The sequence below is a fragment of the Pinus tabuliformis genome, chromosome 1_2, assembly GCF_031772625.1.
Source record: "Pinus tabuliformis cultivar Carrire ecotype Pingquan chromosome 1_2, CPIR1, whole genome shotgun sequence".
NCBI lineage: Eukaryota > Viridiplantae > Streptophyta > Pinopsida > Pinales > Pinaceae > Pinus > Pinus tabuliformis.
In genome coordinates, this window is record NC_142298.1 from 729475236 (window position 1) to 729619414 (window position 144179).

At 39.7% G+C, this 144179-nt stretch overlaps 2 protein-coding genes across 2 annotated transcripts; one reads left to right on the forward strand and one right to left on the reverse strand.

The window, feature by feature from the left end:
- The first annotated feature begins 2086 nt into the window (after nucleotides 1-2086).
- Nucleotides 2087-121002, forward strand: LOC149207832 (uncharacterized). Its single transcript, XM_089395860.1, has 2 exons — nucleotides 2087-2472; nucleotides 120259-121002. The coding sequence occupies exons 1-2, from the start codon at nucleotides 2344-2346 to the stop codon at nucleotides 120637-120639; spliced, it is 510 nt and encodes a 169-aa protein (XP_089251986.1). The 5' UTR covers nucleotides 2087-2343; the 3' UTR covers nucleotides 120640-121002.
- LOC149207833 (uncharacterized) lies at nucleotides 13564-116666 on the reverse strand. Its single transcript, XM_089396572.1, has 3 exons — nucleotides 116018-116666; nucleotides 115769-115910; nucleotides 13564-13753 (listed from the first exon to the last, which is right to left on the reverse strand). The coding sequence occupies exons 1-3, from the start codon at nucleotides 116664-116666 to the stop codon at nucleotides 13564-13566; spliced, it is 981 nt and encodes a 326-aa protein (XP_089252698.1).
- Nucleotides 121003-144179: the final 23177 nt, after the last annotated feature.

Here is a 144179-nt window from a genome sequence, read left to right on the forward strand (position 1 = left end):
TGTCTAAATAATTCAGAAGATCAACTGGTTTGGAGTTGGGATCTATCTGTGGGGAAGATTAAAGCAAATTTGGCTTATAAAGCTATTGCAAATTCAGATATGAAGAAGGATATCAGGTGGCGTTCCATCAACATCTCGAAGTGGCACATTCCAAACAAACTTAAGTGCTTTGCTTGGCTTGTTCTGCATAATAAAATCCTGACCTGGCAGAACCTACAAAAAAGAAGATTTGCAAGCCCCAATTATTGCTACCTTTACAGAGAGCATGATGAATCGGTGGACCACATCTTTATTGGATGCCAATATGCTAAGTCTATATTGCAACTAGTTTTGAAAAACATAGACATAAGGGAGTTTCCCAAACAGACCTCCTTTGAGGATTTTCTTCAGTATTGGATGAGAAAATTTAAGCAACATCCTTCTCTTCCCATGTTTGTGGCATGGAACATATGGCTTCAAAGAAATAAGATAATCTTCAAGAATGCAAGGTTGAATATCCCTTATCTCTCTTCTAGGATTGTAGCTTTTTACAGGGAGTACTACCAGCTTCCTCACCAGACAAAACCGAGAAGAATTAAATTTCCTTGTCTGTCCTAGAAGCATCCGATTGGATTTTTCGATGGTGCATCCCAAGATTCTTTTTGTCGAGGGGGAGGCGATCAAAATGACATAAAGAAAATAATTACTATTCAGAGTTGGACTTGGGGCTGACACAAACATAAAGGCAAAAATAATTGTTGCCTAGGTTCTTCTGGACCTGCCTTATGCAAAGAACATAAAAAATATACAAATCTTGGGAGATTCCAAGTGTGTGATTGATTGGTTGGCGGGGAAAGCTAATTTAGAAGTTCTCAATCTTGCAGGATGGAAGAAGAAAATATAAGAGAAGAAGAAGGACTTCCAGGAGATAAATTTCTAGCACATCTACAAAGAGTTCAATACAACTACTAACAGTTTGTCAATTAGCTCTCAAAATGGATCCATACATTATTTACTATGAAGAACTCACCGAAAATATTGTTCAATCAGCTCATACAATTCTTCTAGACTGAATTCATTCAATGAACAAGCAAACTCTTTCCTCTTCTCTCCATGTACAAAACATTTAAAGGAGAACGAATCTTATTTGATGGGTTTCTCCTCATTATTTCTACTCATGTATATTTAGCCATGTAAACATATGGAGAAGGGTGTCTCATATTATAGTTATTAACAATTACCTTTCACATATCAACTAATATAGATACATAGATTCAGATACATAGCAGTTGATATTGATATACTTTTAGATGCATAGCTGAAACTTGCCTCTACAAGGTAGTCAAAAAACTAGTTTTTTCTAGCTGTTTAAGCTTACCGTTTTGTAAGAATGTCTGTACTTTTTTATTATTATGCTTGAATAACAAAAAAGTAACATTTGCACTTGAAAAAAAAAGAGAATATGTTCACTGCCATAAACTTTAACAATAATAAAAAATCTACAAATAATTTTTTTATGGTTATATGCTTGAACACATGTCCCATAAACAATAAAGAGATAAAAACTTTTGTTATGGATAAGTTCCACAAGCATACTTGGGATAAGGAGCTTGGGAGAAAGAAAAAGTACTATATCAAAGTGTTTAATCCCAGTCAGAGTCATCAACAAAAGGCGTACATAGAGGCCATAATTTCTTAGAGAGCCAAAATTCTTATTGCTCAGTTAAAGACTAATTCTCATCGACGCTGTTGTGTATCACGGTGTTGGAAAAGGCTAAAAGAAGTGTGGAAAAAAGCATTTCATTTTAGAATGTGAGACTTTCAAAGACAACAGAGAAAGTTATGCAAATATTCTGGCAGCTAGCTCATAGGATAATCTATTTAGCGAGAGGTTTGTCAAAAAGCCAAGGCTTCATTAAAAAAGAGCCAAATACATTAACCAAAATAATTTTCATTATTTCTTATAACTTAAATCAAAACCCTCTTATCATCCTATGCCCAAATTAAAAAATCAAAAACTCGATCCGGGTTGGGGAGGAAATCACGATTCGAGAGATATAGCGGTTGGGTTGATTCTGTATTAAAATATTATTTCGTTGCTTTTCTTTGCCCAGTTACGTCAGCGACAGCAATGAAATATAATTCATACGCAGTAATAAAGCAAACCAATTCGAGGAATTTCGAAACCGAAGCATTATCAAGTTTCTTGGTGTAATTTTCGTTTTTATACAATTTATATAGGAATAGTAATGAAGATGCTAGAATCTGTGCTGCTTGAATGTGCTAGATACATCGAGAAAGAGTACCACCATTGCAATATGAGGAGATGAATTGTTATCGCGTCTTTACCTGTTGGAGAAGTGGATGGCAAACATGGATTTGGAAGGAGTAAACACAGAAAACAGCCAAATGATGACAAACTCTATTCCTTCTCTGCTTGCTTTGGCTCGCCAGTACATCAATCAAGGGAATCCATCTCTCGCTCTAGAAGCGGTAAGTCTCATTCTCCAGAATTTGGTCTCTTAGTCATATGGTTTTGCTTGTTGATTTGTCTATGCAGCTTTTGGGTGTCCATGGAACTTAAAAATTAGCTATAGTATGGTAGGGAATTTTGTGTCTGTTTCGCATTCAGGGTCTCTGTTCCCTTAAATGGGGTTATCTGAACATGGTTTTGCTCCCACAAAGATTGAATTATTCGTCTATATGAGCTGGAGTCATTTAGTCCTCCTTTACTTCAAATAGAATCACAATGATTTCAAATACATTGGGCAACCGAGGATTTGTTTTTACCATAGTTATGCAGTGTGTGAAACGAGCACAGACCCATCTAAACTGGGGTCTGATATCCATTTCGAGGTTTTGATAAACTTGACTTATTCATCTGCGACCTTCTTAACTTGCGAAGAGGTACATATCATACCGGGGTTTAGATAAGACTAGTATCCAAATTCAACCCACCTAATACATTGCTTAGATTAATGCATTGTTACGTACACAACCACCGACACACAAAGAGTCGATAGATCCCCCTCTCCGCCCTGGCCGCAGAAGAGACTTCACTTCCCTGGGTGTAATTATCATCTCGGTCTGGTGTTTATATACTGCTATTATAATTGCAGCGAATTATAATGCTTTCTATAAAACCCTTGTAGTAGCAATTAGACCATGCTTACTGTTCCTCCCTAATAAGTAGTCCAAACTCCAAAGCCACTTTATTATTATAAAAATCTACACAAGAGGAAACAACATACTTTTCAATCCAAGATCGCTTATTCCGCCGAGTAAACATGACTTGTGGTAGCATACACGATTTATGTGACGCGATTTAATGCTGGAAAAAAACAGATTTATTCTGATGTGCTTCCAACAACTGCCAAATTTGAGGGCTTAATTAGTTTCTTCTTTGCAAGTCAAGGCCAGCTAAACTACGGCACGTTATGTGACGCAATTTAATGGTGGAAAAAACAGATTTATTCTGATGTGCTTCCATCAACTGCCAAATTTGAGGGCTTAATTAGTTTCTTCTTTGCAAGTCAAGGCCAGCTAAACTACGGCTCGTTAGAGAGATGGGATGAGACAGTTCTATTAATGTCTACCAATGACCAAAACAGTCGGCCAATGGGACTCAAAACGTACAACCCAGCAATAATGAGTTGTGAGAATGCTGAAACAACTCCTACTTGTGTACAAAATTGGCCGTTAGAGAGTGATGGATTAAATTTGTTATAACTTATGCCATATATTATGACCATGGATTACTGCTTTCAATCTTGAAACCATAACGCCAAAAATGTTCTACCTTCAATATGACTCTGGGGTGAGATTTCTGATCTCAAAAGGATGACTACAATTGTGTAGAAAAGGGACTGGTTGTGCAGTGACCCCTTTTCATAGCACTTCTGCTTCAAACGAAACCGCTCTATGTCTATTGTATAAGGACAAGCAGTCCCACACATGAAGTGGTGTTTGTTACAAAGAGAATTTGGCGGAAACAACCTAGTCCCTCAGTCGTAACCTATGTGACCAGGATAGGAATATGGATATGAAAACAGACACGAATACCACAATTTTTTTAGAACACTTTTCTTACAGCACAGATTCATAGATGTCCCAACGGACACACATTATTCAAAACAAATACTATGCAGCACAGAAATGCCATTCATGACTGAAAAATCATAGCTTATTATCTTGGTTGCCCATTAATATTAAGACATCATATGCAAACAATTCATACAAAATGAGTGTCCCATCACTGTGGCCAATATATGTTTTCTAGGAAAAATAACACTAGCAATCAAGAAAATGATGATGAATCTATTCAAAAACTTGAATTTTTCATATTGAAGAAAACGTACTGTGATGGTGATAATCTTCCTCCTCAGCTGTGGAAATTGTCCTCCAATCAAGAAAATGATGATGAATCTATTCAAAAACTTGAATTTGTCCAATTGAAGAAAACTTACTGTGATGGTGATGATCTTCCTCCTCAGTTGTGGAAATTGTACTCCAAGTGTCTGACAATCATCCTGCGGGACATTGAAAATGTTACTGCTGTGGGATTTGCTCATTAAGGCTGAACACATTCCTCTTACGAAAAAAATGAAATAGTGTTTTCCTGATCTTCTTTTTTCAAAGGTGCCAAAACCTATCATAACTCTGTTGTCAACGAGCAGTAAGAACAACTATTACTAGCTGCTATTTGTAAATGTGAGTTGACTCATCACCGTTAGTCAAGGAAAATCATGCCACTTAAAATAATCTGGTCACCAGTGGTGGTCTGTAAGTGTAGGAAATTTATGATTTGCACCTTTAATTCAATTTACAATTTTGCATGTGTTTGTTTAGGCCCAACTCACATGTTTTGTCATGTTGATATAAATTTCAGTATGCATTCATTGCAAACATTAAAGAGTACTATTATTTTTCACTTTCCTATCAGCTGAAAATTAACACATAATTTCGGCAAGCATTCACACATATGAGACACTTATTTTTGGTCAGGTTTACCCCAGAAAACCCCTACAGCCTCTTGGGGAAAACCAGTCTTCAAAGGAGGATTTTATTGCTTGAAAAATTTAGACTAATTACATAAAATAAACACAATACTTATCTCTCTTTTCAGCTGTAGCATTAAATGCAAATTTGTGGAAATTTGTGCCTACTGTAATTTTCAGATTTTCACAAAAATACATTCGCAGAATTTCTGCATTAAATTCTCTGCCTCGATAACTGTGTAATTGTTGCCTCGAATTTTGTGCTTAATAGTCACTGTTTTGCCTAGATTTTCGTGCCAAACAGTCACTGAATTCCTCCACAAAATTTGCGCTGATTGTCCTGAAATTTGTGCCCAATTCTCCTCGAAAATTGTGTTTCAAACCCTTGAAATTTGTGCAGTCCGCCTCCTCGATTTTCGTGCCTCTTCGCTTCAAAATCATGCTCTAGTTCAGCTCCCCTCTTGGAATTCGAACCCTCCTTTCTTAGCTGCAATTTCTCCTTGAAGTTTTCTCTCTTTTTTTCTCCTCATGCTCTCTCTCAAGTGTGAAGTGAAGAATGAGATCCCTTTTCCCTCTTTTGTCTCCTTGGAAAAGATTGAATCCTTAAATTTAGGATCCAATGGTTGAGATTAAATCTCCAAATCTCAAGATGTGTGGTTGAGATCAATTCTCCCAAATGACCCTCTTCACACATTGGCTCCATTACTTAAAAGTCTCCTAGTACTTTTTTCAAGTTGTGTCTTTTCTATTTTTCTCATAAAGTGATTTTTCAACTCACTTTAATATTAGAAAAGTGCACTATGTATCTTACACATAAAGTCACTTTATAAAGTACAAGTGATTTTAATATTACAAAAAATATATGGTACAACACTTCGAAGTACCTTTTCCACCCATGACATTAATATAACCCATAAATGCCACCAAGACAAAAGTAATTAATGTGTTCATTAGGCTAAAAGGGATAAATGCCTAGTAACACCTCCCTTTGGTACTATTTCCAACACCCGCTCTTATCGAGGAAGGTGTTGCTCACCACTCCCATCCTGTCTCTAAAGAAAACATGCTTGCTAAAAGGGATAAATGCCTAGTAACATCTCTCTTTAGTACTATTTCCAACACCCGCTCTTATCGAGGAAGGTGTTGCTCACCACTCCCATCCTGTCTCTGAAGAAAACATGCTTGCCTCTTTGCAAAGACTTGGTGAGAATGTATGCTACCTGTTCATCAGTGGATATATACCCAAGCTTCAATGTGTTGATTTCTAGTAGCATTGGATGTACTCTAAGTTTCAAAATTTGCAAGGAGGCTTGAACACATGTATTCCACAAAACCCAGAAATCATTTTGGGAAATTTCACCTGGAGATAGTTTTATTAAAATAATTAATTATTTTTAATGGGTGCCTAAGTCTAAACTTAGGAAATTAAAATAATTAAAGGGTATTAATCAAACTGGGAGTGAAGCCTCTAGAAGAAGACGAGGATCAAGCCAAAATGATCTGAGCCATTGATTAAAATCTAATTTGGGCCGTTGGTTCTCAACGAAAAGATTATAAGAGGAGGCTTGATGGGCATTTGGAAAACACGAGTGAGACATCAAGAGATAGAATTTCTCAGAGAGGGCAACATAGTAGTTGCTAGAGAATCGATTGAGGAGATTTTTGCAGTGAGGGGCAGGGATAGTTCTGGTTGGAGAATTTCCTGATCCTGGAATACATCGCAGAGGAGACAGAGAGAGATTTGAAAGAGGCAGAGCAGAGGCTACGTTGGCAGCGTAGGCTGACACAGAAGCAGTGCCGAGCCTAAGAGGAGATCTGTATCTTGCTGGAGAAGTTGAGTTCTGGAGCCAGAAGCCGTGGTGTGAGACTGGGAGGGCAAAAGTCGAAGTCTCAGATGCAAATTGATCTGTAGGAGTGACACAGTCCGCAAAAGTTGTGATGCAGGGCCTACGCAGTGACTGTGTAGAGGCAGCAAGGGACTAGCCTTTCTGTGGCTGGATCAGTCATGATCACCAGTGATAGTGTGAGGTATATCTCACTCATCTCTCTGTCAATCAGATTCTCTGTATTGGATAGCCAGCCAGGCATCCAAAGATTGTATTCAGAAAACTACTACTTAATAATACAAACTCTCCGCTGCTGCACCAGTTTTCCTGCATTGGGTTTTTCTGGGGACATTTGTCCAAAAATAATGGTGTAATGTGTTGTGTATTTCTTTTTTGCTCAGTTTCTTGTTTCCCAATTTAATTTAATTGGTGAAGGCTGCAGTGTATTAGTTTCAGTATTTGTTGTAGGAAGCAGTGAATAATTTGTTCAGTAATTAACAAATAGAAGGAACTTAATCAATTGATGTAGTAGAAATTTGAGCTTCCAAATTTTCACATGGTATTAGAGTTGTAAGTGAGGCAAGAGAGCAGAGCTAAAAGAGCCCAACGCTGAAGAGGAGGAGGGTCGAAGTGCTGCATAGGCAGCAAATCAAATCCCCAGACGGATTGCACAGTCTAGGCTAGGAGGGAACACTTTTGGAGGAAGGTCTCTTTTTGAGTGAGTCGACAGAGAGGTAAGACTTCCAGATCGAATTTTGCCAGTGTCAGAGGGAGTAGCGCAAAAGCTTCAGTGAAGAGGAGGTTTTTGGTGTGACGTAGTTTTTTGTAGCAGTTGCTGGGGTAGAAAAAACGTCAGAAGGAAGAAGAGAGACACTTTTGAGGGAATTCTTCCTTAGAGGACTTCCAGCCAAGGAGTTCGAATTCTCATTTGCTGAGCAACAGATCTACTAACTCCAGCAGGGAGTGCGTAGGCCATCCTAGTAGCAATGCAGAGGAGAGAGGAGGCAGTTCGACATTTTGTTGCCAGAGATGGCAGCACATGGGTTGCGAGAACAGGATCGGTTGGAGGGTGCAACTAACTACGTGATTTGGAAGGAAAGGATCTCATGCCTTCTAGATGAGCACGATCTCAAAACCTATGTCGATAGTGCGGTAGTTGTACATGCGGATCCAAATCCGCTCAAGAAGTATAAGGCTGAAATGGCGAAGGCCAAACGATTGATCCTCAACGGAGTGAGAGATCACGTAGTGTGTCACATTGTCAGCAAGGATACTGCCCAACAAATGTGGGAAGCATTGGCCACGCTATACAAAGGTTCTTCTGAGATCCACACAGATGCAGAAGGTAGAACGCATTGATTCGTTCCTAACGAAGCTTCAGGAAATCTGAGACTCGTTGGCAACTGTGGGGTCAACATCTCAGCCTAACAAGATGGTGAGGCTGGCCCTAAATTCAGCCTCAGAAGAGTGGCAAGTGTTTGTCCAGAGTATCCTGGGCAGAGAAAGATTGTTGGATTGGGAAGGAATGTGGGTTGCTCTTCATCAAGAAGAGATGAGGAGAGACTTAGTCAAGTGCAAACTTGATAGTAGCAGCAACAACAATGGGACGAAGCCAAAGGAGGAGGAAGAAAATGCAACCCTTGCATCTAAGGGACAACAGGAGCAGCGGAAGAAGAAGGATTTTCGAATATCAAGTGCTTTCGGTGTGGTGAACTTGGTCACAACGCTACATAGTGTCCTCTCAAGAAGAAAGACAAGGAAGAGAAGCATGATCCGAAAGCTGCATCCACAAAGATCGAGGAGGAGGAGTTTGCCATGGTTGCCCAAATATCTCTAAGAGAGAGGTGGGGAAAGAACTACAGATGGGCAAGATCCTTAGGGAGTCCACCTCTCCAGTCAAAACCTTGCTACGGGAGCCCAGATCAGAAGTAGTAGGATGGACCAGTGTTAGTTGGTGTAGAGGAGTGCCAGAATGACAGTTGTAGTGGCTAGGAGCGCCAGAGACTGAGTAGTGCAAAGCAGAGTTGGCAGTAGTGTAGTTGGCATAATGCAAAGTCAACAACATGCATAGGCTTCAGAGGGTTAGCACGGAGACTAGCAGCAGTTAGAACTCCAGCAATCCTGAACCCTTGTTTGATAATTTTGGATGCTTTTCTGTTGCTGATGTAGTAGCAACAGTAAATGGAGAAGGTTACAGTGTAGATGCAATATTGGTAGTGGCAGTGCCAGCAGTAGCACAAATGAATACTTTATGAGGGTTGCAATACAGATGCAGTGTTGGCAGTGGCAGGGTCAACAACAATACAAATGCAACATTTGCGTAGTAGTTAGTGGGCAGTGATGTCAGACATCAGCAGAGTAGAGGGAGATGTTACAGAGAAGGGTGATGCTTTAGCAGGTTGCATTACTAGAGCACATTCCTCGCTAAGAGGGAGTGTTGATTTTTGGTAGCATTGGATGTGCTCTAAGCCTCAAAATTTGCAGAGACGCTTGGACACATGTATTCCACAATACCCAACAATCCTTTTGGGAAATTCCACCCGGAGACAATTTTATTAAAATAATTAATTATTTTTAATGGGTGCCTAAGTCTAAACTTAGGAAATTAAAATAATTAAAGGGTATTAATCAAACTGGGGGTGAAACTTCTAGAAGAAGATGGGGATCAAGCTAAAATGATCTGAGCCATTGATTAGAATCTAATCTGGGCCACTGGTTCTCAATGAGAAGATTATAATAGGAGGCTTGATGGGCATTTGGAAAACAGAGTGAGAGATCAAGAGATCGAAGTTCTCAAAGAGGGTAGTGCAACAGTTGCTAGAGAATCGATTGAGGAGATTTCTTGCAATGAGGGGCAAGGATAGTTCCGGTTGGAGAATTTCTCGATCTGGGGATACATTGCAGAGGAGGTAGAGAGAGATCCGAAAGAGGTAGCATAGAGGCTACGCTGGGTAGCGTAGGATGATGCAGAAGCAGCGCAGAAACTGAGAGGAGATCCGTATCTTGCTGGAGAAGTCGAGTTCTGGAGCCAAAAGCCGAGGTGTGAGACCGGGAGGGCAAAAGTCGAAGTCTCAGAGGCAAATTGATCTGCAGAAGGAGTGACCTGTCCCCAGAAGTTGTGACGCAGGGCCTACGCAATGACTGTGTAGAGGCAGCAAGGGACTAGCCATCTTGTGGCTGGATTAGTCAGGATCACCAGTGATAGTGTGAGGTATATCTCACTCATCCCTTTGTCAGTCAGATTCTCTTTGTATTGGATAGCCAACAAGGCATCCAAAGATTGTATTCAGAAAACTACTTAATAATACAAACCCTTAGATGTTGCACCGGTTTTCCCACATTGGGTTTTTCCGGGGACATTTGTCCAAAAATAATGGTATAATGTGTTGTGTATTTCTTTCTTGCTCAGTTTCTTGTTTTCGCATTTAATTTAATTGGTGAAGGTTCTAGTGTATTAGTTTCAGTGTTTGCTGTAGGAAGCAATACATATTTTGTTCAGTAATTAATAAATAAAAGGAACTTAATCAGTTATTGCAGTGGAAATTTAGGCTTCCAAATTTTCACACATTGCTCCTCGTTGAACCCAGTGTCTGATGAGTGGTATTTGATCTCTATATGCTTTGACCGATTGTGAAATACTGGATTCTCAAAGAATTTAATACAACTCTGATTATCACAATAAATTGTAGTTGGTCTCAACATCTGAACAAAGAATCTAAAGCATCTTGCGAAGTCATAATGCCTCGTACCCTACCTGACTAGCTGCCATATACTCTACCTCTGCGTTGCTCAATGCCACTGACTTTTGTTTCCTGCTGAACCATGACACAACTGTCGAGCCCAATGAGAAACAACATTCGAAATTACTCTTCTAGTGATTGACACTGCCAACCCAATTTGAGTCTGTGCAACCAATCAATCTGACTCCATCACATCTGACATAGTCCAAACCATGATCCACTGTGCCCTATAAGTACCTCAACACATGTTTTACAGCCACCTAGTGTACTCTCCTGGGCTCCATCATAAATTGACTCAATGTGTTGACTACAAAACAAATATCCGGTCTAGTGTTGACCAGATACATCAATGAACCGATCAATTGACGATACAAAGTGGGATCCACCAACTTGGAATCAACATCATGCAACTTCTTCCAGTTTGTGATCATAGGAGTAGCCATAGGCTTGCAACCATCCATACAAATATCCTCAACATATCTCCTGCATACCTGCCCTGGCCCACGAAGATATGCCCATCCTCCTGCCAAACCTCCAACCCCAGAAAGTAATGCATCAACCCCATATTAGTCATATCAAACTTTGAAGCAAGATCTCTCTTGCAGTGTTGGATGAGTCTGTCCTCCCCTGTAATAAACAAGTCATCCACATACAGTACCAGAATGAGTGGATCGTCACCTACTAGGATAAAGTATAGGTTCGGATCTGCATCACTCTTTTGGAAACCCATCTGCTGCAAGTAGGCATCTATCCTCTTGTACCATGCCCTCGGTGCTTGCTTTAGTCCATACAAGGCTTTCTTCAGCCTACACACATGAGACTCCCTCCCATGCAACTCAAAGCCCTCAGGTTGCTCAATGTACACCTCCTCCTGTATAACACCATTGAGAAAGGCGGTCTTCACATCCATCTGGTGAATCCTCCATCCCATCTCAACTGTTATAGATATCACTGCTCTAATGGAAGTATAACGAGCAATCGGTGCAAAGGTCTCCTCATAGTCAACTCCCTCTACTTGTGAGAACCCCTGTGCCACAAACTGAGCTTTGAACTTCTCCACGCTGCCATCCGCAACATGTTTGATCTTGTAGAGCCACTTGGAAGTCACAATTGACTTCCCATTAAGACGTGGCACTACCTCCCAGACATCATTCTTCATGATAGAGGCATACTCCTCCACCATGGCATCCCTCCAGATCTGTTGTCTAGCGGCCTCCTCAAAACTAGTTGGCTTTGTCTCCACAACATCTGCCACAAAGCCACCCAACCTCTCTGGTGGTCTGCTCTCCCTCACTGACCACTTGGGTCTCCCCATTGCCTCCTGAGCCTCCTTCAGGGTCTCCGAAGCCATCTTGGCTTCCTCTTCCTTGCAGTAGTCTCCTGTGGTGGTATGGGAAAATCCTCAACTGGTGTCTCTCCTCTAGGTGAGATCGTGAACTTTGATATACTGTCCTTGATGAACCTGCACCAAGTGATCCTGTACTTTGTGAACTTGTCACCCCTGAAGAAGGTGAACCTCCTGATCCTGATGTACCACCTAATGCACCTGAAACCTGTAGTGTGGCCCCTGCTGAGGAGCCTGCTGCTCTACTTGATCAACCTCTCGAGACCTCCTCAAAGCCGTCTCCTCCTCAAATGTCATGCCCCTCCGCAAGACAATCTTCCTCTGCGCAGGAAGATATATACGGTAGGATCTGTTGGTCTCACTGTAACCTACTATGATACCCCTCTCTGTAGTGGGTTCCAACTTCGTCTTCTTCTCTTCAGGGACATGTGAATATGTAAGGCACCCAAATATCCTGATGTGTCCAACTTCTGGTTTCTTGTCGGTATACACCACCTCAGGAGTCTTGCTCCCCCAGACTCTGTGTGGGTTCCTGTTCTGTGAATAAACAACAGTTTTACACACCTCAGCCCACAAGAAGAAAGGTAAACTCTGATCATGCAACATTGCTCTAGTTGCACCCACAATGGTCTTGTTCTTCCTCTTTTCCACACCATTCTACTGAGGGTTGTAAGGCACAATGAGCTCCCTCTTGATGCCAACACTCCCAAAAAATCCCTCATCTTTGCAGAAGTGTACTCACCCCCATTGTCTGATCTCAACACCCTGATCTACCTCTTTCACTGGTTCTCCACAAGAGCCTTGAACTCTTGGAATCATTGGAAGACGTCATCCTTGGTCTTCAGGAAGTAAATCCAGGTCCTCCTAGAGTGGTCATCGATGAATGTCAGTCATACCCACTCAATGAAACATGGGACATAGGACCACATACGTTAGAATGCCTCAAGTCAAGGATACCTGCAACTCTATTGTCACTGCTTTGGAAAGGTGTCGTAGTGTACTTTCCCAAAGCACACCCCTTGCACACATCATGATGCTCTATGCTGAAGTTAGGCAACCCTGTAACCATCTCCCTCAACATCCTGAAAGCTCCATGGTGCAAGTGGGCCATCCTCCTATGCCACAACTCACACAACTCACTACTACTGGTCTATGCTACCATAGCTCGAAGAGGCTGAAATATGAGTTTGTATAGACTCCCAATGCGAGCTCCAATCACACCAACAAACTCGATACAGGATCCCCAGGGATATATCAACACTTGTCCCTTTTAGAACACTACCTCATACCCCCTGTCCTCCAAGCTAGAGATTGATATCAAACTCTTCTTCAACCCTAGAACATAAAGAACATTTGCCACCTTCAATATGTCGCCAAGAACAACCTCCAAGTCAATGTCATCCTCCAAAAGGCTCGTGAAGTGCTCTCTAACTCTGGTCATATGGTAGGATGCTCCATTGTTTACGAACCATGCACGAGAAGATGTGACATGAGTGGCTAAACTCACCACCAAAGCACACTCTGAATCAAACATAGCCGCAAAGTCATCCATACCTTGTTGAAACTGCAACTCCTTATTTCTTCTTACCCTTCTTGTTGGGACACTGAACAACATAGTGACCCATCTTCCCACAAACAAAGCATTTCACTTTGCTCATGTCCTTCTTCTTAGCCTTCTACTTCTCCTTCTCTTGCTTTGCTCCACTAGAAGAACCCTTGATCTTCTTGCCCTTATTGCCCTTTGCTCCAAGAGCAACATTCTCCTCTTCACCCCTCCCACCACTCTTGCTGCCACCTCTCACACTCCTCTTGATCTCCTCTAGGATGAAAACGTCCCACATCCTCCTCCAACCAGAAAAGTGCTCTCTGGCCACCAAGCCGTGTATAAAGCCATCTCACTTCTCGGTGAACCCATCTAAGGAAATCCTATTCAACTGCTCCTTTGGAACAACCTATCCAACGACAGCGAACTCATCCTTCACCTATGAGACTTTGATGAGGAAAGAAGTGACACTGTTGGTCTTGGTCGTCTTGGTGTTGCGCAGTTTTTGTCTCAACACCATCTTCCTGTTCTCATTAGAACTCTGGTGCAAAGAGACCAAGGACTCCCACATCTGATATGCATATCCCATCCCTAAAACATGAGGGAATAAATGGTCCTTGATGACATCTAGGAGCATCCTCTTTGCCTTCACATTTTTCTTGTTGAACTCTACCAACTGAGCTGGATCAGTGGGTGCTTGCACAACTGCTTGAACAACATCCCACACTTCCACCTCCTCCAGTAAAAGCATAATCCTCTCTTTCCATGGGCCAAAGTTTTCAGTCCCCATCAATGTATCCTCTACTCTCAACCCAGTAGCCATGACCCCACAACCAACAAAATGAATCAAATCTGGAAGCTAGAACCTTCTTCCCTTTGAACTGCAGAAGTCTTTGGGTTTCTCGCAAAGTTTAAAAGGTATTGGTTCATTGTTTGAAGACTTTAAATGCTTGCTGCCCTCTTTATCATCTGATTGAAATTTGAGATTTGAGCCTCAACTTAGCTCTGATACCATGTAGAAAATTTATGATCTGCACCCTTAACCCAATTTACAATTTTGCATATGTTTGTTTAAGCCCAACCCACATGTTTTGTCATGCTGATATAAATTTCAGTATGCATTCATTGCAAACATTAAAGAGTGCTTCTACTATTTTTCACTTTCTTATTAGCTGAAAATTAACACGTAATTTTGGGCCTTGGCAAGCATTCACAGATATGAGACACTTATTTTTGGTCAAGTTGACCTCGGAAAAACCCCACAGTTTCTTGGGGAAAACTAGTTTTTGAAGGAGGATTTTTTTGCTTGAGAAATTTAGACTAAGTACAAAAAATAAACACAATACTATCTCCCTCTTCAGCTGTAGCATTAAATGCAAATTTCTGGAAATTTGTGCCCACTGTAATTTTCGGATTTTCACAAAAATACATGCCCAGAATTTTTGCATTAAATTCTCTTGCCCAACTCCTCAAATTTCGTTCCCAAAATTCTGCCTTGAAAACTGTGCAACTACTGCCTCGATTTCTGCGCTTAAGGGTTACAGTTCTGCCTCGGTTTTCATGCCAGACAGTTGCTGAAATCCTCCTCGAAATTCATGTTGACTGTGGCTGACTGTCCCAAAATTCATGCCTTGAAAATTGGGCCTGAACTGAGCTTCTTCCTCGAAATTTGTGCCTAGTTCTCCTTGAAAATCGTGATGTAGACCCTCGAAATTCATGTGGTTGTCTTTCGAATTTCGTGCAACCTGTCTCCTCGATTTCTATGTCTCTTCCCTTGAAAATCATGCTCTAGTTCAACTACTCTCCTTAGAATTCGAGCCCTCCTTTCTCAGCTGCCATTTCTCCTTGAAGTTTTCTCTCCTCTCTTCTCCTCATGCTCTCTTTCAAGTGTGAAGTGAAGATTGAGATCCCTTTTCCCTCTTTTGCCTCCTTGGAAAATATTGAATCCTACACCTAGGATCCAATGGTTGAGATTTAATTTCCAAATCTCAAGATGTGTGGTTGAGATCAATTCTCCCAAATGACTCTCCTCACACATTGACCCCATTACTGAAAGATCTCCTAGTATTTTTTTCAAGTTGTGTACCTTTTTTATTTTTCTCATTAAGTGATTTTTCAACTCTCTTTAATATTAGAAAAGCACACTATGTACTTTACACATAAAGTCACTTTATAAAGTACAAGTGACGTTAATATTAGAAAAAATACATGGTACGACACTTTTAAGTACTTTTTCCACCCATGACATTAATATAACTCATAAATGCCACCAAGACAAAAGTAATTAATGTGTTCACTAGGCTAAAAGGGATAAATGCCTAGTAACACCTTTCCTTGGTACTATTTCCCATAGTAAGAGGGTAGAATTTCACTCCTTATAGATGCCTTTGGGTCTTGTGCTATTAATATGTTTCCTTATGTCCTAGGAAAACGATCTCCAAACCAATTAGAAATACCTTTAGGTCTCACTCCAGGACCAAAAGGTGGTTTCAGCCTATTATCCACAAGAAAGCGGTATCCCTTGTGGTCATTGTTGAGGTTGCCTATAGTGGGGTCATGTGCTTTCAAATTCGGTTTCAATCAAATTTCAATTTTTTTCTTTAAATCTTAATAATGTCTCTAGCATGGGTTGAGAAGGCTTATTATAAGCAAGATTGGCTCTATTAGGGTGTGATTTCCCTCATTGACTCATTCACCTGAGTTAACAAGGCTTATCTTTGATTGTGTTATCTTTAGCTCTTCTATCCATGTTGATGCCATTTGTACATCTCCAAGCCTATTCTATAAAGGCTATAGGGGTAGTGAGAACAAGAGGTCTTTTGTTTCTTGGAATTTGTTATCGCTTGAATCTTTTGTCTTCATATCCCACTTTTTAGTTTGAGTGTGAGAGAACACTATTCATTGAGTGTTAGAGGTTACTCCCATCTTGTTCACGTGATTCCGTCCTTGAACATTCATTGGTGAGAGAAAATGCTTTGGAAACGATTTGATGTCCCTTGGAGTGCCTTGTACATGAAGTCAATAGCTCCACACTTTGTAATACTTGTAGCATTGGAATAAAGATATCTTCTTATTTGGTAGGTAGATCTCATTTGTTGGATGTGTTTTCTTTCATTGAATTTTTTGAATCAATTAACATTGGGAAACAATCTCGTTTAATTGAATTTCTGACTCCAAAGTTCTATTTTATTTCCAAATTGCATAGGGATTCCCCTTGAGGCTAGTAAGCATTAGCATGAAGTGTAGATGGATTTTGTGAGGTGATAATGGCACCTTCCCTAGTTACCTTCTAACTCTTTGAGTTTCAAGCATGAACTCCTCTAGAGTATATATTTTGAACTAGAAAATTTCTAGTGTCAACAATCTCTCAAGGCTTAAACTTTTTATTTTTTGATAGCCCTATAGCCGCATTCTAGTTATATTTTCTTAGTGTCAGGTGCTTTCATGATCCACTTTTCTTCCATAAATTACATGTAGCCTTTTATAAATAAAGTTTTAAGGAAGTATTTTATCGAAAAAAAGCAAGGAGATACATAGTTGCATTCCATAGTGTTTGCTCATTTCCAAAACATGTTGGAATATGATTTCCTAGATAGTTGCCTTTGGTTGTCCATTCTTGTTTCCAATTGAGTGTGGATATCAATTCTTCTGTATGTATTCATTCAAAAGTTGAATCAAAGTTAACCAGTGTTGTAAGGGGATCACGAGAGTGGGGAGGCACATATGGGGGATGTGTGGGAGCACCCACAAATTTTAGAGAAATTTGGGGGGGCGTGGGGATGTTAGGGTCCCTAACAGAGGGGTCCCCATCTCGAAAATTAAAACAATAAAAATAATAATGATAAAATCCCAACAATAGCAATTCATCCAATGCAAATTTATCATTGTGTAATATAGTGGAAACAATATATTCTCGCCATTTCTAAAATCCTAAAAATTGTTAAGTCTACTGAATTTGAATGGGATATGGAATTCTATTTTCTCCATATGAAGACTGATGAGGTTGGAAGCACTCTTAAAAATCTTGAAATAATTAATGGTATTGCTAAACATTTAAGTAAAAGGATAGGGAATGTAAGATAAAGGAAAGGTTGGGAGCACTCTTAAACATTCTTTATCTTACCTTTTCTATCCTTTTACTTTAAGAATTTAAAATTACCATTAATTACTAAGGTTTGAAACTCTTGAAAGCTCTATCCCCTATCTTTGTTCTATCTTAAAGGGTTGTTGGACAAAAATCCAAAGGGTGCCTTTGGAGTGTGGGAAACGTAGGGCGTGCAACCCCACCCTGAGGAATGCGACTTCATGGAGCACTGGTTATAACTTTGTTTCTCTTGGTCATTTTGAATCACAAAAGTGTCTTCATCTATGTCTTCCTTGCTATTTCTCTTGCTTCCATGAATATCCTTTCTCCTAGTTTATTATTTCAAGTTGCCATCTACCTTCTCTTTTAGCTCCTTTACCTTCTCAACTTGCCCTTGCACGATCTTACCAAATTCTTCCAATTATTCCATTACTTTTGCAAGTTTGGATTTTCAACATATTTCCTTGGAACCTTGAACATTGGTCTATTTGGTGGAATCGTGTTGCAATCTAAAACGAAAGCTTTGTGAAAGACTTGTGGAGTTTGGTTGACCCATTGTATGGGCATTGCAAGGAGAAGTCTTAGATCACAATGATGTAAAATCCAAAATGGTTTGGTTAGTGGCATTTCAATTGTTGTTACTAGTGGACATGACAATCGGGTAATAGGAAGAAGTGGTCTCCTAATGGGACTAGATCGGGGAGGACCACATAGGATCTTTGACTTGTACTCTAAGACCTCCCTTATGAATAGAGTTTGGAACCTCTAGTGTGGTTAATGGAAGAAGGTTGAGAGATAGCCTCTTGACTCTTGGAAAAGGCGATGAAATTGCATTCTAATCTATAGCATATTGAACATTTGAAAATGAGGTGCTTCTTCGACTTGGTGCCTTGAAGGTGGTAGAGTTGGCAAGTCCTCTTGGGGTGGGAAGTGTCGTGATCTGTCTCAACTTAAAGTGGATGAGATCGCACTTTGAATTGGGCAAGGGGGATCCTAAGGGCATGCATCCAACGTTTGCATGTATACTTAATTTTGACAATATGATTGTCCCTCAATTGCATGAAATGCTAGATATAGAATGTGAAAATTCTATCACTGCAGCAACTGATTTACTTTTCCTACTTATTTCATCATAAGTTATTCATGAAATTATTTCAACAAACATTAAAATAAATACTGCTGTAGATAGCACATCGTAATACAGAAACAAACATATGCACACATTGACACAGTTATTTTGGACTAATGTCCCCGGAAAAACCCAATGTGGGAAAACCGGTGCAGCAAGGAAGAATTTTATTATCAACAATTTTCTTGTACCATAGGGTGCCAAACTGGCTTACCCACAGATAGACAAACTTTTAGCACTTTTCTAAACCCAGCGTAGGCCCTACTGACCTCTGCGTTAGCCTGAAACCCTCTGTGTCAACCCACTGAGGCTCTACGCAGCCTCTTTGGGCCTCTGCGTCACCCTTGCAGCCTCTGCGTGGATGACGCAGGCCCTTCTGGCTCTGCGTAGTCTCTGCTGCCTCTGCATGGCTTCCTCTGGCTCTGCGTCTACCTCTTCTGTGCTGATATCTCGTCTCTCTGTTCCGTACTTGTTGCCTCTTGACTGCTCTCCAGACCATTGGTTCAATTTCTCAGCAAACCCCACTCCAGAAATTGAACTGACTGGTCTCCCTCAGTGTGTTCTCCAAGTGCCCCTCAAGCCTCCTCTTATACTTTTTCTGTTGACATCTCAACGGCTGAGATTAAGTCCCTAATCAACGGCTAAGATTAGATCTGGCTTCATCCATGCCTTTTGGACCATTATAACACAGATTCATATTAATACACATTAATATTTTATTTTCCCTAAGTTTAGACTTAGGGACTCCATTAAAAATATTAATTATGTTAATATCTCTTGATCTGTTTAGAATTTGCCCAAACCCTTTATGGGTATTGGATATTTTATGTGCCCCAACCTCTCTGCCAAATTTTGTGGCTAGAGCACATCCGATGCTACCCCAAATCAACACTTCCTCTTAGCGAGGACTGTGCTCTAGCAATACTCCTCACTGAGTATTACTTTGGTCATCCGACATTGATACCTGTGTTGATGCTAGGCTTTCCTGCCCAACATCCCCTGCATTGCTGCCTCCTGTATTGCTGCCCATGACTCTGCTATTGCCACTGTTGCATCTGTACGATAGCTCCCTTTGCTTCCATGCTGCTGCTAGTCCTTTCTCCCAACACTGCGTCCGCATTGCAACTTCCTCGGCATCTGTGTTGTTGTTGGTCCTTTCTCCCAATACTGCATTTGCATTGCAACACCCTTTGCCTGTGGTTGTTCAATGTATACTTCTTCTTCTATTACCCCGTTTAGAAATGTCTTCTTAACATCCATCTGATGGATCTCCCATCCCATTTGGGCTGCAAGAGATATCACAATCCTATAGATGTATACTTGGCTACCGGGGCAAAGGTTTCCTCATAGTCAATCCTTTCCTTTTGAGCATACCCCTTAGCCACCAACCTAGCCTTGTATTTTTCAATACTACCGTCCGCAGCATATTTGATCTTGTAGATCCATCTTGAACCTACCACAGGTCTGTCTTGAGGCCTTGACACCACCTCCCAGACATTGTTTACCATTATGGAGTTATACTCCTCCACCATCGCATCTAGCTAGACCTGATGTTGAGCTGCCTCATTGAAGTTGGCAGGCTCTCCATCTTGAGCTACTAACGCTTGATACATGTCTGGCTGTTTTCGTTCCCTTTTATTGTTCCTTGGCTCTTCGATGAAGTTCTTTGCATCACGCAAAATCTGACGAAGTTCCCTGCTGGTTCTTTCTCTGCCAACAGGTGCTTCTATTTGCTCCTCTTCCTCATCTTGAGAATCTTCCTGATCTGAGGAAGGATTTTATACTTTCGTTGGTTGAAGAGGCATGACCAATGGATCCTCTTTCGACTGCTCCTTGGAAGGCATTTCGCAACATCCTCTGAAAGCTCTATCTTCCATGAACTTTACATCTCAACATACTACTACCTTCTTGCGCCTTGGAAGATAGATCCTGTATGCCCTGGCGTTCTCGCTATATTCTGCCAGATACCCCTTTTCTGCAGTCTAATCCAGCTTCTTCCTCTTTTCTTCGAGTATGCGACAATATGCCAAACTCCCAAATATCCTGAATGACTGACTTCAGGTGTCTTCCCAGTGAAGACTTTCTTTGAAGTAATCTTGCCCAATGCCCGATGAGGAGTCCTGTTTTGAACATAGATAGCTATGTTGCATGCTTTTGCCCACAGGAATTTTGGCATATCTTGATCATACTACATGGCCCTAGTTGCTTCTACAATAGTCATGTTATCTCTTTCTGCCACCCCATTTTGCTATGGATTGTAGGGAGTTGTCCACTCTCTTTTGATGCCCTCCTTAGCACAATAATCAGTGAAGTCCTTATCAACATATTCTCCACCATTATCTGAGTGCAAGACTTTTATTTTCTTACCTGTCAGATTCTCCACTAGAGCCTTGAACTCCTTGAATCGACAGAAAACCTCATCCTTGGTTTTCAGAAAATAGATCCAAGTTTTCCTCGAGTGGTCATCAATGAAGGTAAGGAAATACTCAGCACCGTTGAGAGCTTTGACGAACACAGGTCCGCAGATATCTGAGTGTATCAATGCTAGTACACTCTTGGCCCTGTGGTTGCTCCTAGGAAACGTTGCCTTGGCATACTTTCCTAGAGCACATCCCTTGCATACATCATCTCATTCCGTATTCAGATCCGGAACTCCTGTTACAGTGCTCCTGAGAATTCTCAGAGCTCCATGGTGCAAGTGACCCATCCTCCTGTGCCATAGTTCATTCAAGTCTTTGTCCCCATGACTGCCTATTAGTGCCATTGGAGATTCTAGTTGTAATCTGTACAACCGATTACTTTTGATCCCGATTTGTACTTTCTTTTTCCAGCTCGGGTGTTTGACGTAGACCTTTTCCTTGATGAAGTAGACGTCATAGCCCTTGCCTTGTAGTTGTGACACAAAAAGTAAGTTCATCCCCAATCTTGGCATATGTAGCACATTCACGGAACCACTCTCCCGATTATGTCTGAAAAACTATGGTACCCTTTCCTGTTGGAGTACCCTTGTTCCCCATGGTGATATAAAAGCTCATCTTTTCTTCTCGATATTTTGAGAAACACTCCTTGATTCCCGTCATATGCCACGAGGCTCCACTGTCTATATACCATACTTCTGATGATGCAGCACTAGTCATGCACGCCACTTCTTCTTCCAACCTGGAAGCCAACATAGAGAAATCGAAATCTCTCTCTCTCTTGTGCAATCTTCTGAAAATTTGCGTGAGTCCCCTGAGGTGGATGCCTCTACATCGTGGTCTCAACCCATAACTGATTTTCCCTTTCTGTCTCTGATTATTTGCTCTGATACCATGTGAAAATTCTATCACTGCAACAACTGATTTACTCTTCCTACTTATTTCATCATAAGTTATTCATGAAACTATTTCAACAAACATTAAAATAAATACTGCTGCAGATATCACACCGGAATACAGAAACAAACATATGTACACATTGGCACAGTTATTTTGGACTAATGTCCCCGGAAAAACCCAACGTGGGAAAACTAGTGCAACAAGGGAGAATTTTATTATCAACAATTTTCTTGTACAACAGGATGCCAAACTGGCTTACCCATAGATAGACAAACTTCCAACACTTTTATAAACTCAGTGTAGGCCCTACTGACCTCTGCTATAGCTTGAAACCCTTTGCGTTAGCCTATTGAGGCTCTGTGCAGCCTCTCTGGGCCTCTGCGTCACTCTTGCAGCGTCTGCGTGGATGACGCAAGCCCTTCTGGCTCTGCGCAGTCTTTGCTGCCTCTTCATGGCTTCCTCTGGCTCTTCGTCTGCCTCTTCTGTGCTGATCTCTCGTCTCTCTGTTATGTACTTGCTGCCTCCTGACTGCTCTCCAGACCACTGGTTCAATTTCTCAGCAAACCTCGCTCCAGAAATTGAACTGACTGGTTTCTCTCAGTGTGTTCTCCAAGTGCCCCTCAAGCCTCCTCTTATACTTTTTCTGTTGACATCTCAATGGCCGAGATTAAGTCCCAAATCAACGACTAAGATTAGATCTGGCTTGATCCATGCCTTTTGGACCATTCTAACATAGATTCATATTAATACACATCAATATTTTATTTTCCTTAAGTTTAGACTTAGGGACTCCATTAAAAATATTAATAATTTTAATATCTCTTGATCTGTTTAGAATCTGCCCAAACCCTTTTTGGGTATTAGTGATCTTATGTGCCCCAACCTCTCCACCAAATTTCGTGGCTAGAGCACATTCGATGCTACCCTAAATCAACATAGAATGCCATCTTAGGGCTAGGGCCCTTTGAGGGGTAGTCTAAGTGTGTTGGATGTATTGGATGGAGATATCCTCCTTCTAATCACTTGGTTTAGATCTTGTTTAGAAGTTAGGAGGTGACATGGAGGTCTAAGGAATGTTGAAGAAGGGGAGTTGGTTGGGAAAAATGGCCATTAAGGAAATAGAGAAGCCTATAAAAGCCAATAGCTCCTTTAGGGGGTTTCATGAAGGCAGTATCATTCAACAAGCTTAGAGCTTAATAGGGATACTAATCTCTATTGGATGTTGAGGCACTCAAGGTCCGAAGTTTGTGAAGGAAGGAGATGAGTCTAAAGATGGCCTTAAGGTGCAAAGGGTGAGCTTCAAACTCTCCCTTGATGATGGATTGTGGAACCATCCATTTGAAATGGATGATGTATTGCAATAGAAGGGTTTGGTCTCCATCCATCTTGGTCAAGTTGGTTTGAATCAATCTAGCTCCCTAGACCTTGGAGCCATAGAGGATAGTGGATTTGATGATTGTGTCCAAAAGGCACACCTTGGACAAGATACCTTGGAAATGACACTGAAAGCATTATTTGTTGAGTCGACATGGCAATCATATGCCTTGTTAAGTTGGGGTTGGAAAGCATGTCTTGAAATAAAGTGAGACTCTTAAAATTTAACCACCAAATATGTGTAGGGTATATTATTCTCAATCTTTTCCCCTCAAAAGCAGAACTGGTCATTGGTGAGGGCTCAGTGAGAGTTTAAAGATCATAACTTTAGTTTTACTAAGGTTGAACATTAACTAATGGTCATAGAAGTTGGTTATGTCGTTGATTTATCTATACAACTCATCAAGTGAGAAGGCTAAGAGAATTACATCTTCAACAAATAAAAGCAAGGAGATTGAAACATGGTGTACATTGTAGAAGACAACCACTCCCTCCTATTTATGCTCTTTAAAAAGGACCCCAACCCATGAATTAGATCCCTATGAGAATTAGTGAGAGAGGGTCAATGTTGCTCTTAGTCGAGTCCATGAGGTCATGGGTGGAGCAAAGACGACAACTAATGTTCTCATATAGTTTCATAATGATGGTTGGATGTGTCTCTATCATGAAGCTTGTAAAGTAGGGTCTCTCTCAAGCAAGATTCAAACACCTTCCAAAAGTTAGAAAGCAACATAAGACTTTTGAAGAGCGATAATGAACCTCCTTAATAATGACTTGAAGAGTGAAGATGTGGTCAATGGTTTGCTACTCTTGATGAAAGCTTTCTTGTCCTTCGGCTTGAAGGTGTGTTCTCTATAGCTCATTTGATAATCACATATGAAGTACTTCATTATGAAGGTTGGCAAAAATGTGCTCGATCATATGGTTTTGTAATTGCCAACCATATGGTTCTGTAATTGTTGGGGTGACAGTAATCCTTGATTTTAAAATGGGGTGGATAATATGATGGGACCAAGATAGAGGGAACCTTGAATAAAACCTCATGACTAAACAAACCAATATTGTGAGACTCAAGAGAGTGATTATCATACTAGAGAACTCCTATTGAAGGGCTTCCTAGTTAGGGACCTTGATGGTGCTCATGAAATGAGGATTGTTTTGATGTCAACATGAGAGAACATATGGCAATAAGAGGGAGGATAAACATTGTGGACTATAGGTGGCTTATGGTTGTTATAAAAAAGAGGTGATATGTGAGTACAAAAACTATTGGTACAGGTCGAAAGGTAGGGTAGCATGGTTTGAAAAAATGACAAGAAGTTCATAGAATCTCATGGGTCTTCATGAGAAATAGGATGCCATGGACATATACACCTTGGAACGTGATTGGAGAAGGCAACATTGAGCCATTATAGTTCCAGTAAGCTATGGAGATGGAGAATGACCAAGCTCCACCTTGAGGAGGGTGCCATTTGGCTCAAAGTTGACTAGTTGTGAAAGTTCCAAATCACTACTTTGAAGTTGCAAACAATAACCCATTTGCTTTCTTTCCTAGTTGGTATTACTTTCTCCTTGGCCTACTTGAAGTTAACAACTTAGGGCCTTGTATCAACATCCAAAAGTACTTGTGTGAGAGAGAAGAGAGCCTTCCCTTAGCCTGAAGAGCTTGGGGTTGATCATTAGGAGAAATAAGCAAAGGATTAGCGTCAAGTTAGTGATGGTGCCTACCCACGCTCCTTCAAGTCAAGGTTATCTCAATGGAAAGAGAGACCATCTTGTAGAGGAGCTGAAGGGAGGCAGGAAGGGAGCCTCCCCGCCTGAGATTAAGCTCTTTGGATTGTCTTAAATGCTCCTCTTCATTGTTTGCATGCACCACCTCTTCAACCTCTACTATTGAAGGAGCCTTTTTCTTATCTTTAGCAAACTATGCCCACTAGTACGTTTCCTTCTTGATTAGTTCTTGTGGGGTTTTCATCTCCTCATGCCTACTTTTGAGAGCAACAATTTCGCATTGTAATGAGGTGGCATGCCAAGAGAGACTTAGTGGTGGAGGTTCACCTACTTTTTCATTTCAGTGACCATCTACTTCAATTGTGGTTATCAAATGCAATTACAGTGACTTTGCTTTTGGAGGTCAGTAACTTTAGATTGCAGCTTGATGTATTTATATTTAAACTGCTCAATCTCATCATAATTGATTTGACTTTTGTTGCTGAAATAGAAATATCTAATGATGGGTGACAATGATCTTAAAGATGGAAGCCACTGTGTTGTAAATCTTGTTCAACCCAATGATGTTATTAGGTGGATTTGTAGGTAAACTATTAACCATGCATGGCATTGATCCATGCAGGGGCAGGGAGGTCATGGTAATATTGAGGGAGGATGGAGTGGTCAAGACAAGATCAAGGAGGGGATGAGAAAGGGTCATGTCTAGGGCAATTAGGATGAGTTTAGGGGAGAGAGGGGGGATTGCGATAGAGCCAAGAGAGCGTGAGAGGGTTGAGATAGGACTAGGTAGAGTTAGAATCGAGTCTAGGGAGGGTGGGGAATGAGACAGGGTTTGGGGAGGGAGGGGAGATTTGAGAATAGATGAGGGAGATCACATCATGGGTGTGATCTTTTAAAGACTTTAACAATAGTTTGTGTTGTTCATTGATTCTTAAAAGCTTATGCAAGTTTATATTTGCTCTAATTTTCTTCATATCTTGGATGATGTTATACTCGCTTTTAGTTGTGGTAGAAGAGGTGAAAGGCTGTGTTTTTGTTGCCAATGGTTTGGGAGAAGTGTTGGGTGAACATTCAATTTCAAATTATGCTTGAAGTATAACATTTTCTTCCTTGCCTAGTTTATCTTTTCCACTTCATTACTTTTTTCTTCATTATCCTTTTTGAAAGCTTACATGCTAGGCAAGGTAGATTATTCCAGAAAACCGTAGTGGTTGTTGTAGGAGGATTTAAATCTTTTAAATCATTGTTATTGCTAGCTTTGGTTTCGCCAATGTGTTGGCTTGAAAGATCTAATGCATTTAGAAAATTTTTTGGTGTTCCTTTTAATTATGTCTTGGTGTAGCCTATTGCCAATATTCTATAGTGATTTTGTTCAAATTGACTTGGTTGTTAACGAGCATGGGTTCTACTCTAGTTTCAACATTGTTATTGCTGTTATTGTTTGCCCTTTTATAGTTATTTAAGTTTTGAAAATTGTGATTGTTCTATGTTCCTTCACCTACCCTTCTTTGTAGATTTATAAAGTTGTTTGACAATTTCTGCATCACTCACGGCATACCTTCCATTTATGCATTTATATTGTTATCTTTGGCATTGGTATTAGTGTTGGCAACAACTTTAGGTAACATAATGAGTACTCTTTTTGTCTTATTTTGGGGAATGAATTTTAAAGGTTTGACATGAGGGGAAGGGTAGTGTTACCAAAAAATCTTTGACCCAAAGATGAAAAGCCCCAACACATAGATGGAGATTTGTGGAACTGGGAGATTAGACACTGCTACCTCACCAAAACTACTTCGCATTTTAGACGAAGAGTGGACCTAAGTTGGGGGGCTTGCCTATGGTTTCTAGGCTCACTTCACGTAGTGTGAAATGTGAGTAAAGGGTGCCTAGCAACAAATACAACAAAAGGAAAGGCACAGAAATTTAAAAGTGTTCAGCTTGCAGGTGATGGATGAAAGGGAATCCAATGCCTTATTGCTTGGACTATGGAGTCATACATGCAACCTAAGAAGGTGTTTTAAAATGGATTAAGGGTTAACTAGTAATCAATTGATCTACATATACTATAACCCCTGACTTGGTAAACCACACATCACAAGGTGAGAAAGGAAGGAACTCATAATAGGTGCCCCATAGTTAGACTGAGCATAAGGGCAGTTAAACTTTACTCACAAAAGATGTTAAAGCTTTAAACCCCCTCCCTCTAAGGTAAGGCACAAGCTATTGCAGACAATGAATGCTTAACACTGTAACTCCTCTCCTCAGGACAAGGTTTCTTGTAGACTTGGTTTTGACATTCTCATCTTGCATATGAAATTTACAATTTTTGCACCTAGTACGTATCTATGACTCATAAAAGATTGTACGGAAGTGACAAAGATAATTTAGACAAAAATTACCTCCATTACAATACTTGGAGTTGCAAATAGAGAGAGAAGAACTTTATATAGGTTTAAGCTCAATCTCCCTCATACGATAAACTATGAGTTATTTCCTTATATCCATTAGTTTGCCTAGGAATAATGATAAAATAATTGTCTCCAACAAAGCTTTTACTAAAAGTAGAAAGAGTTTGTTGAGATCCACAATCTCCTCGAGGAAGTTACTATAAATATTCTATTAAATAATTCTTAATGAAGACCATATCTAATTAACTCCAATGGACAAGCTTGCAATGATAAAATGAGGAGTTAGTTGCAACTATTTTCCAAATATAGAGGCAGTATATGAGGTTGCCTCCTTGATTTGATGAGAGACCAAGTCATGGATCCAAAAATAGCAAAAGATGACTTGTCCACAAGTGTGGCCCTTCTAGAAGTAAGTCCACATGTGAGATAAGCATGCATAGAGTAGTGGAATGATCTCAATAGATGTGCTGGAATGAGCCAAGATGGCATGTGTGGCTGATCCAAGGTAGATGATGTGTTGTTTGACCAAATAGACAGAAGAGATAGGTGGATTCCCTTATGGATATGCATGAAGATGTGTGCTGGTGACTTCCTTTGATTGAGGATTTGACCATGTCTAGGCCTCAAAAATAGCAAGTGTCATATGTGTGCCCTCCTAGGTGATATGTCCACATATGAACCAAGTAGCAATAAACTCCTCCATGAATGAATGCTCAAAAGATGTGGTAAGTGGACCTTTAAGCTAGGTCACCCCTCATGAGTGTGTAAACATCCCAGGAACAATGAGAGGGCTCCATTACAAGGATAAAACCATGGTCTCAAAGGTGAAACCTTGTACTGCAAAACCATCAACCAATCTTCATATCTGTGGACAGATTGATCTCTTCAAATGGATAGACACAACAATAGGTATGGGCACTCCTTCAACTGGAAATAATATGATTGCCATTTGTCTTTATTATGCTTCAAAGGAATTGGAGAAAACTCGGCTGTAACAGTTGTTTTGGTGCTGAATTGTTCTACAGGTCTGTGTAATACATGTTGGCTTTCTTTGAGATCTCCTCCAAATATTCCCCCAGATCTTTCACAAAAATTCTGATTCTGATTTGAAGTACCAAGATGTGTACTTATATGCCCAGAAGTACTGGAATGTGTGTGTTCTATTCTCCCAATTATTTGGTCAGCAGATTCATCCAATAACATCCACATCCAAGGTCTGAAACCACATGGATGCTGTCCCATATTTCTGTAATATAGCTGCTGGTAGTATGTTGTTTTGATAAGAAACTCATGTAGGATTCTGTATGAGATAGGTGCCTAACCCTGAGCTATCAAAACTGCCTCCTCAATATATTGTAACAGTTGTTTTGGACCTTGGTGCTGAATTGTTCTACAGGTCTGTGTAATACATGCTGGCTTTCTTTGAGATCTCCTCCAAATATTCCCCCAGATCTTTCACAAAAATTCTGATTCTGATTTCAAGTACCAAGATGTGTACTTATATGCCCAGAAGTACTGGAATGTGTGTGTTCTATTCTCCCAATTATTTGGTCAGCAGATTCATCCAATAACATCCACATCCAAGGTCTGAAACCACATGGATGATGTCCCATATTTCTGTAATATAGCTGCTGGTAGTATGTTGTTTTGATAAGAAACTCATGTAGGATTCTGTGTGAGATAGGTGCCTAACCCTGAGCTATCAAAACAACTTCCTCAATATATTGTATACTCCCCAAGATCATCAAGCAGACTTCATTCAGTACCCTCAGATGAAAGGCAGATTACTAAAAAGCAAAATGACAAGTCTAGTGCACCTTTCAATCTTCACATGGGTGTATTATTCATCTTTGATTGTCAATTTATACTTACTCCCTGAAATTAGATCAGGGCCAACCTTTGAAACCTTAAAAATTTGTTTATAACTTATGTAGGCTGACCTGAAAATTTATCCAAGAAGGGGAACTTTGCTTTAGGCTGAGATCCCTTAATTATGGCCAACTTCAGAATGCTACTCTCAGAAAGTAGTTGAAGGTATCAGAGTTACGAAGGGCATTTGCTGCATACAAGAGGGTATGCATTGTTGTTTTTCTTGGTTTCCATGCATTAAACTCGTAAAAACTCATAAAAGGCAGGAACAACAGCCCTTAAATTCCTAAAAGCAGTCATAATTAGCTTCCGTATTTTTCAATTTTCACATTTATAAAAATGTGTTTTAATCATTACAGCTGCATTGGATTGTGTGTGCAACTTAATATAAATTTTCTGTGTTGGCTTCTCTTCCATTTTCAGCTTCAAAACAGATATTACAGCTTGTTGTAAATTCTATTTAGCTAATTTATTGGCACCTTTTTCAAAGCATAATTGCATTAGGTTTTGTCCTTTCAGTGCTAATCAAAGATTGCATTGTTTTCTGTGCATTCAGTCCTTAAATCATCTCTTGCTGTTTTTTGCATCTTATGTGCAGATTTGTTTAGGGAACTGAGTTGTGAGTTTCATTTAAGTTTTACTAATGGTTTATGACATCATATTTTGATTCCTAAAGTCATACAGGGATTCTCCCTTGTGGTTAGCAATCACTAAGCCAAAGTGCAAGGGAATAGTATATATGGTGATAGTGTACTATTTCCAGTTACTGGACAGTTTCAAGTTATAATATAACCCAATATTGGGTTTTTGGAGTGGGCACTTTCAAATTTTTAAGATTCACAATCTTGGAAAATTTCTATTTTTAGAAATTTTATCTTTTCTTGAAATTTGAAAGTAGATTTGGATACCCTTTGGAGAGATGAGCTTGGAGTTCTGTTTTTGTGAAGTTCCAATACATTTTGGTCCTTGGCCAAAGTTAGTGAAACTTGGTCACATTGAGGTCTAAAAATAGAATTATTGAGTTTTCATTGATAATCAAATATTCTGATACCTAGTGTTGAGTCTCTAGACTTTTGATCCATTCTTGGCTATGGGATTTTTGAGGAGATGGTGATATTTTTGTAGATCCAATCGTGCATACTGCATATTGCATGTGGGTCAAATTTCACTCATTCTGAGAGTTTTGTTTTTGGTTAATTAATGATGTTTTGATATTTCCATAACTTTCTACAAGGTTCTGTAGTGGACCCTACTTGAGGTGGATGATCTAGGAGGATCTTCACAATCAACAATTCAAGTCGGTCGCAATTTCTACCAAAGTTGTCTATGCAGTGAAGAACTCGCAGAGAGCTTTCCAATGCATTTTGAATGCGGTGAGAAGAGGACTTTGTATGTGAAAGATATGGTTCGTTGAAGTTTTAGGCAAAATGCAAAATGATAAAATGAAATGATTAATATTTCTTTTGAGCTTAGGTGCTCATTTATTATGTATTTTTCATTTTTATTTGTAATAGGAAACAAATACAAATGTGAGAACTATGTAGCATTGGTGCAAAAGCTACATAGCATTGTAATTTCCTAGTCTCAAGGTAGAGTTGAGATATTCATGGATTTTGTTTCCTAGTCTCAAGGGAGAGTTGAGATCTTTACAGAGAGTTGAGATTCTCATGGGCATGGTTGAGATATTTCCTCAAACCAATCCCTTGAATGGTGCTAGATCCTAATTTGTGGGATCTTGAGAGTTATTCTCTCCTTGATATGATGAGGTAGTTCTCAAATGAAGAACTATTTAAATCTTCTTCGGAGAGGAAAGAGTAAGGATTGAACTCATTAAGTGATTCTAAGGCTTGAACTCATTAAGCCATTTGAATACTTGGTATCATCAGGCCCTCTATTCGGAGAGTTTTTGTAAGTCCCTTAAGGGAGAATCAGTCCTTATGGGAGAATGAGCCACTTGATGTGAGAAGCGTAGCCCTTTTTGAAGGAGAACCAACCCCTTATTGGGAGAAGAATTCTGCCCTTTTTGTAAATACTAAAAGGAGAAGCCCTCTTTGAAGGAGAACTAATGAAGCAGTTCAACAATTGTGCGAACTCGGAGATGTGGCCAATGCTTGGAAAACTCTTTTATCATATCAGTTTGCATATTCTTTTTGTGAGCTTGATTGTTTAATTGCAATTTTGTAACAACCCATCTCGAATTAAAGGAAGCATAGGGATATTAGCATGCATGTGAGGCATGCATATGATAGCTACATATGCATGCATCGCCTGTACTGTACTAGTATACATATTGGTTAATATCATTAAAATGTGTCTATATTTAGGATAATGAATTAACTAGTAAAATAAATACCTAACTTACAAAAACATAATGGGGTACTTGACCATAATATATGTATATAAATTATATAAAATTAAAAATAAATGCAATGTATTAAACTAAATACAAAGGAATTATTACATATATATTAATATTCTAACAAAAGAAACTATATATAAAATGAAAAGAAATTAACATATAGAGAAAGTATATCTATGTATTAAAGTATGAGTTAAAATAGAGCCATAACATTATAAAAAAAAGGATAACTTAAAATATGCAAAAGCCACGTAACATAATAAAAAGGACATATGAAGGGAAGTAATGTTATTGAGTCAGCAACCGCTTCCACACACTTCTGAAGTTATCCAATTCGAAGTGGTGGAGTAACCTCCCCAGTATAAGAGGAGGTAAGGCACTGTAGAGAAGGGAGGAAAAATTCTGATATAGAGGGAGAGACGAAGAGAAATTTTGGGTAATTGATAGAGAGACAGTAGGAAATTCTCACAGTGTTATTGATAGAAGGCATTCTAAGCTCAATTGTTCTTGAAGTTTTGGGCATGGGGGCCAGAGTACCTTGAATTTGAAGTGCTCTGGAGTTGGGTACTGAAGGTGTGCCCAGTTTGGCAGGGAGGTTTTGGTCGTTTTGGTAACGCAGTGGAAGCAAGAGTCGCAACAGAGCAGATCTTCAACCATAGAACGCTAGAGCGATTGCCAGAAACACCATCAGATAGAATTCCAAGTACTATCAAATGAATAATTAGATTTTGAATTCTTTGTTTAATCTGAATAACAATTTTGTTAAATTTTGCTAATAGAAAATTAGGGCTTTTTTATGAGTAGCAGTTCCATTAAATTTTGTAAATTGGGCACCTTACTGTTGGAATTTCTAAGTTTAACCCGTTAGAAACCCTTCATGTACTTTCTGATTTATTCCTACCTACTTGTTTTGTTAATTAATAAGTTATTTACCATGTAAATATTGGAAATAAATACAAGTACATGCTCAACACATTACAGATCATCAACTGAAGGAAACAGAAACAAGCACACAAGTGACACCGTTGTTTTTGGACTAATGTTCTCAGAAAAACCTAATGTGGGAAAACTGGTGCAACTATCTGAGGGTTTGATTTATTAAGGAGTTTCATAATACAATCTGGGTGCCAAATCCAGCTCACCCAACAGAGAAAAATCTCGGCAGTGGTACCTCTCTACTTGGAAGCAGATATTCGGGTTGAAACCTTGGATAAACACTTCGGCAACTCCACAACTCCAATCTGCCCCACGAAACCACAACGTCAGCCTCTAGGGACTGCATTAGCCTCTCTCTGGCCTAGCGTTAGCCCAACGTCACTCTGGCTTGGCCTGCGTTAGCCTTTGGAGGCACTGCATCAGTCCTTTGGCACTCTGTGTCACTCACGCTAGCCCTCTGAGGCACTGTGTAGCTCTTGGTTGGCTCTGTGTGAGCCCTGGCTAGCTCTACTTGAGCCCTGGCTGGCTCTGCGTGAACCCTTGGCTGCTTTTGCGTCCCTCTCTTTGGCTGCTGTGTTGATCCTCGCGGTGCTATCTCTGCCTCTCTGCTTCTATATTCACTGCCCCTCAGCTGCAACTCTGATCACTCTCTCAACTTTCTCAGCAAACCCAGCCCCAAAAAGTCGAAATCTTGATCTCTTGGTGTGTTCTCCAAGTGACCCTCAAGCCTCCTCTTATACTTTTTTAATTGACAAATCAACGGTCGAGATTAAGTCCCTAATCAACAACTAAGATTATATCTGGCTTGATCCATGACTTTTGGACCATTCTAACATATTTTATATTAAGTCACATTAATATTTTATTTTCCCTAAGTTTAGACTTAGGGACTCCATTAAAAATATTAATTATTTTAATATCTCTCAAACTATTTAGAATCTGCCCAAACCATTTCTGGGTATTGGAGATCTCATGTGCCTTAGCCTTTCCACCAATTTTCGTGGCTAGAGTATATTTGATGCTACCCCAAATCAACACTCCCTCTTAGCGAGGATCGTGCTCTAGCAATACTCCTCACTGAGTACCACCCTGATCATCCGGCATCAGTCCCTGTGTTGATGCTAGGCCTGCTACCCATCATCTGCACTGCCGCATCCTATACTGCTACCCATGGCCCTGCCACTGCCACTGCTGCATCCGTACTACAACTCCCTCTGCATCCGTGTTGCTGCCCATGGCTCTGCCACAACGATTGCTGCATTTGCACTGCAAGTCAGTTACTGAGAAGTAAGTAACTAATCTCCCAACTTTGACATCTCCGTTAGACTAGAGACATCCATTATGCTGAAGCTCCTTATGTCGCTGACAAGTGCTCCCTCTCTAACCTCTGCACCACTGCAACTACTCCATGCATCTCGCACCGTTGCACAACTCTCTGTGCCATCCTGCACTGGTGCAACACTCCTGTGCTTCTTGCATTGCTGCCTCACGTTGTCCTAGGAATCCTGCACTGTATCTCCCTCTCTCGCTCCATCCGCATCTGTCTCTACTGACATCCGCCAATACTACTACTCTTCAGGGCTCCCGTAGCAAGGTCTAATCCAAGAGGCTGAGTACCTTGAGGATCCTGCCCCTCATCGCTTGTAGTTCGTATGAATATAGCTCGATGTCTTCCCACTTCCGCTGAAGTGGTGTGTGTGCACTCATGGCACAGTCATCGTCTATCTCCACTTCCTTCTCTGCCTTTGTTGGCGCAGCCTTGGTCTCAGAGGCCTCTCCCTTGCTCTTATTCCTTGGACATTGGGTCGCATAATGACTCAGATGTTCACAGTGGAAGCATTTGACCTTGGAGAGGTTCTTCTTCTTCCGTTTCTCCTGCTTTCCCTCAAATGTTAGGGCATCATGCACCTCCTCCTTGATTCTGATCCTGTTGCTACTGCTTACTACCTTGCTCAGCCTTTTGATCTCTTCTTGGTGAAGAGCAGCCCATATTTCCTCCCAATCTAGAAGGGTCGCCCTGCCCAGTATGCTCTGGACAAACACCTCCCAATCTTCTAAGACTGCGTTCAGGGCTGTTCTCACCATCAATTCTTGATCCGGCGTGCCCCCTTGGAAGTCAGTTGATCCCGGATCTCCTTCAATCGACCAAGGAAGGGGTCAATTTGTTCTCCCTTCTGCATCTGGTATGATTGCAGCTGATTTTCTAGTAACATCCTTCTCTGCACAGAAGTATGCTGGTACAATTTCTTTAGGGCCTCCCACATCTAATTTGCCATTTCCTTTTTGGAAATATGTGGCACTACATGGTCCTTGACCCCGTTAAGAATGATGCTCTTGGCCCTTGCCATTGCTTCCTTGTACTTGTCATTATCAACTGGGTCAATTGGGATAACTATCGTCCTTAAGGCGAAGTGCTTGACACGATTTCTGTCTAGAACGGATAGGATTCTGACCTTCCAGACTACGAAGTTTGATGCTCCTTCTAGTCTGTCTTGGTCTCTTACCATGTTCACTGCCATCTCGCTGCTCCTCTACTTCCCTCCTGGAAGTTCTCAGTGTGACTCCCTCTGAGCCTCGATTTCCCTCTGGGAAACCCTTTTGACAATGTCGAGATGCCCCCACTTCGATCTCTAGTGCAGCTGCATCACTGATCCGGATTTATAAGCTAGAAATCCTCGGTAGCACCTCCCTCCTCCTTGGCCTTGCCCTGTTAGGTACTGTTCTGACTACAGTACCCCACCAGCTCCACTCTGCAACTTACCCATAGCCTTGTAAACCCCAGCAAAAGGTTAGAGCTCCTAGGCTTTGCACAATCCCGACACCAGCAAATTAGCTTCCTCAGCCAACTGCGTCAGCGCTCCTGGCCTTTGCGTGGATCTGCGTGAGCTTGTCTTTGCCTCCCTCAACCTTTGCACTGCCTCTTCGTGGTTCAATCTTGATGACGCAGCACTGTGTTACCCCTTCTTTGCTGCTACTCTGCTAGGAACAACTTCTGTGACTCGGGACAACTGTTTTCTGCTGCTACTGCTTTGCTCAGCTGATGTCCTTAGTTCTCCTGTGATCTGCAACCACCCTTTGATACCATGTTGGAATTTATAAGTTTAACTTGTTAGAAACCCTTCATGTACTTTCTGATTTATTCCTACCTACTTGTTTTGTTAATTAACAAGTTATTTACCATGTAAATACTGGAAATAAATACAAGTACATGCTCAACACATTACAAATCATCAACTAAAGGAAACAAAAACAAGCACACAAGTGACACCGTTGTTTTTGGACTAATTTCCTCGGAAAAATCCAATGCGGGAAAACCTGTGCAGTTATCTGAGGGTTTGATTTATTAAGCAGTTTCAGAATACAATTTGGGTGCCAAATTCAGCTCACCCAACAAAGAAAAATCTTGGTAGTACTACCTTTCTACTTGGAAGCAGATATTCCGGTTGAAACCTCGGATAAACACTCCGGCAGATCCACAGCTCCAATCTGCCCCATGAAACCCCAACATCAGCCTCTAGGGACTGCGTTAGCCTCTCTCCGGCCAAGCGTTAGCCCAACGTCACTTTGGCTTGGCCTGCGTCAGTCTCTGGAGGCACTGTGTCAGTCCTCTGGCCCTCTGTGTCACCCACATTGGCCCTCTGAGGCACTGCGCAGCTCCTGGCTGGCTTTGCGTGAACCCTTGGCTGCTTCTGCGTCCCTCTCCTTGGCTACTGCGCTGATCCTCCTAGTGCTACCTTTGCCTCTCTGCTTCTGTATTCACTGCCCCTTAGCTGCAACTCTGATCACTCTCTTGACTTTCTTGGCAAACCTAGCTCCAAAAAGTCGAAATCTTGATCTCTTGGTGTGTTCTCCAAGTGACCCTCAAGCCTCCTCTTATACTTTTCTCATTGACAAATCAATGGCCGAGATTAAGTCCCTAATCAATAGCTAAGATTAGATTTGGTTTGATCCATGACTTTTGGACCATTCTAACACAGTTTTATATTAAGTCACATTAATATTTTATTTTCCCTAAGTTTAGACTTAGGGACTCCATTAAAAATATTATTTATTTTAATATCTCCCAAACTGTTTAGAATCTGCCCAAACCATTTATGGGTATTGGAGATCTCATGTGCCTTAGTCTCTCCACCAATTTTCGTGGCTAGAGCACATTTGATGCTACCCCAAATCAACACTTTCAAATTTAATGTTGATTTTTAAATGTTATGCCATTTTTCATGTTAATGACAATAGATTGAGTATTATAGAGTTCATTCGAAATTAGAGAAAAAAATTGAGTTAATTTTATTATCCTAATTTCGGATTAGTGGAAGTACTATATTGCAAGACCTACGACACATTTCAAGTGGAGGATTTGATTTTCCTTGATCAACACTTCTTGCATACCTATTTTTGGTTGGGACCTAGCATGTGCTTCAAGGCATCTATTCTTGGTAGTTTTATTTGTCTCACAAGTTCTATTCTTGGCCTAGAGAAGTGCACCTCCACTTGAGATTGACTTGCTATTCTAATTAGTTCCACTCTAGTCTTTAGGGCATTGAATTGAGTTCATGTATTTGCTATTTTTAGATTTTGCTTAAATTGGAAATACCCATTCATGGACATTTAGGGTGCACTTCATGAAGGAGTCTCTTGCATCTTTTTTTGGGTTTTTTTCTTACCTAATTTTATCCTAGGGATGATCACTCTTGCCTTACAGATTTTGGACAAAGTAGGATGTATTCTTGGGGATTACTTGACACCTTCTCCATCTATTTTCAAACAAGGACTTGTGCTATCTTCATTTGTGTTATATTCCTAGGAAGAGGGAGCACCTATTTGAGCTATCTTGGGCATGTTTATCACTTAATTTTGGCTTTTTTCTTCTCTCTCTTATGCACCCTAGTGTATAAGAGATGGACATGTAGTGAGGGTTAATCATCCATCATTTGTTTGAGTTTTCTACTTTTCCATCTTGTTGTTTTTCATGTTCGAGTGAGTGTGAGAGAGCATATCATTTAGTGATAGTTAGAGGTTGCTCTCATTTTGTTCATGTGATTCCATATTTTGAAATATATCCACCAACATATGATAGGATGAATTAGAATTGCCTCAAAATATCTAGAAGGTCCTTTATATAATTGGTTTATATGGTCCAAGGAATGAAGTAAAATATTGTTGATAAATTGACCACTATTTGTTTTGAATCTTATTAGAAATACTGGAGGAATAGAGGGAAATGTCAAAAATAGCCTTTCCCATGAAGTGGAACACTTGAAACATGAACTAGTAAACTATGAACAATACAATTAGAAGTTACAACAAGAGAATCGATATCTCAAGAAGAAATTCAATAAGAACTTGCTACAAAAAGATGAATAAATTTCTTGCCTAATGAGTCATGATGAAAGGTTACTTGTACAAATCACGAAGTTAAAGAACAAGAAGAAGACACAAGAGAAAAAGCTAGAAGCTTAGTGTGCTAGCTCGAGTGGTTGAGTGCTTTGAGCTTCATATAGGAGGTCTCATGGTTGATTACTCAGTTGGTTTGCCACATTTGCATACCTTACTCGATGTCCCTATTGGTTCAAGTGTTGTGATGACTACCGATGAGCTTACTCTAAGTACCATCCATGAAATGTGAGGATGTGCCTAGAAGTTTCCTTGTGAGGTTTTCCATGGGAAGAAAATAGAAAAAGCTAGAACTTGTCAACAAAGAAAGATTGATTGACAAAGAAATGATAGTTTATCCCATTGAATTAGGGAAGTCGTTAGAGGTTAAAATCCAAAACATTGAAGGGAACTAATGTAGAACCAATTGACACAAATATTTAGCATGATGCTTATGTTGGTATTGTTGATGTGTCATATTCTTTGCATGTGGATAGCACTAGGTGCAAATTCAATAACTGTGTTAGTGGGGTTGTTAACTTTCCTAGTTGATAGGACTGACTGATGGGGAGCCTCAAAAATATTGGGTCCATTAAGTATCTCGGCCCATTGTAATGTAATCTTGATTAAGAGAGAAGGGTTGTAATATGATCTAGGATAATAGTGTAATCTAATCTCAATTAAGGAATTAAGGTTGTGATTTAATCTGGGTTAATAGATTAGGGTTTTGGATGTTGTGGTGTACCTAAATATTATATTGTAAACAATCAAGGTAACATATGAAGAAGATAGAAGTGTGGCTCTAAGTTAGGTTGGTTTTCCCATTTAAGGGTTTCTAAGGGATATCTTTGTGTACTTTGTGTGTGCCATTGTCGTTCTTTTTGTTTTGCCTAAGAATATCCATGAATCGCTTCACTGACATAGGTTTAAAACTTTTAGTAATGTTATCAACCAATAAATCACTGAGGTGATAGACAACAGATCTAAGAATATCCATGAATTGCTTCACTGGCATAGGTTTAAAACTTTTAGGAATGTTATCAATTAATAAATCACTGAGGTGATAGACAACAGATATTCTAGAGTTGAAATCATAACACAAGATGCAAGGATGTGTCATTGTCATAATTATAAGAGTCATTGTCTTGCTCAATGAACTAACCAATGACAAAATCAATATGAATATAAACAACATTCTTCATACATTTAGAGAAGTCATAACTCTAAAATTTATTGGAGACAAAATCAACACTCTTCTTGGAAACACAAGACTAGAAGTTTCATTAAAAAATCTTATGAAGAAATGGTCCCAGTGGAGATCAACCTTGGATAGATCCGTCCATATGTAATGTGACAATATTGTTTACAGCTTCAAAAATCTGAATGTTGAGTTTCTTCAGTCGCTCCAAAGATGAAGATTTTTGGGGAAGGGTGAAATAAAATGAACATAAATAATCTAAAAGATAATAATTAAATACCAAGTAGAATGGATAAAGCCTTATTCATTAAATAAAGATAATATTATGTAAAAATTCCTGTCTATCTAAACGGCATGACTTCTCATGGGAAACACCCTTTTAAAATGTATTTAAATTTTATACACCGCCCCCTCACTCATTGTAAGCAACTCATAGTATACCAATACATTATTATTTTTTATGAATTTCTTTATATTTATTTTGGATATTTAACATTTTCTCTCTCTAGGGTTGTTTTTGTGATCTCTTCAAGCATTGTGTTTCCTTAGTGCTGGTTATTTCTTACATAATTGCATAATTAGGGTTTTTGTTGGTTCCGTTCTATTTGGTTTGTGTGAGTTCTATTCAATTCTCTCTAATTTTTGTGAATCTCAACATTCATGAGATGGGTTAGAGTCAACGGTGTTTATTGATTACATGAGATGGGTTAGAGTTAAGAGGTATACAAGTTAAGACAATATGATAGTTCTTCATGACATGCCATTTCATTGTTTTAACTGAACATGCTTCTGGCATTGACTGATTAGTTTGTGATTCACATGTCAATTGGGTCTTTGGATGTTAACTGGAAAAGTTATTAGCATCAAGTTGACTTGTTAGGTTGATCGGCAAGTAATTCACTAAATTGTCAACTACCAGGTTACTAAGGAGCCCAAGCTTATTGTTGTTAACGAGCTTTTTGTACTATCAATTTGTGAATATTGTCATCATTCACCATGCGATTGTGATTGCAAAATGGTTATTTCTAGTCATTCACTGAAGCTTTATTCTTGTCCTTTCTGGTTATCATCTTATTAATCAACACCCATGTGTTTTCTCATACTTATAAATTTATTATGCTACATAAATAAACATAAATCGAACTTTTAAGGTATTAACTCAGATATATATTGGTTCCCCTACCCCTTCATCAAGTGGATCCTGTGTTGCATTACGAACGTATCATATAGTGTGCTAATCAACGGCTCTGCCTCCCCTTTTTTTCATGCGGAAAGAGGATTGAAGCAAGGCTGCCCCCTATCCCCGCTACTCTTCCTACTCATTATGAAGGGCCTCAGCAAAATTATCGGAGAGGACCATAGTGAAGGGTGTATAAGGGGAATCAAAATCATTGAAGCTTGCATCCTCACCCATTTATTAGTCGTGGACGATGTACTTGTTTTCCTTAATGGAGGAATCGGGGACACCACCACTCTCCACCGTTCACTGGGCATTTTCTTAAAAGCTACTGGAATGGTTTTAAATGAGACAAAATCCACTATCACAGCAACCAGATGCTCTCAGTATGAGCTTCAATATGCACTCAGGAGATTTTCTTTTGTAGAAGTTACCCTTGAAGAAGGTTTGAGGTATCTTGGGTACAGACTAAAACCTCTCAGCTACAAGATTGTAGACTGGACGTGGCTAATTTCAAAAGTTGAGAGGAGGCTCAATATTTGGTATCATAAATACCTATCCAGAGCGGGGAGGCTAGTCCTCATCAAGGTTGTCCTAGAAGCAACCCCGGTTTATTGGATGACACTAGCTTGGATCCCTCGAGGCATTTTGGCTCGCCTACAAAACATATGCTGCTGATTTTTGTGGAAAGGGAAGCAAACAGGGTGAATTTTTGCATGGACAAGCTGGGAATCCTTAGCTCTACCGAAAGGTTGGGGAGGTTGGGGAATCAAGAGGCTAGATACTTTCTCAAAAGTCTTGGCAGCTAAGTTAGGATGGCAACTCCTTAACAACAATAATCTATGGACGAAGGTGGCTGTGTCAAAGTACATCCATCACTCAAGTGTGCTTGACTAGATCAGGCAAGATAGTAGGAATACTAATATCTTATTATATGGAAGGCAGTCAATAATACTAAGGAGCTACTTTGAAATGGTCTAACTTGGAGGATCAGGTCTGATGCTAAGGTGCAGATAGGCATAGAACCCTGGATGGGTTGTGGCAATACTCATGGGCACACAAGGGTCTGAGAGGACATCTACAGAACCAAGGTATTTTTTATATCAGCCACACTGTTTTAGCAGGCCTGGAAAACAGTACATGAATTGCATATCCCCCAATGCTCACAGCAGGAGTGGAGGGATTACACCAAAGCCTTGACGGAGGCACATATAAGAATAACTGAGGGAGAAGACGAGCTTATTTGGGCTTGTGCAAAACATGGAGTATACACCCCCAAGGTAGGCTACCAAGTGCTGATGGAGCAGCACAAGCCACAAGCTTTGGAGCAGTGGTGGAAGCAGCTGTGGAAGCTGAAGGCGCCCCCTAGATCGAAGTTACTTATGTGGTCCATCCTTCAACATAAGGTCCCGACAAGGGACAACCTAATGAAAAGGTCGTTCTCAAGCCCGTTCTGGTGCCACCTTTGCAAGGGTGATAACGAAGACGCGGACCACCTATTCCTCCACTATCCCTGCACTCAAGAACTATGGACTGGCTTCCTCAATTCGCTCTCCTCCACTAAAAGATCGCAGGGAACAATTGGTGCCAATATAATACTGTTAAAGAGAAGAACATCCCGCTCCTGATAAGTTGGGGTATCTGGATCGCCAGGAACCAATCTATTTTCCTCCAAAAAATCCCGCACTGGCCTTCCATTACAACCAGGCTCCTAGTTGATTACAATTCCATCCCCGAAGAAGAATCTCAACCAGCCCACAGGAACGTAGTACTAGAAGTCATCAGCACAGCGCGACCATGGGCTTATTTCGATGGGTCTGCCTAGGAAACAGGTTGTGGCGAGGGGGTGCAGTCCTTCATCTATCTGAATCCCACACCTTTAGCATACAAATGGGGCTGGGCAGAGGGACCAACAACTTTGCCTAACTCCTTGCGGCCAAAAACCTCATATCCTTTGCATTGTCCAAACACTGCCTACACTTACAGCTTTTTGGAGACTCTCAAATTGTGTGTAGTTGGATTAACAAAAAATCATTATGCAATGCATATTCATTAAAACACATTTTGGATGAAGCACCTAGACTTGTATCATATTTTGATGACTTCTCTTGCTGCCATATCTACAGGGAACTCAAATCAGCCACTGACTACCTATCCAAGGAGGCTGCGCACAGGGACGACGCTTATTGGTTGATCTAGGAGGAACGAGATGGCAACATCTACCAGTACTATCACAGGTCGTTTGTAGAACCTGGAGCATAACCAGCCGTGTCCAGTTTTGATTTGTTGGCTACTTGGTCCCATCTATTTTCTAAACAATTATATGTCATTATTCATATTGTTTTATATGTCTATATTTTTGACAAAGGGCTCTCTGCGAAGAGCACCATAGTACCCTCACTGTCTATTTTTTGAATTGCCCCATACATGTGGCGAAACAATAGTTGTTAGTTTTGGTTTTTTGACAGGCACAATCTAACACTGTATATGCATGGCATCTGCAAAATGTAATTTCTCATCAATAAAGAAATTACGAGTTTTTCCACGGGAAAAAAACTCAGATATATACTGGCAAAATTTTATTCAAGTTTTGACATGTATGTCAATCTAGGATAGTATACATTGTAGGCTGATTGAAAAGGTGTATGTTGTTGTCTAGAAAAATGTGCATAGAGCCATATATAGTCTTCATATAGTTTTTCCTTTTTCATGTGTGGGTAGAAAAGGTGTTTTATATGAGCACAACCCCAAGCTCTGCTAATATTACAAAATTGACTTAGCAGTGGCCTTGCTAATTTTTAGTTGTTGGTAACTTGGTACAGAGTATTATAAAAAATTGAAAGCCTTTCTATAGTTGCAAATCATAACAAAAACTAAACCTTGACCTTCTTAATGTTTGTAACATATAAAAATAGAATTACAAAACCTGTCATGGTTGGGCAGTTGAAGGGACTTCTTGTCTGTGCTTTCTAATTGACTGTTGCATCTACACTATTGCAAGATGAATGATTTTAACCATTTTATCTGGGTTGCTCCATTTGTTGCGCTTGTGTTGATTCATGTTTATTGGTCCTTTCCATGACTTTGATTATTTGTGGGAGACACAAATCTGCAAGATATCTATCTTAAGACCTGTTACCGCTCAAACTAGCAGGGGTCCTATAGGGCAACTACTAGGTCAAGGGCAACAATGGAGCGATAAACCATTGTCACCTCAGCTAAGGCTTCCTGCTTTTTACCAACTTCCATCGACGGGAGGAGACCCGGTATAATAAGGATCACATAGATGAATGGATCAATGATAGGATGAAAGGTGGTCCTAGAAGCCTATTCATAAGAGAGGCTCAAATATGTGGCTTGCTTGCTTGGAAAACAAGATGAAAGGCTCTCTAGGAAGGGCTTAAGAGAATTTCAAGGGCTAGTGTTTGAGTATATGACTTGTCAAGGAGATTCCTAGTCCCTAGAATCCTCGTGGAAACTTGGATTCCAAGTGGTCTTTGTGGAATTATTTTTAAAAGGTTGTGGGACCACATAGGACTTAGTGGACTCAGAATTAGGTCAAAAGGATGGAATTGATCATCTAAGGGTATGTTTGACCTAATTGAGGGGGAGAAAGGGATTAAAGGAGAAATTTTCTTTGAATTTGATGCAATAATCCCAATGAGGTCACTAGCCAAGGGAAACCTAGGGCAAGAAATGGTCCTCGAGCTAGGGTTTGCAATATCTCGAGATCCTACCGTTGAATTTGCTTCAAATTTGGAGGGCCTCTAGAGCAAACTCCAACGCAATTGTGGACAAAAAATTGAAGTGTTTGTATGGGTAGATTGTGAGATAATTGATGCCCTAGGTGACCTATGTAGGCTAGGCCTAGAAAGAAAGAGAGAAGGTGAGAAAAATATGCTTTAAGGTGATCGCCCACGGAGGACCAGTGCCTAATCCTTTGGGAGAGATGGAGTCATGGAAGATTTAGGGTTTGGATTGATTTCCACTTGTCAAGGAGGCCTAAAAGACAACCTCGTTGTGCATTAAGGCTTAAAGGAAGTAGTTTCAAGGTCATTTATACTTCATTCAACAATATTTGGTGACTTATCAAGACAAGAATGTCTCTAGGAACATTCATTCATTCCAACATGGCCCAATCATGATACAACACTATTTAGAGATTCAATTTCCATAATTTCGTTCCAAGAAAAGTAGTAAATTAACCCTAGAATAGCGAAAATACCAATATCATGAATGCAACAACATAAAGAAACAAAATAACATCAACATAGTACTTACATGTAAGAAGAATATATCCAATCACCAAGATATGCTGATCATAGAAGCTCCAAGACAAAGAAGAATAACCAAACATCGAAATTCATCCATTCATCCAAAAAGTTTCATCCTCAAAAGATAGCAAAAGTCTCACAAGAAGATATGATCTAATCCAAGTGATGATGAGAGAATGAATCAACTCATCATGTATTTATACAATGCCTAATGAATTCAATTTAGCTAATTTTGGCCTAATGTAGCCCCTAAAATAAAATAATGTGCATAATAACAACCTTTTGGTGACAAGCCCACCAAACTAGCTCAATAATAAAAGAGTAAAGCCTCTCAAGAGGGTCGAATGATCAATAACATGTGTCGTTGGGCCTTAGAGGAGGCCTAATGAAGTCCATAGGTGCCATAATGTGAAATAGGACTCCCAAAAGCAGTGGACAAGGGGTTGGCCCCTTGTTCTCCAAGTAATAAACCTGTGGTGCTCCCAAATGGGTGTGGGGGCACACAAATGTCCTCATGGGTCTCCAAACAGATCAAAGATACCTGTAGACCATCTGCAAGGGCTCGGACGATGGTATAAGTGATGCCACATCATCATATAGGTTCTGGATCATCTACCAAATGCATGATGTAACTGTGGGGTCGACTGGACATGGTGAACGAGGTGCATCTTCCTCGTCCAAAATGTGAACCACGAGCAATCTCTGAATGACTTTGGGGATCCATGGAATGTTGTTTGCTGTTGTGGAGGCCCATGGCTTTCTACACACACCCTACATGTGCCAATGTAGCCCTTTGGAGGGTTAGGACTCCGTATAGGGAGGCCAAACCCAAAATGGAGACCATCTGCAATCCTGCATAAGATCCAATGCATCCCCGTGCCTTCCAACATACCAAGTCATTAAATAACTCAAGTAAAAGAGTTTACAAACCATGGAAAACAAGTAGGTACTTCATAATGGCACACCCTTCCATGGTGGGTTTGACATGTGCTAATGTCTCCAAGCTCCAAGGGGGGTTAGCCAAGCACCCTATTAGGTGGTTTCAACCTATTAGGTGGTATATTCATGGTACATCCTTCAAATGGCAATGTCATGTGAAAAATGATGGAACAGAGGAGGGGATGAAGGGGGACAACCTGGGTCATATGCCATGGTACAAGGGTAGCTAATAAAAGGGAAGTCCACACTTGGGTAAATGATGTGTAGAAGGGAGGAATCGTGGTACATGAGTTACCCTGCCTTTGATTTTTCCACCCTTCATATGCCTTTTTCCTTTTATGATTTTCTTTGGTTAACTTCTCGGGGCTCAAAGGAATGAGAGCATGACGTGCAAAGTATAGTAGTGGATACCCCCCTTTAAGGTGGGGCAATTCATCGCCCACCAAGGGTTGGGACAATCATGGGTTCCAGAATGATAAAGGAGGCTCATCTACGACCTATATGAACCAGGGTGATGCCCATGGAAGGGGGTAGAGCTCATGTAATGGCTTTTGCCCATGTGCTAAATGTGTTTGTCCCGACCATCTTTTGTATTTTGTGGTACAATTTCCTGTTGAATGTGGCCAATTGTACTTTTTCCTTTCTTTTTAGCTGCATCAACCTCCAGTCATCGTTCCAGGCCTGACCCAAGGTGTGGGCAAAAGGAAGGGGAATGCTAACCCTATGTGGACCCAATGAGGGAATGTGGATCCAGGTGGGAGGATAGATGAATGGGGTTGTAATGAGTGCAAGGGGAGTGATATATGTGGATCGGGAAATGGGACCACGCAACCAAAATCGAAGTTTCCCATGTAGTATCATCTCTAAAACCCAAACGTCAGTAAAAGAGATCCCACGGGACTAGGGTTTAAGGTTAACATCCCAAAAGAGACCTAGGGGACAAGAGCACAAACCTAGTCCATTCTTTCCGCCGAATCCCCCCATTAATCCATCCCCAAGAGTTCCCATGATAAATAAATTAAATTACTCAATTATCAAATGACAAGGCATACCTTTAGGTTTGGGAGGCCCACCTTCAAACATACAATCATGACAGATGGGTGAGGGACCACATGGCTGGCTTAGGTGGCGGAGAAATGGCATAATGAGTTATTTGGTGGCTGCAAGGGGCTGCCAGCTGAGGACTGTGATGGACAAAATTTTCTCCTAGGGATATTACCCATAAAATGGTGGGTAATAAGCCCCATGTTATCCTTTACTTAAAATTTGGTGAAGACTGGTATGTTTTATTCAATTCTCTCCAGCCTCTAAAGAATCACTGCACCCACTTCTTTGAGCTCTTGGTTTACACAATAAAATTCTTGGTAAGGGGGTTTCAACACCTTCAGCTGTTGATGGTGAATGCAATTGGCTTCAGAAGCATGGCTGATCTGAAACCAATGAACATTTGTTTTACCTGCAAGCTGATGGCTTCTACCAAAGGCAAGAACATTCTTGTGTACCTGGGACATGCTTCAATATTGAATTACTCCTAGATCTTTTCAATTATTGGGTTCCCTTTGATATAGATTTGTAATCTCCACCATTGCTGCCTTGTGCTTTTCAGTCCTCTAGGAATTTCCTATTTCTTCTGGTGTTCCATAAGCACTCCTTTGAATTCCTTTCAGAGCACTCGCAGTTTTATTACTGTAAAGCACTTTCAGTGCTTTTTTTTTCAGAGCTTTATTTTTTTCCCTTGAAACATTTTTTTTCCCTACTCTCTTCTTCTCCATACTTTGGGTTAGGGCAGCAAATACTTATTTTTCCTTTTGCATTTTCACTCTCTCTAGCTGTCACTACTTTCCTGCAAAATGCAAGAATAGGTCAGAGTAAGTAATTTAAGGCTTCCATTATGAATTCTTAGGAAAGAATCAAAACCACCGTTAATAATGGAAGATCTTGATAAGAAATGATAAGCTAGTTTCCTATTTTGATGTAGTTAGCAGATAAGATAAAATATTGATAATTTTATTAATGTCCAACAACTGATGACAAACGTAGGTCAAAGGGACTAAAAAAGTATGTAACTTCCCAATTCCCACTTAAGGTGTAAAAGTCACAACCACAAAGTGGAACCCCAGGGGCAACTTAGAAATACTACCCATTGTCTCCTCAGTAGTACTTTCTGTCTCTTTTTGCTGGTTTTTCTCTGGCACAAAAGGAGCTTCCCTAAACAAACTCAGTCCAGAAAAAACACATTGAATAGGACTTTGGATAAATCTGGTTTCTAGTAAAATTACAACAGTACATTCCAGATCTTCAAACAGAAAATAAATGATCAATTTTTAATATTTTGAGGTGGTTGAAAGGGAAGACAAGTATTGCATATGGTGTCAATAGTGAAGACTTGGTAGTTTTAACAATGTTATTAGGACAAAGCAAGCTGCAAAATGCATGCTAAAGCAAGCCTAATGTGTCTAGAAATTGATGCAGAAAATTATGAAGGGCAGCTTCTACAAGAGATGCACCTTCAAATTAAATTCAAGGGTGTTTTCTATCAAGGAAATAAACCATACAACAATTATTATACCATGTTACAAGGTTTGTTGAACTTCAACCTTGAGGTTCGAAATTTGGCATACCTAGAAGGAAATTTGAGGTTATGTGAACCTCATCAAACCTTATAGTGATTGATCAAGTCTATAGATTAAAACTCATAACCTCATGTCACAGCTCAAGCTTGTAATATATCCTTGCAGTTTCCAAGTTCATGATAACATTTTTTTATGTTTATTGAGGTTGATTTATTACTATTTTATGCTATATTTCATTTTAAAGTGAATACATATATATATATATATATATATAGAGAGAGAGAGAGAGAGAGAGATAGAGAGAGAGAGATGAACTTAATGATGAACCTCATCGAAAATTTCGAACCCGAACCTGAATGTTATGAATAAAATATATATAAAAATATTACAAATTATATAAATAATAATAATGATGGATAATGATAAATCAACTAGTAATTGGTATTGAAGAGACATGTCTCTAAGGGCATGGCCATTTATGAAAGGGAACTTGCCTAGGTATATATAAGCAGACCCTCATTTGTAACGATAATAATCCCATATCTTCAGTACATTTCTTATATAAATATATTTGTTTTTTTATATTACCTTTTTATATAACCTTTTTTTTTTTTTTACTATATTTTTTTTAAACATTTTTTTTTGTAATTTTTTTTTTTTAATAATCTTTTAATCCTTTTTTTTAATATTATATTTTCTTTCTTTCTTTCTTTTTATCTCTTTTTATGTTTTTTTTTTTTAATTTTTTCGTTAAGGCCAAAGGCTTGACGGCAAAATGGAGAAACTCCAACTTTTGTAACGAAATGCTTGAATCACGACAACAACAAGGTTGATGAATATTTGATGGCCAAAGGCCGGATCACATTGGCTTTGTGCAACTATTGAGCAGCCAGAGGATCGAACAACTCTAATACCAATGTTATGAACAAAGTTCGTACTTTGCAATAATCTTCAGAATACCTGGTACATAAGGACATCCATTAAGAAACATATATATTGAATAGTGAATAAAAGAATTGATATGAGATATGAGATTGTTACAAATGAGGGCCTGCTTATATACCTAGGTAGGTGCCCTTTTATGAACGGTCATGTCCTTAGGGACATGCCTCTTCTATATTAATCACTAATTAATCATTATCATTATTATGATTTATTTATATATGTGTGTGTGTGTGTGTGACTTAGCTCCTAAGATGCTAGATGCAATGAGATTATTTTTATTAAGGAATGACAAAAGAAACTAGGGATGAAACATCACACCTAGTCTTTATCTGCTGTGGTATATATACCATTCTCTTGTGGCCTCATGAATATACAATAATGATCCATAATAATGGCCTCACATGAATAAGAAAGCGACCATATATTTTCAAAAGCCTTCATTAGAATTTTAGCAATAAAGCTCCAAGGTTACATGCACTCTCGAGTCTCAACAACCATTATAAGTGGGAGGAGCCTGTATATAGAATTCTAGGGTCAAACCTCCTCAAAAATAAAATAATATAACGCGAAAGCTAAAACCCTAGATCTAACCTAAGGATGCATAAACAACTAAGTCAAAAAATACATAAAATATCCATGGATGACTAGTGGATATGTTGTATGTACAAATCTCTAAGGAAAATGAGCTCAAGGAGTTAGGACACATCCTCAAAATGGGTTGAAGATCACATTAATTGCTCCAGTGTATATCCCCAAACTCCTACAAGGGAATCAACCCACTAACAAATCCTTGAGGAATATGACACAAAATTCTTGAAGAGGCATGCGTGGTTCCTCTTGTTGACATGTTGTAATATCCAAGGGAAATTTTTACCCAATGGTAACTTAGGGTTTCAACAAAATCCTTTGTGGCTTAGAAATGATACAAAGTATTTAGCATGACAAAGATGTAAATAAACAATACAATCTTCAATAAATAGCATTGTTCCTTCAATCAACACAAAAAAGCATTCGACATAGTAGCTATGATTTAATCGTTCAATAATTCCCAAGAGTTCCAAATTCAACAATTTTAGTATGGTCCCAAAATTCAATTGATCTTGACTGGTAAGTAACCCTAACCAGAGACTGAATTAGTCTGGACTAATTTGCAGGGTTCTGAATAATTTCTTGACCAGAAATGATACCGAATAAGCTCAAAAACAGATTTGTATATGAAGATGCTCAAATCCTATCTCAGGGTCTGCCTTTGGTTTCCCTCCTGTACTCCTTTGAATTCTGGCATAGGGACTGTTGGTTTGTTCCAAGAGACTCAGAATTTGCCATAGATCTATGTCACCCTCCGAATAGACTCAGGGAAGACTTAGTATTGCTTGAAATGATGCCTGTCCTTGCTTAGAAAACCCTTCGGATTTCTTCAGCAGAGAGTTGTTGTTCTGCTCGGGTCTTCTTGCAAATCAGAGCTATGTTTAACTCATAATTTTGATCAAGAAATGGCCTTTATGAAGGGGCTGAGCTGGGCCTTACGAAGGCTGAAGTGCCTTAGCGAAACTTCTACAAAACCATCCGCTACTTGTTCACAAGCATTCACTGGACACAGAGGAAAGTCACTGAAAATATCCTGAACAATCCCATGAAATTTGCTTGAATTTTCCACCAATTCGATGCCCTTCTGCTAAACAATTTCTTCTTGCTTTTCTAAAACAAACAAAGAAAGAAAAAGAAGAAATTTACTAACTAGGGTGGAAGCTTTCACCACCAAAATTAGTAGAGGATAAAAGGGGTCTTAAAAGCCTCGGAGCCTCAGGCTCAACGAAAAACAGAGACAAATATGTTGAAAGATGTAACTAGTTTTGGTCTTCATAATGACATATGTAGTCATGATTTTATATATTTGTTGTAAAGAGAAAAATATATTTATTATTGTCATTCTTGAAGCATGTGCTTCATGCTCAAGAGAAATTTATTTTTAGGTCAAGCACCCATTGTGTGCTTCTAGGGTTTGTCATTAAGTCTACAAGTCAATTGAGTCATTGTCATGTATGGAAAACCCTTTTGGGCATGTTACATATTCTAAAGAAAAATTATTTGAGTCAAATCTAGAGTCAAAAGACCCTCCAAGACCTCATCATAGTGCAAAGAACAAGTTGGCCTTCAAAAGAGATCAAGTCGGCTTTCTAAGTGACAAGTCGGTCTATTAGTAGGGCTATTCGACCACTTAAAGAAGCATATATATAAGACAAATTTCAATCTCATTTTGGTAGATAGATATCAAGCGCAAGAAGTTCGATAAGGGCATAAGAAGACAAGGAATAATTAGTGAGAAAGAGGAGAGACAAAAGGAAGGAGGATCAAAGGTTTAGAAGGTTGTTTTGGGTGCAAAGTCTCTCACACGTGTGACTGCAATTAGGGTTTTGTGATGTGAATAATTGTAGACTTCAAGAGGAGACGAAATCAACATCCAAAAGATAATAAGAGAAAGCCGAATTCATAAGGAGAGAGATCCAAAGCAAGCGAAGGAAAGAAGCCTCCTAAATTTGCCTTTAACTCCTCACACGTGCGAAGTTGCAGTGATTGCAGGAGGACGAGAATTGCAGTTCAGGTTGTAGGCTCGAAGTCTAGGTCGAAGAAGGAAGTGTAACTACTACAAGACAAGATTGACTTGGCTTGACTTTGCAAGAAGAGAAGTTTGAATTGGTCTTGGCCCTGGTTGATGCTTATATTTTCTAACCTCTTGTATCACTGTTCTTTATTGTTTTGGTAGTTGTTTGATGATGAGAACACTAATTATAAACAAGTGAAAGAAGAAGCTAATCAAGTTAAGTAAAAATACATCACAAGCAATTATCAAAGTAAGAGAAATCATCTAATCTAGCTGCCCTAGATTTCTCAACAAAATAATCCAATCCGATGTTGCCTCAAATGAATCTAACCCTCTTGTATTTATAGATTTCCATGAGGGCATTTTTCTCCTTAATTAATTGAGTGGGGTTCAGAACACGCCCCAACTTTAGCTTTTTTTCCCTAGTTTCCCCTTAAATTTCCCTCTGGTGCCCAAACATTGGTTATTTTGGGGTTTTCTGCTTTATCAATGACTATAACCTACGGGGATCGATAGGCTACTTTGTCCCTTGAGCCAATTAATCCCTTGGGGACATTACACATGTCCCCTCAAAGCATACCAATGTGTGCAAATGAAGTCCTTATGTAGTGGATTGGTCCTCAAGTGATAGATAAGTGGTTTCAAGTGTTGACAACATGCCAAAAATAGTGCCTGAAGGATAGGATGAATCCTTAACTAACTCTTCAACATGGTCTCCACGGTGTAACAACCCTCGAGGACTATCCAAATGACAAGGTGCAAGGAAGAGGAAGCCAACCAACCAAAAATTAGCACCAATCCTTGTGTAAGGTCATGATCAAGCTCAATTAATTCTCTAAAGGAAGGGGATTGCCCCATCACTCAAGCAATAAAATAATATAAATGTGAAACACATGGTTGCTTAATGCGAAAACACATTAATTGATTTAAATATCAACTTTGATTGCATTATACCTCAACATATATTCCACATAAGGATGGGCACTCATGCAATAGGCCTCCAATCAAGGTAGAATGTGCCAAATAATGCCATCATGAAGGTCTAAATCATGTAAAGATGGGTGTCTATGCAAAGCACTCTCCAAAATATGACACTAACCATGCCAAGATATGATCCATATGTGAAGTAAACGCCAAATTGCTAGGGCGCTCATCAACTAGGCCCTAGTACCATCAAACCACATTTAAAACATGTTCAAGCCTAGTCATGTGATGAGTAGAAAAATCATAAGAAAATGGGAACATTTGGAGTGCTCTATCATAGTGGCAAACCAATACATCAAACATAACACCAGGTTACAAAGATATAGCAAAATAGAAAGGGCACACCAATATCAACCCAAGGTACATCAATAATCAACTACTAAAGATCATGCTATGCTTTGGGGGTAGCAATCAAATGATTGTGCAATGACGTCTTTCCTCAAGACTCCTCACACCCACCATTGACTATGGTTGACAATGTCACAAAGGAAGTACTGAGGAAATATGTGCACTAACAAAAATCCTTTTCTATCCATCAAGTACCATCCTATATTTGCTTGTGAGTCTCTAATATATGTGATAAAAATCACAAGTGTAACTAAGTTGTGATGAAAATCAAAAGGGGTGTAATGAAAGTCACTAGTGCGAGATCATTGAAGCAAAATCTATCTAGCCTGGTGCAATGCTTCACTGGGTGGGGCCAAACCTTATGGCAACAAGAGAAAGAGTTGCTACTATCACCTCAACAAGCTCTCTCCCTCTCTTTAGGGGAATTAAACAGTATTTAAACTATAAGGGAGGCTACCCTAAGTCACCTGGAAAGATATTATAATGCTAAGGTGATGAATAAAAGGTTTATTGTTGGATAGAGTACCTACAAGGCCTAAGATGTTCTATACAAGGGTTCAAATACATATTGGAGGATATACAATGATGAGTCATTCAATGTCATATAGCAGCGCAAGAAAAGATCCTAGAATGATATTCAACAACAAAGGATCAAGATCTTCCAATAGAGACTGGGGTTAGACTAGGGAAATTAATTCAATGGCTGTTAGGTATGCATAAGCAACAAGAAAGAGAATGACATCAACCCTATTTAAGAGGTATAAGCCATGCACTATGCTAGATTTTGCCTTTAAACAACTTTTGTTTTCAAGGAACAAAAAACAAACTTTATTTATGTATGATAAACAAACTTACATTTTGCATACACACTTTAGAAAAGTGCATTACCAGGGATCAACTCAAATCCCTACGTGGCTCCAATAAATCCATTACAAGATATTAAACAATTTTGACCATCATATGGGTTCAACATATATATACAACATCTATACATGACTGGTATAAACAAAAATTTGTGTCAACTATCCAAAAGAGATAGAGCTAATATGAAAACATCCCATAGGGCTCCAACCACAAAACTGTGACACAAAAACTAAAAACTGAGTCCGATGTAGAAACTAAATTGCAAGAGAAAAACAAAAAAGAGCATGAAATTAATGCTAAAGATCTGATCATCCATAAACGACCTGTGGTAAAAACTGTAATCGTCTCCATTTAGGATTTCTTTAATGTGCCAAAGGCCTCGATCAAACTGTAGGCCTTCCTTATGAAGCTTGTCTGCCGCTCGGTTCATGTCCCTATAAATATGCGTGCATGTGAAATATGAGAAAGAATCCTTTATCCTTTGCAATCCTCCAAAATCTGAACAAGATGAATATTATGGCATTGCTAAATCCTGTTAGCCCAATTTATAACCATAAGGAATCACCAAACATTTGCAACTGATCACATCCCTTTTCTTTAACAAAGGAAACCAGAGAGCAACAAGCTAAAAGTTCAGCTAGATTGTTTGTATTGTTCTTGAAGCCCATACTGACATTGTAACAATGTTGTTCAGAAATATGTAAAATAAAACCACCCCCACAGAGACGATATAATCCCTGTTCCGCCCCATCGAAGAAGCCCCATGGTTGAGTTTTGTCCAATTCTTCATGGGTCATAATTCTATCATGCAATGTAACCATTTGTTGCGGAAGAAGATCCAAAATAGCCACCACTTCAGCTACCACCCTATTAGGACTAGAAATTTTGTTTTGAAAAATTTCTTTGTTGCGGGCCAACCAAACACCCTAGCATATGAGGAGGGGCAATGCTCTAAAATATCTATTATTCCTATTCCGGGATCAAGCTCTCCATGATCCTCAAAGGATGGTCCTTACCAGACATAAAATTGGCCACACACTGAACTACATTAAGCCCAAATATGGTAGCAAAAAGGGCAAGTAGTGAAGAGATGCTCAATAGACTTATTGTTTGATTTGCATCAAGGGCACCACCTAGGCCCAATTTTGTGCCTCTTCTATAAATTGTCCCAATTTGGAATCTTTTTAGCCAAAATACACCACAAAATTAGATGAGTTTTTGTTGGGACCTTGATCTTCCAAACCCCTTTCCACCACCACATCTCTACACCACTTTTTTCTTCCACGTTCTAATGAAGGTAACCCAATTTTGGGGTATAAATTCCATCTGGAGAATGTGTCCAGACCAACACATCCTCCACCCTCGAAATACGCATGACTATTCTCCAACGCCTCCAAGTAAACCCACCAACTATCTCTGTACTCCTGACCAATATGCAAATCATAGGCCACTAACCATCCTTGCCGCTAGATAGTAATAATGTCGTGATTTACAATGTGAGCTAGACCGGAGAAACCACTATCTTTGAGCATATCCAGTAGGGCTCAAGGAAGACTATGGATTTGACCACTACCAAGCCAAGGATTCTACCCCAACCTCAACCTTAATCCATTCCCGACCTTCCACACCAAACTTGAAGCAATGAGATGAAAACAATTTAGCATATTGTGCCATTTCAGTGAAATATTTGACCACAATTTTTCTGGCAACCTTATCCAATCATCAAGGGAGTAGGGATGAATATATTTTTGAATGACAACTAAGGTCCAAAGACTGGATGTAGATAGAAGCCTCCACCCACATTTTGCAACAAGTTCTTTTGAAAACATGAAAATATTTTTGAAGCCCCACCCACCGAGAATTTTGGGTAAGGCAATTCGTTTCCATTTCACCCAAGGGTGAAGAAAATGATCATGTGATCCAACCCACAAGAATTTAAGACATAATTGTCTGATTTTTCCAGGTTTCCCGTAGGAATCTATACTATGGACATCCGAAAGACAATAATTGCCTCAAGCACCAATTTCACCAGAACCAACCTTCCTGCACGAGACAAACACTTAAAGCACCAACATTTCAATCTTTTCTCAATCTTTGAGAGTAACCACATCCAATCTTCTTTTTTATAGCAATTTGGTTTTAAATGAAAACCCAAATATTTTAATCCTACTTCCAGATCAACAACCTAATACAAAAAAGCTTTGCTAAGATTTTGAAGTTTGAGGGCATCTAGATTTTGAGCAGAAATAGTCTACTTTCGAGAGTTTACAACCATCCTAGTTGCCACCTTGAACAATGCAATAATTTTAGCTAATGTGTCCACATTTCGAATAGAACCATTACAAAAAATTAGAATATCATCAACAAATAGTACATGAACGATTGCAAGATTGTTTGAAATAACAACACTTTGAAAGACCCCCTAGGCTTTGCATCCGCAATCATACGGCTGAGATATTCGGCAACTAGAAGGAATAGTAAGGGAGACGAAGGGCATCCTCGCCTCAAGCCTCTCTGTGCATGAAAAAATGGAGATGCAGAACCATTGATTAAAATAACAAAAGAGATCGATCTAAGGCATCCCATAATCCAGTTGATAAAAGCTATACCAAAACCCACATGAGTCAGAAGCAGTCTAAAATGCATCTAGCTTACACGATCGTAAGCTTTGGAGAGATCAATTTTAATGATAGCTCCTTTGGATCTAAAGGTTTTGATACTGTGAAGGCCCTCCTAGGCCACACCAATGGCTTCATGGATCTGCCTCCCTTCCAGAAAGCCAAATTGCTCATTGGATATAGCACGTGACAAAATCGGCTTTAACCGGTTGGTGATGACTTTGGAGATAACGTTGTAAACACAGTTGCATAAATAGATTGGGCAGAAGTCTTCACAAGTAGGAGGCTTATCATTTTTAGGAATGAGGGCAATAAAATTCATGTTGAAGGCTGCCAGAACTTTGCCTTCTCTTTTGGACTCATTTACCACCTCTAGTAGATCCTTCCCAATAATATCAAAGAAACCCTAAAAAACTCAACACCCCACCCATTAGGCCCTGAATTTTTGTCTTTTTGAAAACTGGCCAAAACAACTTTCAACTCTTCTTTAGGAACCTCCTCCTCCAAGTCGATATTATCTCCCTCATTTACAAAGCTGGGAAAAAATTGAGCCGCCCTAATGACTTTCACGATATTTATCTTTGCAGGCTCCTGAAAAAGACACTGAAAATGGTCTCTTGCCAATGAGGTAAGGCCCTCAAATTTGTAACTTCCCTACCATTCACGTCCTGGAGGTTCCAGATTGTGTTAGTCAGCTTCCTCCCTTTGCATATGCTTGAAAGAATTTAGTGTTTTCATGCCCACCTTCGAGCCACAGGGCCCTACTTTTTAACCTCAAGGATGGCCTTTTTTCTAGCTTCTAGCTGAAATAGGTTCTCCCTAGTAGCCTTATTCAAACAATCCATATCCTCCGATTCTAAAACTTCAAGGATCGCCCTTTAAATCTCCAGAAACTCCTCTTTTCTTTGTTTACTTCTTGCCCACTACATTGCTTTTCTTTTCATCTACTTAAGATTCTCTTCAAATTGTTTAGCCATCGAAACCCATCTATGAGATTCAAAAGGGAATCTGATCAAAGAGGCAAACTCTTCCTCTTTAATCCAAGAAGAATTAAATTTGAAACGGCTTCCAGGCTTGGCTCCATGACCTTTTAACTCCAGCAAACGGGGGAGTGATCAGATTCTCCTGTAGGGCCAACCCACTTCCAGATAGAATTAAAGTGCTTTGGTGAATCACTAGCAATAAAAAATCTATCCAGCCTCTTAGCAATACACTCCTCCCCAATACGATGATTCCAACACGTAGGTTTTAATTTTTATAGGTTCAAGATCCATAAGGTTTGAAGACTAGAGCTTATTTATAAAATAATCTGAGAGATTATCAATTTTGGTTTTGGGCCCCCAAGACTTAGCAACACCCAAATAAAAATTTAGATCCTCCCCAAGATTAGGTTTTTAAATTCCAACAACTTTAAATCAAAAAGATTATTCCAAAAATTCTAATTTGCCATTGCAGGTGCCATAAAGGTTTATATAAGGTAAAAGAGACCCCCAACTCAATTGAAAAATCTCAACCCCCAAACCAGAACAGATGCTCCAAGCGTTTTCAACCTTCAACTTACATTGTATCCACCCACCAACAATATCTCTGGAGCGACCCCCTGGGGCTTGGATCCAATGCAATAAATTTCCACCCATGAAACAAAGATTCCAATATAAAAGAGATAGATTCTCCAACACCCATAGTTTCTTGAAGAAAAATGAGATCTAACTACTCTAATTTGACCAATCTTTTCAAGGAAAGTTTTTTTAGAGGACTTGCAACCCTCGCTAGTTGAAGGAAAGGATTTTCATTGAGACACCACCCCTTGGGTGTTCATAGCTCTAAGCTCCCCAGTTATAGATAATTTCCTGCCTGCAACCATCTTCTCGATGGCTTTTTCTTTTGCTTTGGAGATAGTGGATTTTCTTCCTCACAATTTAGACCCAAGAGAGGATAGGCCAATTTGTCCCAACCCACTGACTTGACCCTCGAGAGGAGGAAAAATCAGTACAGACTTGAATTGTAAAGGATAGAGCCACTTTTATGGTCCCCCTATGAGCTAGAGAAGGTTGAGGCTTTCAGAGAAGGGACTGACATCAACAGGGAAAGGACCAGACAAGGGATCCGAGCAGAAAAACTACTAGCCATAGGGTTCGACACCACATCATCCGAAAACCCATAAGCATGAACCTAATCATTCCCCCATAACAAGAAAGAATTTGTAGGAATAGTAATAGAGGGAAGGGGTAAAGAAGAATATGGTGGAGGAGAGGTCGGATCAATCCTGACACCAGAATCCGGCGGAGCGCCTCCAACATTAGTTGCAACATCCTATGGAAAAAGGTCCCCATTCACTGTGTGCTCCACATCTGTGTTAACCACCATATTTTCGTCGACCCCTTGAACACCATCCCTTTCATTTGACCACTGACCCAAATCCGATTGGGAATAAGTTTTCTGCTTTTTCCTTGCGTCCCCACACAACATCACTTTCTTAAAGGAAAGAGGACAATGATGAACAACATGCTCGTATTTATGGCATCACCTATAGCTTAACAAAATTCCCTCGTAGTCTAGAACTTGCAACTGTTCAACCCCCCTGCCGATGTTGATAGTCTGAAACAACTTCTTGCAAAGGTCCAAAGACACCAAGATTCTTAGATGGATTTATTTCTTATCTCTTTGAATGAGTAATCTACTTGAAGAAAAATGCCAATGTTGTTTACTAGGAATTTAAAGCTCTTCTTGTTCCACATATGGGCCGGAAGACTTGGGAGCCAAACTTGGATAGGGGCAACATCCATCCGCTTGTGACTAGCAACAAATAAAGGGCTCCAAAATTTGAACAACACCAATGTGGCATCAATAGAACAAAAATTGTTTGCAATAATAGACACTTCTTCGTGCGAACTAAAGGTTAGCATAATCCAACCCTTATCTAGGATGAATAGTTCTGGCTCGACTTTGACTTTAGGTGTTATTTCCTCCCTGAGCCACTCCTAAGGGTGTTGAGACAGAATTTTCGACCCCTAGCTCTACCCACCAAAGACTTTGTAGACATGTCTTCCGCCTCCATCTCAATGCCAACCCATAGACTCATCTTATATGGTGCAAGGTTCGACTCACACCTATAAATCTTGATTTTCGCCTTCTTTTGTTTAGAATCAACCAAAACCCTAATCGACAACACAAAGGCGACTTCCCCACCACCTTTCTTTTCTAGAGCGTTCTCAACAGGCAAGTCAACATTGAGAACAACCCCTCCACTAGCCACCATGAATGAATTCAAGAAACCATTAGAAGCCCACTGTAACCTGTCCCCTTCCAATTTGTTGGACAAAATCTTATCTGGTTCTGCTTCATGGAGAAAACCTCTCGAATTCGAAAAGGGGACGAAACCCTCACCTCCCAACCAAAATGGGGAAAAAACCCTGTATCTTGAAAAGGACCCAACGAAACATCCAAATAGAGAACCTAAACCCTATTGACAAAGAAGGGTTTGTAAAATTTAGCCTCGAAGATGTCTCAACGCCATTTACCACAAGGGGGGTAGAAACTTGATCAAAATGACTTACTGGAGGGGAAATTCCTTGGGAATTTACCCCTTGAGTAACAACTACCTAACCCACAGGTGGAGGACTTTCCAATGCAAACCCAACAGTGTTTAACTCAACCCAGGCCGAGAAACCACTAGCTCCTGAGGAGAAAGCTGCGGAAACCCAATATTCTCGATTAGTTGTAAAAACGTTTATGTGACCTGGGCTCTTCGAAAAATCCATTAACTTTAGCGAATCCATTCTGACAGCAAAAACTTCCGAAGCGGTCAGAGCACCTCTGGATAAAGTCCCGCCTTCTGCTAGAGAAGCTGTGAGAAACCCTAACCATTAGCCTTCACTTTGCAGCACCGCCATCCGCCTTTAAACAACTTACAGATGCAATTCCTAAATTATGAGTGACAAACATCTACTACTCAAACATCGCTTTTGTGCATAAATTTGCCATAGAAACGCTAGTGGGTGCCTTAGCCGTCTAGGATAGAGAAAAAAGAAATAAATTTTAATGTGATTTATGGATGGTCAACACACTAACTTGTTGGACATAGTGTTGTCATTGATGTCAAAGGGTAAGTCAAATGAAGCTTCGAGATAAGTTTAATGTCTTGATAAGGTCACATTAAATGGTGACAAAGTGGCTAGAATTTTATCGAGTTTTTGTTGAAGTTATGTTGTTCATGTTGAATTTTGTATCTATGGTCGGTCTTCCTAATTTATATTTTAGCCCTTGTAATGTATAATGTAAATCTAAGACCCGCTCTTCATGTCATTTTCAGTGTTTAACCCTTGAAAGAATTATTATAAGACATGTTCTTCATGTCGGATTTAAAAGAGAATTCCGTAATTTGGAGCTTGAATTTTTGGCTCCAAACTAGTCAAGTCATCCCTCCCTCAAGTCAAGTCAGCGGCAGTGAAGAGACACACCCATTCACAAAGACAAAAGACTATATAAAGGCATTCGACCTCCACATAGGCACTATTCTACCTCACACAAGAAAGACATCTTCTGGGTATCCAACCGAAGGACAAGAAGGACGAAGATCATCTCTCTAACTCGCATGTGTGGATTTCTGTCTCTTTTGGCTCTCATGTTTGTTTTTGGGCAGTAGTTTCTATGCAAGTCAAATTCTAGGTAGGCTGAGCTTTTTGGACATATTCTGGAGGTCAAAATTTTTCCTAGGGCAAATCAGAGAGGGTAGAAGTTGGACTTGACTTGACTAGAGGGTTGCGTGACCAGGTTTGACCATAGCTTGTTGATCAGTGTGATCTCATAGTTGACTAGCAGCATTAGATGTATCTTTTGTTGAACTGAAGAATTTCTCTGAGGAAAAGGTTGTTGGGTTTTTCCCCCAAGTGGGTTTTCCCAGGGTAAATCTTGTGTTCTCTTTGTGAATTGTGATCTCTACTGTCCTTATGGTTTTATGGTTGAATTTCTGTAGTGTAATTGCTTAATGATAAATTGAAATTTTTAAAAGAAGATTTATATCATTAGAAGTAATTTTTAGTATTTCAGAAATTTGTGCTTGTATTTATTGCACTTGAAAAATCAACAAGTCAAATAAAACTATAGATGGCATGGTTGGATAGTCCTCTCCGAGACCTCTCCAATGGTATATTACACTTGTCAAACTCTTCCTGGATGAGAAGATATGTCAGTTTGAAGTTGACAGCTACAATGAGGGAAAAAGCACCAAATTTATTATGAAAAACACCAAATTTGTTAAATGTCAAGCATCTTAAGATCGGATCTATGATCTTGTGGTGCAATCTATGGTAGATGACGCGAGAACCTGCACACTCTTTAACAAGTTAAAGATCATGCATCTTTGGGTAGATCTGACCATTGAAGAATACATGAACAATGGATTGAGTAATGACTTGCATGAAACTTAATGCCTCCCCCATGTCACTTTCCCTCTGCCACATTGGTCCAATCAACGCATGACACGTGGCAGGTTCATAAGAATGACAAGTGGCCCCTCAACAGATGATGTGGCAGTGTGACTAAAATGCACACGTGGTAAAACATGATTGGTTGAGTATCATCAATGACACGTGGAAGAGAGAGATTTGATGTACGTGATGACATGGCAGGTGCCATGTGACATGTTGACTGGGTAGGTTGGTTGGCCAATTGGATGAATGTTAAGTGACACATGGCCCACTTGGGGTATGTCATGTGTCCAAGGTGACATCATGATGATGTCAACATTGGTTTGTCCATAGACCCTATTGACCACACTTTGTTAACAGTCCAAGGAAGCAGAGTACAAAGAAATGAAAAAATTTCAAAGTTCAAAGTCATCAACCAACACTATTTTATCATTGTAAACCCAATTTCTGCAAGTTTTCTTGTAAATGATGCTAGTATGATCATTTAATTATGTAACAACACCTAGGTAAGCCTCTGATTTTGGCAAAGGATTTCATCCTAGGAATTTTTTTAACCTCACTGATTGTGTGTTTTTAAACATAAATAATCAACAAAGTTTTTCTTCCAGTTTAAACTCCAAAGCTAGGGTGGAATTCATTGACAAGGTCTTAGGTGAGTCTTAGTATTATATCGAGTCTTTGTAAAAGAGTGTTTGGGAATAATTTAAGCATATTTGGCTAAATTATTTTATTACAAACACACTTGGTTTATACTAGGTCATATTGTGTTGCAGAAGTGGGTAAATTGTTGCGGGTGTGAGTCTAAATGTGTTTTCCCCTTTCTAGGGTTAGATATTGTAATAATTTGATGTAAAAAATATTTTAGTGCATGGTCCTTTATATTTAGACACCGTGGTTAAAATATTTGAGGGTGGAAAAAATTATTAATCCCTTCTGGGTAAATTAAATAAAAATCCTAAGCCAGAAAATTAATAATTTTGAGTCAAAAAATATCATAGAGAAATTAATTTCTCTTCAAGTGGAAAATAATCTAAAATTCGTGGGTCAAAGAGAAGTCAATTTTTGGAGGTCCCTCACCAAGGGAAAAATGGATATTTTAAGAAAAAATGAGCCCTTGGACCTTGGTGGTTAAGTCAAAGTCAATTTTTTGAGGAAATTAATCCAAAATATTAATTTTTAGATTAATTAAAAGTGAGCTTTAAGAAAAATTCGAATTTTTCCTCAAAGTTAAAAATTCGATAGTGGAGATTAAAAGATGATCAAACTATTTTCAGCGGTTGAGATTATTTTGACGAGGATCAAGCCAACTAGTCATTATTTTCCACTTGGAGGGGTTTCTCTATATAAAGAAGCTATTGTGCTTCTATTTTCCATCTTTGCATGATGTAATTCTTGAATGTTGGTATTGAGCCGCTGCTCTGCTGGGAACATTTTGTATCATAATATAAAGACTTTGGGGTTCAGTTCATGGTGTTTTTCTTCCACTGATCTGTGGTATGTGTTAGCTATGTGTGATCCTATATTGTGCTAAATATTGCTAAATAATTGTTATTTCATTTTTCGGTGATAAGAACATTATATTGATACATGCTATCTTAGGTGATTTGATTTACCATATGATCTAACAATTTTTTTTGAGAATATTATAGAGATTTATGGTTATGCTATCCCTTGGGCTCCAAGTTCATAGACTGTTGGGAAGAGTTGACTATGTTTGGGCTCTGAGATTTCTTTATGGTATTTAATTTTGGAGCAGGGTTTGGCCAATATATATTTTTCGAAATATACTCATCCATTGTTATTTATCAAAATTATTTCCATTTTTATTTTTTTATTTTTTTAATTTGTAAATATTGTATATTTGTAGAAAATTTGTAAATTATTTCTAACCCATTTGTTTTGCAGCATATATATATTATATATATATATATATATATATATATATAGGGTTTGGCATTCTTTGATTCATTTGTGTAGGTGGACTTCAAGTTGATCAAGAGAATTTTGGTGGGTTTTTGCAGATCTAGGCCTAGGAAGGCAAGATCTAGCTTCCGATCATCTTCCAAGCTCGACGTCCAACATTTTTGCAGTTAATTTGTGGAGGAATTTTTGTTTACAGCGTTTCGAAAAAAAATTTAGGCCCTAAGGCCTAGCCATGAGGCCTAAGAGCCTCTTAAGGCCCTTGAACCTCCCTTTTCCATAGGCCGCCGCAAGCCCTGAAGGGCTGGCCATGGCCCTTTACCCTAGCCGTCATCCCTTCTAGGGCTTCTTTTTCCCCTCGACCCTCCTTTAGACTTATTGTCTAGCCTTGAAAGGGCCTCGACCTTCCTCCTTCCTCCTTGTCATGGTCTCTAGGAGGCCTTTCTCCCACTTGGCCGTCCATTTGGCCTTAGCTAGAGCCCTTAAGGGGCTTTTCCCTTAGTTCTAGGCCCTTTAGGGTCTCTTCCTGGCCCTGCGTCAGCCTCTAAGGGCTTGACGTCAGCCCTTGTGGGCTTATCTCCCCTAGTCGTGACCTTTTCCGGCACTTCCTTTGCCCTTGTTTGCCGTTCCTTGCCTCTTCTAGCCCTAGTCTTGGGGTTTTCCTAGCCTTGGAGCCTTGCCCTAGCCTTGTATTTAGTCATCTCTGATTTTGATATTGTTTGAGTGGGCTAACATTGTGGTTTTGCAGCAATATTAGAGCTAATTTGGTGGTTGCAGGTAGCCAAGCTCATTGGAAGTCAAACTAGCCCTCAACTAGGCCCTTAGGCCTCTTGGTTTGCCTCTCTTCCTCTCATTATCTTCTCTGTTTTGCTACAGCCATTTTATGTAGTCATATAACTCTAATAAATTCATTAAAATTGACCAAAGATCATCTAATAATCACTCAACTTAATTAGCTAATCATTGGAGCTATTTTGGCATTGATAATTTGGCACCTTGTTGGTTTATAAAGGACTGAATCACTAATTTTCTGAGTTATTTCAAGTCTGATATATATTATTTTGAGGTCTGATCTGAACATTAAAATTCTGATCTATAGCTTCTAAGCAGTCTCATAATCACTGGAAATCATTGGAAATTTTAATGCATTGATTCTCTAGCTTATCTTTGGCATCTTGCATCATTTCTTGACTGCTGATATAAAATTGCAGACCTCTAAAAACAAGGTTGCAACAGTAATAAATTGCACACAAGTCTCTAAAATTGGCTAAGGAACTCTTATAATTCATAATCATTGATGGTTGAAGTGATTTGAACTTAAATTTGGTCAAAAGAGTTATTGACATCTTGCATTTTTCATTCAAGTGCTCTAATTGGATTGGTTGGTTAATTGCTCTAAGTGACATTGTAGATTAAAGATCTTGTTTCTCATTGCTACTATCATTGTTAGATAAGTGGATACATTTCTCTTCATTGTTTATGATCTAAATCACTCTTGAAACACATTAATTTGATTATAATTGTGATAAAATTGGCATATTGGTGATCCATTGTTATAATCTTGAAGATTGCTAATTGTATTAAGTAGCATTGATCTTGTCTTATTTATCTTTTGAGCAATTATTTATTGGTTTTATCGGCAACATTTTTTGGCACCGTTAAGTTTGAGCACTTCCTCTTGTGGTTGATATTTGTCATTTATTTATTGTTTAAGTACTCCATCATTCACAATTGAAAATCATTGTAATTAAGTACATAGGAAATCTAATAATATCACCGTTAGAGCATTCACTCATATATTGCACTTGCATCGTAAGATTAGTCTCTTGCATTAATAAATTAACTTCCAAGCATAAGCTTGGTCGATAGAGAGATAAACCCACTTTTCTCCTCTAGCTTAAGGGGCCTATCACCTCTTTAGTGGTTAACATGGTGACTTTGTAGTCGTCTGAGCCATAGTCTCTGCGATGCTGGAGACATCGAGGTGGTTAGAACCTAAGTGGAGATATCGTTAATCAAGCCTTAGCTTGCTTCCCCTTGGCTTCTCTCTCACAACCCACTCTAGAGACTAGCCTCAAAACAGTGAAGAGGAAGGATACATGTAGAATAGACATAACTTAAACTAAACCAAATTTTGCATCTCACCTAGATTGCAGGATTTGCATATCATTTAGGATAGTGAAGCAATCCTTAAGCAACAACTATTCATCCGGTAACTTGGTAAATATTTGTCTTATGCAAGTAATTGACTCCATATAAGGCACTGGTTTTCCACTATAATCTAATCAAATCATTTAAATTGCTAATTCAACTAAGTTTCTAGGCCATTCAGTTGTGTATCTCGGGCTTGTTGGTTGCCAACAAGTCTCCCATCTTCACATTTCATAGGGACTACCCCCCATAGTTTGTTGTAGGTAGACAGCTAGAATGGAGAGGGCGGGGATCAGATGACAACCCCCGTCCTTAGCATTGTCGCTTCTTGCCTGTACAGTTTGGGTGACATTAGACCCCAGGACCAGGTCACATGGCGAGGGCACATGAAGTTTCTTCAATTCATATCAGCCCTCACATTTCAAATTCGCGTCGGCCCCTATCAATTTCATGCCCATTCACACACACACACACACATATGTGTGTGTGTGGCCAATTCGATTTATGGATGTGCTCATTGATTGAAATGTTTGTCTAGTTCAGAGACATTAAAGGGTGGCTTTTAGCGTTGTTGCGTATTGGCCTGAAGGCACTATATCTATTGTGATATTGTTTTGCCACATTGGATCATTAGTTGTATTGGCCTGAAGGCACATGTTGTAATCTTTGTTGTGTGTATCAGCGTAGGTGGTTAACGTTGTTGTGTTGCTCGAAGGCACAAGTCATCAGCTTTGTTGTGTTGCCCAAAGGTGTGTAGGTCGTGCACTTTGTTGTGTTGTGGTGTTTGGCTCGATGGTGCAGGTCATGAGCTCTATATGTTGCGGTGTTTGGCTCGAAGGTGTAGGTTGTGAGTTTTGGTTAATTGGCCTGAAAGCGTAGGTCGTGAGTTCTAGTATATTGGCCCGAGAGCGCAGGTCATGAGTTCGGTTGTGTTGGCTCGAAGGCGTAGGTCATAAGCTCTGTTGTGTTCCCTGAAGGTGTAAGTTGTGAGCTCTGTTATGTTGTGGTGTATTTGCTTGAAGGCGTAGGTTGTGAGTTCTGTTTTGGTGGATTGCCCTGAAGGCGCAAGATGTTAGTTTTGTTGTGTTGTGGTGTTTGGCCCAAAGGCACAGGTCATGAGCTCTATTGTGTTTTGGTGTATTGGCCCAAAGGCACAAGTTGTGAGCTTTGTTGTTCGGCCCGAAGCCACAGGTTGAAAGTTCTATTGTGTTGTGTGTATTTTCCTTAAGGTGCAGGTCGTAAGCTATGTTGTGTGTGTTGGCCTGAAGGCGTAGGTTGGAAGCTTTATTGTATTGTTTGGCTTGAAGGTGCAAGTTGTAAGCTTTGTTGTGGTGTATTGGCTCGAAGGCACAGGTCGTGAGCTCCGTTGTGTTGTGTATGGTTGTATGTTCATTTCCTATCTAATATGTATTCTTAAGCTTGAAGGCTTATCCTTTTCTTTGACAAACACAATCCTGATCGTTAAATATGCTTCCATTTGGTGACATGAACCTAGCTCAACAGTCAAATTGGTCTTGACATTGTTTGGTTTGAGAGAAGTCGTAGGTTCAAATTCAGTGGAGTTTGTTGGAATCTATTTTTGCTCACTCAAAGTGCATTTTGTCGAACCCTTAGGCAGACTGGAAAAGGGGATTTTGCTTTACACGCACCAAAAAAAGTTCATTTTTTAGGTAGTGGACCAGAAAGATGCAAATTGTAGAACAATTAATTGTTTATAATGTTTTTGGGTTAAATTAAGGGCAATTTTGATTTTTTTATAAGGGGAAATGGATTGTATTGTCTTGTGATATATGTAAGGAACATGAAAATCCCTGAGGACATATTTTGAAGGAAAATAAGTTGTTTCAAAGTATTTTGAGGCATTGTAGCAGGTTGGATGTTGATGCAAGAAATGAAGGATAGCAAATGTTGATGTAAGAAGAACAAGTTGATGTAGTGAACAAATTTGGAAGAAGTGTTTTGTGAATAGCTTGTGAATCTAGTTTGAAAGATTGTGAAAAGTAGTTTGCATCAGGTTGAAGGAGGAGATGGGTGCCTCCATTGAGGTTGGTTCCTTAATTAGGTTGAAGCCTACTGCAAGTCAGTGTTTGCATATCATCGAGGTTGGTGCCTCAATCAGGTTTTAGCCTATTGCAAGTCGATGCTTGCACATATTGGGGGTTAGTACCTCCAGTAGCTTGGTGCCTGCAAATTTATTTTTTGGGGGTGGGTGCCTCTAGCAGGTTGGTGTTTACAAATCTATGTAATCAAAATTGAAGAAGATAAAAAAAAATTGTGGTTTTATCTCGCATGAGTTTCCATGTACATCTTGTGTCTTATATGATGATGTGTTGATATTTTTTAATGATGCATGATTATGGTTACAATTTTGATTAATTAGTAAATTGTTTAAATTGATGAAAATTTTCCATTACACTGATTCACCCCTCTCATTGTAATCTTTAGTCTAACATAATGATCAATGCCTTATCCTATTAGGGTTTAATGGAGTCTTTAGGGTAAAATGCCTTCCTTGATGGAGTAAAGGGGGGATGCCTAGGACATCCACTTGTAAAACTATAACTATTATTCTTATGAGGGGAGAAATGAAATATAGGGTTTGCACATTAAGAGTTTCCCCATAGGCCTTAGAGAAAACAAATGTTCATGCAATAATGAAGCAAGATTTTAACAATAACTAAGCATTTAGTCATGGGATAATAGAAACCCTACTTTAAACATTCAACATGTAAAATATTAATGATAAGAAAATAAACTTACAAAATTCTCTGCAAAAGGCACTTCTTTCAATCCCAGAACAATGTATCCATGCAAAAATCACATCCACTAGAAGGTCGCACCATTAAAGATCACATCTTGCCCATAGTAGTGAAAAATTCTAGCTCACACTCTCTTAGAGAGGAAAAGAATCAAATGTGTGATGATGAACAAATGAAATGAAGGGAATCTCTATTTATATGTGCCATATCCCACTCATGTCTATAATGATCAATGTTGATAATATTGACGATATTTCGCGAAATATTGCAAATATTGCGATATTTTTCAAGCAAATGATATTGCGGCAGGTAAATATCGTGATATTTTCAAATTTGAAAATAATGCGATATTTTGAAAATCTCTGATAAATATCGCGATATGTTGAAAATATCGGCTAAATATCGCCATATTTTGAAAATATCGGCTAATGTTTAAAAATTTGAAAAAATTGATATTTTATCTTCGCTGATATCTTTCGATATTTTCGCCGATATTGCCGATAGGATGTTTTCAGGAGCTATTTTCGACACTGATAATGATACAACTAAGAAGCCCTATTGAAAAGTTTACTTTTAAGCGTTTCACAAGATAGATGTTACAAGCCAACCTTATAGCTCAAAAACATAACAAAGATGCCAAAAATGCCCACATGGGTTGGAGAAAATCCTCCTTATGCATGTTGTCATCCTCTAAATGAGCTCTAGAGTCTAAATTCCACAAATAAGTGACATGTGGGCTAATGAGTGTTGCATGTTCCAAGATGTAGCTCCTAGATCATGGTCATGCCTCCAAAGTGCCTCCATATCAAGGTGTTATCTCCATAGTGCCTAATGTCACCCTCCATGTTGATGTGAGTAACATTGGAGGGCCTTCTACAATTGCTTGGTGTCTTAGTATGTGGAAGACATTAGTTAGCTCTTCTAGTGATTTATGTCTTCTTTCCTAAGTTAAACATAGAAAAAGTACAATAATTAAAGTTAATTAGTTGTTGTGGATTATTGGGTTATTTTTCAAGGATAAATAATTTAATTATTTAAGTGACTTGGAAGTAATCTCAACCGCTGATCTTCAAAATGTTTCTAGAACAAAGATTCAAGATGCTTCTAGAGATAAGATTGGGGTTTGGGATTCAAAATCAATGAAGATTATAAATGGAGGCTAGCGATGGAGGTGAAGACACAATGAAGAGCACAAGTGTGTGTACGAGTCATCATGAGAGAGTGATTTTCTCTGCAGTGCAAGTGGTTCATGCTAGAAAATATAAGTAGTTATATTAGGGTTTGATTCTCTTTTCTTGATAATTACTTATGAGTGTGTTGGCTTCTTTTACTTCTTTATTATCTTATCTTTCATCAAGCAATTACCATATTATGTGTGTATGAAGATCATAAAACAAGAGACACAAGATATAGGCACTATGCCAGGGAAAAACCCCCCTTGAGGGGAAAACCCAGTCAAGATAATTCTTCCTTTCAATAGTAATCTTTGAGACTTTTCACCCTAGACCAAGACCAAACTTTCTCTCCACACCAAGTCAGCCTCCCAGATCTTCGACCCCTTCTAGCAACTTCGACTAGGCAACAACTTCTAGCAACAAGCAACTTCCGGCAACAACTAAAACTTAGGAGACTTCGATCTCCCACTCCAGACCACGAAATAGAGAGAGAGAAGCACCAAAAGTTCGATTTTCTTCCTCTCCTTAGACTTCCTGAAACTCGCACTTCTTTCAACCTCCCGGCAACAGACTTTGCACTTCTCTAGGTCTTCTTGAGATATTGAACTAGCTTGAGAGATGATGCTCCAAATTACTTCGACTAGCTTGTATTTATAGGCTTCTTGTGGGTCGAATTAGGGTCGTTTAACCAGACTTGATCTCTCTTAGGCCGACTTGATGTGGAGGGTACATAAATCATATTTGACTCAATACTAAACCATTTTACATTATTCAAAAGCCCAAGCAGACTCTCTTTGAATGTACAATGACTCTATAAACTCAATATTAATCCTGAGAGTCCCCAATGGGGACTTTGACTAATATAATGATGACCCAAGCATGAAACTCATGCTTTAATTAGTCATTGTTACAATAATAAAAATTCTTTTCTTTATTCTTTTGACAAGTACATTACATGATGACTCAAGTACATTAATGAAGACCGAACATAGTTACATTTTCCAACACTCTCTCGAGACTAAGGAGGTGTTCATAATGTACAAATACAATGGAAGATCTCAAACTATATGAAACATGAAAAACTTTAGGCACCACAATGCCATGGACTAGATTCCTGACCAGGGCAATCCATCCAATGGTCTCTCAACAATTTAGGCACCGCAATGCCACGGACTAGATTCCTGACTAGGGAAATCTATCCAAGTGGGAATAAGGTGGACTCAAGCTTTTAGCCCCTCTAGGTACCATCAGGTTTACTTGCTAACCACCAACCCAAATATCTAGGTGTGTATCCAAAACAGAGCTCAATAATCAACACCACCTTTACAACTTCGGGACCCAGACATCAACACAAAGTGTCGGCCAGATGTCTTCCCAGACAATGCTTCACTCGCAAAGCCTCAACAAATCTCTTCCACATTCTTATCATCAATACAATGAGCAATATCTGCCAAACCAAGCAGTTTCCTTAGATATTCAAACTTCTTATTAGGAAGAGCCTTTGTTAGTATGTTTGAATCTATCGAGACATACTCCAACTTCATCTGCACCAAGTTCCTAATAATTTGGAACTTATTATTGATATGTTTCGTCCTCAAATGAAACACGGGATCTCCAAACATCTTGATACAACTTTGATTGTCACAATTAATCACATTATGACCCAGAGACTTCTTGAACAAATCTGTCAAAAGCTTCTGTAACCAAACAACCTCTTTTCCTACTTCACATGCAGCCACATATTCTGCCTCGACACTACTCAATGCAACGGGATCTTACTTCCTACTCATCCATGAGATCATAGCAACTCCCAGACTAAAGCATCCTCCAGTGGTACTCCTTCCATTGGTCTCACTGCCACCCTAATCAGAGTCTGCGTAGCCAATTCGCTTGACTTCTTTACTATCATACTTTAGGTAGTGATGTATAGTGCCACGAAGATACCTCAATATATGTTTGGCAACTATCCAGTGATCATGACGAGGCTCCAACTGAAACTAACTAAGAATGTTCACTGCAAAACATATATCTGGTCTAGTATTTACGAGATACATTAGGGAACCCACCAACTGTTGATATGAGGTAGGATCCATGAGACTAGAGTCAGAGCTCCTCAACTTCTTGAGTTTGGTGATCATAGGAGCAGTAATCAGCTTGGAATCCATCATCCTGAATTTTTGCAATAACTTGATGATGTACTTTCCTTGCCCCAAATATATCTCCCCAGGTTTCTGCCATACTTATAGACGTAGGCAATAGTGCATCAGTCCTAGATCCTTCATTTCAAATTCAGCGGCCAACATCTTCTTGCATTCTTGAATTCTTCGCTCTACACTTGTGATGAATAGATCATCCACATATAGTAGAATAATGTCGGACTCATTATTCACGACCTTGATGTAGAGATTCGGATCAACGAAACTCTTCACGAACCCAATTCTAAGTAGATATGCATACATCCTTGCATACCATGCCCTCAATGCTTGCTTCAAACCATATAGGGCCTTCTTAAGTCTGCAAACATGAGTCCCTGCTATAAAGCCTTCAGGTTGTTCGATGTACACTTCCTCATCAATGGTCCCATTCAGAAATGCAGTCTTAACATCCATTTGATGGATATTCCACCCCATTGTAGCAACCAATGAAACCAACGATCTAATGGTAGTGTACCTTGCTGTGGGTGCAAAGGTTTCTTCATAATCAATGCCTTTTTTGAGAGAAACCCCTTGCAACAAATCTTGTTTTATACTTGTCTATACTTTCATCAATAGCATGCTTGATCTTATAGATCCACTTAGATGTGACAACTGATTTGTCACTAGGTCTAGGAACGATCTCCCAAACCCCATTCTTCATGATGGATTGATATTCTTCCTGCATTTCTTTCTTCCAATCCTCTTCATGCGCAACTTCCTTGAATGTAGATGGTTCAACTTCAATCAACTTAGTCATATATGCAGCATAGCCATATCTCTTTTGTTTCTTACTTTCCCTGAAGGAACCTTTCGCAGCTTCATGTCCTTCAACATCTTTTAATGTAGGTTTCAACCAATTTGGCCTCTTCCTTGTGGTTGGGACAACCACTAATTGAGTAGGCTCACTTGGTCCTTCTTCGAGATTTGTAGTAGAGTTTTCATGATGAACTTCTTCTTCTTCAAATATGGGAACTTCGTTGTCATCAGAATCAATAGGAATATCCTTTGATTTCTTGTATGTTTGATTCATTGAATATGACATCCCTTCTTACTTCAATGTGTCTTCCTTCCTTTTTGTAGATTCTATATGCTTTTGAGGAAAGATTATAACCAATGAATATTCCCTTGATACTTGTAGAGTCCAACTTCTTTCGTTTGTCTTTCGGAACATGGATATATGCTGGACTTCCAAAAATTTAGAGATGATCCACACTCGGTTTCTTTCCAGTGAATACTTCTTCGAGTGTTGTATTATCAAGATTCTTATGAGGACTTCTATTTTGAATGTATACGATAGTCATCTCTGCTTCTCCCCATAAGAACTTCGGTAGATCTTGATCAAGGAGCATCATTCAAATGCCTTCTTCAATTGACCTATTCTTCCTTTTGGCCAATCGATTTTGTTCGCGATAATAGGGAACAATGAGCTCCCTCTTAATACCTTCTTCCTTACAATATGCAATCAATTCCTTCGAAGTGTATTCCGCACCATTGTCAGACCTCAAAGTCTTTATATTTCTTTTAGTTAGGGTTTCCACTTCAGCCCCAAACTCCTTGAACTTATCAAATACTTCATCTTTAGTTTTGAGGAGGTAGATCCATGTCTTTCTAGAATGGTCATCAATGAATGTCACATAGTAGAGATGACCTCCAAGTGATTTGTTAGACATGGGCCCACACACGTTGGAATGGATGAGGTCTAATATCTCTTTGGACCTAGTTTCACTATTATGAAATGGCTTTCTTCCAACGAGCATCCCTTGCACACACCTTCATGATCTAACTTCATATTAGGAATACCATGAACCAGTTGCCTAAGAGTAGGGATGACCTTATAATGTAGATGACCATAGCTCAATGGGACTTATTTCTGTATGAACCAAAGCTTGAGGAGGTGGTGTAATGACCCTATAGAGACTTCCTTCACGAACTCCAATAACCCTAGCTTTATCAATGTTAGAGTCTTTTCCCCAAACCAATACTTTTCCATCAACAAAAGCAACTCTTTCCCATTAATCTTCTAAACAAGAAATAGAAAGAAAATTCTATTTCAAACCTAGAACATATAGAATGTTGTTGAGATGCAGCTTCGATCCGTTATCTAGCTTCAACGATGTTGATCCCAGGCCTTTAACAACATAGCTTTTGTTGTCACCCAATTCCACTACATGAGAGGATGGCTCCTTTGATAGTGTATGAAGTTCCTTACTTTCACTTGTCATGTGTCTCGATGCTCCACTATCAATGATCCATGCATTGTCATCAGTGAGAGAACCTATAAGGGCAGCCAAGAATCCTTGACTCTTCACCTTGTTAAACAAGTAGTAGATGACCTTCTTGATCTAGATTATAGTAGTGTTGCAACCTGTTCTTATATAGTTCATCATAGAGGGAGAATTCACGCCAACAAAGTGATCTTCAACTCTTCCTGAACTTAGCTCCGATACCATGTTGGAAAATCAAAGTAGTTATCTTAGGGTTTGATTCTCCTTTCTTGATAATTACTTGTGAGTGTGTTGGCTTCTTTTACTGCTTTATTATCTTATCTTTTATCAAGCAATTACCATATTATGTGTGTAATAAGATCACAAAACAAGAGACACAAGATATAGGCACTATTACAGGGCAAAACCCCCCTCGAGGGGAAAACCCAATCAAGATAATTCTTCCCTTCAATGGTAATCTTTGAGACTCTTCACCCTAGACCAAGACCTGGATTTCCCTCCACACCAAGTCAGCCTCCCAGATCTTTGACCCCTTCCAGCAACTTCAACTAGACATCAGCTTCCAACAACATACAACTTCCGGCAACAACTAAAACTTAGGAGACTTCAATCTCCCAATCCAGACCACGAAACAGAAAGAGAGAGGCACCAAAAGTTCGATTTTCTTCCTCTCCTTAGATTTCCCCAAACTCGCACTTCTTTCGACCTCCCGACAACAAACTTCACACTTCTCCACGTCTTCTTGAGATATCGAATGAGCTTGAGAGATGATGTTCCAAATGACTTTGACTAGCTTGTATTTATAGGCTTCTTGTGGGTCGAATTAAGGTCCTTTAGGTTGACTTGCATAAATCATATTTGGCTCAATACTAAACTTTTTTACATTATTCAAAAGCCGAAGAAGGGTCTCTTTGAATGTACAATAAATCTATAAACTCAATATTAATCCTAGGAGTCCACAATGGGGACTTTGACTAATATAATGATGACTCAAGCATGAAACCCATGCTTTAATAAGTCATTGTGACAATAATAAAAATTCTTTTCTTTATTCTTTTGACAAGTACATTACATGATGACTCAAGTACATTAATGAATACTGAACATATTTACATTTTCCAATAGCTTAGTGACCAGTGCGCAAAGGAGGAGAAGTGTGAGTGGGTTTGAGCGAATCTAGGAGGGCCAAGTTGCGGGAAGGAGATCAGGTTTGTCTCGAAGAGGTTAAGTTGTTGGAGTGCTTGGATTTTTCTAGTGCGCATTAGTGATAGGGTGCAGATCGAGTTGCTGGAGGGTGCATATCTTATTGGTGGAGGCTGATTTCTTTATAGCGATTTCATCTGGAGGTAGATTTCCTTGAGGCCAATTTACTTGGGCCGAATTCATTCTGAGGGAGCCAAGTTGTAGTTCTCGATTGTATTTTCCTTGTATCTTTGTGGTCGAAAAACACAGATTTTCCTGGATAATGAAATGATGGAGAATTGTTTGTGGGTTAATTAATTTTTATAATGTGTGATTGATCTCTCTGGTTTATTTCCGATGCATATTTTAATTCTAGAAGTTAAAGATACTAGTGATTTTATTTTTTAGTGATTCGATTATTATTTGAGCAAATAAATAAAAAATTAGGGATAAATTAAATTGTCATGAGAAAATAAATCTAGCTGGTATTAGAAATTTAACACTCCAAAGGAAGGAAGGGTGAAGTGGCACTTTCTTACTCAAGCATTGGGGCTCAAAAGTGATGTGTAAGCCCCTCACTTGTCATCACAGGGATGACCATCATCATTCGGGCTCCATAACAAGTGATGCCCATCAAACAATGTCAAGGCTAGCCTGGGGACATCTTGGCTCCATTGGGCACACCATCAATATCTCCACAACAAGCTTCATGGGCTCTAGGTTTCAGCATCTGGGGGTACCTCCGAGTGTCAAGCATCATGAGGGGTCATCAAGTAGCTCAACGCTTTGGATCTAGATAGGCAATGTTGCATTAACAAGGTCATATTCTCTCTTTGGAATGGGTAAAATAACCTCTGCAATGCCACTGAGAAAGTGAGGCAATCATCTTAAGATGTTAATTTATGGTATGTTCTATGCTTAAAGCAATTTACTTTTCTTTCTTATTATTATTCATAGATTAGCAATCACATGTACATAAGTAAAGTGCAGATAGAACATTAAACGATCAATAGAAAACAAGCCAAGATAAGAGACACAAGATGTGGCGGCTAGCCAGGGACAAACCCCACAATGTGTGGGGAAACCCTTTGATCAAATCTTCTTTTATCTTCAATAATTCAGCAGAGAGAAATAGTACAATAAATCTGATTTATATCAGCAATAGCAAACCCTAGATCAGCAGCATCAGCATTAGTGGCTTCATCATCAAAACTAGGGCAGTCGATATCTCACAAATCGATCGTCGGATCGGCTTGATTCCACCACCAAAAAATGTGGCCTTCAGAGGAGGTCCAGATGGGCCTACAACGCAGTTCAGAAGAGGAGGTTTGATGGTCAACGCTGGTCAAAGTTTGGATCTGTAGTTGTAACTTCAAGTTCAGCAGCTTCCTTCCACATGTGTGAGAGAGAGTCTCTTTTCTGCGCAGTAGAGAAGAGCCTCTTTTCTACACAGGAGAGAAAGAGAGATGTGATGAGATGAGTGAGTGCAAATGAGGAAAAGTCCTATATTTATACACAACTGTTGATGTTTGAATAGATGCGACTGTTGGGCTTCTGAGCCTACATGAGTTGTAGGTCGGCTTGATAATAATTCCATAATCAAAATAAATTCATATCTCCATAAATACTTATTGGAATCGGATGATCTTTAGATCAATCCTACACCTCTCTACGAGAGGAATCTAATAAAAATATTATCAGCCATGAATAAGATGACCCACATGGAGTTTGGCCCAAGTTGCAATTTTAACACTCCCTCTCAACTAGGGATAACTCCATTTGCAATCTGTCTGTTGGTCACTACTATTCATCCATCAAATGCATTGCCATGTACAACTTGACCCTTGCTCTGCTTTGCTCTATCCTGCCTGCTCTGCTTTGTTCTGTTTTGCCCTATTATGATCTGCTCTGCTTTTGTCCGAATTATGAAGAAGAAGAAATGATCAAGGATGTATCATACTGACTCAAAGTCAATCTCAGAGTATGTACCACTGGTCCCAGGCCAGTCTCAACAAACCCGAAGTCAGCGTCATAGTGAGTACAACTCCTACCACTGGTCCCAGACCAGTGTCATCCTACATTGATTCAAAGTCAGTCTCAGAGTGCGTACCACTGGTCCCAGACCAGTCTCAACCGACTCGAAGTCAGCGTCATAGTATGTACCACTCCTACCACTGGTCCCAGACCAGTATCGCAGTCTGAGAGAATGTACCACTGGTCCCAGACCAGTGTCAACCGACCCGAAGTCAGCGTCATAGTGGGTACAACTCCTACCACTGGTCCCAGACCAATATCATTGATCCCAGATCAATGAAGGTCATCCTAGCGTAGGGAGTACAGTAGATATAGTGATGTGTCCATCGGTACTACTATGGTCATAACTTCATTTCCTTGCTCATTGATCAGATGAGAGGTACTTCCCATGAGTCCCTGATTGCATGGGTAGGATGACTTGACAGGAGAACTAATCATCTTGCTACACAATTGCCATGGAGAACACATCATCCAGGCCTCACAAGAGAACTAATCATCCTGCTACACAATCGCCATGGAGAACACATCATCCAGGCCTCACAGGAGAACTAATCATCTTGCTAGAGAATCGTCATGGAGAACACATCATCCAGACCTCACAGGAGAATCAATCATCCTGCTACATAGTCATCATGGAGAACACATCATCCAGACCTCACATGAGAACCAAACATCCTGCTACATAGTCGTCATGGAGAACACATCATCCAGACCTCACAGGAGAACCAATCATCCTGCTACATAGTCGCCACGGGGTGTACATGTACACCACTAGGGGATAGTGGATCACCCTGTGGTCATATGTCGCTCCAAGAAGTACCCCGCACCCCCCCGGAGCCCCAGAGCTCAATGCATCATACAGTACCCTCTTCGAGGGGTTTTTGAACAACACCAAGTTGTTCTCAGAAAGTTAGGAATTTGACTTTCCCTAGGGGCTTTGTCAGAATGTCGGCAACTTGTTCATATGTATTGATATGTTGGAGCCTTATAGCTTCCCCCTGCACCATATCTCGAATATAGTGATACCTGATATCGATATGCTTAGATCGGTCATGAAATATGGGATTTTCTGACAAACGAATCCCACTTTGGTTGTCACATAGAATCATGGTGGTATCCAATGTAAATCCAAACAGCTCACTGAAGAGCTTTCGCAACCAGACTGCCTCACAGGAGCCCATGCTAGCAGCAATATATTCTGCTTCGATGGTGCTCAAAGCCATCGACTTTTGCTTCCTGCTCATCCAGGATATCGAAGCAGATCCCAAGGAGAAACAACACTCGAAAGTGCTCTTACGGTCCTCCACATTGCCTGCCAATCAGCATCAGTGTATCCAAGTAGTCTCACATCTCTAGCAGTGTATCTTAACCCATAAGTGATTGTGCCACGAAGAAATCTCAACAGATTCTTGGCACCAATCCAATGTATGTGGTGAGGTTCAACCATATGTTGACTCAATCTGTTGACTGCAAAGAATATGTCTAGACGGGAGTTCACTAAAAACATTAATGCTCCGACGAGTTGCCGATACTTGATAGCATTTCGTAAAACAGGTCTAGCAACACTACTGCTTAATTTCTTGAAGTCAAGCTTCATTGGGGTAGTTATAGGCTTGCAGTCTACCATACCAAATCTTTCCAATATCTTCACCACATATTTTCCTTGAGATAGGAAAATTTCCCCTGGCTTCTACCATACTTCAAGTCCTAGGAAATAGTGCATCAGTCCTAGATCCTTCATTTCAAATTCAGAAGCCAACTCCCTCTTACATTTGTGAATAAGAGGGTCTGCGCCTGTTAGGAAGAGGTCATCCACATACAACACCAGTATGAGAGGTTTGTCATCTTCAACCTTAAAATAAAGGTTAGGATCGGCTTCACTCCTAGTGAATCCCAGCTTCATCAAGTAGCTATCGATCCTCTCATACCATGCTCGAGGTGCTTGCTTCAGCCCATAGAGAGCTTTCTTCAACCTGCATACATGAGATTTTCGATCATAAATCTCAAATCCTTTGGGTTGCTCCACGTAGACCTCTTCTTTGATCGAACCATGCAAGAACGTTGTCTTGACATCCATCTAATGTAGGTTCCATCCTTGTGAAGCCGCAAGGGCTATGATCGAGCGGATGGTCGTATATCTGGAAACAGGTGCAAATATCTCATCATATTCTATACCTTCCTTCTGGGAGAAGTCACGAGCAACAAAACGAGCCTTATACTTTTCCGTACTTCCATCTGCTGCATGCTTTATCTTGTAAAGCCATTTTGAAGTGACAATTGTCTTGTCCCGGGTTTGGGAACTACTTCCCAAACATCATTTTTCATAATAGACTCATATTCTTTGGTCATAGCATCCTTCCATACTTGATGCTTGACAACATCTGAGAATGATGAAGGCTCATTTTGTATGATCGTGCTTATGATAGTCAGGTATCCCTGATAGTTGTTAGGTTTCTTACTTTCACGGAAGGTTCCTCGGGGTGCAGCATGTCCTTCAGCATCATCAAGTAGCCCCCTAAGCCATGAAGGCCTCTTCCTAGAAGAGGAAGGCTCAGGTGGATAAATAGGATCCATGGGTTCCTCCACATCAGGCATTGTTACATCATCTACCCATAGAAACTTCGGAAGTCTTTGATCATGGAGCATGGCACGGACAGCTTCCACAATCGTACAGTTCTTCCTTTCCGCCACACTATTTTGCTCAGGAGTATGTGGTATAGTAGTCTCCCTCTTAATGCCAGCCTCAGATATGCCTGAGTGAACCAACTATAATATATCGGAGGTCTTGCTTTGGCTTGATGGGAATGGTCCCCTTTTGAGCTTTCCTTCGGCACATCTTGGACATACACCTTTCTTTACTCGAAATTCGGGCATCCTTGTCACCATTTGTCTTACATCGGGTAGAGCTTTATAATGAAGGTGGGCAAACCTTCGATGCCAAAGTTCGGACTGAAGAGATGTGTCATAAGACATGACACCTAGCAAACTTCCACCGACTTGATATAATGAATCAACACGAAACCCAAGAGTAAAGGCATCTTTAACATTATTTTTCCATATACGTACCTTGCCATTGTTGAAGGTTACCTTGTAGCCTTCTTGAATGGTTGTCCTCTTCCTTGGTTTCCAGCGCTCCTTTTACCTTTGCTATTGAATTTTCCATTCCTTTGATTGCCATCAGAGGGATTTTGATCATCGTCCCGGTGTGAGTCCTTTCTATCAGGGCACTCCCTTGCATAGTGACCTGCTTTATCGCAGATGTAACATCGTCCTTTTCTTCCACCCTTAGGTCCAACCTTTCTTTTTGATTTAGTCCTGGAATTATTTCTTTTCTTAGCATGAGAAGAAAAGGCAGCAGGAGGACCTTTAGGCATGGGCATTTCTTGCTCTTCTACCCTTGTTTCTTCTTGGATGCATCTAGCCATTAATTCCTCGAAACCAAGAATTACATTATTGCTCAGAAGAGTAGTCTTAAACATGTACCATTCGGATGGTAATCCTCCAAGAGTCATGAGTGCCATTTCCCTATCAATAATAGTCTCCCCAGTAGATAGGAGATCGTTCATGATCTCGGTGATTCCTAAGAAGTATGCTTGTAGACTCTCATCTTTACCCTTCTTAATTTCCTTCAGCTTATTTCTATGAAACAAAACTTTATTTGCATAATTAACTTTAAATAAACTCACCACTCTATCGTAGATTTCCTTGGAGGTGTTCAGGTCAAAGATGTAGGACACCAGGCGCTTGTCGATAGAGTCCCGAATGATCTTCTTTTTTTTGACTTCTCCAGTTTTCCATTTGTTCCTGGCAGCAGCGGATGCATTTGATGGAGGCTCAACAATATTGCCTCTCACATGGTCCAACACTCCTTGATCTTCTAAGGTTAGATCGACATCTTCCATCTGTGATAGTCAGCTTTCTCACGGAGCTTGTCATCAGCAGGAAAGAGTGATGAGGACCCCATAGTTCTTTTAGGATAGCCTTGCCAATCTTCTCTTCGGTGATTGCTCTTGCTCTTGCTCAGGCTTTGTTTTCACCTCAGCTCTGATTCCATGTTAATTTATGGTATGTTCTATGCTTAGATCAATATACATTTCTTTCTTATTATTATTCATAGATTAGCAATCACATGTGCATAAGTAAAGTGCAGATAGAACATTAAACGATCAACAGAAAACAAGCCAAGACAAGAGACACAAGATGTGGCGGCTAGCCAGGGACAAACCCCACAATGTGTGGGGAAACCCTTTGATCAAATCTTCTTTTATCTTCAATAATTTAGCAGAGAGAAATAGTACAATAAATCTGATTTATATCAGCAGTAGCAAACCCTAGATCAACAGCATCAGCATTAGCGGCTTCACCATCAAAACTAGGGCAATCGATATCTTGCAAACCGATCGTTGGATAGGCTTGATTCCACCACCAAAAAATGCGGCCTTCAGAGGAGGTCTAGATGGGCCTATAGCACAGTTCAGAAGAGGAGGTCTGATGGTCAATGCTAGTCAAAGTTTGGATCTGCAGTTATAGCTTCAGGTTCAGTAGCTTCCTTCCACATGTGTGAGAGAGAGTTTCTTTTCTGCGCAGCAGAGAAGAGCCTCTTTTCTGCGTAGGAGAGAGAGAGAGATGTGATGAGATGAGTGAGTGCAAATGAGGAAAAGTCCTCCTATATTTATACACAATTGTTGATGTTTGAATAGATGTGACTGTTGGGCTTCTGAGCCTCTATGAGTTGTAGGTCGGCTTGATAATAATTCCATAATCAAAATAAATTCATATCTCCATAAATATTGATCGGAATCGGATGATCTTTAGATCAATCCTACACCTCTCTATGAGAGGAATCTAATAAATATTATCAGCCATGAATAAGATGACCCACATGGAGTTTGGCCCTAGTTGCCAATTTCAACATAAGAGGCCCCTCTAGCCGTTGTGATGAAAATGACTTGAGAAAACCCTCTCAAGATCAAGTGAAAATCAACAATCATTAGGTACAATAACCATAGATGCATCATAGTGGGCCATACGTAATGTTGGGGGCACAATAATACTTCACACTAAGCTCATCTTCAAATATCTAACTCGATTGAGTCCCATAAACAAGTTACCCTCCTTATGGTAGGGATGGTTAGATGGATAACTCTATTAGGTGTTTTTAGCCCCAAGGATGAGTGATAGGTCTCAATTTAGCCCATCGATCCATAGGCATGTGTGAAAATGGTGGCGGCAAAGTGGGAATGACTTCAAGATAGGGTGCCATAGACAAGTGACCAACTGATGGAGGTCCAACATCTTCAGTATATAGGTGTAATGAGGAAGCAATCGTGGAGGCATGAGTTACCTCTTTACTTGACCTTCTTTTTTTACCCCTTTGGTGTGCCTTTTACTTTATGATTTGCTTTGATTTGGTTGAATAACTTAGGAGCCCAAACTGTCTTTTTGATATTGAGAATTTAATACCCTTAATAATGAGTTAGTTTATCGCACATTAAGGTTGGGACAATACAAGGGTTCTTTTTATAGATGGAGCATCATGTGCTTGAGGAACTGGGTGATGGCTAATGAGGGGGGTAGAGTTCATGCTAGGCTTTTGCCCACGCACTAATCAAATGTCCTAGCCATCCTTTTCATTTTATCTATTTCTTTCATCGCGAGTTTCTTATGCTTTTGACTTTCTTTTAGTTGCATCAGCCTCTAGGGCAAAGTTTTCAGGCCCAAATTCAAGGATGAGGATGAAAAGGTGCCAATCCCCATGACCAATGACCACTAGCCCAAAGAATGGAAATAGAATAATGGGAAAGATGGAAAGTGGTAAGTATGGAATATTATGGACACGCTACTTCAATCAAAGCCTCCCTAGTAGTATCCTTCCCAAACCTTGAGACCTTAGAGGAGGTCCCATTAGATTATAGTCAATGAGTAACCTCCAAGGTAAGTGAGGGAACAAGAACACAGTCAAGATCGGTCAATCATCCAGATCACCTATTGATCCATATTAATATGCTGGAAACATTAAGTGAAAGCACATGATTACAAAATGGTTAAATAACCTGTTGATGGATGACCCACCTTCCTTCAAGAATGAATGTTGGATGGGAGAGAGAAATCTGACTCAAGCGAGGAGTGGCAGATCTTGGCATCATGTCATGTGTTGATCATAAAGAGTTGCTAGTTGTCCAAGGAAGAGAAATTTTTTATGCTATGGGTTACTCACTTTTTGTTGGGTAACAGGGACCTCATAGAGAATGTGAGGTAACGTAGTATCTCCAATGTAAGGAACATACTACAGGTGGGAGTGCATAAGAAACTCTTAGATCAAAACTTAAAGTAGGAAAGATAAATAACCACATCTAGCTAAAAGTTGAATATCTAGCTAAAAGAAGATATAAATAAGGTGCAAAAATAAAGTCTCATTCTTGAATGAAAGAGAGGATGTCAACACTTGCTAGAGATGGAACTAGCTATGGAGGACAATTGAGGGGTTCAAGATACAAGCTTCTTATTGTAGTCATTAATCACTATGAAAGAGTCAATGCATTGGTGGATGACATCCTATGGTGAGTAATTGGGGCTAAGAGGGCCTTGTTATAAGGAAGCCTAGGGTTCCTAACAAAAATGGTTATGAGGAATAAAATCCCAATGGAAGCCTCACTGCTTGAGCAAACTTAAGGGGTGGTGAGGTCTAGCCTTACTCTAGGACCACCTAGAGTTGAATTTTTTGATACATTGGTGTTGTATGCCTTGCATCCTTGACTAACCCAATCATAGGATTTCCTAGAGATGAATTGTTCATTGAATTGGGTTGTGTACACCATGCATCATGGGGCAACATCTCCTCACAGGGATAAGGAGGTCACTTGACCCTTTGGGGGAGGGGTGGGGAGTTAAGAGGTAACACAAGGTTGCACCAATCTAGAATTTGAAGTCTTATGATTTTTGCCTATCACTTGTTGCCCTGATCAAATAAGACAACTAAAGATTATTAAGTGATCCTCCTAAAGGTCTTTGTCTAGGATGGAACATGTAGAGATTGATATTTGTGTCCAAATGCTACCCTTACGAAAATGGAAATGCATATCTAGTTGAGATGGTGAAACAAGGTGGAAAGGGAAATCCTTGAGTCACAAATTGATAGTAGTATCTCCCTAATCTCATAGCATATGGAGCATCAGAAAAGGGAATCAAAACATGAGATGCTCCTCTCTCGAATACATGTAAGTGGCACAATTGGTGAGCCTTGTTTGGTCGTGGGAAGGTTTTTGGGAGCTCAACCAAAATTGACCAAGCGTGATCCTAAGTGGATGCATCAAATGTCTGTCTTGTAGGTTGGATGATAGGAGGTATCCTGGGTGTGTTTTAGGAGTATCTAAAAGGGGGGATGATTTAGGGAGATGACCACTAACTGCACTAAAAACCAATATTTAGCATGCCCAAGGGGTTGATAGAGGCAATGGCCTCAAGGAATACTTGATAAATAGGGATACTTGTACCACTCAGAGCTAGAGTCCCCACAAATTCTCCAAGGCGAAGAGGATGGCCTCTGGGCCTTGTTAATGCACAATTCTGCACTGACAAGAGCATGCAATTAATGGGAAAACTCTCGACAACTAGCCATGTCATTAGTGGTTGCTTTTTTGCTCAGACTAGTGCTTTTTTAGACCCAAGGAGGTGTCCCTAAAGATTGTGTATGCTATGTTCTAACTAGTAAAATCTGCATAAAGCCAAATCAGATCAGCATGCTATATTTGCCCTAAGATTCGAGAGCACTCAGAAGCACTCCAAAGGAGTATAGAACTTACAAATAAAATTATAAAGGGTTGATATTATTTTCTTGACAAGAATTACAACAATGATTAGAATGACAAAAAGGAAAGAACATGCACCCTAAGTGAAATAAAAATCCAAAATAAGTGTACAATGATAACAAATAGGATCCCAACAATACAATCCTACATCTAAATTCTACATATAATATGTTTAGTAAAGTCCAATCTTGTGAACAAGAATTCCTAGCTTTGTTTCATGGAATCAAGAGCAAAAGAGAGGACTAGTGCACCCTAGGACAGAAAAAAAGAGGGATCTTGAACTACACGTGCAAACTTCGACATGCAATTGCAACTCGTCCTCTAATGAAGTGACTTGCTGAAAATGGAAAATATGCTCCCAAATTGTCTATAATTACTGTTGTTTGCAAATTAGGCACCCCAAATAGCTAGAAATTGTTAGGAATGGTTATATAGGGCACTGTTGATCTAATAATATAGTTGTTTTCTAATTATAATGACAACTTGCTAGAACTGAGTTGTTAGAGCACACTTCAATGAATTAACTGCGGTTCAATAGTGATCTCAAAATAGGCTCTTGATCTAGATTGGATCATTATATCATTTGTCATCCATCTCGATGCATGAAGAGTGGAAAAAGTGGAGGAATCAACTCCCGAGACCATTTTTATCGGTGGGACCTAGTTTGGCAAAATAGGGTCTGCAACCTTCCGGGTGCATTTTGAAGCATTAAACGACTTTTTTGGGGGGTAAAACTTTGTCGCTTAAGCACAACACTTTTTCATGCTATTTGACACATGAAGACCTTTCCAATGATGCAAGAATCGTGTTAATCATAGTTTGTATGTGAAAGTTATGCCACTCAAAAGTTGACCTTCATGTTTTCACCACCATAATTGAAGAGGATGCCACATCAGCCCCCATATTCATGGAAAAGGGGCTAGCCATGTGATTATGATATAGACTCTAGAAGAGTCTATACTGTAACTTTGGTTAAGAGTTAAGGTAGTCAAACCTAACCACCAGGAGGCTATCAGGCTGTGTTATAACTGAGCCACTAGGAGGAAAAGGGGTTCCATTATTTTGAGTGCATTTGTTCCATAGCTGAGCAAAAATAGCCAAGAGGGATAAGAGGTAGAGAACACAGAGAGGATTCATGCATTGTAGCAGCCCACAGGCCACAAGCTACACTTCTTTGTACTTGCAACCATATTTCCTTTCAGAGAAAGAGGGCAGAGCGACCTCACCTTCCAACTGGGTTTTTCTCCCGAAAAGGTTTCCTATATCATATCTTGTGTCAAATGTGTGTGAGCTTTTTATTTTTTTCGTTCTCTATTTTTTGCATAATTTTAATTGGCATGCATGCCCTATTAATAGTAAATTTACAAATCCAGAAAGCTAATAAAACTGTAATAGTGTAGAATTTTAGATTTCAAATGAAATATTATTAGATCTGTTGTGATGAATTGTCCAGTGGAATATCCATAGTAGTTTACATATCATATTGGTATCAGAGTAGGTTTTTTTGGGCGTATCGTGAAGATTTGCAGGGGATCTAGATCAACTGGGCCAAAAATCATATAACCCCAATCATGGTCGATGAATTTGTGAATAAACTTTGTAATCCTGCAAAGGAGAGGTTTTAACGACTAGAACAACAAGTTGTTGATATAAATCGTAATGTAAATCTCCTCATGGCAGCCCTGAGCATAAGCTTGGGATGTCTAGAGAAGATGGGGGTTCAAATGCAGAGGATAAATTAGAAGGGGGATTTGGAGATCGAGAATAAACGAAGAATCAACTGAAGAAAGAACCTGAAAAAGATAAACCCAATTCGAGTGTTGTGAATCAATCTTAGCCCTTGTTTAAAATGGAAGCAAAGGTTGATATCAAGATTTACCACGACGAGATTGACACTATGAAGCTGAATCATTGGTTACAACATCTGAAAGTGTATTTCAGTGTCCATCAAATTGAGGATGAACAAAATATCTCATTTGCACAGCTAAAATTAGAGGGCCATGCCTTGACTTGGTGGGAGAGCCACTTGGAGGCCCTGAGGTTGGAGGGAGAGCCTCCAGTGACTAAGTGGGAGAAATTCAAAACCCTCATTAAATCACAGTTTTACCCTATTGCGATGTAGAGGACTAGTGGATTTGGTGGCACTACTTTAGGCAAAAGTCGGGGCAAAGCGTGTAGGAGTATACCACAGAGTTCAAAAAAATGGCCATAATGTTGGGTATCTCCCCAAAGAACACAGATGTACAAAAGTATTTGGGGGACTCTACACTGCCATCTGCGGGAGCAAGTGATGTTGTTTAAGCTCAAATTAGTGGACAAGGGTTGTGTACAGGCACAATACCTAGAGAATATAGGGCTGAAGAGAGTGCAATCAAGTGGATCGAAGCAGAAGGAGAAACAAGACGCTTCTAAGGAGGGGAAGAAGAAGCAAAAAGGGGGAAAAGATAAAAAGACAATAACCACAACACACTAGTGCAAAGATCCCAACAACCACTTCAACATTGACGACCATACAGAGGAGAAATGCTAGAAGTTGCATCCAGAGCTAAACCTAAAGAACAAGATGAAAGACAATAAGAAAAGAATCTCGTGGCCACAGATTCAAGCAACTAAGTTGAAAGCAGTTCAGACGTGGATGAGAAGATCATTTGAACGTTAGTGTCGAAGGAGGTGAATCTGAGTAACCTTCAACAATAGGAAGAGACAGAAATGACCAAACTCTTGCATATAAAGATACAAGTCAAGAAAACAAAGATTGATGCTCTGTTTGATTCAGGATCACAGGCAAATATCATTGCAACAAAGTTGGTCAAGAAGTTGGGGATGGAAGTTCATGATTATCCAAACCCATATCCACTGGGATGGGTAAATAAGGATGCAGAGCTGGAGGTAACAAAATAGTGCAAAATTAAATTTCCCATCAATGTTGATTTTATTCTTGAAGTATAACTAGATGTGGTTCCCCTTAATGTATGTGGAGTCGTGTTTGGGTGACTCTACATGTACATGCAAGATGCAATATTTATGCGGAGAGCCAACTAGTATCGGCTTGTCAAGGATGGAAAATCATTCACCATCAATGCACACCAAGGTAAGTCGAAAATTTCACTGGTAAGTGCCAACCAAGCCAAGAAATTGATTAGTTCCAACAAGAAGTATGTTTTAGTGTTTTTAAGAGAAAATCAGTTTGTAAAAAAGTCAATGAGAGACAAGGCATTCCTGTAGGGGTGTACTAAGAAACATAAACAACAACTGGAAGAGTTGCTATGGCAATACAAGGATGTGTTTTGAGATCCTAAAGGGGTACCACCTAAGAGAGAAGTGGAGAACAAGATCCAGCGATTGTCGGACTCTCCATTGCCAAGCATTGAGCTGTACAGACAATTTGTTATAGAAGCAAGTGAGGTGAAGAAACAATTGCAACAACTGCTAGAACATGGTGTCATTTGTCCAAGTGCATCGCCATGTAGGTCACCCATTATCATTGTGCCAAAGAAAGATGAGACTTGGCGGGTGTGTATAGATTATAGGGCATTGAACAAAATTATGCTCAAGAATAGATACCCCCTGCCCAAGATAGATGATTGCTAGATCCACTGCAACAAGCAAAGTATTTCATCAAGGTGGACTTGAAGTCTGGATATCACCAGGTTCAAGTTAAAGAAAAAGACACCTGAAAGATGCCTTCAAAACTAGACAAGGTTTGTATTAGTGATTAGTCGTGCCATTTGGCCTATGTAATGCACCAACTATGTTTATGAGATTAATGAATGATGTACTGCGACCTTTTATAGATTTGTTTATTATTGTCTATTTGGATGATACATTGGTATATAGTACTACCTAGGAGGAGCACATCTCTCATTTGATGCAGGTGCTAGAGACATTAAAGAAGCACCAACTGCTAGAAAATCTCAAGAAGTGTGAGTTTACACAACAATGTTTGGTCTATCTAGATTCTAGGGTATGTGATATGTGGAGGAGAGTTGAATATAGATCCTACCAAGATGGAGGCCATCAACAAATGGTCGGTGCCTACTAATGTTTATGAGGTTAGGAGTTTCATTGGGGTAGCACAGTACCTAGGGAAATCCATAGCCTCATTTTTAGCGGTAGCAGCACTGCTCCGTGCCAAAAAAGCAAGTGGTGAGAGTTTCCAGTGGGGAAAGGGTCAACAGAGGGCTTTCGAGGAGCTAAAGAAGAAGATCAGTGAAGCACCAATTCTGGCATTACCAAACTTGCAGTGGCCCTTTGAAGCAATGTTGCAGTTATCATTATCAGGATATTATTGGCGAGGGGAAAAATCGGAAAAAAATCGTAAAAAATCGTAAAAAATCGGAAAATAATCGGGGAAAAATCGTAAAATACAAAAAAAATCATTTTTTTTTCAGCTTTTTTAATATCTAAAGCATCTACAACATAAAATAAATACATTGACACATAAATATGATAAAAGAACTAATATATAAGATGTGTAATATCATTTCTAGTGCTACATCACACATAACAGTGAATCATGTCTTGAATAGTAAGTCCCGACTCTCGAGTCCCAACTCAGCCTCAAAATATCAACAAAAAATATAGTAATGTATCTCATATCATGAGTCATAATGTCATATACAATGAAATGAACCAAATAACTAAAGTCTAATACTATTGATTTCCTCTACCCCTCTTGCGAGAAAATGCAATAGCTTTGCCTTTCCCTCTAGATGTAGATGCCGGTGGAGTTGGCAGTGGACTATGCTGTGCTCTAGAAGCTGAAGAACTAGGAGCTACAGGAGGTAGTCCACGTCCTCTACTGGTGACAGGGGTAGCCTGGGTAGGTTGTGTCGCCTCCTCCTCCTGTTGCTCCTCTTCCTCATCACAAAATCAAAGAAATATATAGATATATATATATGTATGTATATTTTTTTTCCTTCCCTCCAAAGGTTTTTTCCCAAAAAATCGCAATTTGCCGATATTATCGTGATAATATTGCGATTTTTGCAACACTTCTTTGAAGTGGAGAGAAATGCGATTGGGTATGCTATGGGAGCGGTCTTGATGTGGGGAGGAAGACCTGTATGCTACCATTCTAAACTTTAAAGTATTTCATGGGGCAATTCTTAACTACCCTACCATTGACAAGGAGCTCTATGCTCTGGTGCAAGCTGTGAAGAAGTGAAAGCACTATCTGATGGGAAAGGAGACAGTAATCCACATAGATCACCAACCACTACAGTACTTGCAGTCCCAGAGTAAGCTACAATAGACCAGGCATTACAAGTGGATGGGGTTTCTACAACAATTTCATTTGGTGATCAAGTACAAGAAGAGCAGCGCAAACAAGTTGGTCGACATGCTTTTAAGGCCACCTACACCAAAGATCATAGGTTTGGGAACTCTTATGCACATGGAGCCATTCATCCTTGATGCATATAGGGAGGCATATTCAAAGGATGAGGACTTTAAGGAGGTGTTTCAACAGTTGTAGAGTTAGAGTCATGTGCATGATGGCAACAACATCGTTGACTAACATCTCCAGGATGGGTTACTCTATAGGTTGGATAAGCTATGTGTTCCTAAAGGTGAGAGATTGCAATTGAGTAGAGAGGATCACACCTCCAAGGTTGCAGGGCACTTTGGTGTAGGGAAGACCGTGGCCAACTTGCAGAGGTATGTGTATTAGACCAAGATGCAAGAGCAGGTAGCTAGGTTCATAAGAGGATGCATGCTTTGTTGTACCGACAAGCCTAGCAATAGGAAATAGGGTCTATATCATCCCTCACCTGTAGCCACTCGTCCTTGGGAAAACATTTCCATGGACTTCGTGGGAGGTTTACCAACAACCAGGAAGGGACATGACTGCCTGTTCGTGGTAGTCGACAAGTTCAACAACATGTGTGTTCTGATGCCCTGTAAAAAGACCATCAGCAGACAAGAAATAGTGAACTTGTTCTTTGGACAGGTTTGGGTGCACTTTGGGATACCAAGGAGCATCGTTTTAGACAAGGATACGAGATTTCTCATTGCATTTTGGACTACATTGTGGGAGAAGATGGACACAAAGTTGAAGGGATATACAACATTCCATCCACAGACAGATGGTCAGACAGAAGTGGTCAACAAATCTTTGGTGCAAATTCTAAGGGGATACAACCAGAAGCATTTGAAGACCTGGGATGAAAATCTGGTATATATACAACATTCTTACAACATAGCAGTCCACACTTCTACAGGAAAGTCCCCATTTAAAACATGTGTTGGATATTTTCCAACTTCACCTTTGGACATTGCATATGGGCAGCAAGGAGTGAGGGAAGATCTTACAGGAGACGCCTTTAGGGATGAAAAAATTATAGAGAAGATCAGGCAAATCCATATACAGGTACTAGAGACACTGCAGAAGTTGTAGAAGAAATATAAGGCCAGACATGATCAACATAAGACAGAGAAATCGTTCAAGGTGAGAGATAGAGTATGGCTATAGTTGAACAAGGAGAGGCTACAGGGGCCTGCTGATAACACATATTGACTCAGTTTACCACCATATATGCGCATTTACTTAGTTGTGAATGTAGAGAATTTGAAACTCTATGAGCCTTCCATGCTAGATCTGGAAGGGGAACAGGTCCTACCTTTTGTGGAGGATTTGGCACAAGATGCTCAGGCAAAGTTGATAGAAGATGCAGTTTTGTAGAAGAGGTCCAAAAGAACAAGACAGGGGCAACATGACCTTTGGTAGATTGGTTGAAAAGACAACTTCCAGACAAAACTAAATGGAACACCAGAGAGAAGGTGGAGGAAAAATTTCCTCATGTCATTTAGTAGAAGTTTGGGGACCAAAATCCTCCCAAAATGGGGACGTGTGATCCGGATTGGATCATTATATGGTTTGTCATCCATCTCAATGCATTCAAAGTAGAAAAAGTGGAGGAATCAGCTCACGAGACCTTTTTTACCAGTGGGACCTGTTGTCGTTCAAATTATATATAAGAAAGCGAGAAGGATTCAGTGCGGGGGCTATCACACTAATCCCCGCTCAGTCTGTTCTAGTTATCTCCTAGGCAAGCTAAGGGGGGTAGTCCCTAAAGGTGGAAGGTGAAGGATGAGGGGAAACTTGTTGGGAACCAACAAGTTCTAGGAGATGCACATTTCTATCTTATGATTTTGATTATAATTAGTTTGCAAGTGTGATTAATGAGCAATGTAATTATAGATCTTGATTATATTATATTCTTAAGACACTTAAAGATTTAATAGTTAAGAGACCAATGTCCTTACTATCAATGCTCAAGATATTAACTTCAGAGTAAATGGATTATCAAATCACAAGATAACAAATGTTGCTTAGGGAAATTAGTTTATCAATTAGAAATATGAGCCAGAGAACAAGATTGCAACTACTTTCAAATCAATAATGATTTGCAATTGTAAGCTCAAAACACAATGTGATGGTTAGATTCACAACAAGGTGACTCACATTATCACCAAGTAAGATGCAATTTAGGAATCAAGCCCACAATTCTGATTGTTACTAATGCAATAACTACTCAAATGAGATGGAAGATGAGCGAATTGGCCATGCTACAAAATGAAAAAGCATCTCAATGATCACAAGATATATTCAACGAACACAACTTGCAATGTGAGTTAGGAAAGCTAAATGAAAATGTAGAATGAGTGTGTAGAACTAGGACCTCTAAAGATTCCAAAGCACAACATAATAAATTTAGATGAGATTGGTAACAGTGATCTTAAAAGATAATAAGCTTTAAATTGACCAAATATCAATGTTAACAATTTGTTTCCAACCTTCTGATGCAAACAATTCCCTTCACAGTGAACTAAAAGCAACAGTATTTCAGAGATATTGTTTAGAACAGCAGTAGGATATTAAATGCCAAATCAGCGCCACATATATTAAACAAATATCAAAATGAAAATGTGAATTGCTGTAATTCTACTTTGTGAGCTGGTAAATGACCATGAAATTAATATACTTCAGAGAATGAACCACTTGGAATTTCTTGAGATCATACAAAGCAGCACTGAAAGAGATTTGACAATAATCCTATGACAGCAATCAAGACGCAGAAATCCTCTTCTTACTTTGATGACAATCAACAAACAAATAAATGAGTGACTTCTTGATATTGCAGTCCCAAAAAAAATTGTGACAATCATAGAAAATGCATACCAAATTATATGAATGATTTATAAATGTGTTATAAAGTTTTCAGTGCTAGCTTACCAAAGTTTTGCTACTGCTTAGGAAATTCAGCCCTCAGTATACCACTGCATATGGATGCTTTGGACAGCTGTGAGAGTGAGACAGTGGAGTTAGAGGAGCATGCCCAGAAAATTCTCCAATGCCTAGATCACCTGTAGATGCTAAATTTAATCCAAAATACCTCTGCAAACCATAAAACTTTGATCACCCACAGTGGGATTAAAAGGGCTAAGGAGCAAAGGGCTACTGGACAGGAGAAAAAGCCCAGGTAGGGGCTTCGGCAGAGGAAAGGGAAGCTCCAGAAACGAGGAGCGGAAGACTTGAGGAGATGGGAGTTGTGGATAAGGGAGGCAGCGAGGAAGGAAAGGGAGAACAGGGGTTTTCGGAGGCTGCCGAGGGAGAGGATAAGAGCTGGGATGAGGCAGCAGTACAGAAAGTTTGCCACAGAGGATGGATAAGGGCTGCGGAACCTAGGAGGGTAATCATGGATGCCGAGAGGAGAAGGCAGGGGTGCTGCAGGCAGGGATAGAGGACAGCGAGGGGAGAATGGGGAGGAGGCAGCGTGAGAGTTGCATTAAAGTTTTGAGGGGGCTGCGAAGAGGAGATAGGAAGGCGGAGGGAAATGGAGGCTGCGAAGGAGAGGATAAGAGCTGGAATGAGGCAAAGACATGCCAAGGCAAGGAGCCAGGAGGGCTAGGGGGTGCCTCAGACCCTTTAAATTTGTTTTTTGCCCAAAATAATTTATATTTTAAAATGATATTTTTTGCCTTCAATTGCTCTCAAAAATTTTATGAAAAACCCCGGATTTGAAGCTTTAATAAATGATCTTGTTGTGTCCTGTCGCTACAAACAATATTTGAGACAAGATCTTGCCCTCTAGGGCCTAGATCTGTGTCAAAACACCAAAAATTTCCTTTGCAAACTTCAGATCTATGCCTGCACAAAATGAAAATGAAACCCCAGATCCCACATATATAGAAAAATTAAACTAAAACCCATTGTCAAAAATTTAAAATAATATTACAAAACTTTAGATCTATACAAATAAACTACAGATCTATCAGATCTGAGGAGTATGAGTCCAACTCCACTCCCAGATCTGTGGATTTTAAGTTCTCTCTAACTAGATCTATCTATTTAGCACAAATTATAAGAGATGATTAATTTAAAATATGAGGTACTAGCTCCAAAGACCCTGCAAAAAAAATCATAAGATAAGTCTAGGAATTTAAATCAAGAAAACTCTTCAGATCTTATGCCTTGGAAGTCACATGGTCTAGCCAAGGACTCCCCTAAATGCTCAATTTTTTTTTTTTATTTAAATGATTTATGCACACTTTAGATTAAAGCGTCAGATCAGTGGAGACATAAAATAATAATGTAATTCTTCAAGAATCAGAGACACCTACTAACTCTATTAAATTAAAATGTTATTTTAAACCCAATAAGCTATGTAGGATACTTGGGCAATAGATTATTTCTGAAAGGCTATTAGCCAACAATTCATTTAAAATAATATTCAACAAAACATTAAAAACAATATTACCATAAGATGCAGGAGAGGGGTGTAGGAGAGGAACACCACCATCAATGTAAACCCCAAAGACTTTGCGTTATTATTATTCTAAAAAAGATTACAAGAGAGTTTTAAGAGCAAGTACACAATTCAATGATTGGGTCCTTTGTGAGACAAATGATCTCTAATTTATGGATAAATTCAAACGACTAGTTGGCTTGATCCTCGTCAAAGTAAACTCGACCGTTGATAACGATTTATTATTTTTTAATCATCATTGTCAAAACTATTTTTTTTTAGGAAAATTAAAATTTTTCATTTAATTGATTTTTAATTAATTCAAAATTAATTATTTTGAGTTAATTTCTTCAAAAAATTGACTTTGACTTAATCACCAAGGCCCAAGGGTCCAAAATTTCTTGAAACTTTCAATATTCCCTCGGTGGGGGGCCTCTAAAAATTAATTTCTCTAGAACCCATGAATTTTTTAATTTAGAGAATTTATTTTTCCTAAGACTTAACTATGACTCTAATTAATTAAATTTTTGGCTTATGATTTTTAATTTATTTTCGCCAAAAAATTTAATTAATTGACACATAAGAAGATTAATAATTTTTTCCAACCCTCTAATGTTTTAACATTATGGCTAAAATATTATTTATATAAGATAATTACATTTAATCCATGAAGGGGTAACACCCTTTCGTTATAGACCCTCAATTATTTACCTAATTTTGTGACTCAAATATGATCTAGTAGAACAAATGATTTGTAATAAAATTATTTAGCTAATTAGCTAAAAAATTTCCCAAATCACTTTACAGAAGACTCAATTAGAACACTGGAACTTACCTAAGATCTTGACGACAAAATTCACCATAGCTTTGGGGTGAGGCAAGAGGGAAAAACTTTGCCAATTATTTGTGTTTAGAAACACAGATGAATCGGTGATACAAAAAACATCCTAGGATGAAAATCGCTATCAAAATAATAGTTTTACTTAAGTTGTTACATACATTATGGTCTTATTAAGATCATTTACATTACAAACATGCATAATGGGTTTACAAATTTCAAAAACTGTCCACTGATGATGAATCCTAGATGATTTGAATACTAGAACATGATGAAATCCATTTTGCAAAAAAATGGGTGTACTGCTATAGGGTAGTTGACATGGAGTGGTCAACATTTGGCTCTACTTGGGGACACGTTGTTTCACCGAAGGAATGTGAGAATCCAAAATCTGCACCCAAGCAACACACAAAATCGTATAAGTAGCGTCCATCCAAATATAATCCAAAAATCATCATATAACATTAAACACATGAAATAGAAGCTCTACTGAAAACAAAATTTAATCTATGAAATAAAAATCTGAAATAAACACTACTTTAACAACAAAAATAAATAACGATGAGTAGGGTTAGAAATACAATACAGAGAATGCCCTATGGCATCAGATGTGTTCAATGAAATCCTTCTTGAGCATCTGCCTGCTCTTTGGTAGATCCATAGGTTGTTTCTCCGATGTGCCATGCACAATTATAATCATTTTAGGACTTTGGCTTATCCCAATGTTGTGTTGTATATGTACATTGGGCTTATCAGGGTTCTTTCTTTTTCTCTTTTGCTTTATCCTTTTCTTTGTGGTAGGTTATGATGTTGATGATGTAGAACATTCTGCTTGATCTTGAAAATTTTCAGATGAAAAATTTGAAGTATCCAAGATATTCATGACACGCCTCTCTTTATTCTGCATCTGTTTTGTCAAGGGTACTTGATTTCTTTCAGTTTCCCTTTTATCCAGATCGCCTTCAATTAACCACTTTTCAATGGAACAATAACCTCATAATAAGATGGAGCTTGCTTCAGCAAACAAGGAGGCTTATGATCTGTTGACGACTTTTTATTATTTGACTTGGGTTGGAACTTTTGTATATGTGATCTTTCCATCCTGTCCAACTTATTATGAAAATCAGTCATTTGATTTGAATACTTATCCTCTATGACACTAACTTCCTTGGCATGATTTTCTTCCATAGTCTCTATCACTTTATCATTATTCTTTCATGGTCATCAAGCAATTTTGCATAGAGCTCATTTCTTTCTCATGATTTGCTTCCATGGCGATCAAATGATTTTGCATAGTGGCTATTTGATTGTAGTGATTAAATTCCATGATCGTCATTTCCTCTGTTGAAATTTCTAAGTATTACCCATTAGAAATTTAACCTGTATTCTCCTGGTTTATTTCTTCTACTTGTTAATTTTGAACAAGTTATTTAAAACATATAAATAACAAAATAAACACAATACGGTCTCAACATCTATAGATCATTAGCTGAAAGAAAACAAACACACAAGTGACACCATTATTTTTGGACAAATGTCCCCGGAAAAACCCAATGCAGGAAAATCGGTGCAACTATTTTGAGGGTTTATTATTATGCAGTATTTCCTTGAGTACAACTGGGTGCCAAACTGGCTCACCCGACAGAGAAAAATAACCGGCAGCAATACCTCTCTATTCGGAAATAGGTATTCAGAAAACTTGTCCCACAAAACCCTCTCCAACGTCTCTGAAGCTCTGCGTTGGCCCTTTTGGCCTCTATGTCAGCCTCCTGCTGCTCTGCATCAGCCCTCTGAGGCACTGCGCAGCCTCTAGGACCCTCTACGTCACTCTCTTTTCCCTTTGCGTGGATGACGCAATCCCTCTGGGCTCTCCGCTATCTCTGCTAGGCTTTGCATGCCCTGCTCTGGCTGCTGCTTCTCGCTCTCTGCCTCTGCGCTAGTCTCTCGGCACTGTCTTTGTCTCTTTGTCCAATTTTCACTGCCCCTCGCTGCTAATCATTGATTCGACTTTGCTTAGCAATCCCGCTCTAGCAAAACGAATGATTGATCACTATGGTGTGTCTTCCAACCATAGTTTTAAAACTCGGACATCGGCCGAGGATCGACTCCGACTCCAACTCCGAAACGGTAATGACTCGGCCGGCTTGATTTCAATGACTCGGTCGTTGTAAAAAATACATTAAATATTTATTTTTTTTATACAAAAACATAATTTTAAAGATTTTAAACACAATCTTAAATATTTTCATTCATGTTTCCAAACACACAGCATTATAATATAGATGGAAGACAACATATGATCAAAGTAGGCTCATGAACCAATCCATTATATCAAAATGGTACCCAATGGCAATACATAGTCAACTGTCATACATGATCAAAGACTCAAAAAAACAAACACATAACCAAGGAGGCTAGAAATAGCCTCTACAACAAAAGTAAACTGTGACCAGACTCCAGTACTAGTACTACAGCTACTGGCCAGTAGCTACTGCCAGAGGAGCCAAGATCATGTCGATCAATCTCTGGATCATCATCAGAGTCAGATAGGGGGTCCCATGGCTCCTCATCATCATCATCATCATCTCCAATTGCAGTTGTAGAAGTGGTACCACTAGCAGGCTGTGCAACTGCAGCAGATGCAAGCTGAGATAGAGTAGATATGCGGCTACGCTTCTGTCGTGGCTGAGCAGAGGAAGCACCTACAACTGGAGTCCTTGCTCGCTATGAGACTGAGGCTGGTGGATTGGGATCTGCATTCAACTTAACAACATGTTCAAGTTCAACTGATGTCTCGATATCTAAATCTAAATCAAGATCCTCATCAAGATCAAACTCTGTTGGACGACTCTCCACTACCCAATCTGATGTTGGATCAATGTCTTCCAACACAATGGGATCTGAATCAGGTCTTTTGTTCAGCAAATGGTTTCATCTGAGCCAGAGGTTGTATTGGACATAAACTAGATCATTTAACCGTTTTTTATCCAAACGGTTTCTCTTCTTTGTGTTACTTGGGAGCAGGAGCGAAAACAAGAGCGGGAGCGACATTTTTAGAAGCTCCTGGTTTGGGAGCAAATCCCAGAGGAGTTCGACAACCAATGTCACTAACATCAAGGTACATAGAGGGATTGGTGCTCTTGATTAAATATGAGTTCCATACCCTAATACATGACAAAATTCAATGGAAACATTGCAATCCTCCAATCCTAAAATCCTGAAAAACTGATAAGTCTGTTGGATTTTGAATGAAATCTAAAATTCTACTTTCTCCATATGAAATCCAATGAGGCCGAAACCACTCTCAAACATCCTGAGTCATTTCATGGTAATGTTAAAAATTTAAGTAAAAGGATGAAAATGAAGATTAAGGAGAATGTCACTTTTACTTTAAGAATTTAACTTTACCATGAAATTTGAATAGCATATCAATAGTAGAGAGCATTTGAGTGTGTTAAATAGGGTTTGGGAAGGGAAATGGACCCCAAATAACATTTAGCTAATTCATAAAACACCTTGAAGTCCAAACCAATCAGCAAACCCCTTAAAATTTCATTAAAATAATGTTAAATCGTTGTTTTAGTGGGTTATGGGCCGCTATTTGTGACTCGACCGAGTCAGTACGGGAAACGGCCGAGTTGGCCGAGTCAGCCATGACTAGGCTGAGACATTCAATGACTCGGTCGAGTCATGGCTGACTCGGCCAACCGAGCCGTTTTTTGTACCTAGTCACTCCGGAGGGCAATGGAACGGACCAACTCGGCCGTTTCTGTTTCGAAACGACCGTTTTTTAAAACTATGCTTCCAACTGACCCTCAAGCCTCCTCTTATACTTTTCTTGTTGGTCCTTCAACGACCAAGATTAAATCTCTAATCAGCGTCTAAGATTAGATTTGGCTTGATCCATGACTTTTGGAACCTTCTAACCCAGTTTTATATTAATACCATTAATATTTTATTTTTCCTAAGTTTAGACTTAGGAACTCCATTAAAAATATTAATTATTTAAATATCTCCCAAACCAGTTAGAATATGCCCAAACCATTTCTGTGTGTTGGAAATCATGTGCTTTAGCCTCTCCAATTTTCATGGCTAGAGCACATCCGATGCTACCCCAAATCAACACTCCCTCTTAGCGAGGATTGTTCTCTAGTAATACTCCTCACTAAGCATCACTCTGATTATCTGGCACCGATATCTGTGTTGATGCTAGGCCTCCCTGCCCAACATCCTCTGCACTGTTGTATCTTGTACTGTTGCCCATGGCCCTGCCACTGCCATTGCTGCATTCGTACGACAACTCCCTCTGCATCCGTGCTGCTGCTGGTCCATCCTCCCAACACTGCATCTACAGTGCATCCCCCTCTCATCATGCTGCATTATGCTATAGCATACTGCTACTGCACTACAAATGAGTTACTGAGAAATAAGTAACTGATTTACGCAACTTCTGACATCCCTGTCAGGCTAGAAACACTCTCGATGTTGAAGCTCCCTCTGCCGCTAACAAGTGCTCCCTCTACTGACCTCTGCATTGCCGCAACAACTCCCTGCATCTCGCACCGTTGCACACCCCTTTGTGCCATCCTGCACTGGTGCAACACTCTCTGTGCCTGGGGACTCCTGCACTGTAGCATTCTCTGTCGCTTCATCTGCATCCCTCTCTACCAACATCCACCAATCCTGCTACTCTCTCTTCGGGGCTCCCGTAGCAAGGTATAGTCCAAGAGGTTGGGTACCTCAAGGATCCTGCCCCTTGTTGCCTGTAGTCCTCTTGATTACAACTCGATGTCTCCCCACCTCTTCTCTAGAGGTACATGAGCACTCATGGCACAATCATCATCCTCCTCGACCTCCTTCTCTACCTTCGTTAGCGTTGCCTTAGAGTCAAAAGCCTCTCCCTTACTCTTCTTCTCGTACACTAGTTCGTATAGTGACCCAGTTCCCCATAATGGAAGCACTTGACCTTGGAGAAGTCCTTCTTCTTCCTCTTCTCCCGCTTTCCTGCAGATGCTAGAGCCGCATCCTATTCCTCTTCCTTCTTGATCCTGACTCCTTTCCCGCTACTCCCCGTCTTGCTCAACTGCCTGATCTCCTCTTGGTGAAGAGTCGCCCACAATTCTTCCCAATCTTGAAGATCTGCCTTGCCCAATATGCCCTGGACAAATGTCCTCAACTCCTCAGAGACTGCATTAAGTGCGGTCCTCGCCAACATCTCCTCATCTGGCGTGGCTCCTATGGTAGTTAGTTGGTCACAGATCTCCTTCAATCGGCCAAGTAAGTGATCTATCTGCTCCCCCTTCTGCATCTGGTATGATTGTAGTTGATTCTCAAGTAACATCTTCCTATGCACTGAAGTATGCCGGTACAATTTCTTCAGTGCTTCCCACATCTCATTTGTCGTGTCCTTCTCGGCAATATGTTGGACCACATGATACTTGACTCTATCAAGGATGATGCACTTCGCCCTGGCCATTGCCTCCTCATACTTCTCATTTTCAGTTGGGTCAACTAGGATCGCCACTACTCTCAAGGCAAAGGCCTTGATGCGATGTTTGTCTAGAATGGATAGGATCCTGGCCTTCCAGACCACAAAGTTGGACACTTCGTCCATCCTATCCTTATCCCTTAGCGCGTTCACGACCATCTCTTTGCTCTTCTCTGTCGACTCCTTCGAGTCTCTCTACTTCCCACCTGGAAGTTCTCTGTTCGACTCCCGCTGAGTCTCTCTACTTCTCGTTTGGAATTTCTTTGTTCAACTCCCTCTGAGCCCCGATTTCCCTTCTGGAAATCCTTCTGCCAATCGTCAAGTTGCCCCTCTCCGATCGTCTGTGCAACTGCAACACTGATCCAGATTCCTTGGCTAGAATTCCGCCTCGATAGCAACTCCCTCTACCTTGGTTTTACCTTCCTAGGTACTATTCTTCCCACAATACCCCACCAGCTTTGCTCCCGCAAACTGCCCACAACTTCCTATGCCCCAACAACTGAAGGACTAAGCTTCTAGGCTCAGCGCAATCCCGACACTGGCTGAATTTGCACCTGCTGGCCATAGCGTTGATCTTTCCTTGCTGAGAAAGATGTCCGGGCACTGCATAGGTCAGATCTGCCTCTCTCTGCCTTTGCGCTGACCCTCCTCTTGGCTTGAACTGATGACGCAGTCCCTCTGCGTCAACCCTTCTTCTGTCGCTTTCTGCAAGGATCCTCTTCTGTCACTCGGGACAACTGATTCTGTTGCGAATGCTCTGCTTAGCTAATGCCTTCTAAGTATTACCCGTTAGAAATTTAATCTGTATTCTCCTGGTTTATTTCATCTACTTGTTAATTTTGAACAAGTTATTTAAAACATATAAATAACGAAATAAACATAATACAGTGTCAACATCTACAGATCATTAGCTGAAAGAAAACAAACACACAAGTGACATTGTTATTTTTGGGCAAATGTCCATGGAAAAACCCAATGCAAGAAAATCAGTGCAACTATTCTCAGGGTTTATTATTATGTAGTATTTCCTTGAGTACAACTAGGTGCCAAACTGGCTCACCCGAAAGAGAAAAATCACTGGTAGCAATACCTGTCTATTCAGAAACAGGTATTCAAAAAACCTGTCCCACAAAACCCTCTCCAGCGTCTTTGAAGCTTTGCGTTGGCCCTTCTGGCCTCTACGTCAGCCTCTTGCTTCGTGTCAGCCCTCTGAGGCACTGCGCAACCTCTAGGACCGTCTGCATTACTCCCTATGCCCTCTGCGTGGATGACACAGTCCCTCTGGGCTATGCGCTGTCTCTACTGGGCAATGCGTGGCCTGCTCAGGTTGCTGCTTCTCGCTCTCTGCCTCTGCGCTGGTCTCTCGACACTATCTCTGCCTTTCTGTCCAGTACTCACTGCCCCTCGCTGTTGATCACTGATTCAACTTTGCTTAGCAACCCCATTCTAGCAAAACGAATGATTGATCACTCTGGTGTGTCTTCCAACTGACCCTCAAGCCTCCTCTCATACTTTTCCTATTGGTCCTTCAACGGCCGAGATTAAATCTCTAATCAACGTCTAAGATTAGATTTGGCTTGATCCATGACTTTTGAAACCTTCTAAACCAGTTTTATATTAATACCCATTAATATTTTATTTTTCCAAAGTTTAGACTTAGGAACTCCATTAAAAATATTAATTATTTTAATATCTCCCAAACCGGTTAGAACTTGCCCAAACCATTTCTGAGTCTTGGAGATCTCATGTGCTTTAGCCTCTCCACCAATTTTCATGGCTAGAACACATCCGATGCTACTCCAAATCAACACTCCCTCTTAGCGAGGAGTGTGCTCTAGTAATAGTCCTCACTGAGCATCACTCTGATTATCTAGCACCGGTACCTGTTCTGATACTAGGCCTCTCCGCCCAACATCCTCTGCACTATTGCATCCTTTATTGTTGCCCATGGCCCTTCCAGTGCCACTGCTGCATCCGTACGACAGCTCCCTCTGCATCCGTGCTGCTGCTGGTCCATCTTCCCAACACTGCATTCCCCTCTCATCATTTTGCATCGTGCTACTGCGTATTGCTACTGCACTGCAACTCAGTTACTGAGAAGTAAATAACTCATCCATCCAACTTCTAACATCCTTGTCAGGCTAGAAACACTCTCGATGTTGAAGCTCCCTCTGCCGCTAACAAGTGCTCTCTCTACTGACCTTTGCGCTGCTGCAACAACTCCCGGCATCTCACACCGTTGCACACCTCTCTGTGCCATCCTGCACTAGTGCAACACTCTCCATGCCTCTCGCACTGTTGCAGCCTGCTAGCCTCACCTGCCTGGGGACTCCTGCACTGTAGCACTCTTTGTCGCTTCATCCGCTTCCGTCTCTACTGACATCTGCTAGTCCTGCTACTCTCTCTTCGGGGCTGCCATAGAAAGGTATAATCCAATAGGTCGGGTACCTCAAGGATCCTGCTCCTCATCGCCTGTAGTCCTCCTGACTACAGCTCGATGTCTCCCCACCTCTTCTCTAGAGGTACATGAGCACTCATGGCACAATCGTCATCCTCCTCAACCTTCGCTGGCGCTGCCTTAGAGTCAAAAGCCTCTCCCTTACTCTTCTTCCTCAAACACTGGTTCTCATAGTGACCCAGTTCCCCACAATGGAAGCATTTGACCTTGGAGAGGTCCTTCTTCTTCCTCTTCTCCTGCTTTCCCGCAAATGCTAGAGCCGCATCCTCTTCCTCTTCCTTCTTGATCTTGACTCCTTTCCCGCTACTCCCCGTCTTGCTCAACTGCCTAATCTCCTCTTGGCAAAGAGTCGCTTGCAATTCTTCCTAATTTTGAAGATCTGCCTTGCCCAGTATACTCTGGACAAATGTCTCCCACTCCTCGGAGACTGCGTTAAGTAGCCCTATGGAAGTTAGCTGGTCCCGGATCTCCTTCAATCGGCTGAGGAAGTGATCTATCTACTCCCCCTTTTGCATCTGGTATGACCACAGTTGATTCTCAAGTAACATCTTCCTCTGCACGGAAGTATGTTGGTACAATTTCTTTAGGGTTTCCCACATCTCATTTGCAGTGTCCTTCTCGGCAATATGTTGGACCACATGATCCTTGACTCCATCAAGGATGATGCACTTCGCCCTGGCCATTGCCTCCTCATACTTCTCATTTTCAACTGGGTCAACTGGGATCGCCACTACTCTCAAGGCGAAGGCCTTGATGTGATGTCAGTCTAGAATGGATAGGATCCTGGCCTTCCAGACCACAAAATTGGACGCTCCTTCCAGCCTGTCTTGATCCCTCAACCCATTCACGGCCATCTCTTTGCTCTTCTCTGTCGACTCCTCTGAATCTCTTTACTTCTCGCCTAGAAGTTCTTTGTTCAACTCTTACTGAGTCTCTCTACTTCCCATTTGGAAGTTCTCTGTTCGACTCCTGCTGAGTCTCTCTACTTCTCGTCTAGAATTTCTTTGTTCGACTTCCTTTGAGTCTCGATTTCCCTTCTAGAATTCCTTCTGCCAATCGTCAAGTTGCCCCTCTCCAATCGTTTGTGCAATTGCAACAGTGATCTGAATTCCTTGGCTAGAAATCCACCTCGGCAGCAACTCCCTCTACCTTGGTTTTGCCCTGTTAAGTACTGTTCTGCCCACAGTACCCCACCAGCTTCGCTCCCGCAAACTGCCCACAGCTTCCTATGCCCCAGCAACTGAAGGACTGAGCCTCTAGGCTCAGCGCACTCTCGGCACTGGCTGAATCTACACCTGCTAGCCACATCGTCGATCTTTCCTGGCTAAGAAAGATGCTTGGGCACTGCGTAGGTCAGATCTGCCTCTCTCTGCCTTTGCGCTGACCCTCCTCCTGGCTCGAAATGATGACACAGTCCCTCTATGTCAACCCTTCTTCTGTCGCTTTCTGCAAGGATCCGCTTCTATCACTCGGGACAGTTGATTCTGCTGCAAATGCTCTGCTTAGCTGATGCCTTCAACTCTCATGTAATTTGCAACCACGCTCTGATACCATGTTGAAATTTCTAAGTATTGCCCGTTAAAAATTTAATATGTATTCTCCTGGTTTATTTATTTTACTTGTTAATTATGAACAAGTTATTTAAAACATATAAATAACGAAATAAACACAATATAGTCTCAACATCTACAGATCATTAGCTGAAAGAAAACAAACACACAAGTGACACCATTATTTTTGGACAAATGTCCCCGGAAAAACCCAATGCGGGAAAACCGGTGCAGCTATTCTGAGGGTTTATTATTATGTAGTATTTCCTGGGCTTTGCATGGCCTGCGCTAGCTACTGCTTCTCACTCTCTGCCTCTGCGCTGGTCTCTCTGCACTATCTCTGCCTCTCATTCCAGTACTCACTGCTGATCATTGATTCGACTTTGCTTAGCAACCCCGCTCTAGCAAAACGAATGACTGATCACTTTGGTGTGTCTTCCAACTAACCCTCAAGCCTTCTCTTATACTTTTCATGTTGTTCTTTCAACGATCGAGATTAAATCTCTAATCAACGTTTAAGATTAGATTTGGCTTGATCCATGACTTTTGGAACTTTCTAATCTAGTTTTATATTAATACCCATTAATATTTTATTTTTCTTAAGTTTAGACTTAGGAACTCCATTAAAAATATTAATTATTTTAATATCTCCCAAACCATTTAGAATATGCCCAAACCATTTCTGGGTCTTGGAGATCTCATGTGCTTTAGCTTCTCCACCAATTTTCATGGCTAGAGCACATCTAATGTTACCCCAAATCAACATCCTCAACATGTTTTTATTCTATAGCCAACAACTTGTTCTAAAGAGTGATATGATTAGCTTTCATGGAACTCATTTCTTTGGCGTGATTTGCTATTAAGTTCGCTTGATTAAGTTCCATATTCTTAATCAGTTGAGCTTGGTTGACCTCCATATTCTTGATTACTTGTGCTTGATTCAGTTGCATACCCTTAGCCATTTGAGTTAACTGCTTGATAAGATCATTTTCACTTCTTTAGTTTCCTTTACTTCAACTTTTACTTTGACCTTTCTCTTATATCCACATTTATCTTCAAAAGCATCAATGATTGATTGTAAAGAATCAAAAGTGTTATCAGGAAATTCAGTAAACCAATCTAAGGCATCTTCATATCTTCATGGTCAGAATATGGGCGACACTTGCTTATACAAGCGTTGAAATTTTGAAGATGAGTCTCGGCAGTAAAAGCATTGTCACGTTGAAAAGGAGGAAATTCATCGATGGTTTCACCAACTTGATAAGGACAATCATGCGAAGCTCCTTGAATGTTAGTAAAATCATAAGGAGCAAATAAGTCATCCATGATGACTTGCTTAAAGGGAAAAGGAGGGGCCAAATGGATGCTAGAGAGAAAGATCCTTGTTCAAGAAAATCAAGAGATCCACAAGAAGTGGGCTTCAAGCATAAATTCTTGTAAGAAATGAAAGAAGTGGAGTCGCCACTTGAACATGAATCTATCTCCAAGATCCAAAAGGCAAAAAACCAAAAGGTTAGTCAGGGAGAAGCAACTGGATATCAAGGAGGGCTTCTTGTTTGAGAAATAATGGATGAATAAGTGGAGTCGCCACCCAAACAAAAAACCAACCGAAATGTCTAGTTGCTAAAGGTGCAAATAGAGAACATGAAAGGATTAGTGAGACAATGAAGGATAATGTCATAAAAAGATGGAGAGATGTAATGGTGCCAGAAATCTGGCGTTGATGGGATAAGAAATGATGAAAGATTGAGAAGATGTCAATGATTAAGACGAATGTCGGAAAGCCAAGGTCCAATAAATTGGTCCCCGACAACGGCGCCAAAAGATGTTGTGTTGCTTGACAGGCTAATGAATTGCAGAAAAGATTAGATGATTAGAAAAATGTTGTGAGGACCAAGGACAAAAAATTTCTATACCCGACAACGACGCCAAAAAATGTTGTCACCTAAAGTGTACACTTAGGGCGCAACTCTCAGATTAGGGGTTGTCACTCTGATCCCTACTCAACCCCTTAGCTTGTCTAGGAGAAAGCTAGAACGGAGTGATTAGGGATCAGAGTGACAACCCCTACTCTGAGAGTTGCGCCCTAGGTGTACACTTTGGGTGACAACAAGACCTAGTTTGGCAAAATAGATTCTGAAACCTTATGGGAGTATTTTGAGGGATCAAATGACATTTTTTGGGAGTAAAACTTTGCCTCTTTAGTGCAACACATTTTCATTCTATTCTACACACGAAGACCTTTCCAATGATGCAAGAATCGCATAAATTATAGTCTGTATGCGAAAGTTATGCCTCTCAGAAGTTGACCTTCTTGTTTTCATCACCATAATTCGAGAGGATGCCATGTCATCCCCCAATATTAATGGAAAAGGGGCGAGCCATGTGATTATGATATAGAAGACTCTAAAAGAGTCTATATTGTAACTCTAGTTAAGAGTTGAGATAGTCAAACCTAACCACTAGGAGGCTATCAGGCTATGTTATAACTGGGCCACTAAGAGGAAAAGGGGTTCCATTCTTTCGAGTGCATTTATTCCATAGCTGAGCAAAAATAGCCAAGAGGAATAGGAGGTAGAGCACACATAGAGGATTTGTGCACTGTAGCAAACCACGGGCCATAGGCCATACTTTTTGTACTCGTAGCCATATTTCCATTCAGAGAAAGAGAGCGAAGCGACCTCACCTTCTAGCTGGGTTTTTCTTCCGAAAGGGTTTCCCAAAGCATATCTTGTGTCAAATGTGTGTGTGTGAGCTTTCTATTTTTTCGTCCTTTATTTTCTACATGATTTTAATTTGCATGCATGCACTATTAACAGTAAATCTATAGATCCAGAAATCTAAAAAAACTGTGATAGTGTAGAAGTTCAGATAAAATATTATTAGATATGTTGTGACGAACTGTCCAGTGGAATGTCCACAACGGTTTACGGATCAGCTCTAAATGTATTATTAGGGCACAATGATTACAAATAATAGTCGTTGTTCTAAACTACTGGATTTGGTGTGCATGGTTTAATCTATAGATCCAGAAATCTAATAAAACCATAATAGTGTAGAATTTCAGATTTCAAATAAAATATTATCAGATCTGTTTTGACGAACCGCCCAGTGGAATGTCCACAGAAGTTTACGGATCAACTCTAAATGTATCATTAGGGCACAATGATTACTAATAATAATCGTTTTTCTGAACTGCTGGATTTGGTGTGCATGGTTTAATTCTAGAATCAGCAGTCCCAAAGCCCTAATGTGGGTGCACTACCTCCTTACCACTGCAGTCTGCTATTATAAAATGCAAGAACATGCTGTATCAGTCTCAACACTCCATTAGGGTGCCCTTCATTAGTGATAACTGCTCTTTTCAACCATTGACCACCAAGCCTACTGGAATCTACCTAACAGATCACATCCTCTCACACATACTACCATTTTCTTTAATATAAGCATCATACAAGTGTTGGAGAATCAAATATGTTTAGTTAAAATGATCCTCCTTCACTAATATTGCAGATTTCTCTTAACAATCAATTCAGCCACATGTGTAAGGATAAGACCCAATGAATTCTGCTTGAAGAAGGTGACTGCATGCATGAGAACTCCTTCACAATGATCACTGCCTCCTAACAGTACTTTGAAACACATCATGCACAAGAATAACCCATCAAATTTGAGTGGGGGGATGCATGCACACCAAGCTCAGTGAAGGAAATAGGGTGGATTAGCTAAAGGCGGGAGCTTTTCAAAAATACCATCACGTGTACTATCCTAATCAACTGAATGCCACTAATGATAAGAACAATAACCTAGGAAGGCAATCTGCTTATATAGGATGTTGTCATAACCAATGTTTTAAAACTCAGACTCAGATTTGGAATTGGCGAGGGTCAACTCAGATTTGGACACGGAAATATATTGACTTGGACAAATCTGATTTCAATGACTTGGTTTACCAAAAAATACATAAAATGTTTATATATATATATATATATATATACATTTGATTTCAAAGACTTTGCATCTTTTTACTATAATGGTTTGGGATCTTTTTATATATATATATATATATATATATATAAAGATCCCAAACCATTATAGTAAAAAGATGCAAAGTCTTCTCATGGCATATATATACACACCATGTAAAGGTGAATATATCATAAAATTTCAAAATGGCACCGAGTGCAATGCATATCAACAACAAAACATATAATCAATGGCACTCTAAATGGACTCTAGGCTTTAGAGTCTGAAAACATGCTACAAACACTTCCTTTTGCCTAGTCTCATTTCTTCAAATGTTGCAACTTGATTTTGCAGTTCCAATCTAATCTGTCCAATCTCTTTTAATGTGGCCATGCATGGGGCAATTTGGCCTCTTATACAAGCCAGGTGTTCTTTCAATCTATTTTATGCATTTCCTGCAATATGTGCAAAAAATCTCTTCATCAACAAAGATCAACATGGATCCATGCAAGATCTTGACTCCTAGGGCAGCGGCCATGGTTAATTCCAATCTGTAAATTCAAATCTGCAACACTGCAAGAAGCAAACTGCATCTGAAATTCTTAATATGCAAAGTTCATACTTCAAAGATCAAACTAGTAGAATGATGGAAGTACAAAAATTTAAAGATTGATTTCAGATCTGCAATTTAACGAAGAAAACATAGGGCACATTTATCATTTAACATATTATATACTTGGTGGGGACAATTCTGATTTGGACTCAAATAGATTGACTCAGACAAATCTGATTTCAATGACTAGGTTTACTAAAAAATACATTAAATGTTTTATTTTAATTAAAAATATATATATTTTAAGGATTCCAAACCATTAAAGTCAAAAGATGCAAAGTCTGCTCATGGCACATGTAAAGGTGAATATATAAAAAAGTTTCAAAATGGCATCAAGTGCAATGCATATCAACAACAGAATCCATAATCGATGATGCTCTAAATGGACTTTAAGCTTTAGAGTCTGAAAAACATGCTACAACCATCTCCTTTTGCCTCCCCTTGTCTTCTTCAAATCTTGCAAGCTGATTCTGCAGTTCCAATCTAATCTGTCCAATCTCCTTTAATGTGGCCGTGCATGGGGCAATTTGGTTTCTTATGCCAACCAGGTGTTCTTTCGATCTATGAATGCCACTCCCTTTATGCATTTCTTGCAATATTTGCTGAAATCTCTTCATTAACAAAGATTAACATGGATCCATGCAGGATCTGTGACACATGGGGCAGCAGCCATGGTAAAATTCTAGTCTGTAGATTCAAATATGCAACATTGTAGGAAGCAAACCCCATCTTAAATTCTTAATATGCAAAATTCATACTTCAAATAAATGTTTAACTAGTAGAATGTTGAAAGTACAAGACTTTAAACATTGATTTCAGATCTGCAATTTAACGAGGAAAACTTAGAGACGTATTTACCATTTAACATGCAATATACTTGGCTGTGACAGATCACTGCTTGTCAGTGATGCTCCAAAACTTCTAATGCTCACAAATGCTCAATGAGAGGTGAGACAAATTCGGGGTGGAGTGGGTGGTTTTCTTTACTGGTTTTTTTTAAGTTTTAGGATGCTGGAAATTAGTTTTTGGGCAATTTTCCTTTGTAAAGTGACTTGACCAGTGTAAAGTCCCCAATGAATTAATTGCCTAGGGGAGGACGAAATAGCCTATCCAACTCCGCAGGCCATAGCCTTGATAAAGGGGGAAAGCCCTAATTATCCAATGTTTGGGGCAACATTGGTTAAATAATGGGGCAGCATTGGGTAAATTTTGGGTAGATTGGGGCAAAAAGCCCAAAATTGGGGGTTGCACTTGCAACCCCTCACATTAGAGAAACCCCATGGGGAAATATATAAATAAAGGAGAGTTGGAGTCATTTATCATCATCAATTTGGATTGGATATCACTGTTTTCTTGAGTTGAGGCTTTGAAAGTTTAAGACCCTTTCTCTTTGATTAGCTTCAGTGGAGGTGATCCCACCCTATCTAATCTTTTCTCTAGTTTCGGTGCAGTTGATCCCACCCTACGTAGATACTCTTTTTTCTTTGTTTTGACATAGGTCATTGGAGCATATCTGTTTTGGCATATTGAGATGCTTTCTGACCAGTTGAAGGAATCTGTCCTAGGTTTTATTGAAGGACAGCCTGAGGCAATTTGGTGGCAATCTTGAGACAACTTGCTCTATCCTATTTTGTAAGAGGGGAATCTCCATGGTTGGTTGAACAACAATCTTCATCTTCAGCCAACGAAGGTTTGAATTGAAGGAATCCTTTCAAACTGTCCCTAAGACTGAAGTTAGGGGTCTGATTGTAGCGGTTGATATTGGTGCTAGTGGAGCCTTACCCAAGACCCTGAATCCTCACAAAGGGGACCCTTTTGGGTCATCCTGAGGCGGATATCAAGGATCAAGAACAGAACAAAGTGAACCAAGGTAGTGAAGAAGTTACTAGGCCTAATTTTGGAGGATGGTTCCCCTTTCAAAAGGTGTTTGGGGCAGTGGCTCGCTTCTAATTTCATACTGAGGGTGTTGAATTTTCTCTGATGCTGCGACATCTTACTGTAGATTACACAGACCTTGGAAACTTGTACAGCATCATTGGGTCAAGCAGGTTATTAGTGTGGTATTATCCAAGAGAGAGAGAAGTGTGTGATTACATTTTCCAAGATGATATTGCAACGTTGTTCAGGAGTCTAAGCTAGCAATAGCCTTTAAGGTTATGATTAGCTCTCAGCAAAATGGGTCGAGCCTACTGCAGTTCGACAAACAGTCCGTGAGGATTTCCTAAGACTAGTGGATAAGATAAGATAATATAATTATATTTATGTCCAACTAATGACCACAAAGTAGGTCAAATGGGCTATTGAGTACAATGATGTCCATACAATGCGGGAGAACCAAACAGTCTCCTATAAAAAATACAATGCATGAATATAAAAGGTACAATGCAGGAACATAAAATATACAATGTATGGAATGCCCTGACGGAGAAAATACATGAGCCAATGGGTCTGAGGATTAGGCCCATCTCTCCTAACATCCGAGGCTGACTGAAGAACATTGAAGAAAACTCCACAAAGTTTGTTGGCCTGATGAAGGGCCGGTGGGAGGTGCGGACTGTGCACTAAATCGTTGTCTGGGGCAGTTCGTGCACTGGTGAGGTCTGGAGGATCTAGTCCTTCTCCCAGGGACGGATCTGAGACGAAGTTGCTGCTGAGATCTCCTGTCGCAGGGTGAGGTCCAACGGATCCTCACTGATCTAGAGTCTGGATATGAAACAGTATCAATCGATCTCTTGGTGCCCCTGTCTGAAGGTAGTACCTTGAAAAATGTTGTGATCCTCTGTGTGGGGTCTAGTCATATGGGACGTTAAAGAATATGCGCTCGGAACCTGAGAGCCTCCTGCATATATAGGGCAAACATCTCTGATCAGAGTACATGAAAAAGTCTGCGAGGGTCTGAGAGTCTCCGAACAAGTAATGGAACCTTCCTTTGATCTCGTAGTAGATAGGGCATCCAAAAATGAAGTGCACCTCGGTCTCTACTTTCTATAAATGACATACCTGGCAGATTTTGTCTGGTCTATCAATCTGGTGGTCCGTCTCTACCTGAAGTCTATGAGAACCTACTCTGAACTAGCTTAGAGGAATGCAAAGAGCATGCATCCAATGGTGAAACGTATACTAGGGTCGAACAATGAGGTTGTCTCTCAACTCCAAGAAGTGCTCAGCGTAGAAGGGATTGACCCAAGTGACCTCGACGAACTGCCTGTAGATGTCCTCTCTAATGATCTTGTTCTACTCCTGTCTAGTAGGTAGAAGGTGACCAGGAGCATCCAAGGAAATATCGGAAAGAGGGAGACGATCCAACTGAATGTCCATTGACTCTAAGAGATTTGAAACTCTTGTAAACCAACATTTAGCTCGGCCCGAGGGAGTAGAACGGACAATAGTCTCAGAAGAGCAATATGCCAAGTAAGGGTATCGGTCCCTACTCTTTATCGGGTTTGCAAATCCCTGGACACGATGCAAGAATGAAACCAAATTGAAGACTGTCTCAAGCCGAAAGGGCTGAGCTCCAAACTCTGCAAGGATGATGTGCTGAGGCACTATCTGTTTGCATCTAATGATGTGGCGGAGAATAAGAATTTGGACTCTCTCAATTGAAGCACAATCCGACTCAAGTAAAGACTATCCCCAAATCTTTGAGCCATATAGAACAGTGGGACGGATCAAGGTGTCCATGAGGCTCATCTTGGATGAGATGTCCTGGAAGTGATGTCAAAAGAACTGTCTCTCGAGAAGGGTTGAGGATCCATATCCTTTGTTGATCCGAGGCTGAAACGTTGGTCACAAACTGAAGCGGAGACCTGAGAATTGCACCCCCAAGTACATATACGTGCTGGTGATCTCAACCTCCTCCCCTCTGAATAGGAAGTGAAGGTCCGAAGTTTTCTTCGTCCCATTGAAGATCATAACCTTGGTTTTATCTAGGTTGACCAGCAATTGTCGAAGATCGCAAAACAGAGCCAAGGCATCCAGTTGCGAACTGTAATCCTTCTGGAGATGAGGAGAGGAGGACCACGTCGTCGGCAAAGAGTAGAATAGATATCAAACCCTAGTGAAGAAGGCAGCGATCAGTGTCCTAGATATGCTTGTGTAGAAAAGCCTCCAACTCATCAATATAGATCCCAAACAGGGTAGGGGACAATGGACAACCTTGTTTAACCCTCATAGTGCTTCGAATGAAATCAGACATCCCATGAGCCATTCGAAGACGACCAAGGACAGACCATATTGGCGCGTAATATCTGTCAATAGGGTCGCCGAGATGCCAATATCTCTGAGTCTTAGGAGTAAGGCTTCCCTCAAAACAGAGTCAAAATCTTTCCGAAAATCTATGAAACAACAATAGATTTTCGAAGAGCGGTGTCATGCCTCAATCACGGCGCGGAGGGTGAAGATGTGGTCAATGGTCTGATGAGCTGGTCAAAAACCTGACTGTCGCCTAGCTCTGAGTTGGCTCTGCTCAAGGTCACTGGAGAGCTTCCTATGTAGAACAATAGCATACAACTTCGAGAACGTGTGGCCCACCATGATCGTTCTGTAGTTATTGGAGGTCTATGGTTATCTCTAAGATAAATTGGAGCCGTGTGCAGTAAGCTTAGAATAGCTAGTAGATAGTAAACTAAGATAGTACGCTTGAATTGTTCAATATAGCAGAATTACAGTGTGTACGGGTTAATCAGCCTAGTATTGGTGACAATTTACTAGATACCAATGTTGTTAAAAGCGCGATCGGGATTAAATCGGCGCCGGGAATAAAGCGGAAAAAATCGGCAAAAGCGGGAAAAAAGCGTTTGGCACAAAAATATTCATTTTTTTTCATTTTTTTTCAATTTTTTTAATATCTAAACCATCTACAACATAAAATAAATACATTGACACATAAATATGATAAAAAAACTAATATATAAGATGTTTAATATCATTTCTAGCGCTAAAATCACACATAACATTGAATCATGTCCTGAATAGTAAGTCCTGAGTCCCAACTCAGCCTCAAAATATCAACAAAAAATATGATAATGTATCTCATCATGTCATAATGTCATATACAATAAAATGAAAGTCTAATCCTATCCTATTGATTTCCTCTGCCCCTCTTGCGAGAAAATGGCACAACTTTCTCTTTCCCTCTAGATGTAGAAGCTGGTGCCTGTGCTGGTGGAAATGGCAGTGGAGTCTGACGTGCTCTAGAAGCTGAAGAACTAGTAGTAGCAGCTACAGGAGGCTGAGGTAGACGGAGACCACGTCCTCTACTGGTGGTAGTGGTAGCCCGGGTAGGCGGTGTCACCTCCTCCTCCTGCTCCTCCTCCACCTGCTCCTCCTCCTGCTCCTGCTCCTGCTCCTCCTGCTCCTCCTCCTCCCCCTCCTCCTCCCCCTCATCCTGCACTAACCAATCATCAGTGGGATCCATGAGAGGCCTCTCGGTCTCAACCCTCCATTCAGTAGTGGTGTCAATCCCATCCAATGAGATGGCTTCCGTATCAGGTGTCCTCTCTAGTTGTCTCACCCACAATCGAAGATTGTAGTAGACATAGACCATGTCATTAAGTCTATGGGACTCCAACTTGTACAAAGTTCATGAAATAATAATTAAAAATTAATATTATAAAAAAAATATTGTTTAAAACTTTAATGAATTCAAAAATTTATTTGGAAATTTGCAATATTTTAAATGTTTAAGTGTTAACCTATTGCGCTTCTTGTTGTGTATTTTTTCAAATACACTCCAATTGCGCTCACATCCTGAGGAGCTGCATGTTTGGCTGAGGATGCGTACGGCAAGCTTTTGCAAAAGGGGTACTCTGCCACCATACATCTTCCACCATGCGTCTACAACAAAATTACAAATAAAATTTTAAATAAACATAAGAAAAAAATGGAATTTGAAGAGACAATGAAATTTGAAACAAAGTTACAAAGTACAAACTAAAAAATACCTGGCATTTTAATCGTCCTATCAGTGACAGCCATCTCAAAGCCAAATGTGCCACCTGACATCTTATATGTCTCAATTTGTCTAGAGATCTCTATACGTTGTTCTGGAGATCTCACCATCTTCTGGACACAGGTTAATAATCCTTCCACGACCTCAGCATCAAAATCAAACCCACATGCATAAGAAAATGCAGGGTTCAGGAAAAGCCCAGCAGCATGAATGGGACGATGGAGTGTGTTGTTCCATCGCTCATCAATCACTTCCCATAGAAGGAGTTGTTTCTGAAACCCATCATCTCCCTTATCATCATAGTAGGACCGAATGGCTTCTTTGGCCCTGTCCATGGCTTCATACAAATAGCCCATTGCGGGCTTCTCACCATCAACCAACCGAAGAACCTTTACCAAAGGTTCAGTAACGGCGCACACCTCCTGCACTCCCGCCCAGAAGTCTTCCTGGTATGAAACTAGTCTGCATACCGCCTCTCCTTCTGGTTTGCGGCTCATTGACGAAGCACGCCACTCCTCTGAAAGAAACATTCTCTTCAAATCCCACATAGAATTCAAAAGGGATTGAAGAGATATGAAACTCGTCACAAACCGTGTAATGGCGGGGCGCACCAACTCTTTGTTGTTGGTGAATCTTCTCATCAAGCTAAGCACAAATGTATGATTATATATAAATTTTGTGATGCTTTTTGATGAGTCAACAATATCTTTGACAAAGGGAATTTTCCCTATGTCCTCTAACATCAAATCAATACAATGGGCAGCACAAGGTGTCCAAAATAAAGTAGGATGCCTGTCCATAAGCATTCTACCAGCAGCAACATAATTTGCAGCATTGTCCGTTATGACTTGGACAACATTTTCTGCACCCACCTCCAAAATAAACACATCCAGCAAATCACATAAAGTTCTTGCATCTTTGATTTGATGAGTTGCATCAATAGATTTGATAAATATAGTCCCCTTGGGACAACTAACCAAGAAGTTTATAAGGGTTCTCCCCTTTTGGTCAGTCCAACCATCTGACATAACAGTGCATCCTGTTTGTGCCCATGATGCCCTAAAATCCTCCAATCTTTGGGTGCAGTCACGCTTTTCCTCTTGAAGAATCCGGCCTCTGAAATCATGAAGAGAAGGGATTTTGTACCCCGGGCCAACACTGGCAATAGCATCAACAACAGGTTGGAAAAATGGATTATTCCTTACAATGCTGAAAGGAATATCACTCCAGAGGAGAAATTTTGCCATCAACCTATCAGCTTGTTCTTTTTCAGTTCTTTTTAGCATTGAACCGATAGTTGGTTGTGAACCAGGTGTGGTTCGAGGAACAAAAAATGATGATGCAGCGACCGGATTGACTGACGCTACAGTAGAACCAGTGCCACTTGGTCCACTTCCTTCAGCTGACCTTCTTACTACTTAGTTGCCTTTTGAGTTTTTCTTTCGCCTCTCTAGTTTGCTCTAATTCTCCCAATGCTCTCATGGCTCTTTGGATAAGTTCAGGATTTGTATTTATACAGGGCCCCACATCACGTCCAGGGATTTGTGCAAGGTGGTACTTCAACCTGTACACCCCCCCGCTTATCTCCTTTCCACACAACTTGCAATTCAAGTTTTGTCTATCATTCGGAGCTTTAGGTTCACCATATTCCCAGAAAGGATCCAATTTCCTTGGCATGTTTGTTTTTGAATTTTGAATTTGCAAACCTATGGAAAAATAAGGATTAGGAAATAGGAATTTAGGATTACATAATACAAATTACAATTTAGCATTTACAAAATTACAAGTTAATTATTTCCAAAATCCCAATTTCCAAACCCAAGTTACCCAACCAAATGCCAATGGCAAATGCCAAAAAACAATGAAAATTCAAAAAACATAAACAATGTTTAAAAAAAATGAAAAAATAAAAATAAAAAATTGGTTCTCATAGTCATAACAAATTACCCATCCCAAATCAATGAAAAATTACAAAAAATTCTTTAAAAACAATGAAAAACAAAGTTTTTAAAGAAGCAAAACAAAAAAAAATTAATCTACATACCGTTTTTATGGACAAATTGGTGATCTTGTCTTGGATTTCTCCTAAAAACACTTGGATTCGCTCCCAAAGTCGACCCAAACCCTTCAGCTCTTCTCCTCCTCCTTCCCGCGGCGACAGTCAGAAATGACTTAAAAAATTTCATTTTTTCTTATTAAAAGCCTGCTGCCCGCGCCCTCGGCGATTTTTTCGGAAAAAAGCGTTAAAAAAAAATCCGGCGATTTTTTGGGATAAAACGCGCGTTTTATGCGGTCTTCCGAAAAAAGCGCGATTTGATTTTATCGCGATTTTAACAACACTGCTAGATACATTCATTACTATTGGGCAGTTACCCTAAGATGTTGTGCTTTCATTGAAGTATTATTTCAGTGGGAATTTTATATTCATGCATACATTATATTGTTGTTGAGACTCTTTATATTTATGGATAAGTATTGTTTATGAATGTGTACTACTGTTAAAGGTTTATCGAAGAAACCCTAGCCAGAATAGCAACCCTAAGGGCAAAATTTACCCTAGGGCATTACAATCAGCTATAGGTCATGTTGGGGTCGAAGAAATGATTTGGTTGAGTTGTACCTGTTTGGTATCGAATCGGATGAGTCAAGACTTCACTGGTTGTGTTAGTACCAAATTGGTCATCTGAATCAATTCAATGGCCGAGTTGAACCAATGACCAATCAACTCAGTCAAGTTGACGGAGTCCAAGTCAACTTTGAGCGAGTATTAAAACACTGGTCATAACAACCCCATAATGAGTATACTTCATGTCATAAGTGCTCTAATGTGCCCATTTCTAGATGCCATGTGTCACTAGCTAATGATCAAGACCAAAATTAGACTACTCACCCTACATCCAAATTGAAACCTAGAAACAAATCCACGATTATGATACCTAACCTAACCTTGCCCCTTGTGCCTACAAGAAATAGACTTGCTAAGCTAAAAAGAGCAATCCAACTCCTAAAAATAGGAAACTTGGATATGAGGTGAACTGTGATGGAGACACTCGTTAAATTATAAAATAAATCTGAAAGAACATGAGGCAAAATCTAGGTCTGCAATGCAACCTGTTACTTCCTACAGTCTAATTGGGCAGAAAATCCTGCAAAAAACCCTCAATCTGATAGAAGATAGTAGACTACAATTACAGATGGATTCCCCTCTGAAATTACTCCAAGTGCATGGCAAATCAGCTTGTGGGCAGGGCTTTCTTCAGCTCCAAAATGCAAGTTGAGAAGTGAAATGAGGTAGGCAAAGACAAGGGGCCTATTGCAATGGTAGGTTTATAATTAGCGTGGATAAACAGCACTCAAAGCGCCCCACTTTTGTGGGCAATTTTGGCCTTAAATCTGGTTGGAATTATCTCAGAAGTCTGAGTTCCATCTCTGTAAAGGCAGCTTTGTACATGAAACTTGGCCTTTGGGGTGCTGGCCAATTTTAATACAACTGAGACTGCACGTTTTCCCAAAAATGATCAGAATGCAAGGAAATTGGGCTCCCAAGGGCTTGCCAGAAAAACAGGGGTTGCCAAAAATGAGACGATTCGAGTGCCCAATATAATTTTTTTCTTTCTTTATATTTAAATTAATAAAGTAAATTTCCGCTGTTTTATGTTTTAAGTTTTTTCATTTTTCTTTTTTTTTTGTTAACTGCCTCCGAACAGACTGCTGTATCCAACTGACTTGGACTTGGCCGAGTCAGATCTGACTACGTCGCTGACTTAACCTTTGTAGCTGACTCGGCCTTTGCAGCCATCGCGGCTCGTTTTTAGGCAGAGTCGTGTCAGAATTGACCTGGTCAGACTAAGTTGACCAATTCTGACTAGAGTCTTCGAATCTATTGCTCAGACATACCTACATAATGTGTGCTTCTGTATACCCTGCCCCTTGTCTAGCAACAATATTGACATCTGATGTCCCCATTTGTAATTACGGATTTAATTTCTCATAGTCTATTGCCCTAGCATTAACCTTGTTTTATTATCAAACCCAATTTTTACAGTACACCCTGCTTTTTGGTTTTTCGGGATGAGGATGGTCAACTGGTCAACTGTTTTCTATAGGTTATAAATTATGGTGTCTTTTGTGACCTAAATTGTTTGAAACTTCTCAATGCTTGTAGATTGCTGGTAAGCATGAATATACATGCAGATAACTGTATCTTATACTGATGTTTCTAGCTACAAGCAGGTAGTCATGGCAATGAATTTATTTGGTGGAGAGCATGCAGTTTACTGGGCATTGCATAGAGCCCGTGAGATGTACCAGAATAGAACGCATGAAAATGCTGCTGCTGAGGAACTTGCGGCATTATTTGCTGAGTGCGCAATTGCTAAAGCATCACCTAATGCATCAAGTAGTGAACCCCTATTTACTGATGCCAATCTTACTGGTTCGTCAATGTTAACAGACACGAGCAAAACCTCCATACTTGCAAAGAGTGGAAGAATGCAGGTAGTGATGGATGCCTTTGCAGATGGCAGCAGCTTTGTTTGCTCGCAATGTGGGGGCCTTGTTAGCAACTTGCGCAGAGATGAGCACGTGGCGTATTGGTGTGGCCAACCCTCTTAAACTATACCATTTGCCGAGAACACCAGTATCAATATGATATACAGGTCCATCAGATGTGTGTCATGAATGGATCTATACATAAGACGGACAAATTAGAAGACTATGACACGTACAACTGTCTCATGTGTGATTGGTTTGTAGCAGTTAATCATGGTTAACAATTTTATATCAGATATTACAGAGAAGTCGTGCACATTTTCCCAAGGAGATTCTCTGATTCTCCTGGATCTTGCTATTTTGTGTTGACTAACACTACTATCTCGGGGAGCTTCTAAATTATTCCTCACCTTTATATTTTCTGTTAGACATTTACATATGTTCCTATTACGCCTTTCAGAATGAAACGCGCTTTACTGTGTTTTAGTGTTGCCAGATTATTTTGAACGTTTTATAATTGTAGATTGATGGCAGCCATTTGGACAAAGTACCTGTACAAAACATTCATAATAGCCATCTGGGTAAGCAAAATCTTAACACATGATTGATTGTAACACGTAAAAAAGTAGTAAAGAGCGTAGTAGTAGTTAAAAAGTAGTAAAGTAGTAGTAGTAGGGGGAAACAATCATTTTTAACATTTTTTAAAGGTAGAAAAGAGCATTTATTAATACAAAATAAATCAGTACTACAAGCTCTGAGCCATTTGTCTGACTTGAAAAAAATATTCATGCATATATATATATAGTCGAACTTTTAAAGGTTTGTCATATTTTTCATATTATATATACATAACAATGTTTAATCACTAGGTTAATGAGTTTATTATAAATTGAAGGAATTTTGGAAGATTTTTTTTTTAATAGGTTACTTGAACAAGGTTGGATGTCTCCTTCCATAATAGAAACCAGGTCACACCTGGCTGTCAGCTAGTATGACAGTAAGTCTGAGACAATGTCTGCTCATATATAGATGTGCCAACAAAACAAAAGACTAAGTAATGCCTACATGTTCAGATAGGGAGATCATAAGTTTATGAAGTCAACAATAAGAAGGAAAAACTAAGAAGGAGATCAGGGCAGGAAAGGAACCGTTGAAATTGAATGGCATTTTATTATGGAATGTTTTGTTGATGAGGACATTCGTAATCAGTTTGAAAATAATTTTTTGAAAATAATTTAAAAGTGGATAGTTTGAGCTCATTGTTTGAGGAATCAAGGCTTTACAAAACTGCAAATTTCTTGATCAAGATTCATGGTGAAAGGGTCATGGTGAAAGGGCTGTTTTAGAGGAAAACTTGAGATATGATATTTTGTTTGGTTTGGAGTATAGGTCCCTCGGACCGCTAAGTCTCATGGACGTCATTAAAATAAATTCATTCACTGACTTTTCCTTTCCTTAAAGGAGTTTATACAAGCTCGTCATCGATCAGGATCAGATTAGAACTGGTGCCTAGGTGCTCTGAATCAGCATTCACCTTGACTTTATTGTCGCCCCCTATCATCGCCATCGTCCGAGGCTTGGAAGCTTAAGCCGTAGACCATCCTGCACATGGTATTGAATTTGTTTCTAGCCGCCTTAGTTTGTCCACTGTTTTGTCCAATTGAATCAATTGCATGGAACAGTTTGCTGTCCATTGTTCTGGGTGTACGGGAGCCTGGAACCTAGCACTTAAACTTGTCCTAGATCTTCTATGTGGAAGTCTGTTGACAAACTTTATTGGGCTTGTTGAGCCAACTTATCTATTTGCTGTAAGGACTCTGTAGTAGTTACATGATCATATATAAGCCTGGCTGACTGCATCATGTTTAGCGCGGGAATTCGGCAGAGGCCGACAGGGAGGCTTGAAAACCACGAGGAAGGACGTGCATTTGTGAGCAGAGGGGTCCATGGACATGGTGGAAGCCAGGGGTTAGTGGAGACTCAAAGGTATGCGATGGCAGGCAGGAGACCAAAAGCAGACAGTCTGTGGGAGAGGTTACAGAGTATGGAGAATATTTTGGAAATTTGTCTTTCGTTAGGTAGAATAGGAATAGTTTACACCACAGTTTATTTGCTATATGTTTTTGAGGGTTGTTTTTGGCATGCTGGTTTAATTTGTATTAAATTTGGTAGGGACTTGTTTAAATCAAAGGTTTGAGTTATGAACTATTTCCAATTTGAGTACTCTAGTTTAAAGTGTGCTGAATTTATGTAATCTACCTAGTTTGAACAGAAATGAAGATTTAACAAAAAAAAATCATCAACCAAAAATTCCAAAACAGTTAAACAAAATTATAGTTAAAAAATAGAAAAATGATAAATAATTTATTAAATTAATAAATAAATACAAACTTATTAGTATAAAGAATTAATTTATAATAGTTTAATTTTAATAATTTAATTGTCAAGTCTCACTAGCACAACTAGTTTAGGATGGATCTTGTTAGCAAGGCTACCCAGAATCAAAAACTTTGTGGAGGTTGTTGCGATCGTGCTAGAGACATGCTAAAATCCAGTTCGCTTAGGGTTGGTGTGACCTAGGGGGCGAGTGCGATCCCCGGTGACTTTGACAGCTTAAATACTCTTAAATCATAGTTAATATTCTTAAATCATAGTTTCTCAAGACACAAATCAAACTTCACAACTTGACAAACATAAAAATATAAAAACACAACTTGACAAACATAAAAATATAAAAATAAATAAAAATTAGTTTAATTTTTATTTCAATTATCAAATTTAATTTTATATATTAATTTTTTTTGTATCATTTTTAATAATTATATATTTTTTAAATAATTGCATGATAAAAATATCGCCCCAAAAGCCCGTATGGGATGATTCCACTATTCAAATGCTTTGTTTGCAAAGCAACACGCGTGAAAAGTAATACACTTTAATGGAAGAGACCAATTAGTCTCGAAATTTGAAATTTCAATACACTTTTATTGTATTGAAACAAATGTATTGCTTTTGTAGCAACATAATTTCACACTCAACTCTAATTGTGAGCTTTATAATTTGTCACAATGAAAAAATAAGTTAATTGTTATTTTTATTTTTTTTCAAGTATAGCACTTGATTTTTAATTTAAAATCAGATAGATATTTAAAAATAATTTCGAAAACAATTAGTCTAGAAATTTCAATACACTTTTATTGTATTGAAATAAATGTATTACTTTTGTAGCCACATAATTTCACATTCAAATCTAATTGTGAGATTTATATTTTATAATAGTGAAAAAAATATGTTAATTGTTTTTTAATAGTAGGTGGTTTTTAATTTAAAATTAGATAGACATCTAAAAATTGAATTTCAAGAAATTGTATAATTTTAATTTATAAATTCTATTAATTGAATTTATAATTAATTTTTATTTATTTAAAAAAATTATTTTAAAATTTCAAAAAAAATATCAAAATAAAAGGAGAGATAGAATAGAAGTTTTAATAACATTCATATAAAAAGTATTTAAATATAACAATATTGTTAAAAAATTAGAGTGGAGTGTCATACCACTAGGGCCATTATCAAATTTAACAATAAAAAATTTAGAAACATGCTTCAATATAGTGAGCTGCATAGAAACCATCATTTAGACTTACCAAAATTGGAGGCTTTCACTTGAATGGGCTTCTTACTACTACCAGGGGAGTAGTGGAAGTCAGAGGGATGTTCAAATGCACCTCCACGTGACCTAGCCTCCAATTGATAATGCTCATGGTGAACTATTACTCATCTAGTATTAGAGAATTTATTCTTTTGCCTCCTTCCTATCTAATAATATTTAACCTAACAAGAGCTTTAGGTGCCAGTGGATGTCCATAGTATACATATATTGGTAGTAGTGTCCTAAGGTGTGGCCAATATCAAGTATCTAGTCAACAATCTCAACTAGCACCTTTGTATAAGTCAACCAATGTCGCAACTCTACTATTTCTGTTTCCACCTAACTCAATTTCTAATTGAATTGGCTAAGGAATATGCTCACAATATCTTTGAGCATAGCCCTTTTCCCTCTGTTGGGTGTAGGATGCACCTTTCTCTTTAAAATATGACGCGACTCTTACTACGAGCTCTTTAATGAGGCATAGTGAGCATGTGCCAACTGAAAGATAGTGGAAGTAAGTTGAGGTTGAGCTTGCCCAAGGTAAAAGCAAGGGGATTAACATAGACAGATAGGGCCCTAGAAGGAGGAAAAGGGTTGAGGTCCCAATGGGAGATGGGCTTGCAAGGAATAAAGGATGTGACGACAATTGAGAGAGGTCCAGTGTGGTGAGCTAGGTGAGGCAAAAACAAAGAGGTAAAACATTGTAATAGTACCCAACAATAGTAGTTGGCCAAATAGAGGCCAAGTAAAGGCTAGAAGTACTAGAGAAATCACTAAGGAGCTAGGAGAATTGCAAAGCAAAAAGATTGGAATTTAGAGATATATTAGAAAACCAAAGGGATTAACTTATAATAATTATGTTAGGTTGACTTTAAATCTTTAATTATTGTAAGTAATATTAAAGTTTGTTCTTCTAATATACTTTAAAATACTTTTTTAGTATTGAAGTGAATGAATTTTGGTGAGGCCATAAATTTGGAAATTTAGCTCACTAATATTAAGTGTGTTTAAATTCAAATAAAGAATAAAACCAATTATTTGTGGAGAATTTCATACCTTTTCTGGATTTTCATTGGTTGAAACCTTTAAAATTGTCTAAAGGGGTGTCATCAATTCAACATTTCAAACTTTTGTCAATTTGTGCATATCTTGTTTCCTTGATGAATATTGTCTCCTCTTGCCACACCCCCAATGCAAGGTAATAATGATGGGGCCAAGATTTGTCACCTTTAATGCCTTTGTTGCGATTTTTTTTCACTTCATCAATACCGTTTTCACTATCACTTGATAATAAGATCTTTGATATAATTAACAAAAATGATATATTTCTCTTTCTTAAGAGACATATTTGGATTTCAATCATTCCACTAGAGACAATAAGATCTCATATTTTCATCTATCTTTACATACTAAATCTTAGAACTTGCTTAAAGCCATATAACATTTTCTTCAATTTGGAGGGTTGATGTTGGTCTTGTTTAACTTTGAGATTGTTGTAAGGATTAAGGATGGTCTTGATGAAGAGGTGTGAGCTAAACTTAATGCATTTTGTATGAAGATTTCATCCAAACAAGAATTTACCACTTATATTTTCTAGTGGATATTCTTCATTGAGGGTCTAATTGCTACAATACTATTTATTTGTCAGTGCGCAAGACATGGGTGTTAACAACTACAAACTTGAGAGGATAGGAAGTTGTGGAAGCATTCAACAAAGAAGAGATTGTAATAATACAATTTAAGAAATGGCAATGTTAAATTTGTCTTAGTATGAATTGTATACTTGTATTATTGTTTTGTTACAATGTACATTAAACTATGGAATGTAAGAGGTAAAAACCTTGGAAACTAAATCCTTCTAGACAAATGCAAGGGAGATTCTTATGAATATATTTAATTGTATCAAAGTTGTCAATGTTGAAATTCATAAGAAAAAATAAGAAAAGATTAAATGGAACCAACCAACAAACCCTAAATTTTCTACAATAAAGAGAATAAACTAACACTAAGGCAAAGTGATTATAGAACATATATGATTGCATTGCCAACATTCATGCATATTCATAAGTCCGTTACATGTTGCTGCTCGACGCTGTGACTCTCGCGCGTGCCCTCCACTGACTAACTGCGACTTGCCTTCGACCGTCTGAGCCTCGGCCCCAGCCATGGATCCTCCGGATCCCCCTTTGGAAGGGTTGGACTAGCAAAATGCCTTCTCAGCCCTGGTGAAATCGCTCTCGTCGTAACGCCCCAGACCTGCCCTCTCAAAATTTGTGAAAAAGTTAGATGGGCTTCAAGAGGTTTAGTTACCTCCAGTCTTGCCCCACATGGCCGCTTTGTCTCTGGCTGAAAAGGGCCTCATTGGCCAATTCACAGGCCTTTGGCCTTCTCCTTGAACTGTTCAAAGATGGGTTGAAAGAAACTGGACTGATAAAATTCAAGGGAAGATCTCCATAAGGTTTTGTGGGAAAGGATATTTCACATTGCACTTCGAATCTAAAGAGGATAAGAACTTGATTTTCATAAATGGGCCCTATTTTATGGATTCCAAGGGCCTGTACCTAAATAAATGGACCCCAGATTTTGACCCTGAACTGGATGTTCCCAGCGCTGTTCCGGTTTGGATTCATCTCCCTCTCCACTGTTGGGGAGATGAATCTGTTCGAGCCATCGAGAACGCAGTAGGCAAATACATAGATCGCAGCGAACCGAAAGAGAACATGCAGGCATGTGCGAGGATTTGTGTCGAAGTGGATCTCGGCAAAGGACTCCCTGAAGCGATAAAACTGAAAGTGGACGAATGGAGCCATATCCAGCAGCTCGATTACGAGCAGATTCCCTTTAAATGCAAGGTATGCCACAAATACGGCCACTTTGCCAATAGATGTCCTAAACTTGTTGATGCAGAGAACGATGATCAAGAAGGCCATTGGGAACCAGTCAAAAAGAAGAAGTCTGCCCCAGCATCCAAAGCTCCTCTGGAATCTGATCCTCCTATTCCCTCTGCTCCTCGCCCCTCCTCATCCTCCCCTCCCCTTCCTGCTCAACCCCCTCCTGATCCGCCCCTCCCTTCCTCTTCCAACCCCTTCTTTGTTTTATCTTCCCTTGACCCTCCTCCTGAGGATCCCTCTCTGCTCCCCTTGATCCCCTCCAATCCTTCAGATCCTACTCCCTCCCTGATCACCCCTTCGCAGGCTTCTCTTGATCCCCCTCTTCCTAGGCTCACCAGAAGCACGTCTAAAGAACATGGATCCTCCGGCGACTCTTTCAAGAAACCAGGTCCTGGAAGAAAATCGGCCAAGCAGCACAGAGACGAGAACGCTCAAAAAGACATAGCCATGGGCACCCAAACCCCTATAGAAGCTTTCATCCTGGGGCAACATGAGAAGGAGATAACTCAAGAGAGGCAAGCACCTCTCCGTAAACCAGTCACCGAATGATGAAAATGTTGTCTTGGAATAGGAGGGGTCTAGGGCACCCCTCAAAAGTATTAGCCCTCAGAGATCTTATACATAGGGAAAAACCAGACATAATTTTGATTCAGGAGACAAAACTAGAGCAGCAAGAAATAAGAGGAATTATTGATCAGCAGAAACAATACAAAGGTTGTACCAGTGACTCAAGAGGAGCTTCTGGTGGAATTGCCACCCTTTGGGATCACAGCAAATGGAACTGCACATCAGTTAATTTACATCAGCATTGGATCAGAACGGTTCTAGATAACAAAATCGATAATCAATCAGCAGTTGTCTACAATGTCTATGCCCCCAACCACTACAGAGAAAAGGAAAGTTGTTGGGACGATTTGAAGGCTACTATCGATATAGAAACAACTTCAAACATTATAGTGGCAGGCGATCTCAACCTGATCTTACACGCCAATGAAAAAAGGGGAGGATGCTTTTCGCCTGACCCTTCCAGAGGCCGCTTGGAAGCAATCATCCGAGACCATGAACTAGTGGACGTTGTACCAAAAAACCGCAGGTACACCTGGAGCAACCGCAAGCTTGGCAATGGAAATATAACGGAAACACTGGATAGATTCTTAATTAATGTATCGTTCCTCTCCTCCTCTTCTGTGGGGTACGCTAGCATTTTATCCACCTCAGCCTCTGATCATTACCCCATTACACTTACGCTGGAAACTCACTGTCCTCTCGGGCCAATTCTGTTTAGATACAGTCCTCTTTGGAATTGGGATCTGGCGGTCAGAGAAATTGTACAGGCATCCTGGAACCAGCATGTCGAAGGCTCACCAGGTTTCATATGGGAATCTAAACTGAGAAGAACCAAACAGGTCATCAAAGAATGGGCTAGAACCAATTACAAAGAACCTAAAGAGACCAAAAAGAAAAATTAAGACTGAACTTGAATGCATTCAAATAACGATAGAGGTTTAGGGCCTCTCTCACCAAAATAAGGAGCAAGAAGGTTCACTCTATGCACAGTTGAGTCACATAAACAAAGAAGAAGAGTTAAAATGGAGACTAAAGTCAAGGCAGCTCTGGCTTCAAGGCGGTGATAAAAATACTGCTTTTTTTCACAAACAGGCCACGGCAAGAAAACTCAGGAACAATGTCAGCTCAATTTTGGACAATGAAGGCAACCAGCAAAATACCCAAGAAGCCATCAAAAGAGCTGCCACTGATTATTACAGAGAGCTTCTAATAGAAACCAAAGGAGAAGAGGATTATGGCGACCTTCTTCAATACTTGCCCAAGGAAATCACCAGAGAAATGAATGACAGCCTGACAAAGGAAATTGAAGAGGAAGAAATCAGAAGAACGATCTGGTCTATGAATCCTGATAAGGCTCCCGGGCCTGATGGATTCCCCATTTGTTTCTACAGGGATTTTTGGGGTTTAATCAAAAAGGACTTGACAAAGATGATCAGATGGATCCAGAGAAAGGGCAAAATAGGAGGATACACCAACGCCACTTTTCTGGCTCTCATCCCTAAAGAAAACAGGCCCACTTCCTTTTCTCGGTTTAGACCCATTTCCCTCTGCAACTCCTCCTATAAAATTTTGTCTAAAATCCTTGCCTCTCGCCTCAAGCCCCTCCTCCCCTCTTTGATCTCGGATAATCAAGGAGGGTTCTTGGCCAACAGACAAATTACTGACTCCATTCTCTTAGTCCAAGAAGCCATTCACTCGAGCTTTCTAGGAAGGAGAAAGGGTTTACCCTCAAACTCGACCTTGCCAATGCCTTTGACAGAGTTAGGCATTCTTTCCTTGTAGTTGTTCTAAAAAAGATGGGATTTGAGCTGTCTTTTATTAGTCTCATCACTTCTTGCATTTCTGGGCCTTAGATCTCCCCCTTGGTTAATGGTAGACCGGGTAAAGCCTTTCAATCCTCCCGGGGTCTCAGACAGGGTTGCCCCCTTTCCCCGTATTTATTCATCCTTATGGCTAGATCCTTCAGTCAAGCTCTGGAATACAATAGAAGAGTGGGCCTCATTACAGGAATCAAATACGGAAATGGAGTCAAGAATATCAATCACTCTCAGTTCGCCGATGATACCTTGTTAATTGGAGGAGCCTCCACCACTATAGCAAGGAGATTCAAGATCCTTCTTGACAAATTTATGGGGTACTCAGGAGGTTTGGTTAATCAGTTAAAAAGTTATATATATGGATGGAATGCAACAAATCAGGCCATCCACAATATCGCAAATATTTTTGGAGTCCCTTGCAACCTTGAGTGGACGCATTTCTCATACTTGGGCATGCATGTGAGCCTAGGACCTCTGAAGGCAGGAACGTGGGACATCATCATCGACAAGGTGAAGCGGAAAGTGCAGAAGTGGGGCTCAGCTTGGCTCAACCCAGTAGGCCGGCTCATCCTCCTTAAATCTGGTATTTCCTCTCTCCCTCTTTATCGATTTTCCTTATATCAAGCCCCAACTTCCTTTCATAACAAAATGGATGTAATCCTTCATCACTTCCTTTGGCAAGGAGGGAAAACCGATAAAAAGAAATTCAATTTAGTCAGTTGGAAACAAGTCATCCAAACCCAGGACAGAGGAGGTCTCGGAGTTAGATCCCCCAAATTTCTAAATCTTGCCTTCGGAGGGAAGATTGTTTGGAGGCTCATCACTGGTTCTTCTTCCTGGTGGAAAAGGGTTCTGGAAATCAAATATTTGAACTGCCCGAGACAACACCTGCTAGACTCTGTTATTCCCAACAGAGATTCCTCAAAAATCTAGCGCTTATGTAAAAAAACCATTCCGTTCATTGCCTAGAATACATCTAAAGTGCCTAAAGGAGGAACCAGTATTAAGATTGGAGCTAATAAAATCCTGGGACAGCAACCTATAAACAGTCATGCCGAAACCATTCCTATTCTCTCTTATCTCAACAACAAAGGTATCCATTACCTGAATCAAATTTCCAGCTGGGATCCTCTAACCCATCTCTGGCTTGGTTGGTCTTTCCCCGATGTTCCCATCGCTCTCAATCCTAGTCTTTCCATTCTGCAGTCTCTCCTCCACAGCAAAGCTCCCGTCAAAAAGAATGAGTTGGATGGCTTTCGATGGGACCCAACTGGCTCAGACTACACTGTGCAAGCAGCCCACCAGTACATTTGCCATAGCACCTTTCCCATGCCTATATGGAATCACTGGAAAATGGTGTGGAAGTCAGAGGCTCTTCCAAAAATTAAGTTCTTTGTTTGGACCTTGCTAAAAGGAAAAATTCTAACAGCAGAGAATTTACAAAAGAGGGGGATCAACGGTCCATCACGCTGCCCCAACTGCTACGCTGTGGAAGAAACCATGAAACACCTCTTTGTAGACTGTTCCTTTGCGATAGACTGCTGGAAAGAACTGTATCCCACTGTCAACTTCCTTAGCATTTCCCAACATTCCATAGGAGATGCGATCCAACATTGGAAAAAGAATTGCCCTTGGAAAAATAAGAAGAGCAACTTAGCGCAGAGGGTCTGGAACACTCTTCCATACACCATGCTATGGAGTATCTAGCTCGTTAGAAATCGAAAAATCTTCAAGGATAAGAACGCGACTCCAAGATTTGCCTGCAGCAAGGCCAAGACTCTAGCACTTGAAACGATTGCTGTTAAAACTTGTAGCAGCATCGATGCAACTCTGTACAGTGTGGAGGAAAGGAGTTTCATCAGCTATATTCTGGACAAAAACCATAGCACTCAGAATGGCAGTATTAATAGAGAACAGAGCAATCAGGAAACCCACAGTTGGAAGATAAGGTACAAAGAGGAGGAGTTTGCAACTTGGCTACAAAAATGTAATACTTTCTGCCTTTTTTTCGATGGGGCATCCAAGTCAAACCCAGGTATTGCTGGAGCAGGGGGCTTGATCTCCAATGCCAATGGGGACTGTGTTATCTATTTTGAATGGGGTTTAGGGAAGATCTCCAACAACAGGGCAGAAGCGTTGGCCCTGTATCAAGGGCTAAAACAACTCATCAGACTTGGTATTAGATCAGCTAAAGTTTTTGGAGACTCTTCGATAGTAATCAGTCTAATGGCTCAAAAGAAAAAATCTTCGAATGCTCTTTTACAACAGATCATCCAGCGCTGCCAACTCTTGCATCAGGCAATGGGAAATTTGCAGTTTCATCACATCCTCCACTCCTTCAACAAGCAAGCAGACAGACATGCCAACAACGCTTGTGACAGAGCAATGGGAAGTCTGTTGTGCAACGCCGAGGATTCTTTGCAACCATTACCATGAACAGAAACAATTCACTCAGCATCACTCCGGATAGCGCTATCAAGAGGCACTGCCCTCAGATCATCATCAGCGATGGAATATGGTCTAGTTTTGCTTCATTTACAGCACTGATTAATTCAGCAAAGGAATCATCATCAGCGATGGAATCATCTTCTGTGATGGAACCGATCCCTCTTGTGTCTGCCTTGTGTAGGATCATGGACTCAACACGACCTGTCTTCCCGTCTAGGCTAATAATTTAGAAATGCTTTGCAAATGTCAATTTCTATTGTTCCAATTTGTCAGAGTATATCTCAGTTCAGAATTTTTCCAAGCCAGGACATCCAGGACTAAGGACAAAATCTCTTTCTATAAGTCCTCTGTTCCTGAGCCATCCTGGCTCTTCATGTACCTCAGGACTCAAATTCCTGCCTTTTATTTTCAGATTTAATACAGCAGCCGACTTCGTAAAAAAAAAAGGCAAAGTGATTATAGAGAGAGAAAAATAAACCCAAGCATAAGTGTGCTAAAAAGAGAAATAAGCAAAGTGAAACAAAGAAAAATACACAAACTATAAGAGAGCTCAACACTTTGATGGAATTGTTAGGCATAGCACTTTATTAAATATGAAAAATAATCACATAATAATTGTTGAAAATGCAACAAGAAAATCCTAATTTAATTTTGTCCTTGAATTAAATTGGGAATAAAATTGTAATTCCACATCTCATGACAACTTATATTAGTTAACTAAGTTAATTTGACTTAGTTGGCTCAGTTAATTCGAGTTGAGGGTCTAACTTGATTCATGTAGAGTGTCTCCTACATTATAGGAGCCCTGATTGAGTTTATTTTGAGTTGTAATTAATTAATTCAGTTTAATTGAATTAAAGTCAGTAAACTAGTTCCAACTGTTGGAAGAACTAGTGGAAGGTCTAGTAGTGTGGTGTTGCTTGTAGTGATCAACCAGTAAAGTGATGATTCACTCATAAATAACTCATGCATATCAGATCTGAGAGTTTTCCAGTTGAGATTGGAGTTCAGGGACATTGTATTATCAATTGTATAATCATCTAAATTGTATGGGTGGTGCATGCAGTAAGACGAAGGCCTACGAGGATTGTGCAATTCCAATTGAGGAATTTCCCTAATTAATAAGGGGCTAATTCCCAAGGAAACAACACAAAGAAATATGAGTTCGTAATATTGTTTCTTGCCTTGATGATAGATAATAGAGTTAGATTCGGTTGATGGTTGGGAAGGTTGTGGAGGCGCCCGAACAGGGAAGAGCGAACAGAGTTCAGCACACGTAGGGGCAGTCAAAGAACCCTATGAAGGGTGGCAGAGGAGGGGGCTCCACTCCCTCCTATAAGGAGGCCATGGCCAGCAGGGGAAAGAAGCCTCTAGAAAATGTTAGGGAAACAGGGGTGGAAGGAAAAAAATCACGGAAGAGGGAACAGAAGAACCCATAGAAAAGGATCAACATGGCACAAAAGACAAGGAGGTAGAAGACAAAAAACAGGAAACTAAAGACAAGAAACACAAGGGGCCCTGCAAACCCAAAACAGATATAACTCCCAGAGTGATTTTAAATAATCCAGAGCTGCAGGCGTACAGGGAACACATGGGGACATATGCCATCATCTGTAAGTTCATGGGACTATGGCCCACTGAAAAATCCCTATAGTTGTGGATCAAATACCACTGGAAACCTAAAGGAAGCATAGATCTTCATCTTGGGTCCAAGGGTTTCTTCATGGTGGTGTTCACAAATATTGAAGACAAGGACAAAATATTTGAAGGAGGGCCCTACTTCTATGCTGCTGCAGGGCTCTACATGAGACCATGGATAATGAACTTCGTCCTAGAAAAGGAGACTTTTACTTCAGTTCCGGTCTGGGTAAGGCTCTACTCTCTACCTCTTGATTACTGGCAAAATGAATCGTTAGCGGCCATAGGCAATAAATTAGGTCGCTATGTTAAAGCCTCTGAAGCCACTAGAAGAGGAAAATACACTTCCTTTGCCAGAATATGTGTGGAAATGGATCTATCAGGAGCTTACTGGAGGAGATAATCCTGGAAGTTTTTTATGAAGAATGGGTGCAAACAGTGGATTATGAGCACATTCCATTCAGATGTCACAAATGCCATGAACATGGACATCTCTTCAGAGACTATCCGCTCAACAAAGAAATAAACAAAAGTAGAAGCAATACAGTGAAAGAATCAGATGGCTTTCAGAAAGTGGTTAACCGAAGTAAAGGAAGTAAAAGAGGACCGAAAAATCAGCAGCGCGAAGGACAACAGTTTAGGCAGAACAATTTTCAGGTGCTTCAGGAAGAGGAAGAGATTACTAAAGAAGATCAAGCAATGGAAGGGAGTTCTGCAGAAAAGGAGGAAGGGAAAAACCTAGAACAAACACAAAATGATGAGTACCAGAAAGAAGCCACTATGAGCGATGTTGAACAGGAAATAGATCAGGAAATGACCCAGAATGATACGGACCCAGAGGACCATGAACTACTAGAAATTCTTGACAAAGAAAACCTAGACCTAGAAGGCTTCTTGAGGCAGGGTACCACGGGGGGAGTGGATTCGCTACCTCAAGAGGAACTCAGCAGAATACAACAACTGTTTCTATGGAGATCGCAAACTGGGAAGCCAGAGCGATGTAACAACATAGACAAGCAGGACAACAGAGGAGTGAAAACGATGAAAACTACACTGGGACCAGTTAATAGAAACCCAGGCAAGAAAAGAGGCAGGAAAAAGCAGAATGAACTCTTGATGGAGTGTGGAAAGCTGATGATTGATTCAGGTAAGATGAAAGATCTAGCCAGCTACTCCTTTACAAATCTTTTATAATGAAGTTGACATCTTGGAATATTAGAGGTCTAGGGAGTAAGAGAAAGCAGAGAATGCTTAGCAACAGAATGAAACAAGAAACGTCGGATATAATGTTTATCCAAGAAACGAAATGTTCCATTCAAAAGGTAAGACAAATCCACAGTAAATGGCTCAGCAGCTATGAGTTTCTTGAAGTAAAAGCAGAGAATATAGCAAGGGGTTTACTCACTCTATGGAATCCCCACAAAATTGGCATTCTGGATGCTGAGGCATCCAGAAATTACTTGTCGATTTTCATTCAACCAGTAGGAGAAAGGGATACCTTTCTGGTCACAAATGTTTATGGTCCTCAGAGAATAGATGACAAACTTAAGTTTCTGGATACCCTGGTGGATCTCAGGAGCAGACATGCAGATATACCCTGGATCATGGGAGGGGATTTTAACATGATTAAATCCCTTTCAGAGAAGAAAGGAGGAACAAGATCTCTAAGTAAAGACTCCATGGCTTTCCAAACTTTTTCTGACAACATAAAGCTTGTTGATACTAATTGGAATACTGGCCTATTTACTTGGAATAACAGGAGAGGAGGAGATGCCCTAGTTGCCTCAAAGCTAGACAGATTCTTCATCTCTGAGAATCTTATGCTAGATGGGAAAGAGGTAACAGCACGAGTTCTTCCCTTTGGAGGCTCAGATCATTGGCCAATCCAATTGGAAATCAAGGGTATAGGGACTCCTAGAAATAAACCCTTCAGATTTGAAAATATCTGGCTGTCACACCCAGACTTCACAAGCAACATTGAGAAATGGTGGTCAGAGGACTTGCAGATTCAGGGAACCAGAATGTATCTTCTTCACAAGAGACTAAAGGAAGGATTTTGGGAATATTTTTGAAGAAAAGAGAGTAGTTGAAAACAAAATGCAGGTTCTCAACCAAGCTCTAATCAAGGAAGGCTTTGATAAAAATATTAGTGAACAAGCGGATAAACATTATCAAAAATGGGAGGATCTATGTAAACAAGAGGAAATATTTTGGAGACAAAAATCCAGAGTTCAATGGTTAAAAGAAGGAGAGCGCAATACTAAGTTCTTTCATAGAACCACCATGGCCAATAGAGTTCACAATAATATCTCTTCAATCAAGAATGAAGCAGGGGAACTTCAGATATCCCATAAAGCTATAGAAGCTGTGTTAATCCACCACTTCCAAGGTATAACACAGGAAAACATTTCAGACAGAGAGCAAGCCATCAGGGAGATTACTAGAAACATACCGAAACTGGTATCCAGGGAGGACAACTTCAACCTTAATAGACCAGTAACGGAAGGGGAGTTGAGAGATGTAATCAAAGACATGCAGAATGGCAAAGCACTAGGCCCGGACGGTTTCAATGTGGACTTTTTCAAAGCTTGTTGGAATATTGTTAAGCAGGACATTTTGAATGTGGTGGAGGATTCCAGGTCAAATAAAACCATTCTGAAAGCCCTCAATACTTCCTTCATAGCCCTGATCCCCAAACAGAAGATTTCTCTTACACCGGATAAATAAAGACCCATAGCCCTATGCAACGTAATCTACAAGATTATATCCAAGGTTGTGGCTAACAGACTCAAACCTTTGCTTCTAGTCCTAGTTTCTAGGGAGTAATCAGGTTATGTGGAAGGCAGACAAATTCTGGATAATATCATTCAAGTGCAAGAAGTGGTGCACTCTTTAACTAGCAAGAAGCAGGTGGGTATGATCATGCAATTAGATATTGCCAAGGCTTATGACAAGGTAAACTGGGTCTACCTTAAGAAAATGCTGATTGCATTTGGATTTGATCATATCTGGGTTAGATGGGTAATGGCACTGGTGACCTCCTCCAGCTTTTCTATTTTGGTCAACGGCTCCCCCTCAGAGATTTTTAGTCCTTCTAGAGGCCTCAGACAGGGAGACCCGCTCTCCCCCTTCCTTTTTATTATCTTGATGGAAGGGCTGGGGAGAGCTATTAAGCAGGCGCAATCTTCAGGAAAGATTAAAGGCCTACAACTTACTGATAATGGGCAAGCTCTGACTCACCAACAATTTGTAGATGATACCATGCTTCAGGGACTCCCCACAGTCCAAGAAGCTTCAAACTACAAAAGAATTCTGAATCTTTTTGCCTCGGATTCAAGTATGGAAGTAAATCTCTCCAAATCAAAAATCTTTTTCTTCAATACCAATATTGCTATTCAAAAAAACATCTCCAGAATTCTTGGCTTCCAAAGGGATTCCCTTCCTTCAAAATATTTAGGAGTCCCTCTAACGGCAAAACCAATGCACAAAAGTATATGGGAACCTTTGATCAACAAGTTATAGGATAAAGTCAGTAAATGGACCATCAGATCTTTAAACCTTGCTGGCAAACTAGTTCTTACAAAAGCAGTGCTTCAAGCAATCCCCATCTTCATGTTATCAGCCCTCCCAGCTCCAAAAGGGGTCCTTCAGCAATTTAGAGATATTCAAAGAAACTTCCTTTGGGGTTCAGCAACCAGATACTCAATGGGCAAAGATCTGGAAAGAAAAATATGCTAATTCCTGGCAGAATAGTGATCTTATAAGAATGTCAGGAAATATAAAAGGTTCTTATATTTGGAACAAAGCTTGGGAAAATAGAAGACTAGTACAAGAGAATAGCTTCTGGGAAATCAGAGACGGAGATCTTGCTCTTTTCTGGGAAGATAAATGGCAGCAAGAATCAATTCTGGTAAAAGAAGATTTCCTAGATCTTAAACAGGAGTCAGATTCCCAAGGTTTAATAAAGGTTAAAGATTTCTGGATACATTCTCAGCTTACGGAAAAGTGGAGAATCTAGAGAAACATAGATTGCAGAAATAACAATCTCCTGGAAACTAAAGCAGAGGAGCTCAGGAAAATAATAGAACAAAGGAAGATCTTAGTGGCAGAGGGACAAGACCAACTGAGATGGGGAGATAACAAAGAGGGCACCTTTAATCTTAAGGAAGCAAAAAACATTCTCCTTGAGCTGGATCCCCTGGTTCCAGATAAAATCTGGCAAAACCTTTGGAAACATCCAGGGTGGATGAAAATCAAACTCTTCATGTGGGTTGTTTATCACAAGAAAATTCTGACTTGGGATAACATAAGGAAGAGAGGTGTACAGGGACCTTCAAGATGCCTGCTATGTGAAGCTCAAGAAGAAACCTTGGAACATTTACTTAACAATTGCATTTTCACATCCTGGTTATGGGATTTATTTGTTGCAATCTTTCAACAATCTGATAGGGACAGAAGGAGCATCATTAGTACCCTCATCAATTGGAGGAAAAAAAATTCGGATAATGAAATTCTTAACTCAGCGTGGGCTCTTATACCAAGCTTCATCATATGGAATGTGTGGAAGGAGAGGAACAAAAGAATTTTTAAGGGAGAAAAAAAAACCCCTCAACACCTGCTGGAGTTAATCCTGAAACAGCTCAAGGAGACTGTGAGAACCACTGTTCGCAACTTCCCCAAAAATCCCCCCTCAAACGCAGATTTAAAAATTCTCAAGCAGTTGGGGTTGCAGAGGCTCACCCTCCTTGGCATTGACAGGAGGATCATTTCATCGGATACGGAAAAGGAATTTTGGCATCCTCCTCCGGAAGGCTATTTAAAATACAACATTGATGGGGCTTCAAAGGGGAACCCGGGAACAGCAGGGTATGGAGGTGTACTCAGAAATTCAGAGGGAAGTATCGTTAGCATCTTTCATTACCACCTAGGTACAGCCACCAATAACATGGTCGAGCTAATGGCTATGGAACAATGCTTGGATTTGCTGAAGCAGGACAACTATCAAAATGTCATGATAGAGGCAGATTCAGAGTTAATTATCAACTCTGTGCAAAAAATTCACAATGGAACTGCACCGGATAAAGTCTCTAAACATTGGAAACTAATTCGAGTTTTCCAAAGAATTCAAAGCCATCTTCAGGGCCTGCGCACTATCAGTTTCCACCACGTTCGCAGACAGGCAAACAAGCTGGCGGATCTTCTGGCCAACTAGGGGGTCAGCTGCACAAGGAAAAATGGGTTGACGAAGTGGCAGGAGTTGAGGCCTAGTAAACTGAGAGCTCTTTGCAGCGAACAGGAAAAAGATGATAGGGAGGTGTTTAGACTCAATACCATGGGGAATAGCTCGATTTGATTTTCCCATGGTTGAACCTTCTTTTTGGGTAATGTTTGCAGAAGAAATAGAACCCTGTCTGGTAGACCAGACTCAAGGTGTAAGGGTGGTGCAGATCTCAGATGTTTCTCTTAAGTCTCGGCTCGATGGAACACTTTCACCCTGGCTTTTTCCCAATCCAAGGCGAGGTTGTTCTGCATTTGCTAGAGGAACCAGGTCTTTCGGCAACCGGGGGTTTCAGTCTACGGGGTCCAGTTTGCAAAACCACCTTCCAGGTGGTTTCAGACTGATCGCGCGGCCCTCAGAGTGGGAATGGTTTTCGCGTTTCCGCAGCGATCCCATTCATACTGCGACACGTGGCAGGGTGTGGGGGCGGAAAACCGCCCTCCATCGCGGACTATCTTTCCTCCTTTTTATCCGTCGCGATATCCTTCTCATCCGTTGGATTCGGGGGCTGCAAATCAATGGTGGTCCGACAAAGTGCAACTTAGTGGGGCCGGGTTGGTAAATTTCGGGCTCTTTTGAGATGTGTTATTTTCTTGGCCGACGATCTTCTTGTTTTGATGGGTCGGTTTGTTGGGTAGGGGTTTTCCGGAGGGAGGCCGCGCGATAGCACGCGGGCTTTCCGTAGGTTGGTCTGGGGTCTTGTCAGTAAGGTCTTAGGCTTAAATTTTTTATACGTAATGCTGTATGGGGTAGCCCTTGGAGGCTTTTGCTTTTATTTCCTTTCTGTCTCTTCGACATCGAGTGGACGGTGGTAAATACTGTACAATATTTTTTGACTCAATGATATAGAAGGATCCATACTTGCTTAAGCAAAAAAAAACAAACAACACAAGGAAATATGGACGTGGGAAAGCAGAAAATTGGTTAAGTATTGGCCTAGGCTTGTCTAGGATGATGTGAGATAAATAAAGATAGTGTAGAGGTTGATCAGGCTTGAGCAAAGCATTGTAATCTTCTCATATTTTCTGACTATAGTAGGGTTTTTAGTTGTGGTTTTCCCCAGGAAATCATTGTGTAATGTGTTGATGGAATTCTTTCTTTTGTATGCTTCATAATTTCGCGATCGTTTAATTGTTTATGTTGATGACTAGAGTAGGTTCAAGTCTATTATTTTAGTAAATTACAATTAGCAGTTTGAATCTACAAGGAATTTCTACATGGTATAAGAGAATAAATCACTCTAGAGGAGGAGAATGCGATTTTGTCTTTTGCAGGTGAAATCGAATTTGCAGTGTCATAAACAATGTAAACTTTGAAATGAGAACTGATACAATTACCCGTTTCGTTGCGGTAGCAAAAAAGTCAACCGATTTTGAAAAGTGGTGATGCAAAATACACGTCTTCATTTTTTTTGGAGTATATTTTTGACCCTTTAAATTTTCTTATGTATCAAATATAAATATTTGTTTTTAAATATTAATGATTTTCATGCTGATTTTGAAACGTGTTGATGCAACATCAACCTTTTTTTTAGAGGGCTTATTTTTTACACTTTAAATTTTCTAATGTATTAAATGTGGATATTTTTTTTAAATGTTACATTTTTTAACACTTTAAAATTTTTTATGTCTAATTTTTTTGAAATCATGATTACTTAACAAATTTTTTAGTTGTCTTATTTATCTTTTTTTAAATGTTGATTACTTAAAAAAAAAAAACAAAACAAAAAAAACAAAACAAAAAAAAAAACATTAAAAATGTATGTATATATATATATATATAGATATATAGATGTATATATTGTAAACCATAAAATTTTGAAAAAAAAATTAAAAAACTATAATAGGTAAATAAAAACAGAAAAAATTTATAAACTCATTAACAAAAATTAAAAATAAAAATAAAAACAGATTAGATTTCAAAAAAAAACTAAAAAATTAACAAACAAAAAAGCAATAAAAATTTTAAAAAACACTAAAATTAGATTAAAAACATTAAAAAAAAAACCTAAAAAATACTCAAATTAAATTAAAAAACAAAAACAAACACACAAACAAAACTATATATATATATATATATATATATATATATATATATTTTCAAGTTAAAAAAATAAAAAAATAAATAAAAATAAAAATTTGCCATGGGCGGCGGAGCTGCACGCAACTCCATGGCACATGTGAGCTCTGTCGCCCATGGTCCCGCCCATACAGGCTGCCGGGCGGCGGAGAACCGATTCTCAAAATCGGATCTTTGCCGCCCGACGGCCGAGGGGGCGCAATTTTTTTTTTTTTAACTCATTCATATATATATATATATATATATATATATATATGAGTATTTTTTTAAATGTTTTTAATCTAATTTTAGTAGTTTTTTAGGTTTTTTTTGTAGTTTTTTTCTTAAATCTAATTTTCTTTTAATTTTTAATTTTTTTTAGTTTTTTGTTAATGATTTTTTAAATTTTTGTATTTTTATTTACTTATTTTTTTAGTTTTTTTTTTGTCAATTATTTTTATCATTTACACGACAATTTATTTTTTCCAATTAGTTTTATCATTTACACAATATCTATTTTTTTTACATTTTTTATGTTTTTTTTTTTAAATATGTTTTTCTTATTATTTATTTCTTTATATTTTTTAGTCATTTTAGTTTTTTAATTCTTATCGTTTATAGGTTAATTTTGTTTTTCTTTTTTAACATTTTTATGATTGATTTTTTTTTTTTTGTCTTTTTTATATATTTTATTTTTTTTAATATATATTTTTATTTACATTTTGTTATTTTAACCCCTTTTTTTCAGTGTTTTAATTTTTTTTTAATTTTTAATTTTATGTTTTCATTATTCTTTTAAAATTTTAATGTTTTTTAAAGTCATGATAAAATATTTTACGCTATTATTTCAAAGTGTTGAAAATTTATCCTTAAAAAAACAACTTATTTCATCAACACATGTTGAAAATTTATCCTAGAAAAAAAAATTGTTATTCCAGCGTCAACGCTTTTCATTTTCAGAATGTTTTTTGCACAATTTTTGCACAAAAAATTGGTTTTCACTGCCATTTTTAAAACATATTGAAAATTTACCAAAAAGAAAAAATTGTTATTCCAACGTCAACGCTTTTTGTTTTCGAAGCGTTTTTTGCACAAAAAATTCTTTTTCACTGCTATTTTTAAAACATGTTGAAAATTTACCCTAAAAAAAAAACGTTATTCTAGTATCAACACTTTTTGTTTTTAACACTATTTTTCATGTTTTTCTGGGGGTTTTTTGGCCAGAGTTCCCGTTTCAAAGTTTACATTGTTCATACTTCAAAGCCAGTGGGATGTCGTTCTACGGATTGAGACTTGAATGTGCCCTTGAGGGTAGTTCGAATTATATTTCTTGGCAGGACAAGATGGAGGCAATGTTAGAAGACAACGAGCTTAAGGAATTCATAAACAAAGATATTCATAAGCCTCCAACAACTTATGCTCAAGATCTGCATAGTGGAGAAAATTTGTTGCAAAGGCGAGAAAGATTATCCTAGAAGGAGTTCGAGATCATATTGTCTCGAACTTCCACATTAAGGAGACTCCAAATGCAATGTGGAATGCCTTGACATACTTGTTTCAAAAAAATAGCGACCATAGGAAGTTGGCATTAAATGACAAGCTCATAAAAATCAAGATGGAGAAGGGCGACACAATACCAAAGTACTTGACCAAGTTCACCCAATGTCGGGATGAGCTTGGAAGTGTCTGTGTTACAGTTGCTCAAGATGATCTGGTCATCCTAGCACTTCTAGGTCTTCCCAAGAGCTAACACAACTACCAGGACTCAATAAATGGGAGGGAGAAGCTACCAGTTTAGGAGTGTTTGTTGTCTAACTTGGTGCGAAAAGAGATTCAGTAGAACACTAGAGATGGATTCTCATCCAAGCATGATGATGAGGAGAATTTTTCCTTCACTGGAAAGGAGAAGAAAGGGAAAGGGAAGTCATCCCATTCCAATTCGGATTCCAGTCAGGGCAGTAAGAAGAAGGACATGTCAAAGATTAAATGTTTCATTATCACGAGCTGGGACATTATGCCACGAAGTGTCCGCACAAGAAGGCCAACAAGAAGCCCTCAGGAGGAGCGACAGGTGAAGCTCTTGCTTCACAATTCGAGCTAGATTTCACCCTCATCGCTTGCATGGTGACATCGGTGATGGGTAGTGTGTAGTATCTGGATAGTGGAGCCTCATTCCATATGACTGACAACAAAGAATTATTTAGTGACTTGGAGGAGAAGGACCTCCAGATGCACGTCGAAATGGGAGATGATGGGAGGTATAGCACGAGCGACATTGATACTATTACCTTTCAGAGGGAGTTTGGTTCTTCTCTCGCATTAAAAGACGCCATGTATGTTCCGGGGTTGAAGAAGAATTTGGTTTCAGATGCCATGTTGGAGGATTGTGGCTACGATGTGATATTTAGCAAAGGAAAGGCTTTCCTTCATCACATAGCCTTAGGACAAGTGAAGCGGATCGGGGTTCAGGTGAAGAACCTCTACAAATTGGATATAGAAGATTGTGTTTCTTTGAGCACAAAAGTAGAGAAGGTGCAGAGTCGAGACATCGGTGAGTTTTGGCATAGAAGAGTGGGTAACTTGCACCACAGAGCTTTGAAAATAATGCAACAAATTTCTATAAGACTCCCCAAGGGTACATTAGAGCGTAGAGACACGTACAAAGGGTGTATATTGGGGAAGTACACCAAAGCTACCTTTCATGATAAAGATAGTCGAGCGCAAGCAATTCTTGAAAGAGTTCACTCAGACGTGTGTGGACCATTCTCGACAGCCTCCACGGACAAGCACATGTATTATGTAGTATTTGTAGATGATTTTTCTCGTAAGTGTTGGATTTTATTCATGCAGAAGAAAGATCAAACATTCGCGAAATTTTGTGAATTTAAAGCACTTGTTGAGAAAGACACTGGCAGGAAAGTTAAAGATCTCAGGAGCGATAATGGTGGAGAATATGTGTTGAATGAATTCAAGAAATTATGTACATTAGAAGTCATTTGACGAGAGTTAATAACACCCCATAACCAACAACATAATGGGGGTGGTTGAAAGGAAGAACATAAGTATTGTGGGTGTTGCATGGACAATGTTACATGATCATGGCCAACTGTTGCACTTGTGGGCTTAAGCATGCAATACAATTGTATATGTGCAAAACAAGAGTCCTCATTAGATTCTCAGGATGAGTCCACCAGAAGAAGCCTTTTCAAGTAAGAAACCCGTTGTGGCACACTTCAAGATCTTTGGTTCATCATTTTATTGTCATGTTACCAAGGAGGCAAGGAAAAATCTAGAACCAACAATTGAGTTGGGCA

What these genes read in the sequence shown, in the direction of transcription:
- LOC149207832 (XM_089395860.1), top strand. Translation starts at nt 2,344, where the DNA reads ATGGCAAACATGGATTTGGAAGGAGTAAACACAGAAAACAGCCAAATG. An exon ending in CATCTCTCGCTCTAGAAGCG is followed by an intron (nt 2,473 to 120,258) that starts GTAAGTCTCATT and finishes AGCTACAAGCAG; the next exon opens with GTAGTCATGGCAATGAATTT.
- LOC149207833 (XM_089396572.1), bottom strand. Translation starts at nt 116,666, where the DNA reads ATGAGAAGATTCACCAACAACAAAGAGTTGGTGCGCCCCGCCATTACA. An exon ending in TAGGACGATTAAAATGCCAG is followed by an intron (nt 115,911 to 116,017) that starts GTATTTTTTAGT and finishes ATTTTGTTGTAG; the next exon opens with ACGCATGGTGGAAGATGTAT. An exon ending in CACAACAAGAAGCGCAATAG is followed by an intron (nt 13,754 to 115,768) that starts GTTAACACTTAA and finishes CTTGGTGGCCAG; the next exon opens with AGAGCACTTTTCTGGTTGGA.